This window comes from Syngnathus acus, chromosome 10, assembly GCF_901709675.1.
Source record: "Syngnathus acus chromosome 10, fSynAcu1.2, whole genome shotgun sequence".
Taxonomy (NCBI): domain Eukaryota; kingdom Metazoa; phylum Chordata; class Actinopteri; order Syngnathiformes; family Syngnathidae; genus Syngnathus; species Syngnathus acus.
In genome coordinates this window covers 8,907,315-9,022,764 of record NC_051095.1, presented here as the reverse complement: position 1 = coordinate 9,022,764, position 115,450 = coordinate 8,907,315, and the positions used below count along the sequence as shown (strand labels likewise).

At 41.6% G+C, this 115,450-nt stretch overlaps 2 protein-coding genes across 2 annotated transcripts; one reads left to right on the top strand and one right to left on the bottom strand.

Moving 5' to 3' along the window:
- Positions 1–13,852: 13,852 nt before the first annotated feature.
- On the bottom strand, positions 13,853–17,721 carry LOC119129375 (C-type lectin domain family 4 member F-like). Its single transcript, XM_037262565.1, has 7 exons — positions 17,606–17,721; positions 17,123–17,212; positions 16,420–16,521; positions 14,843–16,336; positions 14,625–14,767; positions 14,423–14,532; positions 13,853–14,238 (listed from the first exon to the last, which is right to left on the bottom strand). The coding sequence occupies exons 2-7, from the start codon at positions 17,193–17,195 to the stop codon at positions 14,103–14,105; spliced, it is 2,058 nt and encodes a 685-aa protein (XP_037118460.1). The 5' UTR covers positions 17,196–17,212; positions 17,606–17,721; the 3' UTR covers positions 13,853–14,102.
- Positions 17,722–26,293: 8,572 nt separating this feature from the next.
- LOC119129374 (protocadherin Fat 4) lies at positions 26,294–107,292 on the top strand. The gene is made up of 17 exons (XM_037262564.1): positions 26,294–31,800; positions 64,259–64,390; positions 69,278–69,539; positions 70,146–70,496; positions 73,398–74,320; positions 75,570–75,744; positions 86,248–86,428; positions 88,578–88,828; positions 89,394–93,743; positions 95,108–95,212; positions 95,355–95,662; positions 97,840–97,925; positions 99,232–99,411; positions 99,713–99,837; positions 101,711–101,928; positions 103,035–103,296; positions 104,370–107,292. The coding sequence occupies exons 1-17, from the start codon at positions 26,719–26,721 to the stop codon at positions 106,271–106,273; spliced, it is 14,895 nt and encodes a 4,964-aa protein (XP_037118459.1). The 5' UTR covers positions 26,294–26,718; the 3' UTR covers positions 106,274–107,292.
- The last annotated feature ends 8,158 nt before the right edge of the window (positions 107,293–115,450 follow it).

Sequence of the window (115,450 nt, the reverse complement as noted above, 5' to 3'; positions counted from 1 at the left end):
TCACCTTTTGTTAGCTAGTGGAAGAGCATTTTTGCCTGCTTCTATTCATGGTTGGCAATTACACAAAAAAACACATTTTTCATTCAAAAATAATTTGGGGGTCATAAAGAATTGGTTTATTTCAGGTGGCACACCGGATGATTTCTCACAGAACACTACACCAAAACAAAAAACTACACAAACAACTACACAAATAACTTTTTTCATTCAGAAATAATTTGGGGGTCATAATGAATGATTTTGGTTTATTTCAGGTGGCACACCGGATGATTTCTAACGGAACACTAATGTATCACAGCACACTGGCCTGATCTCTCAAGATAGTTGCCCTATATTTCATAACAGTAAATTTTGGATTACCACGGCAATAAAAATAAAGCGCTTTTCAAACAAAAAACAAAGTCTGTCCCTGAACAGCTAATAAAAAAGTCCAGATAAATAAAATTCACTTTTTAATTAAGTATTCATGTTGCATTGGGCAAGGACAGCAAAGAGGCAAAAAAGCGGTAAAGATATATCTCTTTATTTTTCATTCAATTGTGCTCACCCGCGATGCTCATGTAAATACATTCTCCCACCCTCCAGCAGTCGGTGGTTACATTTTAACGCGCATTCTCTTGCCAATTTGTAGCGCACTCAGCAAATCGCGGCTTCTCTGCGAGCTGCCCCCGCCGTTCGTCTGTCAGCACAAGCCTACTTACGACCACATTCCACCCCGCGGGAACACCGCAGAGACACATATTGCTGCTTCTTACGACTTTTTTCACACAGTGCGCCGTGTGCGTATACCAACTGCCCATTTCACATAATCACGGCAACTTTGTCTCCGTTGTGCAGGCTGCAAGACTTGGTTTAGTCTAGTGCAAAACAATATTGCAGGGGGCAATGAAGAGCATTGAGCTTCTTTTTAATGTGAACGAAAGACTTCATTCAAGTTGATTGTGTTTGGGGAGTGTATATTTACCCACTGAGCCATAGACGTCTATTAGACCTCTCGTCTATGTGTAGACCTAATTTAGACGTCTATATTAGGTCTTAGAAATAACCAAATATAGACGACGAAATTAAATCCATCAAATATGATCATATTTAGAAAATTTAAACTCTCAACCAGCTGTAAGTTGTATAAATAATGTACAGAAATTGTATGGCTTTGTTTTTAACAACCACTGATCCGTACATGTGACGTTTGGTTATTTCTGCAACCTGATATAGGTGTCTATATTAGGTCTATGGAATAACCTAAAAGAGACGTCTATATTAGGTCTATGGAATAACCTAAAATAGACATCTATATTAGTTCTATGGAATAACCTAAAAAAGATCATAAATGATCTTCAAAACTATAAATAAAGGCAATTATACTGGTGAGTGTTGTGTTTTTTCACTGTTTGTGACAGGATTTCCACTGTAGCCTCATGACTGTAATTTAATATGAATCTAATATTGCAGTTCTTCGGAAGGCTTTAAGAGTATTTCTATTGATGAACCCAGTAAATGATTGACGACTGGTGGAAAAAGTGTGTGCGCACGATTTTGACAAGTTTGTGGATGAGGAGGGGTGCACATTGCTCTTCCCAGCGTCCCACAGGAATCAAAGTGCCCCATTATAGAATGACTTTTACAAAATGACATGCAAAAAGAAAAAGAATCAATATGCCACCAGCCACAGCCACAATGATAATGGAGTAATAATAAACAATGAGGATCAAGTACGGTGCTGCACTCCAACGCAGGCTGGGTGTAATTGGTAATCACGAAACGTTATCACCACGGCACCACGGTTTTTGCAATCATGAGAGTTACGTCTCAAGAATCTGTGAGCGTGTCGAGTTTGTCACTTGTGAGAATCCCCTTCCAAAATGTAAGCTGTGGGGAAACAGATGAAATCTGGCAGCTCAGTATATTTTCATCCATTTGAAAAATAATGGAGTGAAGTCTTTAGTAATGGTGGCCTCTATGATGGGATGAATACTGAAAATCTGCATGTGAGTGAGATTCCTGCAAAAGCTTTAAAACTCCCCAACAAATGCTACAAAATGGTGGCAGGGCACACTTTTCTCGTTATGGCTCTGGCCTGATTGGATGAAGCTCCTCCCCTCAGTTAATCAAATCTCCTGGGCACCAAAATGTCTTTAACATGTCTCTGATGCACTTTTGTTAAAATAACGACGATCAGGAATAATGGTACAATTTTCACCCTCGTTTCCAAAACTCACAAAATTCTTAACCTCTTTTAAAGGGGCAGTTTCAGATTAATGCAATGGTCTTTTTGTATTATTCCAGCAAATCTTCGCATATTCTCTCTGTCTGTATTATATTGCAAACCTTGAGGCTAAAGCGCATACACTAGGAGGCCCATTGAATTAATGCACAAAATGATGAAAAATTAATTATTTAAAAATTTTAATTGGATTGTTGCTATGTTTATCTCTTAAGTACCATAATGTGGAGTGCTTTTCTTTTTCCTATTAAAAGTCAGAACATTTTCTTTTTTTTTTTTTTGGATGGCTGGAACAGATTAATGGTATTATCATTTATTTCAATGGGGAAAGATGATTTGAGTTTTTATTTATTGAAATATAAATATTAGTATAAAGTATAATGTCAAAAACCATGCACATATGAGGGAGTACATCAAGTCTGTGGTGATGAAGGGGCTATGTGACTTTCAAGGGTGGGAAAGACAGCTTTAGAATATTCATTTTCTTCTAAAGTCAATGACGAGTCATAACACGAGCTGAGGTTATTTTGTTTCCTCACTTGTGCCACTTCCAAAATTGCCTCACTGAGAGCCCAAAGCCCTGCAATTTTTTTTTTTTTACTTTTGTTTCTCGTGTCATATTTGACAAGCCCTCTCTCTTCGGTATCCTCGGGAGAAATGAGGAGCATTCACTAATTCAGAAAAAAAGGAGTGACTGCGCGGAATTTCAATGCGCGGAATGTAATGCCAAGCAAAAATTTAAGAGACCAGAGATGCTTTCATTGAATTTTGGACACTTTAATGACTCTGACAAATGGTCCTGTCACAGGAACTGTCTTCCCTTTCTTCAAACTCGTCCGCCCTCTTATATTTCTTGATGGATTGTTCTCGCACGCCTAATTGATGAATGGATTATTTCCTAACATTTGTCAGCCCTTGACGCCGGATTAAATGAAATGTGGCAACAAACAAATCAAAAGTGTTGACATCTTGAGTGTTTGTCATCATCAACTGTGTAACTTTTTGTGCGATATGTTGTAATGGGCATCCAAAACTTAGGCGACCCTTTAGATGCATTTACTCTACAGGCCTGCACAATTTCTACATCATATGTTCTACACAACTCTAATAGACAACATTTTTTATTATGTGTCCTTTACGACTCAATTTTACCAAATTAGCATCATATTTCACGTTTTATGTAAATGTATTATAACATATTTTGGGCGAGGGGGTTTATTGCAATGGAAAAATAAATACTGGTGTGCATTTCGAGTGAAAACTGCTCCAGGGAGCTTCATGTTGATATTTTCGGAGGATGAATGACAAGGTCCAAACATGTATCTGCAGATTCAACAGAGGAGTCAGATCAGTTTCAAGTATTTAGTCTTAACAAGTTGTGAACTTATAACATAGTAGTCCGGAAGGTGTTTGTTGCTCAGCTGCGAGCTTGTCGGAAGCCGGCAGACTGGAACTAACAACTCTGAAATATTTATGTCCCATGGGGTGATCGTGTGTGTGTGTGTGTGCGTGTGTATGTGTGTTTGACTATTAAGAGGAAAAAAGTTGTCGCTCACCGAAAACTGGAGCTGTAATGTTAGTTATGATTATTATTATTATTGTACCAATACAAAAAGAAGCTGATGTGGAAATGTTGACATTCATGAATACAAATTACGACTATTTCTCAATCTGTTTTGACTTTTCTACTAAAATACAACTTAATTTCTGCAGCATAACATATTTTTTTTCTTAGAATATCCTAACCACTCATGTAATATTAAAACTTCTTTGTGTTTCCCTAAATCTTTATTTATTATTTCTCTCTCTCTCTCTCTCTCTCTCTCTCTCTCTCTCTCTCTCTCTCTCTCTCTCTCTCTCTCTCTCTCTCTCTCTCTCTTGCTTCCTGTTGTTTGGGGTTCAAGCTCCCTTTTGTACATTTACGGCAAAGAAGCTTGTTTAAGAACATAACAACTCAGCTGAGGACACGCTTTGTATTTGCACATACCATAAAGTCAACGAGGGTCACGTTCATCCTCCCTGCAGCTCCAACTTCCTCTTGTTGGGGCCACCCTGCTGCATTATTCATGCCTGTCTTCTTCAGTTGAGGTCAAATTCCTGGATGACCCAAAATGTCAAGTGATCAAGACATCCAAAATACAAAACACCTTTCTCCATTGAAATGCCATGAATCAGTTCCAGCCGCTCAGACCCCTAACATTAGCATTTGTCATTATTTTGCATAGGAAAACGTAAATATGCCCGTGAGTATTGTTATGTTGTCTGTCTACATGTGTTGCTGCACCGTTTGTGCTCGAAGAGCTTTTGCTTAAAGGGTGATAACATCGTGCCTATTGCTGCTCGTTTCATTAACCTGTCAATGGCGTTTTTCATTGTGCATTACATATCTCTTTGTTTCAAGTGCAATTTGGCAGTAAACTTCAACTGGCAGTGGAGTTAATAGCCAGAGGAGGGGAAAACATTGCCACTGCAAGATATAAATCACAGAGAATTAAATAATGCAGAGCAAATTACAGAAATTATTTTACATTAATTCTGTTACTAATATGTCTGCATGAACAAAAGCACTGAATATAAAAATAAAAGTGACTACAATAAATTTTAAACACTGAATTTAGTGGTTGTTTTGCTATTCTTCACAGTAAAGATTTTGTCTAAATTCACAAACACAACCACCCCCCCACTTTTCTTCATTCCCCTTTAAAGCAGAATATGAACACAGCATTTTAAAAAAAGCCTTTTTGCCAGGTTCCCTTTTTCAAGGTTTTTTTTTTCTAGGGGGGGTTGTTGCTACTGCTCTGTGTGACCTTGCAACAAATGGTCCAATTATGCGAGGTATAGCAGCAGGCTCATGCATTCTTTGCTTAACCCCTCATGCTGTCACACGCACATGCACACACACTCACGTACTGAAGCGTGCACTGGCATGGGAGGTGGGGGTGGGGTCAAAGTTCACTGCACACTGTGCTGGGGCTGTTAATTTTATTTTTCTTCAATTTGGTGGCTTAACGACCTCTGCAAGGGTGAAAATACGGCTAAGCACTCAGCGTACAGGTGCCGTAAAAATGCATCATAAAGCTGTTTTTTGCACGACATTGAAGCCAGACAAAAGCAACACAGTGTGAAAGTCTGTTGTGCCAGCCTCAGCCTTAGAAATGTTGACTGAAGCAAAGTTAATCATAATGCTGTCTTGTATTTGTTCCCCTCTACTACACTGTGAAAAAGTATTTCCATTTTTTATTTTTTTTATTTTGTAAATTTCTAAAATCAAATAACACCAGCACTTCCTGGGAGACACAAAAGCACTCAATTGGAAACTGAATCCAAAAAGGAAGCAGGACAGAATGCTGGAAAGATGAAGTAACTAAAAAGAGCAATCTGGCTTAAATAAAAAAAAAAAAAGTGAATTTTCCTTCTTGCTGAAGAACTGTAGTTGTGTTTTTTAGACAATAAACCAAACCAATGTGGCTTGATGTAAAACATAATTGCCATTGTTGAATCAACAGTTTTTAGGAAAACTAAGTTCAATCTTTTTGATTGATTCATTAAAATCAGCAACTGCCAATGTTAGGGGTATACCTGCCAAAAGAATTGAACCACAAGTAAAAAAAAATCCCAAACCAAATGTTGAACTCTATCAAGCTAAAAAAAAAAAGAGCCATTATCAAGTACGTATTTGGGACTTCAGGAAATCACAGTCAGGTCCAGTTTTGACAATTTGAGAAACCCAGTGGGGTGACTTCTGAGGAGTATTCGGCCAGCCATAATTAGTCCAAGAGCAAGAGACCACAAAAGAACACAGACGACCTCAGTTAGGTTCAACATTCATGACTGAGAAACGACTTGGACTGAAATCGGTTAGCTGATTGGAAAACAATTATGTGTAATAAATATGCTTGAAACAAATCAGGAAGAGTGAAAGCACTTTTTCACTGCACTTTAAATGTTTATAGCAAATGAAAGGCCCTCAAGAGACCGCCGTGTTCGGTGTTTTGTACGTTTCACGCAATGGAACTGGAAAAGCAATCAAATGGTTTGCTCATGATTTATATGATGTTTTTATAAAATCTCTGCCACAAAGCAGAGCATAACCGATGGCTAACATTTGTTGGTTCAATAAAGACGACTGTGTCTTGGATGGAGCAGTTTAGGCTGTGGTTACCATGACAATGGGGCTAACATCGGACACAGTCCCAGATATGTCTTTTAGTTTCCAAAATAGTCCTATTTAAATTGTTCCAAATTGGATAGTTTAGATCAACAGCTCCTTTATTTTTTCTGACAGTCCGGCCTTTGCTGACTTTGAAAAATCACTCGTAACACTTTCCACACCATAGAATAAATGCTCAGGGAAATCCTTCCAAGACATCAGGTAATCAGAGTTTTGCTTGTAAAGATCGAAAAAAAAAAAAAAACATAATTCTTAACATACATTCCAAAGGATAATCACTCAGGATATTTTCAAATACACTCGATAATCTGGTTTTTGCTGACATTTAGTTAGAAATAAATCACTGTAATACACCTCAGACCGAGGGATAATCACTCAGAATAATCTTTCCGAGACGGATAATCTTTCAGATACGTCTGATTTCATCAGAAAAAACTACTCTTCACACACTCAAACCAAAAGATAATCTTTCAGGATAATCTTTCTGGGACATCCTTTGTTGACTTTGACCACAAATATGACTCTTAACACATGCCATACCAAAGGATAATCTTTGAGATCCAGCCGATAATCGAGCGCATGCTGAAATCGATGCATCCCACACCAAAGGATAAACTTTGAGGGTAATCTTTCCAAGACATCAAAAAAGTTACTCTTAACACTCCCGAGTCCCCACACCAAACAATAGTCACTCAGGATACTCTTTTTGAGACATCCATCAGTTGAACCGTTGTTGACTTGAACAAAACTATCAAAGGGACAATCAAGATTTAGCATTATTGTAATCATAAAAGCATGAGTGGATTGACACATGCATGAGGATCTGCTCGTGTGGAAAAAGTTGGAAGGCGGGTATGAAAATCATGGAAGAGCTGCCATTTCCAAACACCATCTGCTAGTGCGTGCATGTGTGTATGTGTGTGTGAGTGCGTGCATGCGTGTGTAGGAGGAGGCAGAAGCCGGACATATGGCCTGTGAACCTTCTCGCAGAACAAGATGGGAGCAGTGTTGGGGGGCTGTCAGTGTTGAATGTGTAAATTCCGAAAATTCATCATCTTCTGCTTCCTTTGATGACATGTTGTTTATGGTTTGTTGTTGCCACGACAATATCCTGGATTGCCCTATTTTTTTGCAGTTTATGCTGACTTTTTGCACAGCACGGAATTTACTTGGGTCACCTCACTTTATTTAATATTCATAGCCTAATGATTTAACCGACACGCCCTGCGATTGGCTAGCGACCAGCTCAGGGTGTGGCCCGCCGACTGCCCAAAGACTGCTGGAATAGGCTCCAGCGCGACCTTTGTTAGGATAAAGCATTTCAGAAAATGTGTGGATTGATAGATTATCTAACTGATATTAACTAATATTCTTACGCATTGTGTTAACAAAGCTTAGCAACTGTATGATAAAAGAAAAATAGAGTAAAATTACTAGCCGTATCAAAGAAAAGCAAACTAAAACTGATTATACATATTAAATAATTCTTTTATACTCTTTAATTTGTTTATTATCACGAGGCCACAGTGCTGTTTTTCCTTAAAATATACCCAAAGAATGCGAGGATTCAACAAGTTTGTCACAGGAAGGACAGATAAGGTCAATGCAACAGCCTTTAAATGGAGCACCATGGCCACTCAGAATCCTTCCCTAGGCGTAAGCCTTCTCATAGACAGGAAGTCAAGTGTATCATTGGCCCGCTGCTACCGGGATGCAGCAAGCTGTCCGATCTCCTGCGACAGGTGCAGTGTTTCTCAGAAGGCCTGGCAGTGGCGCTGCCAAAGCCTCTTTATATCTCCTGCTGCTGATGCGTATCCATTTCCCGCCGATCCCGTGGGTAATTATGTTTGTGACCGAGCCTTACGCAGCAAATAGTCGATGAATGAGCCGTGGCGACGGCCAGACAAATGGCGCTCGGTTACTTGGTTATAGCGCTGTATCAAAATTCCCTTTATACCCGCACAGGTCAGAGTGAACGTCCGATGTGTTCAGTGGTTTTAACGATAATGATAGACATATTTTGCGCTTGGTTTGACACAGTGCAAAGTTGGCTTGACTGAAACTGTTGGTCAGCTGCAGCCTTACAACCAAACAACTGGAGATGAATTGGTTCTGGAAAATATGATACATGTCAATGTCAAAAAGAGAAAGTAAAGCTTGATTTAATGTTGAAAGCAAAGCCAATATAAGAGCCAAAGAACTCAAACATTTTTAAACATTAACAGATGTCTGGAAAAGGCAGACTATTCCTACTATCTGTTCAAGGCAATGTTTTTCCACTTTCTTCTAATGTCACGGTTTTGGATAAATGCCACCAACATAAAACTTGGGGAAGAATTACTCTTGCAGTGTATAAGAATGCCAGAATGCCAGGGCAGGGGTGTGAAGCTCAACAGGCAATCATCCCTTCTCTATTATGTTGAAAACAATTTTCACTGTCCGACTAGTCACATCAGATGCCAATTTCATCAAATTTGAGAGTCCTTTTTTTTTTTTTTAACGGTAACACTAAATGATGCAGCCATGAGGTAGTCAGTGGTGAAATTGTAGCAAATCTAGTCATAGAGCGTCATAAATTTGATCTTATTAAGGAAACTCGATAAAAAAACACAGCGCAGGCTTTGTTGTTATTATGAGCAAGTTAGTTGTTTGATGTGACAGATCTCCGTGTAAATTATGCAGACATGAAGGAGTGTTGTTGATAAAATCATAGAGGACCCAGCACAGACCCCTGTGGGACTCCTTATGTGTTGTCAAGTGTCCAAGTTAGTTGTGGTTTGAGGAAGCTTTGCTCGCGGATGTTTCGATGTGGTTGTTATACAATGTCGTCATCTAATTAGCGATTATGGGATGTTTTGTTGATGATTGAAAGTTGTGGCAAATCCCGCTTCATTGGGTTGTGTGTATTGCCTGATCTTCTGATGGGAATTTCTTTGGGGAATACAGTGTAAAAGACGTTTATGGAATCAGATTAACCCCCACAATTTAGTGAGTCATCCTCTGCTGTCTATGAGCGATTCTTGAGCTACTGCGGTGACTTGTGCTCCATTACTGGAAACCATGAAATTTTAGATGGCAAGGCCAAGCAAATTCAAACTTCCAGCTCAGCTTATTCAAAAAATTTCATTGGGTTTAATACCCGCAATCTACTCTAAAAGTAGTGAAATACTGCAACCAACTCCTTTATTTTACCTGGAGACAAAAAATATCAGTTTGACATCAACCAATGAAGATGACAGATGACATTTTTTCTTTTATTCTTAAGTACTGTACCATGTATAAAGCTGTAGTCTGGCTGATTTTATTTTTTCATTCATTCATTCATTCATTTTCCGAAGGAGGTTAGGAAGGTTACATCCTGAACTCGTCACCAACAACACACACAAATTGAAACGCACACTGAATTGTGATGCGGGAAATTTTATGGTGTGAAAAGGGTTTTATGGTAAGTGTGACAGAGGCTCTAGATTCAGAATGAATAAACCACATAGCCTCATTTTAAAATCAAGCAAATTGCAGGCCCAAGTGTTCCGTATGTTTGCCCTTTGAGACATTTCTGTGATTAAAGGCTTTATAAATAAACTTGCCTCTTTCTTAACTTTGCCAACTTAAAATGGGACGGCTGGAAGAGACAGTGTTTTGCAAACATCCTCACACACCAGACATAATGTGTCTAGTTGGGTTATTGAAAAAAAAAACTCTGGAGCTGATGCCTCTTGGACGTGTGATTGAGTGTTTTCTAGGGCACGTTCGCAGTGCAAATTCGTCTCGCCGCTCGTTTCCCGGCCTCGTCCTCACCGCGTTCTAGTTTTCGAGCGGTGTAACAAAACATCATCTACTGCCGAGCAACCTGTTTTATGTTGCTACCGGTGTGGTTGTGTAGGAGGAGTAAAAAGGCAAAGAAAAAAATGCTGTCAAAATATTTCTGAAAAAGGCCTGTTGTGTGGAAATCAATGTTGACACGGTCATTCCAAGTGCATCTGGTAGTTTGGAAAGGTTGTCTGGAGTACAGCAGATGCTACCAACAACACATATAAATAAAAGGGACACTTTAAGATGTACCTTTTAATGATTTGCTAGAGTTAGGGGGTTACAGGGTTAGGGGTTGGTTACTTTCTCATAGGTTTGTGTAAAAATATATAAAATGAAAGGGATGTAATCTCAGGTCTCCATAAGACTATGCCTGAATTTTTACCAAGCCTTTTTAAAAAAAAAATTGTATTAGCTTCGTGTTAGCGTTCTCGCTCCCTTTCAAGCAATTTACCTCACGTATGTTTTTCAACTTGACGTCACACATTCAGATTACAGTGTTAAAAAAAAAGGTTAAAATTCTCATTCAAGCCTGTGAAATCTTCAACCTTAATGAAGCCATCACAGAAAGCGTCATATTTGCCACAAACAAATCGGTTAGAATCACGATGAAAAAGTCTCTGGCCTTCTCCACCAAGTGTGAAAATCCAATAAATGAAAATTTCCTCTTGTATGTTTTAATAGTTTCCCGTCCCACAGACTTTGAACACATCTTTACGTCACTGCTTTAGGAGCAATTCCGCAGCCGTGCGCTAATCCACTTGGTGGCGTAAACTAAACGGAAACATGCAACTCACCATGTGCGTCAGAGGAAAGAGAAACCAGTCTGGCAGACACCCTTGTCCTCTTAATACGTGGCAACGATTTTCAAACCAAAACCAGAGTCTTCTTCCCGACGTCTGAAACGGAGAAAACGTGTTGTATGGTTTTCAACGTGACACAATTAAGAGACCTGTTATTTCTTCAAATGTGATGTGTGTGATTTAGTCCAGCAAGGAAGAGCGAGTGGAAAATGTCTGCGGAGAGGATAGGATAAAGACAAGATGGGCATCATATTGCAATTATGTCAGAACATACAGGCGAAACTAGATTATTTGGAAACCCAAGTTAAATCACATTAGTTAGAAACGGATAAGAAATCAAATGCATGAAGGTCTCCTCTGACCATTGAATACCAAAACTGTAGAAGAGACTCCAAGGGATCCATTTGCGTTGTGCTCCTGCAACCTTTCAGTCATCTTTGTTTGCCAAAGAACCATTCAGTCTCAAAAGCTTTGCAGAAGACTTTGCTCTTTGGAATGATTTTCTGCAGCCTTAAGTGAAACACGAGCACACACAGTGGAAAAGGACTCCTACAAAAGCTCAGACACAAACTCAGATGGAAAATCTGTCAAAATTTGACCGCACGACAAAGCGCGATTACGGACGTCCATCATCGTCAGTTGCCTCGTTGTTAGAGACGGTGCCTCGTTATTTGCTCTTTTCTGCTCTCAAACCGCTACATGCAGTAATATGAAATGCCGCCAAAACATGTATCCCCTCTTTGTGAACAATCCAACACATGGTGGTGCTAGAATTCAGTTTCAAAGTTACAAAGTACCATTTACAGAAACAAATTATGTGGATATTTTCATGTTACGTTACCTTGATTACCCTCTCGCTAGTTTTGTTTGTTTTGACTAAACAAAGATCAGATTGCATCAGCATAGAGACCCAGGTTGGCTTTTTCCAAAACTGCTAAAGTGCCTAGTCAGGTGCCGGAACAACACGTTCTCCAATCCTAGTGAAAAATGTAATTGAGTATACTCATTCATTGCAGCGCATGAGTTCTTGAGCAAATTGGTAGTTTTTGTTTTTTCACTTTTTTAAATGATGGCTACACAAATATGTTTGAGCCCAAATCACAAATTTAACTCGATGAGTGTTGGGTTCTTGACACTTCTTTAAACCTTCAGGCAGAAAACCATGATACAGTAGGAAGAATGCAACGGAAGTGGATGAGCCTATCGGCTAGAAAAAAAGGAAATACTAAACTTCATCAGGGATTCATCCAGCCTTGTCTTTTACTTTTTTTTACCGCTGGATATAAAATATGGAACATCTGCTTTCTATTTTCAATCCCTGGCGATAATATGACCTGTTTGCACTTTTGACTGACAGACTGATGAACACTGGCAACGTGTTTAAATGGCACCTTCTTTAGCAACACCACTATTTACGCCCTTCCACATCACCATAATTGATCTCGTCGCGAGGCAGCAGCATCGACGCTGCAGCCGAATTGTGTAATTTAATCCCGAATGAGACCTCCCCCCTCATGCTAACACAGCACTGCTTCTAAAATTAGGAATTGGACACCCACATAGTTGTTTGTGCATTTTTGCGTTGTGGATTTTTATTTTCAAAGTCTGTCTCACTCAACCTCTGTGACACACATAGGTGGCTAAAGTACTCAAACTGTACTTAGAAGTACAGTTGCTTGAGTTTAAAAAAAGAAAAACAACTGTCTGTAAACTGATTCAATCCCTTAAAGTTACTAAAGTGGAAAAAATATCTTGAACTGAGTGTTGTTAAAAATTCTGCCAAATTTAAATGATTGAAAAAAATCTGAGTATACAAAAAGAGGCATCAAAATGGGAAAAGAAATCACGACATTTTCTTCTTTTGATAATTTGTATGTCCATTGAATGGGATAAAACCACGCCCCATTTAACTTACACTCAAATAGCACAAGTCTTTCTAATATCTATGTTTGAGCTGCAAAAATTGATAAATTTAAAACCTTTGGTGACTGGAATATAACCCACATAGTCGTCGCTAGGCTTTCCATGCCCTGAAGGTGCTCCTCACCCGCTACCAAGCAAGCCACCAGAGGCTAAGCAGGAGAAATATCGTTCTCAGTTGTGTCATCGTCAATTATATTCCCTGGTTCTTGTTGCTCCATGTGTTTTTTACAAGTTATAAATCCATAAATTCTTAATCAATTAGTCAAACAGGATTTCCATCGGGGTTGACTTTGTCTCATTGTATCTACATCGTGTTCTTCATCCGTTGATGTAAAAAAGTAACAATGAAGTATGGAGTCGAAAATATAGGATGTACAGATACGTACCTGTTTTTAAATGTATGGACTAAAATTAAGTAGGCACCCTTCCAAAAAGTCGTAAAAAATATATACTTAAGGTTGTAACAAATGATTTGTATCTTGTTACTTCGCACCACTGGTGTTATCTCATTGACTGCTGTGTCAGGTCCGTATGCGTTCCCTCCTCCATGCCTGCCTTGCCTGCCCAGCAACTCGGGATTGATGGCAGACAGAGGTCAGCACATAATCACCACTGATGAATATGGAGGAGGCGTGCTGCCTTTTTGCGCTTTGCACTGAGCAGTGCTCCCCCCCCCCAAAAAAAGATAAGGAGCCCTCCTCCACTGTGTCCTCAGGGACCCACTGACTCTCACCTCAAGGTTGGAGATAGAAGGTGGTTGTGTGGGTGTGACGCTTTGGATTGCACTTAATGAGAAGGCTCAGTCCAATTATTGGTTGACAGCCACCGCACCCAAAATGACCCTCATGGGAGAACATTTTGAACCGTCACCATCCAACCATACTGGTCCCCTTTTGCCCTGGAAGAAATAACGGCCCTTTCTGCTGTTCAAAATTTAACCAGTCCTTGTATATATTTATTTACATGAATGGTAAATAGAATATGAGTCTGTGAAGCCTTTGACGAGAGTGCCCAAACAAATACAGCTTTTCATTTTCACATAGAAATCATTAAAATAGGACTGAAATAATCAAACGAGCTAAGAAAGTGTGTCTGAAGCAATTCAACATAAAAGATGTGCAGTGTCATCAGGTATCCATTAAGTCTAACAGGTTAAGGCTAAGTATCGTCATCAGTTCTCACAAATCCATCGTTGATTAAGGGAACAGTTGTCATCGTTCCAGACTCCAAATGATAGAAATGATTTGCCCTGGAATTCACCACAGTCCTGGTTCCGGAAGTTGTTAGGCTGCCCATTCTGCCAGAATCTGTCACCCAGAACATAACCTCAATTTCCGACATTAACGAAATGCTTCTATCGGCCATATACATGTTGCATCACATTGCACCGCAGCTGCCTCCCCTCTTTTACTTCTCCAAACCTTCTTCGAACTAAGTGAAACCTGGAAGTGAGAACTTTGCTGGGAAATGTTGACATGTTCTAAAACTTACGCTATAGTGAGGTGGGTCCCATCCACCCAAATCCACGTTCCCTCCTTGATATGATCACTCAGACCAATCCATGCGTGCAGGCCATGCCCCAATAAACCATTAAGGAATACCTGTTTGGGAAGACAACAAGCAAACCACCTTTGTGTAGCACAGGAGCTAAGTGAATGAACGCCTCATTGACATTGGAGTCTGTTAGTGATACCTGTTCCTCTCTGTTGTTGATGACAACCAAATCGCCTCCTCTGTTGATGCAGTCCTGTCTGCCTTCAGCCCAGCTCTTACTCAAGGTTGACAAAAAGTAACAGCTGCTGGCAAACTTCTTCCAACCGACCCCACAGAGCATGGCTACAGAATGTAAACAAAATGGAGAGATAAATGACGCCATCGGGCCATCACTGGACCGGTGTCCAAAGTACTTACTGCTCATCTTGGTGGTCATCTTGTCCACTGTCTTCTGAAGCGCGTACTTTTGTGTCTCCAGGCTGCTTTGATTTATGCGGAGCTGCTCGTTTTCAACACGTACAGTCTTGCAGTCACCGTGAGTTTTTTGTCTTTGCAGCAGACTGTTCGTGATCTGACACATCCTACTACTTATCCTCAGCACTGTGTAATTTCTTTCCAGTAGGTCCCTGTCAGCCTCCAGCAAAGTATAATTTCTCTGTAAATGGTCTCTGTCATTTTTAATATCGTTGTAGAGGGACTTTACCACATCTCTCTCAGCAGCCACTCTGGTCTTATTGGTCATTAGTATCTGTTTCTCGTGAGCCAGGGATGCGTAACGGTTCTGTAACTGATCTTTCTCGCTTCCCAATGAGGAGAAACTGCGTAGTAGCTGATCTTTCTCGCTTTTCAGATCATTAAAGCGGGACATGCACTGATCTCTTTCAGTTGCCAATGTGGTTTTATTTGTCAGTAGGATCTGTTTCTCTTTACCGAGTGAATTGTAGCTGGTTTGTAACAGCTCCTTTTCTTTTAGGAGGGATTCATAACCGGCCCGTAACTGGTCTTTCTGGCTTCTCACTGAAGAGTAATTGCGTTGTAACTGATCTTTCTCATTTTTCAGACTGTCCAAGCGAGACCCCAGCAGATCTCTTTCAGCGGACAAGGTGGTTTTACTCGCCTGAAGGTGATCTTTCTCTTGAACCAGAGAGTCATAACTGACCTGTAACAGGTCTTTGTCCTTCCTCAGTGAAGACTGACTGCGTTGCAACTGGTCTTTCTCATTTTTTAAATTTTCAAAGCGGGATTTGAAGTCATCTCTTTCTGCAGTCACATTTGTTTTATAAGTGAGCAGAAGCTCTCTCTCTGTCATGAGGAAGTTGTAACCGGTCTGTAACTCATCTTTCTCTTTAACAAGAGACTCATAAGTGGTCTGTAACTGGTCTTTCTCCTTTTCTAGTTTGTTGAGGTGGGACTTCAACTCAGCCCTTTCAGCAGCCACAGTAGTTCGAAAACCTTCCTGCTCTTTAACAAGGGAATTGTAGCTGGTTTGTAACTGGTCTTTCTGCTGAACGAGGGATCTATAACTAGCCCATAACTGGTCTTTGTCTGTCCTCAGAGCACTATTTAGGGTATGTAACACAGCATTCTCTCTATTTAGGAGACTGTAATTGGTCTGCAACTTATCATGCTCCTGCTTCACACTCTGGAAATTGGCCCTCAACTCATCTCTTTCGTCAGTCAAAACCATTTTGCTGCCGAGAAGGTGATCTCTGTCTGATACCAAAGAATCGTAGTTGGTCTGCAACTGGTCTTTGTCTGTTGTCAGGTTTTTCAACATCACCTCAAGCGTGTTTGTATAGACATGGGCTCTGTCAGTGGGAGAGCTATTCTTGTAGAGATGGTGATCTGTCTCTTGAGTCTGGTGGTTGGATTTAGTTTGGCTCTCTGTTGAAAAACCAGGCAATACCTCATCTGTGAAAATAGATTCAAAGTGTTGAAATCAGTGAAAACAATGTCCCTTACACTCATGCTTGTACATTTTGAGGGTGACGTACAGTTGATAAATTGCCCAATGTTACCGGCCAGTAGGACAGCGCACAGCAAACCAAGACACACAGTGATGCATCTGGATGACTTTTGTCTTTGTTGAAAGTTCACTGAATTAATTGAAAGGAAAAATATTGTGAGTTTACACTGCGTCACTGACGGAAATGGAGCTGGGCGACCAAATGCAGCTTAGACCAGGGTTTATTGAGGGAAAAGGTAGTTGGAAGGGAGGATGAGGGGAACAAACCAACAGAACCGACAAACTAACATAACTTAACGGCGACAGAATGACAGGGGTAACCGACAGACCAACTTGGAGAGGGACTAACCGAACCAAAAGACAAACCGACGAGACTGCAGGCGAGAGACGAGAACAATCCGACAGGGGAGTGAGGGGCAGACAGGACTTGAATACACGACAGGTAACATTGATTGTGAGGTAACACAGGAGCAGAGGGGCGACGCGAACAGAAACCATGGTAACATATACACATAAGAAAACAACCAGGGACGAGTCGTGACACACCGAGATTGAACTATTGTTAAATCTTTTTCACTAAATATAAATAAAATAAATAAAATAAATAAAATAAATAAAATAAATAAAATAAATAATTACATAAATACATAAATAAAGATAAAATACAACATCAATAAATAAAGAAATACTGTGTTGAACTGATTAATTTGTTGATTATTATTGTACATTACCTTCAGTGACGAGCCCCTGCATCGTTAAGTTCTTTGTTAAATAGCCGCATTCATCAAGTTCCATAGAATCCATGTTAATCTGTATTTTTTCTAGTTCAAAAAGGAGAAATCCATAGATTGATACAAAAAAAGATTGTAGTCAGTTGTCACAGTTTTCAAACAGTACTGACTGATTTTGTGATAATGGTATGATATGTCCTATTTAGTGACCATTGTAAAAAAAAGGGTTGTAAACATTTAAAAATATAATAAAACCAATCAGTTTATTTAGCCTGCAAATTAAGACGTTTACTTTTTTCACCTCCCTCCCTAAAAAAAAAAAAACTCCACTTTTAAACGCAATAGTTTTTTATGCAATAATATATTTATTAATGTTGCTGTTTCCTACTATTTCTTGTTTCACAATTACGGATTTGACACTTCATGTTTTACAATAGCTAATTTATGTCAGTGTACCATGATAAAGCCATGAAACGTCCTTACCTTCGATCCGTCTTGATAAAAAACTAGAAGGTTTTAGGGGTTCTGCTTTTACATTAAATCAGCAAGATTTTTTTTCTTTGCACCACAGGAATTATGAGTTTATCTGGGCTCTGATTGGCTGGATATGAACACATTTATATTGACTGTCCACAACAGTCCATGTAACTATAGTTCAATGACTTCTGGTCATCATTTATAAGAAACACTTGAGTTCCTTTTTCCTTTGTTGACTCGATCAAGTCTTTCGCTTCCCTTTTTATCACACTTCAAATCTTTTCTCATGTCAAGTGGAAAAAAAGTAAAAAGTACTTGGTTCCCTAAGATGAGCTACCATAGTTAGCTTTAACAGTCAACGTGTTACTCGAAGTGTATTATTTATTTTCAACAGTGAAGACAGAAACTTTGACAGAAACTCAAGATTCAGCAATAAAAAAATGATTTTGCAATAAAATCTACATTCTAGTACAAAGATTACAATAGCCAAGGTTCCTCTGAAATATTAATACTCTAGTCTACACTGTTTACGTATCCGTCCCACAGGGCATAGTTTGCCCATGTCTGGTGTAGAACATTGAGTGCGTTTGGAAATCAAATGGATGGGATCACACACTCTCAGAGCCGAACAGGAGTGTCAGAGTGAATTTTCAAACAGGCCCAAAATGAAGTGAGAGTGCGAAGACAAATGGAGTCCAATAAGCTTTGAGGGTGGTGTTGAGATTTAACAGCCGGCTGTGTGGATCCTGGCAAAAAGACAAATAGGATTAAGTCACAGTTCATTACCAGATAGTGGAAGAAGTAGAATGTTTTAAATGCGGCAAGATGAGCCTCACTCCAGCACAGTAAATCAAATGTGGATCAAGGAGGAAACAGGCGTCGTGTTTTGAGTCGGACTTCAATCATCCCTCGACTCAAACAGCCAACAACATGATTTAGTTTTCTTTTCAGGCCGCAATTAGACGCAGAAACATGTTCAGAGAAATATTCAAGTCTGAAGAAGATGGTTAAATGTTCCCTTTGCAACTAGGTTGATGATGTCCGTATGATTTCTATACACAATTGTATTGATGAAGTACAAGAGGGATCCTCCTAGCGGCGGTCTTATTTTATCCCCAAATTTGATATATTGTGTAAAAGCTGGGTGATATAAAGGAAATACCAAGAATTTGTGCGGGGAAATGACAAATAATGAACATGCATAGATAGCTTGGTATTCTTACTCCTTCAAATTACACAAGACGCAAAATAAATATTTTTGTATAGCAGTTTGTGAGTCTAAATTTGCATTGTGACCTCACCCAAACACATTGAAATGCAAGAATGAGAATCGCAGATCTTTAAGCTATACCACGAATTGAACGTGAGAGACGGTTCAAAAAGCTCTGATTGGCTGGACATGATCAAGACAACTTAGAACATTGTAGTATATTATACTGAATATATTTAATGTTTTGCATCTTGATTTTGACTTTTGAGAGCTGCGTAATAAATGTTTTCAACATCTCCGTTCCTGTAATCAGTTTCTGTCTTGATTTTCATTTGAAATTTGTTGGCTATCTAACTCTTCTGAGTTTATATTTAAAAATTTTGTATAGCAGCACTACTGACTAAAATTTTTTTAACTGCTACGGGTCTGTTTGTCTCCTCAAAATAGTGTGTTGTGTTTTTATAGCATAATAAAAAATCTATTGTCATAATAAAGGCTATTTTATACATACCACAATAACAATATATATCATGACATAATGATAGTCTTCTCAAATCTGAATATGGTAAATAACTGTTTGTTTGATTTTCTATTTCCAAAACGCAAAAATAACTCTTATATTCCTATAGTTCTGGATATTATGTCATCTGCGTAGTCCCTCAAATTTCCCAACTAAGTTTTTTCATCACACGCTGCTACTACGAATAAGGGTTTGGAAAACGCTAAACTGAAGGAGGACACCCATAGAGTGCTGTTAGGACTCATAAAGGTTCTACGTGATGTGATGATCATGTGACTCATGCGTCGTTAGCCTCCACACACCAAGGCTTTGTTCACCACATTCCTCCACTTTGATTGACACCTGTGGTCACTGAGTCACAGGTACAGGCCTGGTCTTAACATTCCCGCCACCTGCAGTCTCCAACACCCTCCAACACCCCCACTCAGCTGGCTTCACAAAGAGGCTGTGATGGTTAACAATGCAACAGTTTCAAGTCAGTGAACCAAATCTGGTTTGAGTCTTTTGTGTTTCTAGCGAGTCTGCTCCCTCAAGTCAGTGAACCAAATCATCTGAGTCTGCAGTTTTTGTGTTAAATCTACGTACTTGAGTCAGTAGCCCAATTTAACTGAATCTTTTCGAGTTCTGGGAGTCCACTTGCTTGAATGTGTTGCCTGATTGAACTGAATAATTTGAGTCATCCATGATTCTTGTAACTTTGCTAAATCGAGTCAGTAAAGTAAATTTTTGGAGTCGGCAGTGTTTCTGGTGGGTCAGCTACTTCAAGCCAGTTTCCCGAGTCAACTGAATCAGTGGTGTTGAGGATGTTAACCCGAGTCAGTCACATGATTACACTGAATCATCGGGGTTTCCGGTAAATTAGCTAACTTGAGTCATTCACCCAAATCAACAAAATCATTTGCGTCTTTGGGGTTTGTAGGTGTGTCCACTAGTTGGTCAGTTTTCTGATTCAACTGAATCAACTGAGTCAGCAGTGTTTCTTGCGACTCCACTAACTCTAGTCAGTCACCTGATTCAAGTGAATCATCTGATTTCGCTATGTTTCAAATAAGTCCACTTACACGGATCAGTATACCAAATTAGACTTTGCTAATTTACCTTGTGTATTGTGATCTCATCAAGACCACGATTGTTTGAAGTCACGATGAGTCTAGTCATCTAAGGTAACTGTTCAATGCCCAAGTCTCACACCAGAATTCTTCATATTTGAATCATGGATGTAAATATTTGTGGTGCTGAATCCTTAGTTTGATCCAGTTACTTAATTGCTCCCCACCAAAATTATTCGGCCCGGACGTCTGTTAGCTTGGATTCTGCTGCCAAAGTAAGTGAACATGATTTCCACACTCCCACAATTACAGGGCTGGGAGACATAGCCAGATACGTTTCTCTTCAACCAGGCCATGCACAGTCCACAACATTTGGATTCCCAAGACAGGTTCAACAAGGGGCGTCCATTGGCTTTGCAAATACACAGCATTATCGGCAAAGATCTCACGCGTTGGAGAAAGTCAAAATTATCATGAAATGCGCTGACTAACTTATTCAACCAATCATAACGATATGATTGGTTGAATGAGGCGGCAGGTGGTGATGGAGGTGGGTGGCACAACAGTAACCTGAGGGCAGCCTTGGTTCTCAAAGCGGCCCCACCAAGCACTCCATCTGACTCATGATGAGACTGCCTCAAGGAGATCAAACACTAATCTCTCGCTCATCACGGAGGCCGTTGTTCCCCGACTATGTGATCATGTTTTGGTCTAAACAACCCCCGTAAGCCTCTCTTTTAATTATCCCAAAACACACTGACAGTTACCACAGCACAGTTTTCTCGTGAGTCATTTCATAGAGCGGCGGCCGACTGTTTCGGCATCTGGCCTAAAGGCTTCCCTCCACGGTGGCCCTGAACTGGACTGACAGAGGAATCATGTTGGTGGGCGGGCGAGAACACAATTTCAAATATCCAAGGTCGTTATTTTATCGGAGGGGCTGAATAGTTTATGTGTATGTCCCATGATGAGCAGGAGTGCAAAGGCTTGAATAGATAAACTGTGACTAAAAGATTGTTGGTTCCTTCTGGGGAAGCCAACACCTTCAGCGTCTAAAAGTTTTAATACATTGGTTTTAGTGTACAATTGTATTGCCCAACTTCACAAGCAAGGAAACCTTTGTTCTAATTTTTTTTTTTGTTTTGTGTTGAGGTTCAGATACTGTATTTTCCGCACTATAAGGCGCACTGGATTAAAAGGCGCACCTTCGATGAATGGCCCATTTTAAAACTTTGTTCATATATAAGGTGCACCGCATTATAAGGCGCACTGCCGGCTTTTGAGAAAATTTGAGGTTTTTATGTGCGCCTTATAGTGCGGAAAATACGGTACTAATGAGGGCCACAGTTTCCGAGCGAGTCAATCAATCAGTTTATTTTTGCACGAATATTTCTCCTTCTCTCGTACAAAGAATTTGTATTTTTGCCACCTCATGCTGTTTGTAGCAGATGTACGAACCATTCCCTCCACGTGATCCTCGATTGTTAAAATCACTCGCATGTCCTCCGGCGTCGCACATCACGTGTATGAAACGGCGACCCCAGGTTATAACGAGTGCGTCAACGTGCAGAGAGCGCCTTCTGCGTCAGCCAAGCGTGGCGCATCGATCCGAAAAAGCTGGAAAACAAAAGATGAAACGTGATCGTGCCATCCTGATGGCATAGATACTGTAAGAGCGATGTTGCGACGGAGCGGGACACTTAATACCTTATCATGCTTGGCGGAGGGGGACATTCATCCCTGGGAATGCAGGAGTGATAAAAGTGGATTTATGGCCCATTACGAACGCTGCAGGCACACACTGTTGAAACATTATTTGCTTTTCATTGTTCATACATGCAGTAGGTTGCCAGCTCGTTTCGACTCTTATACACTTTTGTGCAGGAGAGTAATTTAACCTTTAACTTAAAAATGAAGTGCACCTAATTATGATTGGTTATGTCTCATCTTAATAGAAGGGAAAGCCAGTGAAAGCAAGAGATTTTCCAGTCAGTGTCCAGTGGGAACACCTTCCCTGTCTTTGAAAAACTTTACCCACAAAGTCTTGCTAAAGTAGGGCTGACGTCAGTGAAGTCACTTGAGACTGATCTGGATTCGAGTGCAATTTGAGTCGTGGGAGTTCATGCCCTGAACGGGGATGGAATTGGTTCACTCGTTCAATTTACTATAGAGTCTCCCTGTCTGTACTTTTTACTTATTTATCTCAATGTAGACATTATATGAAGATTACAAAAGGACATTCAGGAGAATTCCAATCTGAATTCTTTGGATGATAGAGAGATGAACTTCACAGGCCTTGAGATTCCATGTTAAGTCTTCTTGGAAACTCAAACTGGAAAACACAAAACGGAACAAGGCAGCAGCAGCACATGGTCTCCTCAGGGTTCCATTAAAAAGTCAAAATGAAGACAAGAGCTACTAAACTCCAGAGTGGAAAGCATGCAAAACAGATTAGTTGAGTGTTGGAAACTGCACAAATCGCGACCTCGGTAGAATGACCCCCCCCCTCATCCCCCAATCTTCTTTCCTAATGGAGCTGAGTGTGAAGATTCTGTCAGAGCTTATAAGGAGATGGACGTTTTCTTTCAAAGCGGGTCTCCCCACAAGAAGGCTTTTTCCAAACATAGCTTGAGGCTCGAGCGCAGATTCTGATTTATGCTTCCTTTAGACGCTTCGCAATCAACGAGGGATTCGATACCGTAAACGCATCTGATGTTGAGTTTGACTTAATGCGTGCCTCGGGGATTCGCCTGCACCTCTACTTACCATTCGTGACACACGATCGCTAGATTGAGCGAGTCCACTCGTAAGGTTTAAGGGTTCCTTTGGCCCCAAGTCAGAGATTTTCTTTTACGCGTATATTCAATGGCATGACGGTTGCACTTTGACAGCGATTATCTTGACAAACATGACATGGTAATCGCAGCACCGGAGAAGATGTTTAAAATTTGACGGCTGAATGTAAAAAAATGATTTACATGCTTACAAGCCATCTATTTTCAGTAATGCATGTTTGTATTTCTGGGAAGTGTCCTAGGAGCTTTGATGATGAGGATCTTCAAACCTTTGGGAATTATTGTTAAACAAGCACACTGATGGTTCATTATTAGCCATCTATATACAGATATCCTGTCTCTATATCTCCTCTCTGACTTTTTGTCCCTTGATCCGTCTTTCTCTCCGTCATATTTCCAGTCTTCATTTGTCCATTCATAAATAAGACCTTTGAAATTTAACTTAAAAGTTAAAAGCAAATATAAGCTTACTATCATAAAACATCCAAATCTATTTTTAACCTCGTCCGTTCACCGAGCGACCTTTATCTGTCTGTCAAGTCATCTGTCTGTTCCAATGTTGTCTTTGTGTCTGTCCCTCTGTCCATCAGAAGAGGATACTTATGTGACCATTAGCAAAAAGGCACATTTTAAAAACTTAACAGTGCGGTCCAGTCACGACCTTCTTTGATTTAATTACGTCCAACATTCATGACTTCAAACTGTACAAAGACCGAAATGCAAACGGAAATGATGACGCTGCAAGCGAGGATATTTAAAACAATGCAACCATGACACCTATCCGTCGTGGTTGGTATTACACTCAGAGCATTCTCGTTACGGTACCTAAGTCTAAAAACTTAACTATTATGTCATGTTGTTGAAATGTTTTTAACCAATTTACAGACTCTTTACAATGAATTATATCTTTATTTGTAATTGATCTATTAAAAAGAAACAAACAATGTTAAAAATACTTGTAAAATTGGTTGAATCAATTAATGAAAGATGTACAATATAGAATCATATTTTTAAGTTAATATTTTATAAATTAATTTATTTGAAATAAAATACATTTACTGTATGTTATTTTTTTCTATCGATGACGAATCGGCCAGTAAGGCAATATTAGTGTTATTATTATTGTAATGATCATCTCATTTATTTATTTATTAGATTGTTGATAATCCCGCTTTTCAGGTTCATTTTCATACTGTACAAAACATTAAATCAGAACATAAATGGAAAAGGGTATTTTGATAATTTATTTAGCCTTTAAAATGAATAGTACTGTTAGAATAGACCTCTTTGGCACTTGAGCTAGGAAGCTTGAGCTATGCCGTAATAATTTAGGTTGGGAAAATAAACACATTTACAAAAATCACGACACACACGCACGCGCGCGCGCGCGCACGCACACACACACGCACACACACACACACACAAAGCATTTAGAAAACCAAAACAAATATATAAAACAAAAAACTATTTATAAATAAATGAGGGCCATATGAGCACATTTTGGTAGCACTGCCGATCAGTGATAAATATCAATCATTGAAAAATTGGTCTCCATAACTTTCCGAGTGTGCAAAGATGGATTGACTGCTTACCAAAGTTACAACTTTAAAGGGAAAACGGACTAAAATAGGTCTGCACTCTTGTCTGGAAAAGATTTTTAGACTTTATTTACAGACCTGTTCCATCTGTTTTTATCGTTGATCCAACTTGTGGTCGGGGACCATCTATTTGTGTCTTTATTACTGCTTAATCATGTGTATTTGGATCCTTGTTTCACTTGTTGAACCATCAACGCCATTGTTAATCCTTTTCCTGGATTCATTTTTATTATTTGTTCCCTACTGTTTCAAGTTGTTGTTTTTTTTCCTGTTCCTGACCTGTCCATTTGGGTCTTTTTTTCCCTGTTCTCATGGACTGTTTGTGAAGGCTGTTTACTGATGTTGTCCTAAAATGATGCTTATTCCAAATAAAACAACACAAGCAGTCACTCCAGCAAAAGTGACCTGCCTTCCTGCTTGCGAGCTGGCCGGTTTAGTATCCGGCTAATTCTTATCACGTGTCCTGTGGGACATAATCTGCTTTGACGCTCTCTCCGTCTTGTCTCTCTTCTTGCCCGTTTCAGTTCATCCTTAATTCAATTACTGGAGTTGACTCATGTCCTACTTTGCATCCAGATAGAAAGTGAGCTATCTCAACGCGGCATTAAAAACATTGCTAGCATTAGTACTAACACTACCAGCATTGGTAACTTTAGTAACCTTAGTAACAGCAGTAACTGAGAGCATTAGTCATAACACTGAATTGTTATTTATATTTTTTCCTTTTTTTATTTCATCTCATTTGTCTTCATTATTCATTTGGATTGTTGATCCTGTTCCTGGACAATCCGTTTTTTTCACTTTGAGATCAATTTATTAGCAATGTGACATACATTTAAATGTAATGTTTTTAGTTTTCAATTTTTTTTACATTTTGATCATTAATAAAAACACGTTTTCACCTTGATTTACACATTTTTTTATACTTGAAATACATACATCTCGATGTGATTTGACTGTTGCTGTAGCACGTTGTAACCGCTTAGTGGTGCTACTGATCCATTTTTACAAGTGCCCCATGATCATCAAAATCTGGGTTTGTCATGGAAAATGTATTTTATTGTTGGCGTTAAAAAACAAACAAAAAAAGAATAATTAAATAATAAATACATTTTTTACAGATAGATGGTTTTAAGCTGTTACATCAAATTAACCAACCAATCACGTCGTTTTTCTTTGCACATGGTAATTGCATTTAAAAAAAGTATTTTCATATTGTAAATGGTTAAAATGTGTGATTATTAGCTACATTTTTATCTTTGTTTCCTGCTTTAATCTTTTGAAAAGTTGTTTCTTTTGTGTTTTGTGAGTTTCAAAACACTTTACACTTTTAAAAGGCGTAATAATGACTTATATGAGGGGTGTAATAACCAGCGTGCAGCATGATTGACAGCTCCTGCAGTAGCAAGAACAGCGCGTGTGTGCGTGCGTTTATACGTGAGCGTGTTAGTGCGCGTGTGCATGTAACAATGGAAAGTGACGGAGGCGGTGCGAGCGCGCTCAGCTCCGTCCAATAGGATTGTCGCTGGGAGGGAGCTTGCCCCGACTCCAGCTTTGTTCTAACTTTTTCTAGTGTGACTTTGCCGAGTAGCGGCGCAATGTTGAGTGCAAGCGCAAGTGGTCCGTTATTCTTTTCCCTCCAGGGCAGTGCGCCGCTCCTCGCTCCTCTGATCCACTTTTACGCACGGATACTTTGAGTGACATTTTGACGCGCCTTTTTGGAGGGGATAAACGTAAGAGGGAGGTGGGGAACTTTCTTGTATGTTGCAGGAATGCTTTTCACCATCCCGTGGATGTTGCATTGATGAGGAGCACACATCACTGCAGGAGTTGAGTGCTCAAAAGGACATCACCATTGAAAGTTAAGTTTCCACTTTCCTCGAGTTTGGATTATAATAATGGTCTAGTGTGGATGTTTCAAGCTGCACCGGGCTGGCTGACCTGACCATGGCGCGGCTTCACTCGCTCCTGCTGCTGCTGTGGACTCTGTCACGCTACTCGGCGTCCATGCAAGTCCGCCAAGAGTTTCGCGTGCTGGAGGAGCAGCCCGCGGGGACCTACGTGGGTCAGATAGAGACCCGCGCTGGTTTCACGTACCGCTTCAGCGAGAGCCACAGACTTTTCGCCATCAACGGCAGCACTGGGGTGATTTCCACTTCGTCGGTGGTGGACAGGGAGCTGCTGCAGAGCGATGTCATCAACGTGGTGGTGCTCTCCAGCCAGCCGACCTACCCCACGGAAGTCAGGATCGTGGTGTTGGATATTAACGACAACGCACCTGTGTTCCCGGACGCATCCATCATGGTGTCCTTCAAGGAGGATGCCAGCAGCGGGCGCCAGGTCATCCTTGACACAGCAACCGACTCTGACATTGGGAGTAATGGCGTGGACCACACCACTTATAGAATCGTGAAGGGCAACCAACAGAGGAAATTCCGCTTGGATATTACTGTCAATCCCAGTGGTGAGGGAGCATTCTTGCACCTGGTGTCGACAGGGGGCCTGGACCGGGAGCTCACACCCTCCTACCAGCTCCTGATCGAAGTGGAGGACAAGGGGGACCCTAAGAAATTTGGCTATCTCCAGGTGAATGTCACCATCCAGGATATTAACGACAACCCGCCTGTGTTTGAGCGTGAACAGTACCAAGCGAGTGTGTTTGAGGACGCCGCTGTCGGCTCCAGCGTCCTGCAGATCACTGCGTCCGATCAAGACGACGGGACCAATGCGGAGATCAGGTACTTCCTAGACGAGGGCACCCCCTTCCAAATCGACCCCAAAGATGGTACCGTTATCATAAGGCAAAGTTTGGATTACGAAAGTAAGAAGGAGTATTCGTTGACGATCCACGCGGTGGACAGTGGGGCGCCTTCGTTGTCTGGTAGGACGGAGGCCACCGTCAAATTGTTGGACGTGAACGATAATGATCCTGTGGTAAAATTCAGGTACTTCCCCACCACGTCCAAGTTTGCATCTGTCGATGAAAATGCACAAATTGGCACAGTTGTAGCGCTGCTCACAGTGTCCGATTCCGACTCCCCCGCTGCTAATGGAAACATCTCTGTGTCCATCCTAGGTGGTAATGAACAAAGGCACTTTGACGTGCACACGTCCCCTGTGCCTAATCTGAGTTTGATCAAAGTGGCCAGCGTGTTGGACAGGGAGCGAATTTCCTCGTACAACCTAACTGTGTCAGTGTCGGACAATGGCAAGCCGCTGGCGCGCTCATCTTTTGCTAGTCTTGTAATATTCGTCAATGACATCAATGACCACCCGCCGATATTCCAGGAGGCGCTGTACAGAGTTGATATCAGCGAAGATATCCCCAAAGGCAGCTACATAAAAGGGGTCTCTGCAACAGATGGCGACTCCGGGCAGAATGCCAACCTGCGCTACTCGCTGGTGTCTGGAAACGCTTTGGGCTGGTTCTCCATCAGCGAAAACAGCGGCCTTGTTACCAGCTCCGCTTTGTTGGATAGGGAAGTTGCATCCCAAGTTGTGCTTAACATTAGCGCCAAAGACCAGGGGCTGCAGCCCAGGATTTCCTACACTAAACTCATTGTGAGCATCACTGATGTGAATGATCAAGTGCCCACATTCACACAGAGTATGTATCACGTTTCCTTGGTGGAGCATGCCCCCGCTGGCACTGAGCTGCTCGTGCTTTCAGCCTCCGATGACGACCTGGGCGAGAACGGGACAGTCCGTTTCTCATTCGATAGCGAAACGGCACCTGGCATTCGCGAGCTGTTTCGCCTAGACGCCGCGTCGGGGCGTTTGAGCACAGCCGCAGAGCTAGACAGAGAGGATGAGGGCTCCTACTTGCTCCACATCCAAGCAGCAGACACAGGCACGCCCCCGTTGCACTCTGTTGGAAAAGTCAACATCACCCTGAGGGATATCAATGACAACAGGCCCGTTTTTTACCCTGTGCAGTATTTTGCAAATGTGAAAGAGAACGAGCCCCCGGGGACTTACGCCACTGTGGTTTCCGCCTCAGACCCTGACTTGGGAAACAACGGCACAGTTAAATACATCATAACGGCAGGCGACACCTCCAAATTTCACATTAACAGCAACACAGGTAAAATCACCACGCTGGCATCGTTGGATAGAGAAGTGAAAACCACTTATCAGCTGCAGGTGACGGCTGCAGATGGCGGTGGGCTGCTCTCGCACGCCCACGCTATTGTCACTGTGACTGTCATAGACACGCAAGATAATCCACCCATCTTTAGCCAGAGAGTTTACAGCTTTGTCATGTTTGAGAACGTGGGCACGGGAACTGTCATAGGGACTGTGTCGGCCACCACTCTAGATCTGAACTCTAATATTTCTTATCTTATCACCTCGGGGGACCAGAGGGGGCTTTTTGCCGTAAACGCAGCAGGTCAAATCACAGCATCCAGTCAGATAGATCGAGAAGAGCAAGGTTTCTATCACCTGAAGATCGTAGCCAGAGCAGGTGAGATCACCGGTGAAGCCTTTGTCAACATCACAGTTAAAGACTTGAATGATAATGCCCCCCACTTTATTCACTCTGTGGAGCATGTGAGCGCCGTGGAGAACTGGAGCACAGGTCACGTAATATTCCAAGCCAAGGCATCTGATCCGGATGAAGGTGCCAATGGTGTGGTGGTCTACAGCCTCAAGCAAAACCCCAGAGGTCTGTTTCACATTCACGAAAAGCATGGCCTCATCACCCTGACTGGACCTCTGGAGGTCACCACCTCGTCCTACGAGATCGAGGTCTTGGCGTCGGACACGGGGGTTCCCCGGCACACCTCCAGCTTGGTGCTCATGGTCAGCGTTTACGACGTCAACGACAACTCCCCTGTGTTCGGCCAGTTCTCCTACGACGTCGCCATCCTGGAGTCAGAGCCTGTCAACAGCCGCTTCTTCAAGGTGGAGGCCACCGACAAAGACTCGGGTCTCAACGGGGAGATCATGTACGACATCATTGGTGGCAACACAGGGGACGTCTTTGGCATTTTCCCAGATGGGCAACTGTACATTAAAGCAGAGCTGGATCGGGAGCTGCAGGACAGGTATAACTTAGTGCTTGTAGCGACAGACCGTGCCGTCGAACCCCTAAGTGCCACCGTCAATGTCAGCGTGACCCTAGACGACGTCAACGACAACCGTCCCCTGTTTAACAGCACCAATTACGTCTTTCACTTTGAGGAGGAGCAGGCGAGGGGCTCGCTGGTGGGCTTGGTCCACGCCGAGGATAAGGACTTTGGGCCAAACAGTGACATCAGATACTCGTTTGAGACTTCGCAGCCCAACTTCGAGCTGAACGCAATCACGGGGGAGTTGACGAGCACATTGCGATTGGACCGCGAGTCTCTCGTGAGACAACGAGGCGCCGCTGCCTTCAGCTTCGTTGTCATCTCGGCTGACCAGGGTCTCCCTAAACCCCTCAGAGACCAGGCCAAAGTTCAGGTTTACATACGAGACATCAATGACAACGCACCCAAGTTCACCAAAGACATTTACCAGGCCTCCATCTCTGAGTCGGCGCAGAACATGACCCAGCTGCTGCGCGTCTCAGCTTCTGATGTCGATGAAAACAACAATGGACTGGTCCATTATCACATCGCTGAGGGCAATGAAGAGGGACAGTTTTCCATTGATGGCAGCTCAGGACAAATCACGTTAGTTGGCAAGTTGGATTATGAATCGACAGCTTCCTATTCTCTGAAAATAATCGCTGTTGATGCTGGCGTCGTGCCCTTATCCTCTTCCTGTATGCTTAGCGTGAAAGTACTGGATGAGAACGACAACGCCCCAACTTTCCCCAAATCTTCACTGTCTGTGGACGTGCAGGAAAACATGAGGATCGGTGAGCTGGTGGCCTCAGTGACGGCAAGTGACGCTGACTCGGGCCCAAATGCCGATATAACGTACAGCATCACCGCCACAAACAACCACGGCACGTTCAGCATCAGTCCCAACACGGGCAGCATCTTCCTGTTCAAAAAGCTTGACTACGAAACGCAGTCGTTTTATAAGCTCAACGTCTCGGCCAGGGACAACGGCCGTCCCCAGCGCTCCTCTTCAGTTCCTGTGATCATTCATGTGAGGGATTTCAATGACAACCCCCCCATTTTTACCCCCGGGGACATCTTCAAATCCATCCCAGAGAATCTACCCATCTCGGCCTCGGTCATGACCATCACTGCTCACGATACGGATGCGGACATCAACGGACAGCTGGAGTACTCCATTGTTCAGCAGGTCCCAAGAGGAGGCCACTTCAGCATTGACCCAATCTCCGGTCTCATCTACACCACCAAGGAGGTGGATAGGGAGTTTTCAAACTTGTTCGAATTGACAGTGAAGGCCACTGACCAAGCTGTGCCATTTGAATACAGACGTTTTGCTCTTAAAAATGTCACAATATGGGTCACGGACATCAATGACAACATCCCCACTTTTGTGTCCCAGAATGCCCTGGTGGCTGAGCCTAACATTGTAATCGGCTCCATCCTGACAACAGTTGTGGCCTTTGACCCCGACGAGGGGGAAAACGGGGAAGTCGAGTACGAGCTGGTGGAGGGCGACTCGGACACGTTCATCATGGACCGCTACAGCGGCGACATCCGCCTTGCTTCGCAGCTTGTGCCCTCTCGCCTCGTGTACACACTCACCGTGTCGGCCACCGACCACGGCAGCGAGCGCAAGACCTCCAGGACCGACATGACTATCATCCTCCAGGGCCTGGATGGCCCCGTGTTCACACAGCCCAAGTACATCACCATCCTCAAGGAGGGCCAGCCACCCGGCACCAACGTCATTTCCCTGGACGCGGCCAGTCCGAGAGCTTCCGGCGGGAAAGTGGAGTACTTCATCGTGGCGGTGCGCAGCGGTGGGAAAGCCGCAGGACGCCTCTTCACCATCGGACGCTACACCGGAGTCATACAGACGGCGGCGGAGCTCGACAGGGAGAAGGGCTCTGACCTCTACTTGGTGGACGTGTACGCCATTGAGACGGACGCCAAGCAGCCCAGAACGCAGCGAGCCGAGGTGAGTACACCACAAGCATTTTTTTTATCAGCTCTATTTGTTGTGAGGGTTCATGAACTCATGCACTGCCATCTGTCTGACATATTAATGAGATCAAGACCCACACTGGACTCGGAGGAAGGCGACACACACACAGTCCAAGTCATACACACCAAAGAGGCCACTTAATGCATTTGTCCGCTCAATTATTCACATTCTACACGCAGCTTTTTGGTTAAATATACATTTTGTTGGTTGCCGTATAAGACGACCATGTACTCTGCCATCATTAGCAGTGTCACCTTGTTTCCAAATAGGGATATGACTGATGAAAAACAAGTCCCAGTCGAACAAGGGTGGGCAAACTTGTGCCACATTTTATTTTTAAAAAGGACAGTTCGGGCTAACTATTTCATGGTTGAGGTATAAAAGTAAAATGCCAATGTAATAATAATAATAGTAAATAAAACAATAATAATATTAAAAATAAAACTTTCACATTTTTTTTCATTTATTTAGTTGTAATAAATATACATCATAAATAAATGAATAATACATAAGTATATTTTATTGACCAATTTAAGGATAAATGGTAAAATGAACACAAAAGACTACATACGTAACTCTTAATGTAATTGCATGGTGTGTGTGTGTGTGTGTGTGTGTGTGTGTGTGTGTGTGTGTGTGTGTGTGTGTGTGTGTGTGTGTGTGTGTGCGCGTGTGTGCACACCAGTTCTACTTTTTAGCCTTGGGGTTGTTTTGGCACTGGGGGTGGTCCCGGCTGGTTTCGTGATATGACTGAGAAGTTCTCCACAGGCAATAAGTGACCATTAAAATTGGACAACCTCTTAAGCCTTGCTGAGACTGTGCCGAGGGCAGAGAGGGTGAAACCAAAGCTTTGGCCTGGTGTTTGTGTTCATGACGCACCTTTTTGAGGCAATTGTGCGTCAGAATGAGAGACGATATGAGACGATATGTTGTTGCAATGCTCTGTTTTGAATCATTGGTGATCAATCTAACAATGTGTTTATTATTGCGGTTGTAGTGTGACAGCTGGTTCTAATATTTACTGTATTTTGCGATATGAGGGCGGTCAAAATATTAGAAACAGCTGCTGGTATGATACAGACTTATTGTCAAACCATAACACCTCGGTTGTAGGTACTAATGTACCCAGCCTGGCATCCAAACAGTTGTAGTTGATGTCACAACAATTAGTGCTAGCATATTACAGGCTAGCATGCTAGCTAATCAGCCGATGTGAGGGTTTGTGGATCACTTGAAATGTACAATAAAAATGAGATAAAAGCATTAATATAGCTGTAATCCAGCCTTGGTTTGCTGAATGTTTTGCTTAGGCCAGTTCAGAAATATCAAGTGTTCCTTCCTTCCCTTCGCCCTAAGGCCTTCCCGCTTTGCACACTCTGGGCTCTTAATGAGACGTCATTCCCAGACTTTCAAATTGGAGGTGCTTGAACTTCATCACCCTTGCTCGGCACGCCGAGATGACTTTACCTTATCCCGGCTCATCTGACCACATTACGAGAAGCGTGAGATCCAATAAAATGTCCGAGTATGTAGTTCACATGTGGAAATGTGCTCTGATTTTTTTTTTTTTTGTCCCGCAGTTTTTTTTTTTTTTTTTTGCAGTGTAAACCGTCCTACTTAGAATAATGTTTTTCCAGTGCAAATGTTTATATGGCAGATACTTGCTAACAATTGGAGAGAGTGGTGGTTGTGAGTCGAGTTGAGGGGTGATGACCTTGTCGCATTTCCCTTCATTGATTGGTCACATAACGGGAAGTTGCTTGTAAACCTGCAGTCGAAACTTTCTTTTCTTATGTGTGTGCTCAGATTTGTCATTGTGGGTCCGTACATGACGTACTGAACAAATTGAAAAAAAGTTGGATGCAATGAGCGCTTGATTTACTTGCGCTATTTTTCCGAAGAATGGAATTCCATGTTGAATCCGAGTCTTTGTGCTGCTTCCTGGCAGGGCAGTTGCCTTCTTGGCTGTAATGTATCCATTGTTGCGGAATGCTTTGTCATAGTGTTACGAAGGATGTTTTTTTAAATTTGTTTTTATTTCGATCCAAGTCGACAGTCATCGCATCCAGAAATGCTGCGGTGGAAGGAATCGTGTCTTTTCGTTTGTTTGGATTTTGAACCTCCTCATAAAAATGAATGGAAATCATCCTTGCCATTTGTCATCTTCAAAGACATCAGTTAATTGCACAGTCAATATTTCAAAGGGGGACATACAGTATTGTGCGAAATGTATTGTATACAAATAGATGAGTCTCTGGAGTGCATTTCCAGCCATCAAGTGGGACAGGGAAAAAAAACCAAGTAAATCTTTTGTTTGCTGATTGTATCTGAAAATTGCTCTGGTAGTTTTGTTCGAGTGCATTTGATCTATGCAGTATGGCTGAGGAGGGATGAACATGTTTTGCTCTAGAGTGAATCTCAAGGAGTCTCTAATAGCACCGTAAAAAGTTGTCAAAGACTTCCTGTAACAATTTTGAAATTTGAACCTCCTACCAAAGTGATTTTTATCTACTGAACTTTAAACACAATAAAAAGTGAAGGTCTTGCAAAACACCAAGAACAAATCTAATCACATAATTTTTTGCGTAACTTTCCTTGTGAATTGATTCCCAGAATTTCAGTCATATTTTGAATGTTCTGACGTCGGGTCGACTTCTAATTTTAGTGTTGCAAAAAGCCAAAAATTAGGTTGCTCCTTTTGAACTGAGGTCTTGTATGGCATCATGAATCAAGCTCGTGCAAATATATCTTGCAACTTTAAAGGTGCATGATTTTCCCCAAAGAGGAAGAAGAGAGATAAATATCGGGTTATTTTCACTTCCTACTTTGTGCCACTTTGGCTGAAAAAGAACAAAGCAAAAAATAACCCTTATTTGACTGACTTTCAACTTTAAGCATTTCACCAAGTAGACAAGTGTTTAAAATGAGGGAAAATTTGACTATGTGGATCATTCCCAGAATTTTCCAGCATTCTGCGTATGCACTTTCATATCCTGACATTCAGGCCTTTCCAATTCCACTGCTACTGATGTTTTTTCCCCCCTAACTAAATCTCGATCAAGTGGCACATCAGCTCGTGTCCCTCCTGCTCTGTAAGTCATTGTTCGCCTCCAAAGTAAACACAGCCAGGCTTTCCTTTTTGCCTCTGTAGATAAACAATCCAGCAGCAGCAGCGGCATTTTATTTCTTTCCTTTGTTATGTTTTGGTCAGTGCCAGCAGCGTCTCGACTTGGCAGATCTATGAGTAAAAAGAACATAGATAGATGTGAACCTTTTGGATGGATGCTCAGGCCTGGGTTGGAGTTGTGAGCTTGAAGAGGCAAAGAAAAGACTCTTGGAGTTGTGGGTTTAAAGGGGAAAGGGTGTGTGTGTGTGTGTGTGTGTGTGTGTGTGTGTGTGTGTGTGTGCGTGTGTGTGTGTGTGCGTGTGCGTGTGAGGGAGGAGGTGGAGCGTGGCATGGAAACATTTTAGTGCCAGATGCAGACTGCGTTGCAAGGGATTGTGGGAAAAAAAGACAACGCTAGCTTGCTATTTTTGTGACATTATAGTCATTTTAATGCCTCTTTGCTTTGATGCTTAAATTCCTAGTATAGTGAAAAGAAATGTGACAAACCACAGAGAATATTGTTGCAGTCCAACCTTGCCAAATTTCAACGATTACAAAAATTGCTAAGCGTAAAGCGCAGCTTGTTGGAAAATTGCTGTGGACGTGTCCACTGAATGTGCTGAAATTATACCCAATTCAACTGTCAATCAAATACCAAAACTACAACCTGAAAAATGGATGCTACTTGGTAATATCAGTTTGCCGTGGAGCTTGCAGCAGCTAGCTGATTTACTAGAGTAGCGAACTTTATAAAAAAGTGTCGTCATACCCCGGCAATGATTGATTAAAAACATCCTACCTGCACGTTACCATTCCCGACTTCTCATAATCAAGTTGGCCGCGCTCGAGTGAAAGCGAAGCTTGGTAACTTTAAATTACTCTTCTTGTTCTGATTGCAGAAACAAAGAGAAAAATCTCCTCGCTTCTTTTTTGATCAGAGTGCAGACCACAAGAGAAAGAAAGAAAGAAAAAAAAACAAGGAACTCCCAGTGGAGATGAATTCTGTTTGTAAGAGGCAGGAACTTGCAGACTCTTTTACTGCCACTAAATGACGCGTGACAATCAAAAGTCACACAGGGAGAAAAATGCAGTGCTGCGCACGCATGTGTGTTATTTTAACCGCGGTTTAGCCCGCATTGACTCGGAGTGAGAAGCAGAGAGGCAACGAATTCAAACGTCACCTTGAATTCCACTCGGAATTGCTAGCCAAAGGAGCATTAGCGGCCAATCTCGATAATTATGTAATGTTGCCAACGGAAAGTTTTTTTTCTTAATTAAAACGGGTGAAATAAATTTAAAAAAAAATTTGATTTGGATAAAGAGGTACTAAATATTGTTTTGCATCCATTTATTGTTCCCAAAAAAAAGTCTTTTATTTTCCAGTTCACAAACGAAATGAGACCTCTTAATGAGACTTTCTTAATTGAGCTGTGCAGGTTGTGATTAAGAAGCAGTAAAAATATTTGAAATGATGTCTTTACTTCTATTTCTTTTGTCTTTCTGACAAAAAAAACTTGCATTTGAACACTCTGAGGGGTGTGTAGACATTTTAGATCCACCGCAAGTGCAAATTTTTAGCATGATTGGAAGGGCCAGTCCAGAATGTACTGTGACAGCAATAAAAAAAAATGCACGGCTTCTTAATTTTACATTTAATGACTGAGGCAGGCCATTAAAAAGTCACTTTTGCTAAATCCACCCCCCTTAAATAACAAGGAGTCATGTCATTGTTGTTTTTTTGCACGAGTTCAAGCCGTGGTCAAACGTGAGTGCCTTTCTGGCTGCGGTGGAACACGCGTGTTTATTCACATTTTACAGCCATTGTCTCATAAAATGGACGACCAGAGCCACTCCCCTTTACCGCGTTCATCCAACATGACCACCTAGCCGGACGCCACATGCCTCGCGACATCGGCATCCAGATTAATGCGTAAATTACACACACACATGCAGAAAACACGCTCCCAGTACTGCAATTAGACCGTGAATTACAGCGCAGGCCTGCGCAGTTTCTTCTCCTCCAGTTCGTCTTATACGAGCCTTCTGAGGGACATCGTGTTTTAGTTTGAACTGCACTTCCATTGGACAAAGAACACAAAAACGCTCCACTTAGTTTGCCATCAGCACTTTCCACAAAGAGAGTGAGGTCAAACAGTCATTTTTTAAAGTCGTAAAAAACAGTTCTCCACAAACTTATCATCCCCTGCATCTTCAATAACTGACTTGCTTTTTTATTGTCTGCCAACCCCCCACGTTGGATGATTGAAGCCGTCATGCCATTAATACAAATTAGTTGTTTATCATTATTTGATCTATTTAGTCATTTCTAAACAATATATATTTATTTTTCTATTTAAAAATTGCATTTTTTTTGCATTTTTCTTCCACGCAGCGACTTCCGTACCCATGTAACAATTCAAGTTCTAACTTTTTCAAAAAAAGAAATATTCATTTTTAGTTTATAATTATTGATAATGTAGGAGCCAGTTGGTAGCTGGGAGGCCACATAGCACTAGAGAAGATCGACTGGCACCACAGGAGTAAGAGTCCATGTTATTGTATCACCCTTCCTCCCTCCTTTCCTCTTGTTTTATGAGTTTTCCAGAAGGCCCCCCCCCCAAAAAAAAGCCCCCCCACCCCGCTAGTACTACTCGCTCTCTTATGATTTAGCATGCACACGCAACTTGTGCTTTGTTTTCTCCTGTGTTGTTGTCATGGTTTTACTTTTTTTCTTCTTCTTCTTCCAGCTGTTTTCAATTGAAAAATGGGGAATGCACTATATATACAAAAGTTTTGGGTCACTTACAACAGATAATCTGGAAATTATTAATATGGAAATACTGATCTTTCTGTCTGTCTATTTTTCTGTCTGTCAGACCCCCACCCCTCACTTCTCTCTATCTTGCTTCCTCTCTTGCCAGTCTTTTATTTATGTCATTCAGAATCTGTGAAAAGCTTCCCAAATGTCACAACCCGCCGTTACGCTGTAGGCAGTTTCGATTGTTAATGATACAGCAGCACATTTGCGTGAGCCAGCCAGTGTGGAAAGTGGAAACTGTAGAACCATTTAAGCAGAAATCGAGCTGTATCAAAGAAGCTGCTTTTTTTTTTTTTTTAAGTGGCTTCCAAGCCAGCCGCATTGAGATCAATCAGTCCAATCAGACATGTGTGAAACTTAAGATTCCGCTTGAACTTTTCCACGCGACACCCGCCGTTGACTTTGCACGAGGAGGCGGGTGCGATGGGCCTGGGGCTTCAACCGTGCCAGCTGTGCTCATATGGAACCAGTTTGATTTCCCGCCCCCAGCCCACACCAACCCTCGACCCCACACCCCCTCACGTCTGTCAAAATGTGCCGTCCGGCCTTTTCGCTATCTTGTGGTCTCGCAGCACACTCGGGATCGACGATCTCCCTGCTCGTTGCCCCCTTGAGGCGCGGGTGATTAAGGGGGCAAGCGTTGAAATATGAAGTGGGGCTGATGCTCCTCAAGCGCAGCGCACATCTGCAAATGTTTGGTGGCTTCGGTGCAACAATCCCAAGAATTTACACGCAATTGTTGACACTTTGTTGGAAATTCTTGCAATGTGCTCCTCTTCTCAGGGCAGAAGGGAATGCTAGGCCCCATTCACACTGTCTGTTAGAAATAAAAATTATTTTTATTTTAGAAACATTAACTTACCTTATAATTTCTGAAAGGGCACTTTTTGAAAAAAACCCAACCCTTTTTCTAAAGAAATGTATGGGTATTAACTATTTACAAATTTGTTTTGACACAAACGAATCCATAACATTTCTGACCTTATTTTTATGCGTTGGTGATTATAAAATTCCTACAAAATACAAATAAGCTTAGACAAAAAAACTGCATCTATATTTAAAATGTAAACAAAGAAACAAAAAGGGAAAATTTGGGATGAGGATGAAATGAGATCCTTGATGATAATAAAAGCTGATAATAAAAGCTCTCCGCTTGCAAATCATATGTTGGCTTCCCCTCATTAAAGTTGCTTATTTGACTAAATCAGATTCATATCATTCATTAGGCCATTGTTGATTTTGTTTGTTTGTTGTTATTTTGCTTTCCCCTCTCAGAAGCGTCTTTGATTCATTCTCGCAGCCAAATTAGTGGATTGGACAATTCCCAGGATGCTTCATTTGGGATGTATATGATTAGGACCCGCCTGAAAGATCAGAGGCGGTGTAGACACCAAAATAGCCCCCACCCATCCAACCACCCAACCTTGTTTGCCATCCTTTTCTCAGCCTCGTCCTATCTTTCTTGACTGTTATTAGTTCCGATCATAAGACCGACCCCCCTCGTGGACTTTGTGGAAATGAGGGCTTTCGAAATCTTTAGGGACGGTTGGAGCAGAGGGAGGAGACCCCCCTTTTGCTGAGACTCTATTTAGCAGAGATTACATCGTCAGCGGGTTGGCGGCTGTAAAATTTGCTGCAGAGGACTCAAAAGGGTCCTTTTCAAACCTCGCCATTGTGTGACAGGGATTATTCTTTGGGTTGTTATCCCATTACGTTGGAATAGTGGCGATTTTCTGCCGAGGAACTGTGTGCCAGAATGATTTGGAAAGGCTAGTTTTCTAGCATATCTTCACTTGACGCGCCTTTTGTCAAACAACGCAGGAGTTGATTTGTCAAAAGATACGACTGTATCAACTTCCTTTTCAGCACCAGTGCACCAGCAACAATGTGCTCCTGTTTTCAAGAAAATATATGTACAAACTATATTTATGTATAATATATATCCTCCCAAAAAAGATGAAAATTTAATTTTTCATGGTAGTATATTTATGAGAAGAAATTGGCATAAAAACATTTTCACAAAATATTTTTAACAACTATCAAGAAAAAGTCGTTCATATTTCTAGTACAATTAGTACATCTCGTACATACATCTGACATTTTCGCCAAAAATGAATAAAAGGAAATCAGCACTTTTTCTATTCTGGGTTCGTCTAATCTGCAGCCAGGCTTGAAAGAATGACTGTATTACGAGACGTTTCCACAAGAACTCAGCCCAATGCAAGATTCCTGGAATATTTATGATATTAATTTCTTCCCCGACGTCTCGCGCCTTTCTCGTTGTGCAACGTTAGACAGCAACAAGGCTTTTCAAAGTAATGCTCTTAACTAGTCATGTAGTTTCTTTTCCTTCTCTGTGCATTTTGCCCAAACACTAAGACCTTGTGTCTTTCACTTCTGATTAGTGACACTTTAATAAAGTCGTTTAAAGTTCAGTCGAGTGAATTTTCTACCTTTTCGAGTGTTTCTATGGACACGGGGGAAACGACCCGCATTCAGTCCAGCGCGCCATCTTTTAAATGCAAATGCTTTAAAAGTAACTGTGTGATTTCGTCTATGGGGGGTGGGGGGTGTCTGCCGACTTGGCGTGGAGACAGTGTTTTCCTTTTTAAATATAAAAGGCGAGCGCGGCTGTTTCTCTTTTCTTGCTGTCTTGATCTGACAGCAATTGACTGAGGCAGTCCTCTAGGCGTGACAAAAGCTTGGCAAAATCTTTACATTGCCTTTCCCTTTCCCGGACTTTTTCTTTCGATGGGCCAAGATGGACAAAGCCTGTCTTCTCTTCCACTTGATTGGGTCAGAAGGCGGGAGTTTAATGTTTAGTCCCAGCATTCCCAGCGTCAGCCCTTACGCTCCCGCCTCTTCGTGCCGTTCAGTAAAGGCCGGAAAAGCTATGTCGAATCGACCACAATCGCTTCATTAGAGATGGAATTTTAGACCAGGATATGGTGAAATGAGTTCTCCATTACCTTCGTTCCTGTAGCTGACTTCACGTTGGGCTTTTCTAAACAGCAAACTGAAAGACTCCAACCAAGCAGTACAAATCATTTCAATCAATTCCGCACAATCGTCAGAATTCGTAATGCTCGATTAACTGATTATTATGCCACATGATTTGGCATTTAAAAAAAAAAAAAGTCCTTAGTGATCTCATTAATTTTCATTTATGGGCAGAACTTTACTAATTCATACAAATCTATGAAAAAGAATGTGAGAGACAAGCCAGAAGAGTAGTTGGCAGTAAGTCACATGAAAGTCCCAATTAAGTCTTGAATCTCAACCTACAAGTTTGAGCCTTGGGTCTGCTAAATTTCAAATAAGTCAATCAAGACATTACTTGGTTTGCACGTCAAACTGTACGTCAAGTTTCCATCATAAAATATATTTGCAAGTTAGACAATATGCTCTCAGTACCTCTACTTTTTGCTGTAGTAGAGCATTACCAATCAGATCATTTTTAATGGTCTGAAACCAATTTTTTTTGTCTTAAATTTAACAGCTTAGTTAATGTTGAATCCGCATTTAGTAAGCTCAGCAATGAAGTTAACGTAGCTTGCCTATCCTTGCCGGAATTGTAATTGAAATGAACATGTCATATCTATTTGAAGATGTGACAAAATAACATTTCGAGTTTTAGCTGTCACCCTCTTTCCATGTTCATTGATTTGATGTTCCTGGGAAGGCTGATTGGGCTATTCAGGGTCTTGATAGGTGTTGTATTGACAGGAGGGGAAGAAGGGTCGGCTTGGGGGTGTGCACGCCGCCTTCATTGTGCCCTTCAGTGGAAAAACAAGAGCGCTCCTGGGAGACAAAGACGTGAAAAGGAACAGTAGCCCCTGTGTCCAACCCCCCACCTCCCACCCCGGCCACTGACTGCTGCTGCTGGGAGGCTTGCGTCCTCCATTGGGGTCTCAAGTGCAGTTCCCACCCTCTTTCAACCACAACCCCCCCCCCCCCCCCCTTTCCAACAATTCTCTTGCTGCTTTTTCATTCTGTCAAGTGGCAGCAGAGGTGTTGCCGTTTCATTCTCTGACCCTTCAAACAACAACCCCCCACGTCTCTGGGTCCCATCACCTCTGAGTGTGGCGCTTGTGTTTGTGCTCTTCATTTGGACATGAGTGCTCTTCACTTGTGTGTCAACATAAAGAGACTCACTAGTGACTACTAGTGGCTTTCGACTGTCCTGCCGCCATCAACTTGACATGATGTCAATTGGTTGATAGCTACAGTACACTCTTGCTCGCTACAGTTAACAAGGTCGAGATTCTGGATTCTAATCCAACGACTGTATGGATATTTGTATCCATACTCTGGCTTCCAAAATCCCTCGTGTTAGCTTCAGTGAAGACTAGAACGTCAGTGCAGATGCTTGTTTGTCTATATGTGCTCTGTGATTGACTGAGGACCAGTCTCTCACCCAAAGGCAGCCGTTATAGATTCCAGCAACGCCGGGATCCTAATTAGGATAATTGCCGTTGCAAATGGATGGATGGAAAAAGTCATCTGGTGGAAAAGATAAAATCCACCGTGCATGTATCCAATGAACTGAAAACTAGAGTAGTCATGCTTTTAGTTATCTGTTCTTTCCGACATGTCTCTCTGAAAAGGTTATCAAGCCTCTCTTATCGAGGCGCTTTCTTTGATCCTCGTTCGGTTTGCCTCTTGATAAGTATTGTACGTGGGCTGCATGTGGGGAGACTTTTAGTATGTTTAAAGGGCTGTTTTTGGTCGTATGCCACAAATAGTGACTTATACATTGATAAAGATTGCCAAAAATACATCAAAACCATGATTCAGCACCCTGAAAAGCATTAGTGCAGAACAGGCAGTCAGTCAAGCAAAGAATCTCAGGATAAAATCAATCTATGGTCTTGAGGACAGATTAAGGAGAAATAGAAATGATTTAGTTACAAAATGCAGGCCTTTCAGAGGGGGTTGAACAATGTAGGTTTTACCCAAGCCAGCCAAAAAATGTTTTCTCAAATAGTCACGCAAGTAGATGTCGTGGCCCAATTCGTAGCCTGGAGTTTGATTCCTTTCGAAACCAAAGAAAACTAGACTTTTGCCATAATCTTGTGCTGTAAACCAAAACAGCAGCAAGTAAACAGTCTTCCAGACAAATTTGTCTTTCTTACTTTTTCCAAACTCATCCTTAAGACGCGGGGGGGTTCAAGCCTTGTCGGTTTTACGACCAGCAAGAAGAATTACAACATCAGGGGCTGCACTTTAACCTACACCGACTTGCCGTCTAACCTTCTGAGAGCACGTTTTTGACCCTTAACCTTCGAGTTCTTTCCTCTAACCCAGGAAATTGCCGCCTCCACTAGGGTCTTCTCGCCGTTTGCCTGAGAGTCTCATAATGAGAGCACAATGAGAGTCAAATGCTCTTAAATCAAGGTTGTGAATCCCTTTTAGATGAATTTTTGGTTTTCAAGGCACTGGACCATTTCGGCTGTCTTCAAAGAGGTTCGGTTAGTGTCTCAATTGCCGCTCGCATTCTTTCTCTTGGTGACCTCAGTAAGTTGGCTTACTTTGCAGAGGGACTCCATCCTCATCCTGCAAGAAACCACCCCCCCTCCCCTCGTCCCGCCTTTCAGTCTAATGCTGCCTTCTTTTGAAGTGTGGATTTTCCGGAGAAGAAGTGCTCATTCGCCCCTCCCCGGCAACCCACACCAAAATCTTCTCATTGATGTATCAAGGCCCTTCGCTTTCGTACTGAGGGGGGATGCAGACCCTCGATTTTGGGACGTGAGCTCTTTATCGTAATATACTGTATCAGGGAGTGCTTCCCTCCTGGTATGTGGGGATTGAAAGGCATGGTCATGTGCTGAACTGATTAAGACGTTGGTGGTGACCCGAGGTTAAACCCCACCAGAGAGAGAGCGAGAAAGCCAGAGCAGGGGAAGTTGGGTAGAAATACAAAAAAAAAGTGGTAAAATGGGTCACACAAACGTTTCAGAATATATCCTTGAAAAGTTCCCCAGAAAGCCAGTCCAAGGATAAAGCTCAGCCGCTTCTGCCAAGGAAAGCGGACGTCCTGAGAAAGTCAAGATAACCCCATTAAAGGGAACCTCCTCTCAATTGTCACCTGGGCTGACTGGAGTAAAGACACTTCACTTTTTTATCAAGTTCCATTCATCACGCATGACCTCACGCTTGTTTTTGGACCTGCCTTGTGAGCCAAAGCACTTTTTTGTAGGCGGTTGATGAAAAATGTGTTACTTCATTTTGTTTAGTAGATTTACTGTATTTCCTTAAATAGGGGTTGCCTGCCAAATAAACACCTACATTTTCCCATCAGGGGAAAACAAAGGGTAGTAAGAGCATTTATTTCGCACAGTGACATTACAAATATCCTAGGCCAATTTGTACTCTGTTGCTAACCAAACCAGCAGCACTTATCAATGCACATAAAACATGTGGAGTCAGTAGACTGAGACTTTTGAGGCTCCTGATCTATGTTAGGTGTATAGACAGAATCATTGGTGACATTTAGCCTTCCAGTAGACTCTTGATAATCAGTGCGTTGGAAGTAGTCTGTTAAAGAGCCTTTGTGAGTCTTGAGATGTCGTAACAAGGAAGCAGAGGTGGCGGTGCCTTATGACCTTATCGAACCCAAACGGCTTGTCGGCACACATGAGATGTCTCAATGCTGTCTTTGTTTGGATGCTCTGTCACTCAGCACTTCCTGAAATAAAAGCGTGCAAAATTCAGCTAAGTCGAATTAATGAGCAAATTCTTACCCCTGGGCACTTTCCCCCATTGTTTGCTGAAGGGAGTGTTTCCACTGGAGCCCTTTTGGCCTGGCTCGGGGCTTGCCAAGATTTCTTAGGCCCAGCCAGGTAATTCCCAGGCTTTTCCTCTTGTTTGGCTAAGAGCGAAAAACTCGAGCCCAGCCATTCTACCCATCAGCCCATTTTAAAGTCATTAGGTCGTTGTAAAACAATAATAGAGGCGGTTGCATGCAATAGGTAAGGGAAAGTTCGCATTGTGGATCGATATGTTGGTGTACACTGTGTGTCTTTCAGCTGTAATGGTAGACACATGACACCGCGACGGTGGACTTCAAACTTCCACAGGTTTCAAGCCTTATCTCAGATTCGATGAGGTCTTCCTGTTGGGGTCTTGTGATCAACGAGACGGTACATTAAGAATATTTTAGTCTGAGTTCGGACAGTTTCTGACATTTGTTTTGGAGCCTGATAACAGAAATAATGGAAAACAGTATGGGGCATAACAGTACCCCAAAAACCACGGTTTGATACATGTTTTAAGAATTATAGTATGATAAGGTAGTGTTTTGTGTTGAGTCACAGCCTACCACCATCAATCGTCACATTTGGGCATAATGCCGTTTCAAATAGGTTCCATGTGGGAACTCTGTATGCCTCCATACCATCCCCTTCTAATAAATCTGAATACATCTGCCATTACAGCCCTACTTCATATGGATTCTATATCAGTGTGTGTGAGTGTGAGAGCTTTGTCCTTTGTGGGACTTAGTTGGGATCTTCTGTAAAGCCTTGTGTGACATTGAGTCCAGGCCTTTTTAGGATTTCTCCAGAGCCTAATAGGCAACTGTGAGAATTCTGAGGGTTGAGGCTATCCCGGTGGTCTCCCCCATAGGCATCTTGAACTATCTATATTGGTAATTAACACTCAAATTATCCTCCCTTCAATCAACAACAAGACACTGTTGTTCCTAATAGGCTGTTAAAAGATACTTGTTAAAGCTGCATTCACTAAAGTTGTGGTTACTAACTGACCAATCCCAGTCTTTAAAGCCATACACACTCAAAGTCACAGTTACCACAGGAAAAAAAATACGATGGAAAATATTTAATAGCTCAAGCGCAACCTGCCATGTATGGAGTCATTATTTTAAAGCAAAAGTCGTTTCTATTTAAGGCAGTTCTTTTGTTCCGACAAGTGAAATTTTTTTTCGATGTTACCTGCTGTCAGTTTCAAATGTGTCTCCAGTCTTCCTCAGATGCACAAGAACTGCCTTATTTTGTTTTCATAAAGTGTAGTATGTGAAGGTTATGTTTAATTGGCTCGAGGATTGTGTGAAGGGATTTGGAAAATTACTTTCTCTTGAAAAAAAAAACCCCAGACAATACTCTTAAATATTCTTATCTCAGCAAAGTAGATGGTTTTGTAAAGATTAAAATTAGTTTTTCTTGAATTTTTTAGTATCATTTCTCACAAAAAGGCAACATTGCATTAGGTCTACATATGGAATTTAAGTTTAATTGGTATTAGTTCTGTGAGAAGAAAAATCCAATATACGTAAGGAGTCCCTGGTCTCAAAATTTTGAGAACCCCTGCACCGAAGCAGATCAGCAAGTAGAGATAATGTCACTTGTCAATATAAGACTGAGTGTTTATTTTCCATTTGTGCAAGATAATAAACTTGCAGCTGGAGTTTGAGGTTTGCAGCTGGTGGTTGAAGTTTTCAGATACAGCAATATACATTTCAACACCTCTGGACACGCTGAGTGATGTGTGAGGCCTCAGGAATTTGGTGCGGGACTCCATGTATCCTCTGCTCGGACGGGGCATTAATGCCATTTTAATTTGGACTAATTCCCCGTGAGGTTAACGCAGCTTTGCTTGCGCAATCATAGCAAAGCATCGCACTTGCACGCGTCTCGGAGCTCTCGCTCATCTGTCAACTTACGTCCTTATTAGGCTCCCAGTGCGGGCTCCTTTGCAAGTCTGGCTTATCGAACAAAATGCATATTTGTACAACATTTTCTGCAGGACCATAGTTGGATACTGCATTTTCTGAGGTGAATCTGTGTTTTTTGTGACGCCTTCTTACAGGATGATGACACCCATTAAAATGTAACCTAATGTATTTATTATTTATAATTGAATCCAGAATTTTATTAAAAAAATCAATTTTCTACTTAGGGTTCGCATATTAAAGAGGAATTCATCAATTACAATTTTCTACATTTTGTAGGCTCAGGACAGAAAATATCAAATTTAAACAACCACAATATTAAAATGATTTTTTACTTCAAGGATCTTAAATTCACAATTAAATAAATATATATAATCACTGTACTGAAACAATCGTGCAAGTAATAACCAAATGATTATGTTCAGTTGAAATATTGAGAAATAATAAGAAAATTGAAATAATAAATCACCTGAAAGGCATTACACAATTAAAATAAAATGACTCAATTTAATTCATTTGGAATTGAAGAAAAAAACGATCAAAATTAAATTTATTGTAACATTACATTATTGAAATATACGTATATTTTATATCAGTGGAAGCAATGTTTAAATGTTTATGAATAAATCATAATTGAAATAATAATGTCAGCAATCAAAATAAATAAATAAAATGCTCATTAAAAATATTTTTTCTTTACTATACCTAATCCATTTGAAGTTTACAATCGTTCAATACTTTATGTCTGCAAATATATTTCTAAATAAAAATATATCAGGGGTCTGTAAACTAATTCCAATGATGTTCCCAACTTCCCACCTTCTTCCAGCAACTAACATATTTTGCCAACTTCAAAAAAAAAAAAGTCAATGTGCATACTGATGCATGTGATGAGCGCCCCTCCTTCCCTTCCTTTTCTGTTCATCCCCAATAGAAAACAGGCGGCAATGATGGGGAATGTGTATGGTGGGCAGCAACCAGGGCCGACAAATAAAGGCCGATCCCGTGAATGGCGAGGTTCTGCTTCCCGTGGCTCTGTTTGCAGCGCCGACCCCGGAGGCCGCAGCCCCTCCGCCCGGGGGGTTGTCAGTTACTGATGGCGCTGTTGTTTGCAGCGTGAAGGCTGGGGGGATGCGGGCGGACCGAACTGAAGAAGGTCCACCGCAACTTGTTAAAAAGCGTGAATTAATGAAGTGGCCGAGCTGGGAACTTCCTAAAAAAAAAAGACGGCTACTTCCTTTGCATCTCTAAGGCCTCTCCCAAACTTCTTTTTATTCTTTCTCCATACCCCCTCCTGCCCTCCTCACTACTCTTCAATCCCGCCAGTCGCCCAGATCCTAAAAAAAGTCCTTTAATCCTTGGGATTTCTGCAGAGTGGGGAACAGGGACTGATAAACCGCCAGAATAGGGAGAGAAATAAAGTGGGATATGTAAATGGGAGCAGTAATCACGAAAAATGGAGATAAAAGTGTATCGGAATGTTTGTGTTCCCCTTCCAAAGCATGATATGGGGCCCATTTTTAAAGACACAGGCCACAATCTAAGAATAAAATTAAACAAAAGCTCAACATAACTTGAGCCATCTGCTTTTCAATATTTGCTCGCCAAAGCAATAAAGGTTTTGCTTGGTGCCTAGGAACAGTCATTGTATTATAACACTTTAAACAAAGGACTTCTGAACACAAACGGTGAAGCAACAAATATAGACAAACATAACAATACTCAGGGCGTATATTACTAATATTACAGCAGCTTACTGAGTCTTTTTCACATACGCTTTGTGTCTCTGTAATATACCGTCCCCTATTGTGCAAAACATATAAGATAGTTTGAGAGAAGTGTTTTTTAAGTACCAGTGTATTTGCATTAAAAGAAAAAACATTCTCATCTATTTGTTAAAAATTCAACTGTATATTTTTGTGCCGTTTCAAAATGGCACCAAAGTCCAGGCTCATAGCAGAGTTGTAATCGGTATCAAGGAAGTATATATGCTATATATGTGTGTATTTGAGAGCCCTTAGCTTAACATAATACATATTGTTCTGGTTTTAGTGTGTTAATAAAGAAAATGATGCAGATATTAAAGCATCCTTCATTTTTTTTTTCTTTGGAATATGCCACCCAGGTCTCATGTATCATTGTATGTCCTCGTCTTTAAATATTTTTTTTCATTTTGTTTGAGTCGACAAAACTGCTTGAGCAGCACGACGTCGTCCCCCCACGGTGCGGCAGGCTCCATTTTTACTGCCTCTCTATATTTATGAAAGCCTCTCAGATTTAGCGGCCGGCTTATTAGTTTTACGTTACTTACGATGTCTTGTCTCTCTGCGCGCCGCTGATTTAGAGACGCGGGTGGAAGACGCGCTAACACTTTTATAGAAGCGTAAAGCGGCGCAGTGATGCTGATGGATGGCGGTGGGAGCGCCTTACGTCTGGCGTTGCACGCTGGGGGTCAAACCCGGACACTCCATCAGCCAGCAAGTTTATCCTCCCTCGGGTGAACTTTAAAAAATATGCGCTTGGTTTTTTTTTGGTTTTTTTAACAAGTGTGTAGTCTCTTGAAACAGGTTTTCGCAAACATTTTGAGACCCCTTACAGTGTAAAGATGTTTCCAAGGACCCCCTGATAATCCGAATGCTGATTAAACATAACTACCACGTGTACCCCGAAATGCCATGAAAAAGTTGCTCACTGAAGGAAAAAAGTGGTTTAGTGATGTTAATGAACGTATATAATGTTAGAGAAGTGCTGCAGTTTGAGAACCATTCTCTTAAAGGTCGCATTGGACCCATACTTGTTGATTTAATGCTCGTACATACAGCCACCCCCCTCCGCCCTTCCTTGTGAGAAGATTCTCATAGGATCCAAGCATGCTGACACTCCAGCTTTCATTTCGGGGCAAGTACATCAATTTTATGGAGACGGATTGGCCTTTAGGCCAAGGGGCCTCACCTAGACCTGGCTCGTCTCAAAGCCTTGCGTCGCCTCCTTCCCCACACCCGGCGTCAATCTCTCAGTCGCGGCCGCTTTGCAGATAACGCTGACTTGGCTTTTGTGGTAAAAGTCACTCATGCTTATACTTTGCTTTTAATCGGTTATGAAATGTACAAGAGTTGAGATTGGAAGGACTAAAGTGAATACATACATTGACAATCCGACCAAATGTGAGCATTTCTCACCACTTCTGATTAAAGTTAGCAATGGCCCCTTTATTGACCGTCTCTGGATGATATTTAACTCTGACGAAGACTATCGAAGATCGTTGGTGTCTAAAGAGTCACCCTAATTCAAACCTGAACTCTGTCTCTACGACTAAGCCAAACAACCTACCTAAAACCTTGTTCTGATCATAACAGAGCTTAGCCTATGCATTATCCTCAACATGCGTACCGATGATCGGACATAATTTCAGTCCGATTCCTTCGTTCAGCAAGAATTTTTAGATTGACAGGTAAAAGAATTAACCTCTTGGATTATTCAATACCCTTTTGTGTGGTGTGTGTTCTCTTTGGAAAATCTTTTTTCGTGTGCTGTTTTATGGCTGCCCTAGGTCCCCATAAACATGAGTGGCTGGGCGCTGTTTGTGTTTATATTTTATTAGCTTTCATTCATGTAATTCCTCTATGTGAGCTTTGAGAACAAATTCTCCCTACTGGTACAGATGAAGCCTCGACCAGAAAATCTTTCATCAGCTTCATGCTTTCTATGCCAGTGGACCATAATTCATATTTCTTCAATATAAAATGGACGCTCGCTTGGAATAACATTCACAATAAAATGCTCTCTCCAGAATGTGTCCTTCCTAAGTTTCCATGAGAGATTTTTCCATATGGAGCTCCCCTTGGGCGGAGCACTTCTTCCTTTTGGAGAGGGCGCAGGATGACACTCTCCAACAAATTGAGTATGAAAAAAAAAATCAGCTTTTCTTCAAGTGGAAAGTGGATGTGCACAGTATGTTGTCATCGATGGCCTATTAACATTTCCATGCCAATTATGGCCCTTTTACTACTACCAGACAGATGAACAAAAGCTGCTTGAAAAATGACGGTCAAATTTGCAATAAGCTAGAGGGTATTACAAATAGGAAATGAATCGGCATCACAAAATGGATTGTTTTCCACTTTTGAGGTTCCATTGCAAAGTCAAATGAAATCACTTTGTCATCATCTACGTTACGTGGCTGCTTTTAAATTGGTGCAGCCAAACATAAAAAAAAAAAATGTCTCCATCAGTTAGTGAGGACCAAAGGAGTCGCCACGCAAAATGTTCCATAGCAACATGGAAACTTCTCTATCGTCTTAAGATCAGAGCTTTTCTTGTGTTTTCCACAGTGGGATCGCGTTTTCTGCTCTTCTGCAGGAAAGTGGACCCGGTACGACCCTGAGATAGTATCGACTTAGTGCGATGGCGTCAGCAGCTTCCGCTAAACCCTCGCCTAAATTACCCCTGTGCTATTTAACTGTCGTTTGTTCCTGTAGGGCCACAGTACGTTCTAGTGTTTCCATCCAAAACAAGCTCTGAGATATGGTACAATCATATCTATGCAATATAGGAACAAAAATTAAAACCCAAAATATTTAAGGGACCAGTGGAGAAAATATCTGACATTGAATTCAGATGTGGGCTTCACAACACACTATATTTATAAAGTGATATCGATATGTGGTACCGGCACATTGGACCAATCCTTCACGCTGTAGCAGTAAACCTTTTAATATCGCCTCAGCTTTCTCAGAATGAAAAAACAGGGTGGGTCAAGACTGACCCAATGCAGGCAAAGCCCTGTAAAATGACCAGTTCCAAGAATCGAGTCCATTATCTGGAACAAAGACGTGGGAATCTGCAGGTAGGGAAACACTACTAAAGCGTCTTGCTTAGAGTTGCGGGGGGTGGAGGAAGCGACAAAGCTAGCGCCCCTTTATGAAATTAAGCAATTAGGTCTGCCAGGCTTGTGAGATAGAGACAAGAAAGAGCCTTCTCTTTTTTTTTTTTTCCCCCTCTCCTGTTTTCCATACAGGCGCACACTGCCCGCGCTCCCGAAGCCCAGCATGGATTAATCACAGCGTCTGGCCGAATGAATGGCCGCTTCACATGGCCGAGGCCTGTTAGTCACTATTAACTAGTTCGACAATAAAACTCACGCCGCACAGTCTACTCGCTCCTCCTCTGCCTGCCCTTGCCACTTTGTCCTCCGACTATTCTTGTTCATTGTTTTAGCATTTTTGTCGATTTCCCCCGGTTTGAGTTTGGGCGCGAAATACGACCGTAGGTAACCGAACTGTCCATAGTATGAAGAGCGATGCAGTAGAAATAAGATTTGTTTTTTCTAATGGCAATGTGTTTTTTGTCTTTCTGTTTGTTTCATCCATTTGAGCTACGGAAGTAGTGAATGAGCATAAGCAGAAGAAAAGTTCGAAGGCCATTAGAGCCCAATTGCACACTTGTTGTTTTTGGAGCCGCTTGAGTCAAACAATTTTGCGGGTAAACTCAATCTGTTACAGGCCAAAGAAACAAAGAGAAAACAACAATGCGTGTTCGTGCAGAGTTGGCGTTTGAGCGCATTTTGTACCGCCTAGTTCCAATTGAAGTTTCACGTCCAGCAAATAGTTTCTAGATGGCCAGGCAGAGAACATTTGTCTATGTGGCAACAACACAAAGAAAATATTTCAAATGATAAAGCTTCATTTTAATGTTCGGTGCATCGTCTCTTTTCCCAAAAAGGTGCAGCCGAAATAAAGTAGTCCAAGTCTTGGACGGCCTCAAAAACACTTAAACACGAGAATTCGTGCTTTTAAAATTATAGTCAGAGTAATTTTCACCTCATTTTGTCGTAAATCAGGAAATAAGATTCGTCTCACAATCAAGGAATTTTCCAAGACGAAACAACAGAACTAGAAAAGTCTAGGCCTTTTTTTCTGAATCATATATTTGGAAATAAAATGACAAAACTTGGTAAACGTACTTTTTTTAGATCCTTGCTGAAATTGGCCTGTTTTAAGCGGGCAGTCCATCTAATTGCAAATGAGACACAAATTCCAATGTTTTGCAAGAGTCTAGCGGTAAATTTTGTCTGACGGTTCTAATTGTACAAACGTATTGCACTTCCGCGTTTAATAAATCTCTGCTCAGTGTTTCAGTCTCAGCTGGCCTTTGTCGTTGGCCTGTCTCACTGTTTATTCTTACTGCGGAGCGCTTTCATATGGTGCCATCTCAGAGGCTCCTCACTTACACACGTCATGTGTTTTCTCTTTCTCTTCCAAGTGCTTTCCGCTATAAGCCGCTTCACGTCCTTTGAGCGAATCTTGTTTGGAAATAGCGAAATTTAAAATCTTTGTTGGCCCTCGCTGGCTCCTGACATCATGCTACGCTGATGAGCGAGCGGCTTAATTTGTCAAGTAAAAATAGTCCTTTGAAAGAAAAAAATAACAAGCCAGATGTCTTTTTCTCAAGAAAAGCAGTTCAGTTCATCACATCTATTTTCCTGGCGGTGCTACGACAAACTCTATTTTTTTCCCAAAGATTTCTTGACATATTGCGTTTTTTTAAAAGTTGCTATTCCGGCTAAGCTAACAAGGCTTGCTCGCGATTACATTTGTTTCAGTCGATTGCTGTTTTGAATGACTTAACATTAGACAACAAAGGCAGCTTTAGGCTTTTCGTGTGGAATCTGTGTGCATTAGCTTCTTGGTTAGCATTCTTAGCTAAGTAGAGCATAAAGCATTGGGACACTGGACACCTCTCGAAGAGAATAGAGCTGCCAGTGTTGTGAAATGTCAGCTAGCCCATAAATCCCATCAATACACGCTCATAAAAGCTGATGGATGCAGTCACTCACTTCTAAATTCGGACACGTTACAGTTTTAATTAGTGTCAGTGGAGGTTTAATTGTGTCGCTCATACGTTTAACAACACTGCATGTATTGAGCAAATATCGTTAAAATAGGATCAGTTATATGCTTTATGTCAACTGGAACCTCTGGTTCAAGATTGGTTCAACAGTGGAGGTTACTGTTTGTGCATGGGAGGCGAGTTTCTAGCCATCAAGACAAAACTCTTTTGACGCCTCTTTTTGCAGCATTGAGGCAAATGTTAGCTTGTAGATTCTATTGTCCTTAGAATTAACTGCTGAGCCAGTTTGAATTAAAAATTTCCCATCACATTAACGCTTCCTTTGCTATTTTCGCTGGTGTAAAAATCAACATTTCACCGCTCCATATGTTCCCCTTCTCACTGACAGCATCCCTTCATTAACTTCCAATATTTGTCAGCTGTAGCAACAATTCTCAAGAGCGTCCGAATGGTTTCCCCAGCTGTTGATGCATTAATTGCGGGAGGCCTTTCTCATTGGGGCATTGGATGCTCATAGATTATAGGTTAGAAAGAAACACATCAACCTCATTTTGTGATAAATGGGCTCTTTTTCCAAACACAGCTGTATTAGTAAAAATGTGTGCTCCTCACATAACTGCAACTATTCCATTTTAGGATAACAAAATGAGTACAGTCTGAGAAACGAGACTTTTGCTAAGTTGCTATTTAAGTTGACATGCACAAACAGGCCTCAAGAATGCACGCTTGTACTTTGCAGTCCCCTCCTCATATACTTTATACTTAGCGGTCTTCTGTGGTATGCGCTAATAGTGAGAGGAATTTGCCACAGCTTTTGATGCCATTTGTTTGCGAGACTAATCCGCATCAAAAAGCGCCTCGCGTTGGAACCCTCGCAAACCCGTGCGTGATTTATGAGCTGAACTACAATAAACCCCAAGTTATTCATGTGTAAATGCTCTAAGTGGGAGGGGGATACGATAATTTAGCACCATATCCAATAAATACATAACATCCAATATGTTTTTGTGGTATTGGATAAAATAATTTGTATTTCTTTTGGGGGGCTTAAACTGCATTTTGTACACTTCATTCGCATTCAGGTAGAGTGAGACACCAAAAAAAAAAATGTCCCGCTGCTGCATTGATGTCATGAACGTAAATGACAAAATCTTTTTCTCAGGCAGGATTGTCACCACGGAAACCTATGTACAGATTGTGAATAGGATGGCGTTTTTGGCAGCTTGCTAATGATTACCTTTCTTGTTAAAATTCCCCCCATGGATCAGAGCCGCCGTTTCCCACACAAACAAACAGGCACGTGATTATAACAAAAATTAGGGGGAAAATAGTCTTCACAAGGCCTGAGGCGGTGCGTTTGACCACCCCATTCTGCGTCTGTCTGCACTTAATCTGGATTAGTTGGTTTTTTTTCTTCTCTGGATTAACAGCTCGAGATTCAATTAAATATCACGCAGAGCAATTGGTTCGAATTGCATGAGTGTTCAAAAAAATAAAAAATACATTGTACAACTTTGATGTTCTGTCTGTGGGAACTCAGACCTTGGGAGCCATTTGAGTTGATTTCTTTCAATCAAACTTTTTGAAAACGACTCGGGAAAAATATATTGTACAAAAAAAACAAATTACTCTAACTTGTTTAACAAACACATTCGAGCATCTGTCGTAGAAATGAAAATAGTGCTGTGAAGCAGATATCAATTTCAACATATTGTTTTCTCATTTTGACCAGGAATGATTTGAAATCAAATTAATTCAGCCATCAGATGTTACCAAGTATGAACAGAAAAATTGTGACTATGACAGTTTTAATGGAGACTCTTGCTATTAGAGTTGACTTCTTTCAATGTCAAATTGCAAACCGAATTCATCTTCGACCATTTGACCTTTTGCCACCTGTTGCAACACAATTAGCAGACTCGGAACTTCAAACTCAAATCACCTTGAATCTTTTGATATATGACTGTCAGATTGTGCAGCACTTTTATGCAGGGCTCTTTCATTTTCAGCTTTGCTATTGAACTTTGACCATTTTAATATCAATAAGCCATCTTCCACAATACGACTTCTTATTTCCTCTTATTAAGAATTGCCGAGTCCATTCAGCATCACAAAGAGCTTTCATAGGGACTCTTTTGTTTTCAGTTCAGCTCATGTTGTAGCATTTACAATGTACTGCAAATTAGCGTATACATACTATTTATTGACAAATTTTAAAATGAGGTATTGCCTTCAACCATTAAAAAACGATTTTTGTCTGTCTGCCATTGCCAAGTAAATAGTTATAATTTGACTAAAAGCAAACCAGACACATCATAAACTCTTTTTCAAAGGTCCTAAAGCATTTGTGGGTGAAATTTTCTCACCCATTGAGGAGGCCAATTAATTGTCAAAGGCCCCATGGAGGCTTCCGTGCCTCCCTTCCTTTCTTCTTTTGTTCTTTCTTTGCGTCGGTCTCCACGCTCATCCATAACACCTTAAAGCTTTCCTCCTGCCAGTGTTTGGAGGGTCAGCTCGTTAGGTCAAAAGTTTTGCATTGTGGGACGCACAAGGGTGGAATGGCCAGTTTAACACAAGTGCGTTTGTTCAATGACCTCTGCTGGGGCTCTGACAAATATTTTATGGATCAGGAGAGTGAAATGAATGGGCAGGGGTTAAAGGCTAGCACTGTAGGGATGGTGGTGTTGCTAACTTTTGACGGAAAACCAATAGGAGTTCTACAAAATACTATTTAGAGGGAAAACAATAAAAAGAGCAAATCCGAGACATTCCGCTTTGAACACAAATAGAATAGACTATCAGCAAAACAATTCCCTGCAGCCCTTACAAAAATAAAATTTCATTGCCGTACACACAAAACAAGGTGACTTCACATATAAAGACAAAAAATTAGTATTAGTTACAAAATTAGTATGAGTATAAAAACAGTATTGAAACTTATTTTCCACACTTACCAATATTTGTCACTATTTGTACTTTTATAAATGGTTAATGAAATGTTTTAGGAAGGCTTTGCTGTCACTCATTTACAGCCAAACTGAATGCCTGGGTAGAGCAAAAATAATACTGTACGTCTATTAACATGGTAGCAGCATCACAGTATCAGATCCTATTTATTAGTATGTGTACAGATGTTTAGTATTGGCACCGACAGCGATATTGCAAAGTACTTAAAAACGGTCACATTGTGTGCTAAAAGCATAAACGTGACTGGTCGGTTATCTTTCAAGTGTAAGAGCAAGGCCTCATTGTGTAGCGTTCCTGCTCCTGCTTCCTGTTTGAACAGGAAATTCATCGCATTGAGGAAGTAATCAGTCCTCCCGTGACCTTCTCAAGAGCATCATTCTTTTTGGCTGCTTTTCAACATGAACCCTTTGTGAAATAAAAACGTTTGCTGAACCTTCTCCCTGTTTTGCCTACATGTTTTAAATTCTATTGCCACTAGCACACCAAAAGCTGTCTGCAGGTGCTTTATTTCAGTACTTTGTGGTGAGACTGGGAGCTTAAGTGCTTTTCACAGGGGGGCCTCAGTGTTATTTATTGAGGAGGTGTTCGCCATTTTTTCTCCCTGCCGGATTGAAGGTCAAATTATTAATGTCAATGTTCAAAAATGATACTGCACATGCATTTTTTTTTGCGTGTAAATCATGTAAATGCAAATTGACCCATTATAGTACCAATATTTATCACCAAAGATTTTGAAAATAAACAATGCTCATCAAATGTGAATTTGGGGAAAATTGTGCTCTGCAAAATTAGAACATTACTGCTCAAATTAAATCATTTTAGTACTGTTTGATTATTTCAATTCTAAGATTTATTGAGACCTTCATTCTTAAGGTAAACAGCTGTGAATTATAATAAAGTGTTTAAAAACAGTTTCTAATCACATTAAAAAAATACTTATGTTAACAGTCCTTAATTGTGCTAAAGAAATTGACCATCCATCATTTTTTTTCAATTTTTTGTTTTATCCACAAACTGTTGGGGATTAAATCATTCAAAATTTGACCCAACTATAAACATTTTCCAATGGAGTTGACTTTTACTTAACTTTTCCTTCTCAATTTGGAGGACATGATACCAAGCCTGACAGATGATGTCTGAGTCAGGAATCCTAATCGACTCATTTCAGTAGCCACTGTCACGGCTCTGCTGTAAATCTCCAAGAGGCTGCCCCGAATTATGTGGAACCCCAAAGGAATGTAAAAGCAAGTTAGCGGTTGCTCCATTTTGGACCCTTAAAACACAAACTGGGAATGAACAGAGGGAGATAATGAAATGTGTAGGCGACAGGGGGAGCCCATTGAGTTTTTTTTTTTTTTTTTTAATCTGCTAATGAAGTCTTGGAGGCCTGTGATTATGTCTTCAGCCACGATGCTCCTTCCCATGCGCCCTGGAAGGGCATACAAATGGCCTGTTAATTAAGATGGATGGTCCTTCCAAAAAGGTCCATCTTCATGATAATGCCCCACATTGAACATGCAAAGCCTTGTAAGGCGTCCTTGTAGCGTTGACGGAAGTGCGTACAAAAGGATGCATGAGATTGAAGGGGTGGGGGGGTATGAATGCGCAATGACTGATTGGTGCGCAACTTCTGATTGATTTGAGAACAAAAACAGGCAGAAATTCAATGGAAAGACATTTGACAGAAGGTGCCTTTTTTTTCCATCACATTGAAATTTAACATTTCCTAGTCTTTTCGTTCACTGACTTTATTTCAGTTTTTTTTCCCCCACTCCTTTCATACTGCCTAAGGTCATTTTTCACAGGGGTTAGTGGCACATTCTGACATTACCATTTGTCAGTAGGTACAATGCCAAAAAAGACAAGAAGGGCAAAAACGAGGTACTGGGATGATAAGAAATACTCAATCCACAAATTAGTAATCAATGTAAGAACAAAAAACTGGCGAACAAAACCATGCGACAACTGGAAAAGGTGACAGCAACACAGCACAATGTTGCGACAAAGAACTGACAGGAAAGCGGGGAACTAAATACAGACAAACTGATGAGACAAACACCAACACCAAGGGGCGGGGCTGACAAGCTGAATAGGTGGGAACAATACCTTGACGAGACTGATGTTTAGCAAAGGAACACAAATCAAATTTTAAATGAAAACCAAAGAAACTAAGACCATGACAGTTCCCGTCAATAGCAAAATGTGCAAATAGTTTAGCGCAAGATGGCTATTATTTGACGCATTCCAAATTTGTATTGCTTCCAGAATATTGATCTTTCTCTGACCCTAACCCTAAGCCTAACCCCCCCCCCCCCGAAACATTGTCCACTCACCGTTTCATCAGACTAATCAGTCTAATCGCTAAACCTTTCCAAGGATTATCCTCCCCTTTTAGTTGAGTAATGTTGAGAATACATAAATGCAACAGGCAGAACAATTTCTACTATTAGGTAGAATTATTTTTTTTAAATAGACTTTTTGTGTTTCATTTCTATGGTATGCCGTACAGATTTTGCTTCTGTAAAATGTAACATGACTCAACAAAGATTGTGAAACAATGGTTGTCAGATTGTAGTTTTGTATCTTTAAAAACCCAAACAAACGTAAATATTTTGCTTAATAGTCTGAAAGTCAGTCTTCTAAGAGAAGACAAAACCTTTTGAGACATTTTTACTCCCTGTTTTGTGGGCTGTAACTGGAAGTAGTTGCGTAAGAAGAGCAGCAATATCACCCTCTAAAAAAATACCTGACTTCAGGCAACAAATTCAGAAGAAAACACTTAAGACCTTTCTCTCACATCTCCAGAGCATTCTCGAGCTAAATTGGCAAATTATTTTTGTAGTTTTTACCTTTCATCTCACAGGATGAAGAGCATGCTTATCTTTACGTCCCTCCAACCTCATAATGCAAAGATACAGAATGTGTCACATTTTGGTGATTTCGGTGATACTTTTGAATTGTGCTCGAGGAGCTCAAAATCGTCTCCAGCTTCCATTAGAGCCACTACATCTTGGGTTAATTACACTTTTCATCTCACCCACAAAGGTAATTGAGAAGGGCCTATGTGGCTGTTTATTGCAGGAGAGATCAGATCAAGAAAAATTAAGAGTTGCGGAATGTCATGTATGGCAAGCCTTGCAACTCGGTTCCAACTATTTTGTGATTGTCAAATATTGAAAATCGTTGCAGCTTCAACCCAAAATTGTCAAAGACCTGTTTTGTTTCGGCTGTTTGTCCTTGAGCCGTTTTTGTACGTCCAGTTATCATAGACATGGTTTTGTGTTGATTGGTGAAACTGCCAATTCCCTTTATTGAAGTTCGAATCACTTGTCTGGACTCCTTTCGACATCCCCACCCTTTCTTCCTCCTTCTCGTTGGTTACATAAGCCCAAGGTGCTTGGTGATCCAGTGCAGAATCTGTTTTGTTTGTCGTTCTTCTGTTTTTTCTGCTGAAAAGTTCAGGGGGGACTTGAGGGGAATGCAATATTATATCCTGACTTTTTGAGACTTGAGGTTTGGCCAGCGTCCATCTTTTAGTCTGTGTGTGCGTCCCCATTTCCGGCGTGCCCCCCCCTCCACAAACTTCGCCAGAGCTTATGCACTTCAGCCCGAAGCCCTGATGACTGTGGTTGCAAGATGAATTACACCGCAGGCTTTTGTTTGACAGAGCGAGCCGGTTTGCGATTAAATGCGCCAAAGACGCTTTACGGAAGAGATCCCTTTGACCTGTCTTGGATAATTTGTCAAGATGGCACTCGTATTTGCTCCTTTCTAGAGCCAATGATGAATCAGATATGAATGCAGACTTCAACCGCTTCAATTCTATTGCGCAGCGTGGCACTCTGCGGGTTCTTTGCCATACGCCGTTTGGATTTAGGAACGCAGACAGGAGGCTTGGGCTTCGTCGACGCGGCCGCTCGTATATTTCCAAAAGTGAAGTGCATGACATATTGTATCAGACAGCAGGGACTTTTTGAGGAAGGAATAGTTCCAACTTAAATTCGTTTTTTAAGCCATGTATTGGTGAAGAACTTGTGGGAATCAGTTTTTACAGTCTTTGCTGATGATGTCTGGGCGCGGCTCTTAAACGGTTGATGGCTTGCAGTCAGTAGAAAGAATTAGATGAAGCTGGATTATGATATGCGATACGTCTTCTTGGATCCTTTTTTTTAGATGACAAAATCGATTTGATTCTCAAGCTAATCTGCATTGCTTGGAAACGGAGCAGAAAGACAACTTGGTCTTGCTTCAAAGGAAAGTATTTTGCTTTCTGGTGGTTTGCGTTTTGCTAGTTTGTTTAATGGAAACATAAAATTGACTTGTATACAAATAGTTGGGTCCCTGTGGTGCCATCAAGTATCATTCTATGTGTTAGAAAGTGAGACGTTTTGAATTCTTTAACCAAATTTACATTGTACCAACTCATCACAGAGCTTCCGTTCATTTTATTTCACACTGTCAAACACCATTGTGTGAAAGCATATTACTGAGCAGATCTCCAGAGTTGCAACATAAGATTTGGCCTGGTTCTTGATGACCTCAGTAGAAAAAGCACTTGTCCTCAGTGGACATTAACATTAAAATTGTGACGGAATGGGGGGGCTGACAGGGTCGGGAGTTGTGAGTGATGAAATAAGACAACAGGATGTGCGGGATTCCCAGAAGCAGGTGAAGGAGAAGATTTAAGCAATCCCAGCTTCCTGCTTGATGATGAAGTGTTGTATTTGGAGTTGAATCTATATTTGAAAAATGAGGCTGCTGCAGTACAAATTACTTTTTACAAAGTCAGCGTTTTAGTGTTAAGAGGCCAAGTGCAATAAGAACTTCCCTCAAGTCTTGACCTAGACTTGTCAACAGCTTCTTAAAAGAACTTGGATCCTCCTGAAATCATCTCTGCTTTTTCAAAGTACGGTTTTCCCCCATCAAGATTTCCTCTGAAAGATGTGGAATTGGAATTTCCAAACTCGTCACGTGGAGATACGTGCCGGAATCACAAGCTCCACCCATTATTGAAAGCCATCAGTTTAATATGTGGATATTCTCAAGTAATATTATAGCTCCTGCTTAGCCAATAGGGAACGTATCCACATTTTGAAGAGGCCTCTTTCAATGTGAGGATCATATGAAAGCCTCCACCGTTTTGTAGCTCTGAGTAGGAAAATGACTCCAAGTGACATTATTTATTATTTTTTTTTACCACAAGCTAGAGCCAAGATTCCCAAAATGTTCCTCTCGCGTGGCAGTGGTAAGACGGAACATTAATTTTGGTATATTCCGTGTTCTGTCGTTTTAAGCTTGGCGGAATGTCGACTGTCAGCATTGGAAACTCCCAACACATTGACAACCAAAAACTTTGATTTATTGAGGTAGAAGAGGTCAAAACTCACCAAAATACGTTATTATTCTAATGTTTTTCTTTAGATTTTCTGGGATAACTGATAACAAATTACCACCTTGATCTAACGAGTTTGGGGAAAAATACATCTATTAAGTCACATAAAACATCAGAGATTTTAATGAGTGAAAACTAACCGTATGACCAATGGCTTTTCAAAGAACGTGAAGTTGCAAAAATGAGATACACTTATTGAATTGACACTTCACAGTGGTAAACCTTCTTCACGGTTATAAAAAAAAGTGTGATGAATGAAGTACATCTTAGCGTTCATACTTGCATTCACCAAAATATTCAAGGAGCACTAAAGAAATAAGTAAAGGGAATCACAGAAAACCATGAATACATTGGGATCACTATTTTTTTTGACGACTAGAAATGTTATTTAAACGACATTTACTTATCATTCCTGCTTGTCTACTTTATCACATTTAAGGAAATACATAATAACACATAATGGAGAGTGTAAAGGGACTACTTGACCCGTGAATCATTCATACTACCGCATCAATAATACAACTCTGGAGGTAGCATGCAATTTGAAACAGGGGTTGCGTGAAACATAATCATTTAGTGTCTAAACTCACGTATTTTTACCTACTCTACGTAAGCTGCTCTCCAATCTAATATATAACCCCTACCTCTTGACTTAACTTTCTCTCTGAATCAACAAATGTTCTCCCTAAAGCGCTTTGAAATATTCCCATCTTGCAAACCGCAAAAAAAAAACTTAAGACTTAATTATTTCCCAAAAGCGAGCTTCTAACCTAATTAGGTTAGTCCTCCTGAGTGTGCCTTGCATTATTTACACATCAAGGAGATACACACACACACACACACACACACACACACACACACACACACACACACACACACACACACGGATAAATATTCATTGTTTGTTGACTTAGCCACGTCCCCTCGGCTCGAGTCAAGTTGTGAGTCGCTGTCATTAGGGCACGTTTGCCCAACTTTTGAGCCAAGAGGCCTCTCATTCTGCTGCAATTATCACGACTCTAAAATGTGGTCAAGAGCTTTGGCGGGATATACGGTGGGCTGGTTGCTAGTCAATTGCAGCGCACTTATAGACAAACACTCACATTCATACAAATGGACAATTTAGCCTGCAGTGAACATAACGTGCATGTTTAGGGAATATGGGAGGAAAACGCCACGCAACCAAAAAGAAACCTCAAAGATTTGAAACCAGAATTGTACAACCGTGAAGCAGGTCGACCAACCACTAGTGCAGCGTGATGCCTAAAATGAAGAACGTGTTACTTAAAAAAAAAAAATAAAAATCATTGTGTCGTCAGTTTTCCCAAAAAGGAACATTGTGGAATCGTCCCTCTATTGTTGTTGCATGCGTGTGTCGTAGAACGCAGAATGAATTCCTGGCAATAGCCGGGTATGTAGAAACACGTCCTTGAGATTCATTGTGTGCTCACCGCATTCTGCAGGAAACTCTTCATAAAACCCAAACCCATTGTTGACATTCGATGACCTCTCTATTCCCCCATTTCCTATTTGTATTCCCACTCACACATTTATTTTTGTGGAAAGTAATGAAAGAATGCTCCATAATTATCATTATACTCCATATTCATCGAGGCATAAAAAGTAGGAACGCCAAGCAAAAATGTCGGTTATGGTTCAAAAGCGTGTTTACCGACTTTGAAATGTGTATTGAGGTTAGCGTACAAGGCGACGAGGGGGGGGGGGGTCTCCGTTTGAGTTGTGGAAATGTAATACGGCCACAAACAGACAGGGAACATTTGAAACCGCAAACATCTCATTTGCACTGTCTCTGAGGAGTTTTAGACATTTGCTAAGCTTGCGTAACAATTCGTCATTGCAAAACTGGTCCTTGCAAAACTATCGGCTGTACTTAAGAGCAAACGATATGCGAATTAATAAACAACAGAGGAGAATAAACCGTTGTTAGTCCTGAGATGGGTTATGGCAGCACACAATACTCAGTAGTCATCGTACGTGATGAAATGTCCAAAGGGGTATTTAATTATATTGTTGGGGAACGCAATGGTGGGTTTACCGAGCGTGGCCTAGCATAAAATGGGGCGTATGTTACTGTGTATTGCATCATTTCCATAAACAATGAGCAAACCGTGCATTAAATGACGATTAGCGTAACAAGTCTCCGCACATGGCCCGAAGTTTATGCAGCCAGGGGGCTTCTGCGGTCGCTCGTGATGTGTTTATTTTGCTTTCTCAGACGCTCAAGTGAAGCAGTTCTTTACTTTGGTAATAGTGTAATGCATGTTGTTTTCTATGCAGCCCTAACGGGGGGTGTGAGGTTGAGCTGGAACCCGCATTGTGGTTCCCTAAACACTGCTTTGAGACAAGCCGACTGGGGTATTGTATCAGGAATAGTACATGCTGTAATATTGCTTTCAGAAACAGAGCGTCACTATTCATGTGGTATCAGCGGTTGATTTTCTGAACCCTGAGGAAACATAGCAATGTTTGCAAATGATCCACAGCTTCATTTTCAGTAACCGCAGCGTGCTATTCGTTTACTCATATCTACTTTAGGTCGATTTTGGCTTGGCTCGAACTGAAACTTTGGTGGTCTTTTCTCTCCCGCAGGTGGAGATCACGCTGCAGGACGTCAACGACAACCCGCCTGTTTTCCCCAACGACATCCTGGACGTAAGCATCGAGGAGAATGTGGGGGACGGCTTCAGGATAATGCAGCTAACAGCCACGGATGCAGACGAGGTAACGGCTCCCCAAGTTTCTGTTAGGCCTCCCAGTGCTTTTGCACCTGTTTTGCAATGCCCCTAGACGAGCTACCGCGGGAGCCATTTGGATTCGGAATAGGTTCTGAATTTCAAATATTTGTTTTTGCACTGTTGAAACACCATTATACCATTATAAAGTTTACTTTTTAATTATTTGTATTTGAAAAGCTATAAATCTGGAGTGTGTTTCGACACAGCCAATGTGAAACTAAACAACCAATGCCATCTACGACTAGATGCCTGTTTGCAGGATAGAATTCTGCTCTGATTTCGTCTCTAATATAGGGCGATCAGGAAAACATATTATGAAGAAAACAGTGTATACCATTTACTTGAAACAACCATGATTTTCTTTCAAGGAATGTTGGTAGTACGAGTACAAGTCTTTAAAAAACAAGAAATGTTGGAAACCTTTTGATTATTTTCGTTTACATTTGTAGTTCTAATGTGACTAAATGTTAAATTCAGTTCTCTCAAACATTTGCCTGGTTCAAAGTAAGGAATGTACCGGTAAATCTGTGATTTAATGCTGCGCTGTTGTTAGCTTGTTAACCGAACTCTCAACATGAGAGCTAGCAGAATTGTGTCACTTGAACCACGCGGTGCAAATCCAGCCTTAGTGTATCGACATGAGTGGCTTCTTCACACCACTGCGACCCACCCGTGCCACTCGAGTAACAAAGCGGGATTACTGGCCGTGACAGACGCTAGCTCGGCACGGGTAAAATTAGCCACTGACCTTTGTTGCACCTGACTGAGGCAGATTACCCACTCTCGTTTGCGCGAGCATACCAACACCTTGACCCACTCGCGCATAATCCCCCCAGACACAGTGCCGACATGTGCACTTGGAAATTGTTACGATGTCTCACACGTTTTCAACGTTATCCGAGAGGTCCCACAGGAGAGTGTCCTACCCTGCCGCTAATCCCTTCAGCATTACATCACTGGCATACCCTGAACAAACACTATATTAAAAAACGGTTGCTCACTTTATTTAACATTTAAAGGACAGTTTTAAAAAGCCCTACTAAAAAACAACAATTTTATTTTAATTAAATTTAGAATGAGAACAAAATGACGTTATATACCTCCCAGTGTGGAGTTTGCATGTTCTCCCTGTGCCTGTGTGGGTCTTCTCCGGGCACTAATTTAATGTCTAGTCTATTTATGAACCGTGATAACTTCACGGAGCACAATTCATTTATTTTATTTTTTGTCAAACTGCCTTAACTTCCCAGAAGGTAGGTACCTCAGAACTAATCTGAATTCATTGGTATTGGATGACATCACCAGTCTCTCCCTTCAATGAGCGACAGGTTCCTCGTCATTAGCTGCAAAGTCACAATACGAACATTAAATCCAGGGGCAAAATCCGGCCACTGAGATTACAAAGACCGAGAATGGTCTCAAACATAAATGACGAGGCCACACAACTTTTCAACGTGCAGCTGTTGGTCTCGCCCCCGCGTCGTGTGATGAAAGTCATAAAGTGGCACTTGTAGGCTTTTTTTTTTTTTTCGAGACTCTATATATCGACTGTAAATCTCAGAGCCCAAGGCAGGTTTGAGAGCTAGGATGGAATGTTGGATTTTAGGGGACATTATTTGGCCTTTCATCTCAAAAGGCATATGGAATTGAAATTATGCTCACTTTTTCCTCATGCAGACTTAAGAGGGATGGCAGTCTGAGCTGTTGACCACAAACTATTTTTGTCATTAGTTATATAAAAAAAAAATCCCATCTAGCAAAGCTGAATTGAAAAACATATACATATATAGGAGGTATTTTTTGTTAAAAAAAAAAGATGCTAAGTGAAAGTTATACTCCAGCCAAGTTTGTTGCCCACATCCTTGCACAGGAAACCTAACTTGCAACGACACCGGGAAGTTGGAACGGATCGGAAGATTCCCCCTTTGAGGCCAAGCTGTTGACCAGCTGACAGAATGAATGCAGACATCATATCCCAGACTTAACTGTCGTAAAAATCCGTCTGGCTGGTCCCGTTTTCACCCCAGAAAGGTTGAATTTAAATCAGTGTTTAAACCCTCGGACCAATACAAGTTAAAGCTCTTTTGAAAATCTTTGTCACCTCGTTTGACTGACGCTTTTTACAAGCTTTCTTAACTCCCGTGGAAAATTTCACATGTGCATTTTTAATGAGGACAAATTGCAACAGCAGGTGCTCCAAGAGGGGTTTCTGCAACTGAGCGTTGAAATCAACATCACCAACTGGGAACTTATGAAGCCTTCTCTTAGCTGACGTTAAAAAGACCAACAGCTGGTTTGTCCATTGATACTTTTCAAGGCTTTTCTTGACTCTCTGCCCAAGGAAGTGTGCCACAACTATTATGCAAATGCCAGGTCAGTGCAGATGTGCAGTCGGGGGCTTTGGTTATGCGCAAACCACGAGTCGGAAATTTTTAATTTGCGACTAAGTAAAAAGCACTGAAAGTCGGAATTACCATCCCTGTACAGAAACAATAACTTTAAAACCCCTTTATAACATTCCATTGTTTTCCATATGAACACCTCATGTGTTGGGACCATCCCTTGAACCAAACGAATTTACCAATCTCTTTAACATTGTGAAGCAAGTTAATCTATTTTTGTATACTTTTTCCATGCTATTTCCCCAAAAAAACATTTCTTCTTTGCTAAGAGGATAATAGTGATCACTGTCACAGAAGTGTGTCTAAATGATTCATCTTGAATGAAAGATAAGGGAGTCGACTTTTCACTGCATATACGCGCAGTTTTTCAAAATCAAATAGTTTGTAATCCATTATTTTTAAGAATAATGTGATCAAATGATATTAAAGTATTTTGGGCAAATTTACGACTAAAACTACCAATATGGAGAATTTTGAATCTTTGTCGAATGGTTGGGGACCTGTACTATGTTTTGTCTCTTCGTTTTGCTGAAAGCATTTTTTTTTATCCCTTCCTGACACATCAACATCACTGCCATCTTGGCTGCATTATGAATGGCAAACCAATAGAAGGCAAAGCTGCGGCTACCTCTTTTTTCCTGGATAGCCACCACGTCAAATAGAAACAGGTGACGGGTGTCAGCACATAGTTTTTCAAACGTCTGTGTTGCCCAGTTTTTTCTGAAGCCTTCGGTCTGTTAAATGAGTTTCCTTCTGCTCCTACTGAAAGGCTGCTGTTTAATTGGTTAACCCCCCACACCCCTCCCTTCGCCTGCCGTTCCCAATGATGCGTCTATCGAGGGCTGTAAAGTAGGCTTGAGTCAAGGTCAGGAATGAAAGTGCTGTTAGTGTGTAAGATCTTAATCACATTGGGTACTTTGCAAAAAAAAATACTTTGATGGAATTTTATTTCTGATCCTTTTCTCATGTCGTTTTGTCCCGCCTGCCAGGAATATTAATTGGCAAACCCACAAGTGTTAGTTTCCGGCCTGCAGCCCAGGTTGCTGATGGGATTGCCAGAGCGAGAGACACTGATTGATGACAGTGGGGTTTTTAGATGAGTAGAGCCTCGCGGCGACTGCCTTCTGACTTTTTGGGTTTATTGCGCCTGGACCACAGAAGGGGTCTCTGGTAATGCAATAAGACAAGGTCAAGCCTTCAAGGAAAAAAAATGAAGATAAGAATTCATTGTGAATTGTGACTGGAGAATCTCGGAAGACTGATTAGCATGTTTGAATTTGTTATCCTTGTTTGGTTTTATTTGGTTCATTATGTCAAAGGGTAGCATTACAAAGTCTTAGTTGGCGCGCCATTTTCTTGCTGCCGTCAGTATCTTCTCGTGTAAAATTGTTTTTTTTTTTATATAAAGGCCAACAAAACTTGTGCTTAACTTACGAAGCACACACTGTGCTTTGCTCTTGCTCTCCTACACCAACCCACAGAACAGGGTCGCCGCTACAATACATTGAAGGCCACCATGACGTGAATACAATTGTCATCAGGCAACAGCCAGTAAATATGCTAATACACTTATCTCAACATAAGCCTCCCTATTGTCCTGGCAGGATCAAAAAGCACCCAGCAAACAGCCCCAGATACAACTGAAAGAGACTCTTCTTGCTTAGCTTTTAACCAGCTGTAACCAGACCCCTCGCCTCATCCCACTGAATGGCAGCCGCTTTTTGATGTCGCTTTTTTATTGAACACATTAAAAAAAAACACAGACTAGGCGAGACAGTTGTCTGATCTCCTATTGTTGCCGGGACAAACCTGAACGTCAGACCTCTCATCAGGCGCTTTCATGCATCATATCGCATTCAGGGACTCCTCTCCAGTTCCAAAGTCATGGTTGCAATAGTGGTGTGCAGCTTGTACCAGAGGATCACTTAGCTGCACACGAAGCTAGGAACTCAATAAACCTTCAAACACAGAGCCTCTTCTGAATGGGTGGAGTTTGCTGAGGCTTAAAGTGTACAAGGTGTACGTGGTGTTCTTTCAAATCGCTGTCATAGATTGGTGTTGTGTATGAGATGACAAGTAGCACAACACAAGTCAGTCAACGGTCACACTTTGATCTGGAGAGGCCCCGATGCTAACATGAGTGCAAAAGTAATCTGATTTCCTCCTAGATAGAGACACTTTCATCACCAATCAATCCATCAGTGAAAATGTTTAACCTCTATGTGGCCTATTATACCTCACTTTGAGACTGAGTTAAACAAAGTCCAATGCTGTAAAAGACAAGATTTACCTTTTCCTCCTGACTGTAGTTGAGTACTTGAGTTTTGCCCACAATTTGTCAACCCTAACACAGTCGATCTTACGTCCGCAGTCATTAGTGATACATTTCAGCTACCCTGTAACTCTGAACAGATTAATTGCCAAAATTAGACAACAGCTGTAAAATTATCTTCTATTCTCTCTACTTCAAGGGCCCAAATGCTTTGGTGACGTACACCATCATCAGCGGTGCGGACGACAGTTTCCGGATTGACCCTGAATCTGGCGATCTGATCGCTACCAAGAAGCTGGACCGGGAACGCCGCTCCAGTTACTCCCTGCTGGTGCGCGCTGACGACGGGAAGCAGTCATCCGACATGAGGCTCAACATCACTGTTGAGGATGTCAACGACCACACGCCCAAGTTTTCGCGGCCGACATACTCCTTTGACATCCCCGAAGATACGCCATCAGGTAAGGACTAGAGTGTTCATCTCTCAACTGAAGGTTGAAGGTTTGATCTTGAGTATCTGTGATCAAGTATCCTTGATATAATAGCACAGTGACCGAGTCCTCAGCAAATCAGCCAAATACTTCCGAGGTCAGAGATTCAAATCTCGGCTTCTGGTATTTGTATGGTTTACACATTGGTAGTCCAGCTTTCTCCTAGTTGAAGGTTGTTCGTCTATACATACGTTTCCTGCCAATGACTAGTGCCATTCTAGGGTGTACCCCAAAGTAAGCCGCCATAGGCTCCAGCTCACCTGCTATACCCCATGAAATCTGCAGAATATGGATGAACTACAGAAAGTGAAAGCCACTTTCTAAGATCCAAGTATTCAGCATGCAGCCTGTTCATGTCCCATTTATAAATGGTACATTGTATTTATCAATGTCAATGATTGGCAGCCTGCCACAGCATTTAATTTGAAAAATTGTCCATTTGCGAGAAAGCGAGTGAGTCATCGGTATTCATAAAAAAACCTTGCAGTGATAACCCCACGCTGAGTTTTCATTTAATCGCATTGGCAGTGAAAAGCAAATCCTTGAAGGTTTTTTGTGTCATCAACGGTTTCTCAGGCTCCATTGTGGCGGCGATCCTTGCCAGCGACTCTGACTCAGGGGTGAACGGCGAGGTCACATATTTATTAGAGGACGACGACGAGGACGAGACCTTCCTGCTGAACCCGGTCACTGGTGTTTTTAATGTGACGCGGCCCCTGGACTACGAGAATCAGCAGTACTACATCCTGACGGCCAAGGCGCTGGATGGCGGGGGGCAGGCCAGCACGGTTAGGGTCTACTTCAACATCCTGGATGTGAATGACAACGCTCCCTCGTTTAACACCACCGTGTACAGCACATCGGTTTTGGAGAGCTTGCCGCCTGGATCCAGCATTGTTGTTGTCAATGCCAGTGATGCAGATGATGGTATGTACATGAACAACAATGAACAGACGCACATCACTGCACACACAGGAGGCATGCTGACACAAAAGATCACTTTTTTACACTTATTCATTCTTCTGAGACACTTGTAGGCTCTCTGGACAGAACATTAGCCACACTGCACGTATACCAATACATATCTCATACTGAAAGATGTTCATTATTTGACAACCATTTGAAGTTGCAAACCTCACATGAAAAAATAAAATAAAATACAAATAATTCTACGCTATAGAAAATGAATGCCTGAAAGGATGCTAAAAAAAATATATGAAAATAAAAATTATACCAATATTAAAAGCAACATATTTTGTATTGGATTCCACAAATTGCTGTGGGTGTACCAATTTGGAATGTCTGGTTGGTATTTTGGTATGAGCCAAATAGCTGGCCTGTGAGAAGTTCACCCGTGGTTTGGACCGTTTCTCTTATGGAGAAATGACGTTTTTTTTTAAAGCCTACTCAGTGCCCAAACAAACACTTCAGCACATCCAGCCACTCTTTATGGCAAACGTGGTATTCATAATTAATGTTCCAGAAATATAACCGAAATGACACAATCTGTCCAACTCAGATCAACAACCAAGCTCATATTCGAACTGTTGTCCTGTTGAACTAATAAACTTCTGCCGTCCTTCTTTAGTCATCTTCTGGCAATATACAACCTCATATTTCATCTCATGCATGCATCATATATCATGGCCGTCCAACTTCATGTCACGCATCAAATAACTTCTAAAATACAACACGCTGACCATGTGATTACGAGTGAGATCAGGTAGTGGCATTTGCCAAACCCGCTGTAATTACCGCTACATGTAGACCGTAATGCGCTGGTTGTGACCTACATTCCCAGGGAAATGGGGCGTCCAGTCCTCCAGCCGGCCTCCTCGCCACAATCTCATAAACCTATAGCTGCCCGTTCCCACTGTCCAAATAAAACACTGCCATTGTTAGCACTTCCTAAGCCCTGCCCTTTGACCTGACCTCCTCCCCTCTTTCTCTGTGGACAACCCAGATGGAAGTGGCACTCATGCCTTTGATAAGGGATTACTTGTGTACTGTAAATATGCTCTGCCCTGGTGTGGGAAGGTAGATGCTTTCCACATGACTAACCCGTTGAGTTTAATTACCAATGCTCAATTTAAGATCATTTCAACCCCTCGAGTTCCACACTAAAGCTTTTGGATAGAACCTGATGTCAAGTTTAGATCAGGGGTTCTCAGACTGTTTAGATTCCTGGATCATCAAATCCTGCCAGCAATTTAACACAACTGCTAAGTAAAAAAACACTTTGGGTACTTCGTTTGGGTGAAAAGTCATAATGTCATTCGAGCAAAGTGAAATTTTTTCAAAGATACAGGTGTAAATTGATATTGAAAAAAAGTCATTTTTATAAGTGAATTTGAAAAGTACAACTTCATTGGCTTGTTACACTGTCCTGGGAAACTTTATTCTCTAAAAATAGCACTATATTAAAAATAAAAAAGATGATTCATAGCATTTGTCTTTCAATTGCTGCCTGTCGTGAGTCCTAGATTGCATCTTCCACTTTGCAAAGACAAGAACGGGGAGTTCCAGCTGTTGCGAGTCCACAATTTGTGGAAATGGATGCCAGATAATGCATTTAAGCACAATTAGCATATCTAGCAATGTCATCTAGAACAATAGATGCCGGGGTAAATGTGCAACCTTCCGCAATCCTGCAAAATGTCTTTGTTATCAAGCTCATATGTAATCTAAGGTCATAGTAGAGCAGCACTTGCATTTTTTTTGTTTATGAAACTGCAGATGTCAGTATTTTTTTAGCTCTAAATTCCCTCAAACAGTTGGTCTGATTAAAATACAATGTGAAACAAGAGGTATGCTCAATCTAATCTACTTGCTCCTGCATTGGTTTCCTCCAAATAAAATCAAGAGACCAGATTTAGTTAATTCTTCAAATTTAGGCCTGGAAGCTAAGAACAAATTCAATTAAACATGGCAGGCAGTAAGCACTTATGACCACATGTTGCATGTCCGTGTCGGGTATTCTTTGGTAGCATATCGTTTCCATTGGGCCATTATGTACCAGACTGTATGTCGTGTGTTGTTACAGTTCAACAGGTGGTTTTACAGTCCGAACTTATATTTTCACAAAGTGTCGTATTACCTAGCTTGGCTCATTAAGAAACAGCTGCATGACAAAGAGTTAACCTGAGAGTAGTAGCTTTTAAAACTCGCTGTTGAAAAGATAAAACCTGTTGTTTGCAAACAGGAAAAAAAACAGCATGTCAAAAACAATCTTGTCTCACGTCTGAACATGAAAACAATCGGTGGTTTCCTGGTTTCCGCTATTTTTTGGGACGCAGACATCCACTTCCCATTCCGATCCTTGTGAGCTATTTTTTGTCATCTGCTGTATGCTCTTTGTATAAGATTTGGAAATTGCCATGTCAACACAAATGACCCCAACTGTTTGTATGTACATCACGGGATCGTTTGAGGGTTTTTAGCTCTGTGTCATATTGACATTCAGACAAACTTAATTTAACTTCTCGTGTTTCCTAATATTATTTCTGTGACATGTTTGTAGGTAATTATAACACCCCCAGAAACAACAACAGAACACTTTATTATCATTTCTGAATTCAGCTTGTTTTGAGGAATAGTCCTGTCTTCTACCTGCCTTCAACCTGGACCAACATTATGACTTTCATTACATTAATGAACAGCGTGAGCTCCTACCACTACCACTGTGAACAGGCTAGCTGCTACAACTAGCCTAGAGTCTGGTTTGGAAAAAAGAAATCTCCCACGAAGAAAACAAAATCATTTTTACTTATGAAGCACATTTTTTGTCCTATCTAATCCCTAATTTGTCGATCGGTATGTGTCTTGCAGGTCCCAATGCACACCTTCTCTACAAAATTGTATCAGGCGATCCACAGGACCACTTTGTTATCACCAAAGAGGGTGTCCTACAAACCAAAAAGACCTTGGACAGGGAAACACAGTCCTTCTACAACCTGGTGATCACAGTCAATGATCTGGCTCCACCTCCGATGACCCGGTTCACTAGCACCGCCCAGGTGTCCATCATCCTTTTGGATGTCAATGACTGCCCACCGACATTCATTTCCCAAAAGATGACGTACATCCAGGAGAACACGCCAGTGGACACATCAGTGTTCAGCGCCCTGGCTACGGATGCCGACAGCGGGCCGAACAGCTACGTCGAGTATTCTCTCAAGGGACCCTTCGGTAACAAGTTCAGCATCGGCACCATAGATGGTGATGTTAGGTTGATTGGAGAACTGGACAGAGAGGAGCTCGCTAACTACACTCTGACAGTGGTCGCCACTGATAAGGGCGAGCCACCGCTGTCCTCAACCATGGACGTGACCATGTTGGTTCTGGATGTCAACGACAACACGCCGACCTTCTCCCAAAATATCTATGACATTGAGATCGAGGAGAACACCTTGACTGGGATGGACATCATCCAGGTGTTTGCCACCGACTCAGACGAAGGCACAAATGGGCAAATCCGCTTCTCTATCTCAGGGGGAAATACCAACAGAGACTTCAGGATGGATTCGGTCACAGGGATGGTATCGGTGGCCAAGCAGTTGGACCGGGAAGTACAGGCTTCCTACTCACTAGTTGTCCAAGCGTCTGACCGTGGAAGCAGTCCAAGAGTGGACCATGCGACGGTCAACATTGTATTGCTGGATGTCAACGACTGCTCGCCTGTGTTTGAGCTCTCTCCTTACACAGTAAATGTTCAGGAAAACCTTGAGTCGCTACCGAGAAACATCCTTCAGGTGACTAGATCTACTTTGGTCTTTAGTCAAGTGGTTCACAGATTTAAGATGTTAGATCAATAACATTCACAGACAGAGTGTCTGAGAAGGCAGATTGTATTTTTGAATGACAGTCCGGAGACCTCAAATGAGATAATGCTGTAAAGTGATGTCTTTTACCTAACTCAATAAGGGCAGGTATGCGAGTGCTATAGCTGCCACTAGCGTGGTGGCGTTTCTTCTAACCGCATGTCATGAGAAAAAAACATGAGTGAAGCAATGATTTAATGATGGAAGACTACAATTTGTCTCGCGCAATTTAGGCTCCGCGGGATTCGACCGAAATATGCGGCTTAGCTTAAACGCACCACAGAAGTCATTACGGTCATGACCACCATGATGATTTAAATGAGCCGCGTATAAAAATGGAGGAGAACGACAAATTTCCAGAATCCGTCTTCTCTCGTCAGTTGGAAATTAGCGTGTTTTTCGCCTTGTTGCTGATTCCCAGGGAAAATCTGATTGGGCAAATTGAATAAGTGATGAACTTCCTGCCCTCAATAATTACCTTCATGGTATCACTGTGATGAAATGAACCCCTCTGATGGAACAATATTACTATTAAGTACTGAGTAGTCGACATAACACGTTGTTGCTCACAGTAACTATCAATGCAATGTGACAGATACAGATCGTCACAATCCCATCACAACCGATCGAAGTATGGCGGTATAGAAAATGTCCTCTTATATTCGAGAGCTTTGGTCCAAAACAAATCATTTTGTTTACACACTCTGAGACGGTAAAGCAATCTTTGGACAGTCTTTAAGCAGACAATTTCTTGAAGGTTGTAGCAAAATCGTCCCCAGACCAATTTAGAGTGGAGCCTAGATAACGTGGGATTGCTTCGAGTGTTGGCCTTCATTAGATATAGTTCTCTGGTAGCAAATACTAAACCCATTCAAGCACTTGGAACATCTTTCTTTACAATTATTTTAGCACTACATAGCCAAACCCACGATGCACCATCAACACACCCTTACAGTCTTGTCCTATACTGTTTTATAATGCAATTGTTCTCTTTTGCTGTTTTCTAATCGATAGTCTCTTCTCAAACCTTGTTCTGTCTGACCCTAACCCAATTAAACATCCACCACAATACAAATAACCATCAAGAGAGAATATCAAGCTTCCCTGTTGCGGAGAAAAAGGGTTCTGGCATAAATAGGAATACAGATACAGAAGAAACGTCGTTCTCCATTTCTTTCAGGTTGTCGCCAGGGACGACGACCAAGGCGCCAATGGTCAGCTCAGCTACATGCTGAGCGGCGGTAACGACGAAGGCGGCTTCAGTTTGTCGGCCAGCGGTCAATTGAGTCTGACTCACACTCTGGACCGCGAGGCTCAAGGGAAATACGTCCTGCTGATCACAGCCACCGACTCGGGTAAGGCGGAATTCTGAGGTTTTTAGCTACGAGGTCTAGCGTAAAGAGTGATTTTCTTTAGGTCTCGCAAGATCTTATTTCAGTTCCAAAATAGATGACTCATTTCAGCAATTGTACCACATTTTATTTTGCGTGATTGGGTTTATATGGTTAGCGTTGTCTCTCAATGGTCACTGTTGGAATTGAGTAAGATGCTTCCAGATCACCCAAGATAGAATATAATAAACTTGTGTGCAGTCAACAAATATTTTGATTTCATGGTGTGTGCAGAGCTCGTTTTGTGTGGTCTGATAAACTAAACATTGGAGAGTTTTTAGCTTGCAAACTAGCGGGTGTTTTTTACGATCTGGTCCCTAGAAATCCATTGAGCGGCTTTGACTGAATAGCATCTCGGGTTTATTTGGATACAGCGGTAGGGCTTGTTTTAGTCAGATAAAAGCTTAACTTGTTATTGCACGGAGGTCAGTTAATGTGCAGTTAAATGAATATATGCGTTGCCTTGTTGCAGCCAAATCACATGGTGTCCCGGCTAAGTATACGTCTGGGCCCCCCCTCCCCGAAAGCCACTCTGGCAAAGTTGTCATGATCTATGAGTGGTTCTGTATCATTCCTAGACATATGCTGCATTTTGGACTATGCAGAGGCGATTTGCATTGAATGGTTCCCGAAGTGTAGAATGAAGGAATGGAGGTTGAGCCCTCAGTGTTTGGCTTTTGATCAAAGTCTTTGCTATGGCTGTTGATTGACAGTTGCTGGGGTCTAAATTTGAATGACCTTACTACGACGCCATAAATTGAAAACAACAAAAGATATGTTGTTTTTACTCTTTGAAATGGCTGTTTTTAATCATGTCTTTCAGTTTATAAAACCGTTTTATCACATTCATTTTCTCCATTTGATGCTCCAAAATGGTGACGGCACATGAATAGAAGATATCAGTCGAAGAGGGAAATGGAAAAAAATGTGTTCCACGGTCCAATTGTTGCCATCATGAAAACCTTAAAAACTTTCACAGCCGACACGTCACCACCTAACACAAATATTTCCCGCGCCAATGTTGACTATTTCACCAAACTTGTGTCACTCATAAAAATTTCTGAATGCCAACTCTTTTGGCTTTGACTTAATCTTGCTTTTGCATATTAAAATGGTAGGTCTTCCCATGCAAGCTGTCATGGGTGTCATGAGGGCCGTATTATACATTTGTCGATCTCAGGCAAGTCAGGTTCCTGCAGAGCCGCTGTCTTGCCTGTTTTAAATGTTCCCCTCCTTCACACACCCGATTCAAATGATCAGGGTTATTATCAAGCCTCTACAGCAGGGGTGCCCAAACCTTTTCAGCTCGCGAGCTACTTTTGAAATGACCAAGTCACAAAGATCTACCCACTAAAAAAAATAATAATTATATATATATATATATATATATATGTCATCGAGAAAAAAAAGTGCTACTCCCATTCCCTATGAAAGTGATACTTCTTACTATGGCCAGCTGCCCCACTCATTTTTATACCCTTTCTTAAGTTTAAGAGAAAAAACAGGGTTCTGACAATTGGAGGGAACTCGTGAGCTAGCGTGTTTGTGTTGTGTTGTTAGCGCCGTTGTTTGTACACGCGTCAAGTGCGGAGAAAAAATAAATAAATAAAAATAAAAAATAAAAAAATATATAATAATAATAAAAAGATCGACCAATAGTGGCATGGCGATCGACGTATTGGGCACCCCTGCTCTACAGAATTTGTTGATAATCTGATTTATCGAATCAGGTGTGCTGCAGTGGTAAGAACTGGAGAACAGGCAGGACATGGCCACCTCTGATCGATCCATAATTAATATTGTTTCTACACGTTTCCATCGATTTTTTTCTTATTACACAGTCTGCGCCCTGATGGTTTCTTCATGTTATATATAGGGGTTTGCTCGCTTGAAAATTGTGTTTAGAAGTTTGTGCCACATGGACAGAGCTGCCCGGCGAGTGAACATACTAATTTAGTGCTGGATGGCCTTTTTTGCACTGTTCACATGGAGTCCATATTTAGAGGACTTGACAGCGCTTCCAAAATATTTTGACAAGACATTTTCAGTACAATGTTGGTGAGAGGCAGCAAGAGCAACAGAGAGAGAGAAAGGATTTGGGTTAGAATATCAAAATATCAAAAAAACCCATAATCAAGAGCACAGTCTAAATTATCCAGCAGTGTTTTTCTCACATTTTTGAGGCCTGGGCCCCGAGTCGGCGGAGGCGAATGTTTCTCCCAGGCACAATTTGGCACGACAGGCTGAAAAGGTGGATGCTGCAGACGTGCGTCTCTGCGTCTGCAGTCTTGCGCGGCTCGTTCCTGACCACATTTGACATTTCAAAGGCTGCCTTTATCTTCCCCCATGGTGCCAGATCTTCGCCCAGAGACATGCCGCGAAAAGACAAACAAGCCTGCTAGACAAATATCAGAGCCGAAACTACGATCAGAAGCTTCAGGCCAGAGTTGCTATATAGAATCTCTTTCAGTACGTTCCTGCATTTTCTCCACATCACCTGAGGTCATCACAGAAACTTTCTGCCTTATGATTACAGCGAATGTGTGTTGCCATGTCAATCTGATTCGCCGAGGGCTTTCAGGAGCGATAATGCTGGCCAATATGACTTCAACTATATTTGTAATAGGAATTTTCTTCACCCAATCAGATTTTAAATTCATTCTCACAGGGCCAGGTCTCAGCCCTCAGTGAAGGCAGCATTTTTTCACCCTCTAGTTCTACGTCACAGGAATATTATAACTTTGAAAGTGGTATCAGAGGTGCAATTGCATGAAAACCCAGCCGCCGCCTGTCCGTAACGGTATTCGGAAAATGTGTGTGAAATTTTAACAGTTGACACACACTTCTCTCACCATTGAATTGTCTGATTATGGGAAACCATGTTGCGATGTGGAATCACACACAGTTGCTGCAACATCTACCGATACCACTGATGCAGCCATTTTTTAGGCTCTCTGTACAAGAACCAAACATTTCATCAAGAAGCAAATGAATGGTGGCCTTCAATCGGACTCTTGAAAAACAGTCCTCTAATCAGGGGTTTCCAATCTTTTTGGGTCCCTGGGACCCTTTTCAAGTGATACACACATAATAATTTACTGCAATTCATTTTGCGGAGTCCCGCAGCTGTAACACGCGGACCCCTGAAGTTCGCTGGACCTCAGTTTGAGAACCACTGGATTGTAGAGACATCACAAGTGGAACATTTCACTGCCTTTGTTTATGGGAAAAGCTTTTTGGAGCATTCCTGCGTAAACGACTCCACTTTATTGCCAAGATCTGCTATCATCTGCAGGCAAAATGCAAAAATACCGGAAAATTAATGATCTACTACCTGGATCCTGCTGCAACAAAACATTACAGCATAAATGGACTACAAGGGCTAAGTAAAAGCCATAAAAACCTATGGAAAGGAGTTAAATGATGTTTTGGGCTCCTTGAGAGGGTTTTTGCCAGAATCTGTGTGTGGTGGTGAGAATGTCTTCAGGGCACTCTGACATGCCCTGACCGCATTCGGGCACATTTATTAAAGAGAAGCTAGAGTAAATCTTTAAACCCATGCCAATTATGGTGAATATGGTCACACAGAAAGCCCATGTTTTTATATTCTCAGTCTTTGTATATACGTATTGCTTTTTTTTCAGTGGTGGCTGAAATATTTGGGCATCTTTCTCGGGTGAAGGAAGATGTGTTGAAAAGAAACAGTGTGAATTTAAGACTTTTTTTAATTTTTATTTTGATAAATAGGAATAAGAAAACAAAACTAAGCAGAACTCATTAGCTAGCAATGAGTCCACAGGCGTTAATTGTCTCGTTGCTCATTATTAGGCTAATTGAATAGGCTACAATAATGCCCTGATTATAATTAATAATGTCTAATTAGAGATTTCACAAGGCACTCGAACCCATCCAACAACAACTTAATTGGCATTAGCGGGGTCATGGAACCTATTTCTATTTTATTTCATTTGTTTTTATATCATTTAATGTCTGTCACAATTACTCTCTCTTGCTAACAGTTACAATAGCACAAACTAACCAGTGCTCATAGGCATGTTTGCAAGCCTTTTCTAAACAGATATTCTCTGTGGTTGCTCTTCGGTATGTTGGTTTTATGGAAATAGCTTTGGGCAGTGTACAAAATAAAAGGTTTAAAAGGTGGTTTGTGTGCATCAGCCTTGGCTAGGTGCATCTTTTACGATGTTTTCTCTGCCGGCCAGCACCTCACGTTTTTGCTATGCTAATTTTGTCCCAGCTAGTACTTACTCTTATCCACAAATGAATGACTTTTGATAGTAATCCAAAAATTACAAGAAATGTTTATTCGTATGGTAATGGATATTTTGAGCCGTTTGGCACCAGTGTATGCGATCTTGTGGTGCCACTGTACATTAAAATGCTAAAAGGGGAATTTCTTGAGAGTCTACCACCCTGCAAATAACGTTGTCTTTGTCGTAAGAACATAAAAGTGTAATCGTTTTATTGAGCTTTACCGCAAGTCTTAAAATCTTTGGATTTTGATACCCTTTCCTTGTTAGCATCCAAACCACTAAATGACAATTAATCATTATTATAATCATTAATCAAATTAGAGGTCTAATTTCGGATTGTTGAGAAGTATAATCTGTCATCCCTATTTTTTTCTTTGTTGCTGAGCTTGTGAGAAAGCACGCGCTTACTCCGTTTGTGGTGTTTGGCACTGGGGACACCTCTCAGCCTGAACCCAGCTGAGGCTATTCACCGGGGGTGGCTGTGGACAGGGTCACATTAAAAGAAGCTTTGTCGCAAGGCAACAGGTTCTCAGAAGCAGAAAAATGTCAATTTTGCCTTGTCTGCGGCCAATTTTCTTCTACCGAGTCATTTATTTACACCAGCCCTTAAGAGCACAATCGAGCCGCAGTCCATAAAACGTAATTAAACGTTTAGCCTTAAACTTCAATCCACAGATGGGCCATCCCAAAATTTACACACGCATCCATCAGCCTGTTCCCCATTTAATGAATACGGTTGTTTGACCATCTCAGTTTTTCTGTGTGCATCTCGGCTTAACTTTTTTCCCCTCAAAACATCACTCGGACACATATTGAAGGCACGGATTATCTCTTGTGCCAGGAGAGACACCCAAACTTCAGTCTTAACACAGCTTAGGCTGGCCAACTCAGGGCAACTCACAAGCTTTCCCAGGAGGTGGGAACCTCCATTTCTTCTGAATCAATGTCATATATCAGCATGCTCTGTAACAGCAGCTACAGCATAGGAAAACAGATCACTTAATCACCATTAACACATCTATTTATACCCCCTCCTGACCACAAAGTATGGCCATGGCACCTTCTTGGTGATTAATGTGATTTGTCCAGTGGCAATGGACACTAATAAACTAATAAGGTGCTTAGAGCCTGCCATATGTTTATACAAGACAATGCTTTTTGAGCTGAGAGGCTTACACAAGAGTGTGTGTGTGTGGGGGGGGGGGGGGGGGGGGGTCTTTAGAGTGGAAGAGGAAGCAACAGATGGTCACATGGTCTCATTTAGTCTCATAGCCCTGAAAGCTTGTTATTTTAGACACCGAGTGTTTGGAGTTGCTCCAGGTTTCTCCATATGAAGGTGCTCCGATATGGTTCAGCAATTAACAGACCACAAGAAGTTAAAGAAACAGCCAAATTGGTTCTGGATTATTTTGAAATATCAAGCAGACATCTGAGTTTGGACATGTTTGCCCCTGAAGTTGAATAATATACATATATATATGTGCATGCATTTCTTCGACAAGGTTCAAAAATTGACTGGAAATGTGTCTGAATGGACGGCAAAAAATGTTTGTATTGTAAATTCAAAAATATTTTTGGTGGCCAAATGACCAAAACACTTCTTTCAATTTTTGTACTGGTTGCATTTAGAACTAAGTTACAGTACTGTTGGTAAATCTACTCAAGGATATCTGTTGGAATCGGAAGCAACTGATGGTTAATGTAGACCTTTTATTAAAATAAGACCTGAATTAAATGTTTGGGTTGAAAAATATGTCTGCAACAAGTGGAAATCCAATTGTCTTCCATTCAAACTTAGGCTGATTGATGGGGAAAAAAAAGGAGCGTCAAATCATGGTGGTTTGTGCAATGACTGCCAGACTAACCCCACTGAAATAAGATTATCTTTTTGGATCAACATTGTGTTAATGAATTTATCACTTGTCTGATGGGCAATCTACAAATTAGTGGAACGATGATGGGAATGCAAACATTTGAGTTTGTCATGCATTTCTGGGCATATTGCATATAATCCTATGATATTTTATCTGACATTCTTTTAAACAAGGATTCAATTCAGAGGCCATTTGATACGCTGATGATGATGTCAGTAGTTAGTGAGTGTCCAAGAAATTAGGGGAGGAGGGAAGGATTTAAATAAAAAATAAATAAAAAAGGAATTTGCAACATGAGCAAACGTTGGATCTCTGTTTCCAGACATGAATCCAAACTCTTCTGTTTGTTGTCAGGCGCTTGCAACCGCAATTTTTCATTTTCAAACAGCGAGTCGAGAGTGTAATTGCAAGACCGCAACAAAAAGAACTGTTTTAACCCGAACCATGCTTCTTCCTTCAACCTTTATTTGTCTGCCTTGTGCCTAAAACAAAGTGTTAACCCCAAAGAAGTCAGTCATTGCGTTCTTTCAAACAGATGATTCGAATCAATGTAATTGGTGATAAAAATGACAATATGACCAGCTTTGTGTTTGGAATCCAGTTGCATTGCTTGGGAATGTGATTTGGCTTGGCGACAGAACTGACGCCACATTAAAGTGTCGATAACACAACTACTGCTCAAAGAAGAAGAACAAAGGGCTTGGGGTGGTGGGAATTGCAGACGGAAAAATAGTTTTGTAACCACCGAGACAGCTGGCATTCCTGCTGTGAAATTTCCAACAGCTCTCTTTCCGTGACAAAAAAAATGATGTCATTTGCCCGATGCCGGACTCGGGCCGCCGAGCTGGCACCTGCCTGGACTTCAGTCTTAACGATCAAGGACAGCAGATTCCAACAAAGACTGGATGTGACGTGATTGCAGTTTTCAAAATCATCCCAGGATTGTTTCAATTACTAGAATAGGTATAGGCAAAGTATGGCTCACGTGCCACAAACTACCATTCTTTGTTTGTTATTATAGTACACACAGCATTGCCCTCTAGAGTTGTTGCCTTAATTTATGACATGCACTCAAACCAACAAAAGAAAGATTGAACGTTTATTTCAATTTTTTTCCATTTAGTAATGAGCAATATTTGACAGGTTCTTTTAACGGTTTCTGACCAAAAAGCAGAGAAAGTTTAAATTATTGTGAGAAAAAACATCTAGCAGAACAGTGACTTTGAACCTAATATTTTTTTGCATTTGGGACTCCTCAAACTGGGAAACAAAAACATGACCTATCCGACTTAGCGCGTTGATATTTGTCTTCCTCATAATCGGTGTGACAAGCCAAGATTCATCCCCTAATCTTTATCTTCAATTAAGAAGATGAGATCTAATTTATGTAATCCACATATTCGTGAGTGGCTATAAATGGTTGGATTCTAGTTGATTGATATAACCGTCTATGAGAAAAAATATATATATATAATGAAATACTAATATGTTAATATTTTATTTGCAACAAATGAATCTGTCAATGTTGAATGAGATAGTTGAAAAATATTTTTCATTCACAGATTTTATTCAGAAAAAAAGGCTGCATTGATCATGTTAAATGTTGATGGGTAGAAATATTATATCATACAACATAGCACCTCATATTTGTTGCATGTTACCTCTCACACTCCAAAAAACATGCATGTTAGGTTCACATAACACTGAATGTGTCAAGGACTGTTTGTCTTTGTGTGCCCCGTACCCCATCTCTCAACCAAAGTCAGCTGGGATAGACTGGCGATAAGCAATACAGAAAATGGATGATTAGATACATTTACATATTTTATTAACCTAATCTAACAATGATGTGGTCCATCTGTTTTTAAAACTCAAATGTGGGCGTCGAAGTCTGCCCACCCATGTACTGCAACACGCTTGATCATAGGGAGTAATTGAAGAATCGAAATTGGATCTATCCTGCGGCTGCCGTGTTGATGTTGATTTATCAAGCATGTTTAGATCGTCTCACCTTGAGCATAACAATCATAACGTCCATTAACACGCGTTCGCATACGTGCCAAGATATCCGGTTCAGAGACGGCTAATTCTGTCGGCCCACGCCATGTAACAGGATCGATGTGAACTATTCGTATGTTGGCGAGCACGCCCGGCGGAGACAGCTGCCAGGGGTTAGGTGATATTGGAGGGCTCCGAAGGGCTAAGACGGCACGTCTCGAGGCTTTGGCCGAGCGAAGAGAAGCGATACGGCCGAGAGAGATGTGAGAAACGCTTCCCGTCTGATCCCCGCGCCTGTCGACAACGTCGGGGTCGGCACGGGGTCAGGGCCGCTAGGGGAGTGTGTGAGTGCGTTTTTCGGTGGGGGCGAGTGTACGCTGTGCTTACGGAGGATTAGCCTCAGCGACGTCCCCGTGCTTGCAGTGGACGAGGCATTTGCAGGTCAAAGGTGGCGCAAGTGCTTGGTGAAGTAGGTTGGCTGTGTTCTCCCCAGACGGTAAACAGGTAGTGACATCACATCCTGCGCCCGGGGGAGTCAAAAGCATTGTGTGTGTGTGTGTTTCCGATCTATATAGGGAAACAATGCTATCGAAGTTATTTGGAGGCTTGTGGATTTAATATTCATCCATGCATTTTTTATACAAGCTGATCCAATTCTGGGCCATACAACTTCTTGCCGTACAGTGGGGCATATAGTGACAGACCACAATTAAATACTTTTTCACGACATGACAGGGGATATAACTTTTCATTTATTGGGATCTCTGTTAGCCTTGGCAGAGACCATTGCAATTATTTTCCGAAATAAAACAAAACTGACTAAAAATTACCAAAATTATTAAAATAACTAAAAAAAACGAGAAACAAACATTTAACAGCATCACCTCATCGTAAATCGAATCGTAATGCCACTGAATCAAACCGAATCAAATTGTTCCACTTCTTTTCTTGAATTGTATTGCACCCCATAAATTGAGATAAGCAAGGAATCGTCTTTTTTTGGAGATTGCCGTTGTCCTGTTAGTCTCTGAGCTCTTGTGAGCACTAAGCAGCTCATCTTTGATCAACAACAGCCTGACTGCCAAACACACTTTGGCTGCCAGTATCAGCACTAAAGTGATACAGACACTGGGATCAATTAAAGAGGATCAGCCCTAATCCGTTGCCAGGCAACCACATGAAAAACTGAATGTAAGTCACAAGACAAGCATATTGACCATACCAAACATTTTTTGAACCTCATTTGTCAGCGGACTTCCCTGTATAAACGGGCAATAATTTTGGAATTACACGCGTTTCCGTATTCTTCTAAATATTTGTAAAGGTGGCAACAAGCCATCACCTAAAAGTCAACATAGTCCATATTTAGTAGGAAACGGAGATCCTAAAGTGGAACAGCGAGGGACATGACTCATTATTTGGTAACAAGTCAATAAAAGATGTCTTCTCTGGTTTCAGGGCCTTTTTGGGGAAGCGGATCAAAATGTTTACTGTTACCTCGTATTTTCCCCTCTGGGACTCAGCTTGGTATATTCTAATTACCACTCATGTTCTGAGCAGGAAAGCCAGGTAGATTTAAGGATGAATATCTGTTTATTAAATCAAGCCCAGCAGTGTAGTGATGTTTTGAGTAAAGCAAAGCCCAGTAATGCCCAATAATGTTGCGTTTGATTACTTTAATTGGCTTTTTAGCCTTTGTGTTGCGTTTGAACTCTCAGTCTAACCTAACCATTGATAGTTTGCTTAGTTTTATGATCCATTTTCTGGTATCTCACTGCCAGTTGTCAGGTAATCGTAATATACTGAGCATACTGAAATTCCAATTTACTTTTTTGCCATAAAAAGTACCCGGGGACAGTAACTCAACCGCAAACTGCTACTGGTACAAATGATTTGTTATTTCAAAGTAACATCAAAATGACTATTATGCAGAAATGTCAAAAAATGAGGGAGACTGGGTGGAGCGTAGTTTGAAACAGATCTACCAAGTGTTCCATTTCAGGGAGGATTAGAAAGTTCAAGCAATGCAGACGCCGGAATCCCAAAGTTGTTACTGTTTTTTTAAAAGTTGATTTTCATCTGCTTTTCATTTAAAATTCGTCCTCTCAGGACCCGACGGGCACCGCTTTCGTCACCCACGTTGTTGTTTTTTTCGCCTAAAATAGTCTTTCTCCCGACTCAAATTCCACAGATGACGGTCCGTGCAACGCACCCTCACATAAGAGACCCTGTGAAAGACATCTGAACGATCTGATTTCAAGTTGGAAGATTTTTTTTTTTTGTGCTAGTCCAAAACTAATGGCTTTCGCTTCCTGCATTCTCAGGTTCTCCTTTGCTGAGCGGAACGGGGACAGTGACTGTTCTGGTGGACGACGTCAATGACAACGTACCAATTTTCTCTGCGTCTACCTTCCACACTACCATCACGGAAGATGCCCCCACTGGAACCGACGTGTTGCTGGTGAACAGTTCTGACGCAGATACGGGCCTCAATGGTGTCATAAGGTACATCTTCCAAACTATGGATTCTCAACTACATTAATATGCTGTGAGATATCATCACTGGACTGGTTGCTAGCCAAATCAAAAGCCCAAGTTTCATTCGTCTAAAATGCCAACGCCAGTTTTAGTCACCCCCAAATCCTTCTTACGGATTTTGTTTTTCTACAGTAAATCTTTGCCCCCATAAAGGGATTGTCGCCCCCCCCCGACTCTCAAGCCGGACGTTGACTCAAGTCTGTCCCTTCCTTTCTCTCGGCGAATCATATTGGGTACGCGCTGGGGGGTACCACAGTGTGCTCCTGTTTCCCAAAACATTGTAATGAGGATGTTAATTGTCTATGACAGTATGAGGTGTACCCATCAGGGGGTTCCAGGGGCCTTTAATAGAGACCAGTCAGTTATTAGATGGAATTCTCAAAGTCCATTAAGATGGAGTTAAGGTTAGGGACTTTTAAAGGTCCGCTGAGCTTCCGTGTTGCCTTCATACTTTCTTGTAAAGTTTTTGGGCAGGAGGGTGGGGGGTGCTTTCAGAAGAAACATTTCAGAGTATGCGACGTCATGTACGTTTATACACCGGTTTATATTTGTGTCTGGGTCCGGTCTGGGTTTGAGACAGAACAATTTGCAGCCTTGACTTGCTGATGAGTTTGTATGAAAATAAGATGCATGTGGTTTTACCTTGTCCTATTCAGTCATACGTTATACTTTAATGGTTCTTTTATGGGTTTCGATGTTTATATTGTATTTTATTAAAGGCCATGAGTGCATATTAAATAGAGGGGAGCGAGTTTTACTTGCTGCAGTCAAGGGAAGAGGCAAAGCAAAAATATCAATAAAGCAAATTGAATGTCAAATGAAATCCATCCATCCATCCATCCATTTTCTGAACCGCTTAGTCCCCACGGGGGTCGCGGGAGTGCTGGAGCCTATCCCAGCCGTCAACGGGCAGTAGGCAGGGGACACCCTGAACCGGTTGCCAGCCGATCGCAGGGCACACAGAGACAAACAACCATTTGCACTCGCACTCACACCTAGGGACAATTTGGAGTCTTCAATCGGCCTACCAAGCATGTTTTTGGGATGTGGGAGGAAACCGGAGTGCCCGGAGAAAACCCACGCGGGCCCGGGGAGAACATGCAAACTCCACACAGGGAGGGCCGGAGGTGGAATCGAACCCGCACCCTCCTAACTGTGAGGCGGACGTGCTACCCAGTGCGCCACCGAGCCGCCTTCAAATGAAATCAGTTTGCTAATATGATTTTTAAAAACTGATGCTGAAGTAGAACAATTACAATTTAATAATTTGATTTTTTTTTTAAAATATATATCTACTGTATGTAATTGTACTTCAGTGACCTCTATAGACCGTACTTTGGCAGGATCAAATAGACTCAAACGTAGTATGTGCATACAGCTCTTGCACACGCACACACTCATCCCTTATTGTGTGAAACAGATTTAATACATCTTAATTACTTTGAATGGAACATAATTCATTAATTGAGCAAAAATGTTTCCATTTACATTAAAAAATTTGAATAAATTCATGTTTTCCTTCTTAGAAAAAGGTAATATAGAGGTAAATAAACAGGTCATATATTTGGGAAGATATTCAAATTAAATTTGATTCAACTATGTAATTTACTTTATCTATTCATTTATTCATTTGTTTTAATTTGTAGGTGCGTTTTAAGTTTTTTAATGATTTGTATTTACATTAATCAATTCTTAATTTAATAATTTATTAAAATATGTAAATAAACTTGTCTAATGTATTTGTTCAAGACATTAAATTAATTCAGAAATCATTTTGCTGTGTAATTTTGCATTTTTATTCATTATTTTTTCATGGGTTCATTAATGTATATTTATTTAGTCAAAAACACCTGTTTTTATAAAACAATAAAATACCTCACAGACCTCAGAGCATGTTTGTTAATTTGAAAATTTATTTTGGGCGGCATGCAACTGAAACACATGACACTAAGTGAGAGAAATCTTTTATAATGTAGAGGATTGTGTGAGAATTATGTGAGAAGTATTTAATAATTTCAAATTTTGTATTTTAGACATCATTTTCATTCTGCTTTCATTCCTTAGTTTTTGTTCAATGTAAATTCCTCCTCAAATTCCTCCTTTTCTCCCCAAACAGCTACAGTTTAACTGGAGGCCACGGACAGTTCTCCATCAACCCAGCAACCGGACAGATTATCACCAGCTCCCTGCTGGACCGAGAGGAGCGAGCCAATTACCAGCTGCTAGTGATGGCGACAGATGGAGGGTTGCCGCAAGGCCTGTCCAGCTCAGCCACCGTGTCCGTGACAGTGTCCGACATCAACGACAACCCACCGCGCTTCCATCACCACCCTTATGTCACCCACATCCCTGCCTCCACAGCAGCAGGTAAACATTTAGACACTCTTTTGAAATCCAGAAACAACATTTCCAAGGATCCCCTCATAATCTTAATGCCAGTTAAACATGTATAACTGAAATATGAAACCGTGAATGCCATAAAATTCACAAATATGCTTGTTTTTTCAAGTTGAAATGTTAGTAGAAATTCATAAGATTTTTCGAAGAAAAACAAAACAGAATTTAAGGAATAAAATATTTTTTTTCAAGAAAAAAAAAGTCAATATTTACAAGGAAACTGCTTTTAATTGGGCAAAAGCTAAAATACAGTTGTGTATTTTCTAAAACTATAAGACTTAGTAATTGCTCCCTGAACAAGTTAAGCGGAAAATGTATGGATGTATGTAGACAAATGTACAAAGTAAAGTGAGCTACTAAGAATTATAAAGTGTCCAACAGTGCAGTAATACAGAAGTGTGCAAATAATAATGCCAAGAGTTCATGCTGAAGGCAAAGACTGCAACTCCAGTACGAGCTCGTTCCCTACCAACCACCAGTGTAACAGTTTTATAAAATTTAAATACAAATGTAATGAGTAATTCTGTGTGTCCAGGTTCCTTGGTTTTTGCTGTTACGGTCACAGACGAAGACGCTGGATCCAACGCCCAGTTACACTACTCCCTGATGGGCCACAATTCTGACAAATTCAAGATCGACCCTGTACGAGGTGCCATCACTGCCAATGAGAAGCTGACGGGGTCCTCTGAGGTTACCCTCACGGTCCGGGTTAAAGATGGCGGAGCCAACCCCAAAACTGACACAACCACTGTGACGGTCCGCTTCGTCAACGGAGGCAACTTCCCTGTCATCAAGTTAAAGGAGCATGCATTCACCTTCCCTGAGAGCCAGCCAACCAATCACCTTGTCACAACCGTGACGGGATCTTCCAGGAGGGGCGGGCCGTTGTCATACTACATCGCCAGTGGTAACCTGGACAACGCCTTTCACGTTGACCAGCTGTCAGGCGACCTAATCATCAGGCATCCTCTGGATTATGAGCATATTCAGAAATACGTTCTCTGGATTGAGGCCAGAGATCAAGGCTTTCCACCATATTCGTCATATGAAAGAGTGGACATTACTGTGCTGGATGTGAATGACAATCACCCCACATTTGATAAGGACCCCTTCCATGCTGAGATACTGGAGAATCTGTCACCCCAGCGGGTGCTAATGGTCTCTGCTGTAGATTTAGATAATGGACCTAACGGGCAGCTCGAATATGCCATCATGGATGGAAACAAGGACAACAGCTTCAGCATCAGTCGAGCTACCGGTGAAATACGAACCACCAGGCCGCTTGACCGTGAGAAGGTTGCCCAGTACACATTGAAAGTCAAAGCCACGGACCGAGGGTCACCGTCTAAAAACTCTGCAGTCAAAGTGAAAATCAGTGTGCTGGATGTAAATGACAACGCCCCCCGGTTTTCAAAGATCTTTAGCGCTACTGTGGCCGAGAATGCACCCGTAGGTTATACAGTCACTAGAGTCACCACCACAGATGAGGATGCTGGAGCAAACGCTATCAGCCGCTATTCAATCACAGACACCAGCCTTCCATTTAGTATTAATGCATACACAGGAGACATAACAATAAGTAGGCCACTCAACAGGGAGGACACAGACCACTTCATTGTCAAAGTGTCCGCCCACGACTCCGGCTGGACAGTTAGCACAGATGTCACCATATTTATAACAGATATCAATGACAACGCCCCCAGATTTAGTCGTCCATCATATTACCTTGACTACCCCGAACTGACTGAGGTGGGCTCCTTGGTGACGCAGGTGTCAGCCACCGATCCCGATGAGGGTTTCAATGGAAAGATATTTTATTTTATTCGGTCCCAGTCGGAGTATTTCAGAATTAACGCCAGCTCTGGAGAGATATTTGTGAAGCAACAATTGAGATATTTAAATTCAACAGGCGCAAGCAGTTTAAACATCAATCGCCACAGTTTTATTGTCACGGCTTCAGATCGTGGCCTCAAACCTTTGATGAGTGAGACGACAGTCATTGTGAATATTGTTGACAGTAACGATAATCCTCCCGAGTTTGATTCACCAAACTACTTTACACCTGTCACAAAGAGTGTCAAAGTTGGTACCAGACTTTTAAGAATTATAGCTCTCGACAAAAAAGACTTTGGCCTCAACTCTGAAGTTGAATACTCAATTACAGGAGGTAACAGCTCTAGTAAATTCAAATTAGATAAAATCAGCGGATGGGTTACTGTTGCATCACCCCTCACATCTGACATAAATAAGCTTTACCTCATGGGTGTCACAGCCAGCGACAGAGGAAATCCGCCTTTGTCGGCACAAACAACAGTGCGAATCGCCGTCACGGAGGAAAACCATCACACACCCGAGTTCTCGCAAAGCCAAATGACAGCTACAGTCCCAGAAAGCCTTGTTGTGGGAACAGCAATAAGAACCCTATCAGCCAGAGACAAAGATAAAGAAATGAATGGCCTCATCAAGTATAATATCACGTCAGGCAATAGCAAGGGGTTGTTTGCACTTAATAGTAAAACAGGTGTGTTATCTTTAGCGCAGCCCCTGGATTTTGAAGAAAACCAACAATATGAGCTGAGAGTTTCAGCCACAGATGGTGGTTGGATTGCAAAATCCAGCTTTGTCACTGTCACAATTTACGTGACTGATGTGAATGACAACCCTCCCATGTTCGATCCAGATGAGTACTACCCTGTTGTTCAGGAGAATGTTCCAAGTGGCACCACAGTATTGAAAATGAATGCCATCGATCGCGATTCAGGAGCGAATGCGGTCATGGCCTATGTCATACAATCGTCAGACAGTGATCTCTTTGTTATTGATCCCAACACAGGCACCATCACCACTCAGGGCTTCTTAGATTATGAGGCTAAACAGGTCTACTATTTGACAGTGAAGGCATTCAACGTCCCAGACGAGGAACGCTACAACTTCGCCAATGTCAACATTCAGCTAAAGGGAGCCAATGAATATGTACCTCGCTTTGTCTCCAAAGAGTACTACTTTGAAATCTCTGAAGCTGCTCCAAAAGGCACAGTGGTTGGGGAAGTTTTTGCAAGTGATCGTGACCAAGGTGACGACGGATTAGTCTACTACCTCATTTTTGGGAAAAGCAGGAGGAAAGGTTTTGGCATCAACAAGAAAACCGGACAGATTTATGTCGCAGGTGTGCTGGACCGCGAGAAAGAGGAAAAGATTTCACTTAGAGTGTTGGCCAAAAACGCCGGTGCTATCCGTGGTGCGGATATTGATGAGGTTTTTGTGAACATCACAATACTTGATGCCAATGATCCTCCTGTCTTTTCTCAAGAGTTGTATGACGTGCAAGTTAGTGAAGGTCTCGCACCTGGTGGTCTGGTTACGTTCGTGAGTGCTGAAGACTCTGACTCTGTCCCAAGCTGGAGCCGATTTTCCTACTCAATTGCACCAGAGTTTGATAAAAAGGTTTTCACTATTAACCCCAAAACTGGCCAAGTGTCTGTTGCAGCTGCGCTAGACCGAGAAATAACGCCTGTGTATAATCTAAGCATTCTCGCTGTGGATACTGGCACACCTCCTTCAACTGGAAGCGCCATGCTGATTGTGAACCTGGAAGACATCAATGATAACGGTCCAAGTCTGACAACCACGTACGCTGAAGCAATGGAGAACCAGAAATCTGGAACTGCGGTCACCATGTTAACAGCTTCCGACCCAGACTTACCACCAAATCAAGGACCTTACATATACAGTCTTCTCAGCTCTGGCTCTGCCAACAGCTATTTCAATCTAAGTCCAACTGGAATGCTAACCACAAGTCGGGAGATTGACAGAGAACAGATTAGTGACTTTTATCTCTCCATCGTGATCAAGGACTCTGGTACACCTCAAATGTCCTCCACAGGAACCATACACGTCAAAATAAATGATCAAAATGACAACCCTTCAGCACCGAGGTCAATGGAAATCTTTGTTCACTACTTTGGAAACATATTTCCTGGAGGTTCTTTGGGAGATGTTAAACCCCAAGACCCTGACATTCAAGACAGGTTCCACTGCTCCCTCATTCCACCTTCCTCAGTGCTGTTTAATATTCCTACTGGAACATGCAACCTAAACTCAAAAGCACGTTCAGCAGATGGAAACTTTGAATTAACCATCCGAAGCAGTGATGGTGTCCATGGTCCTGTCAGCAACACAGCCCGGGTTCTCTTCATGAGTTTCACAAATGCCACCGTAGATAACAGCATTCTAATCCGTCTCCAGTCTCATGGAGTCAGAAACTTCCTCACCGACCACTACCTCAGCTTTTTACGCATTGCCAACTCTCAGTTAGCCGGACTGGGCACCGGGGTCCTGCTTTATGGTGCGTTTGAGCTCAAAAACCAGACTTTCGTGATGGCAGCTATCAAACGAGGACATGGACAATATGTGAACCCCAGTGGTGTCGCCACATTCTTCCAGAGTATCAAAGATATCTTGAATAGACAGAGTGGTGTGCAAATAGATGCTGTGGATCACGATCCATGTACACGTAACCCGTGCCAGAACGGAGGCAGCTGCAAGAAGCGCCTCACTGTTGGACCTGATATGAAAACAGAGGAAAGCATCCCGGTCATCCTGGTATCCAACCACCCGCTGCCACCTTACGCTTGCAGCTGCAGGCCAGGATACACAGGAGCTGTTTGCGAGACTGACGTCGATGAATGCCAGCCGTCGCCTTGTCACAATGGCGGCACTTGCCACAATCTGGTAGGGGGATTCTCCTGCACCTGTCCTGAAGGTTTCACTGGCATGGCGTGTGAGAGGGACATAAATGAATGCCATTCCAATCCCTGCAAGAATGGGGCACTGTGCCAGAACTTCCCCGGCGGCTTCAACTGCCTGTGCAAATCCGGATTTGCAGGTACTACATATACACAACAACACACACACACAGACATAGCAGTCACGTTTTATGTCAGACCACTCCGTCAGTGATACAGATAAAAAAGATAGGCAGGACATAGGATACACTCTCATGAAATTTAAACAGCTGACAGCTCACACTCCAAAGACAATATTTGCTTTTGAGTCTGAGGTGTCACATTCCTATAGTTGCCAGAAAATCTTTAAGATTGTTTGATGGGGTGGAGTATCAACTGAATACCAGGCAGCCATGTTTGCTTTAATAAAAAGGAAGCTGTGAAGCTGACCCTGCTCCAGAGTGGAGGCTATTAGTCCGTATCACATTGCATCATGTGCCTACACAGAGCTGACCACACACACCGACGCAATTATCCAACTGTAATCTAACTTTGTACTGTATGATCTACTAATCACCGATCCCGGCGCTTGACAAATTGGCAGCTTTATACAAGATCCAATCAGGGCTTTATGTTGGAAAATTAATGACCACTCAGACTTGTTAGCGTGGCTAAAACTGGGAGCTGATTTTAATTGGCATTACTTAGGACACTCATTTTGATAGGGGCTCATTGTCCAGTTGCCACATCTGAAAGACATTTTCAAAGCAAGGCAATTTTCCCCCAGTCTAGTAATTACTGTCCATTTTTATTATGACAATAAAAAAATGAGCACGTCTAAGTTTCATCAAGATAAATGACCCTCCAGAGGAAATGCACCTATTGACTTACAGTAGTTTGCATGCCCGCGCCGTGAACTTTAGTCTTCCTGTTTTCCTGCGCTGGATTTTTGGCAGTCGGCTCGCTCTCCATTAAACAAGTTTTCTTCAGCATTTATCACTGCAAGCGTACTCGCAACCCTTTAATGTCTGCCTGTTTGCCATGCACCATTCCTGCCTTGGCCATGTCTGAGTCCCATTGGTATTATCAATGTCACATTCCTCATATTTTGATGTTCATTACGCTCTCCCAGCCCGTTTCGTTTCAACAACTCGTGTTCATTTTAGATGTTTGTCTTTCAGCACAGCAACAAATTCACTTTGTTCTAGAATAATTTGATCTTGGATTGGGCCTCCCAATATGTTTAGTGTGAAGAGTCTGCCAATAATGTGGACTTTTCCTCCTATGAATATTTCAAGATGCTTTGGCTCAATTTGAACTGGGAATCATAATTTTAAATGGGAAAATGCGCTTGAGTCAGTAGGATTTTACTTTTCTGTCACATACTGTATATAGAGGGCAAGCTTATTTGATCAACTCACAATCAGGTAGTGAAAGCTTTGTGTAGAGCCTGTGTTCCCATTTATTGTTTTCCGATATTTTCCACCACTCCATCGTGTTAATGCGTGTTGTCTTGTGAACCCAGGCAAAACATGTGATTCCATCATCAATCACTGTGAGTGTAACCCATGTTTTAATGGCGGCTCCTGTCAGAACCGGGTGGATGGATATTACTGTCACTGTCCATTTGGTGAGTAACAACGAAGGCAACTTGCATATGTATTAGTAACCCCATTCCATTGAGGCCATTTTCCATTCATCAAATATTCTGTGCTGTCAACGTAACTTAAAGTCATCTGTCAATTTCTTATTTGTTCTCTTTTACTCCTCAGGGGTTTTTGGGAAACACTGTGAATTGAACAGCTATGGCTTCGAGGAGCTCTCCTATATGGAGTTCCCGTCCCTGGACCCTAACAACAACTACATTTACATCAAGTTTGCAACCCTGAAGAACAATGCCTTGCTCATGTACAACCACGATAACCAGACTGGAGACAAGGCTGAGTTCTTGGCCCTGGAGATCTTTGAGGGACGGATGCGCTTTTCCTTCAACTTGGGAAGCGGAACATACAAACTGATGACCATGATAAAAGTGTCCGACGGGCAGTTCCACACAATCATCGCCAGACGGGCTGGGATGGTAAGGGCGGACGCTTTTATGGGACATGTTTGAGGTTTAAAGCAACAGCTAAATTGTGTAAAAGGAAGAGGAATGCAGAATAGAACACAAGTTTATGTCCTGAGGTTTCCTTGCTCAAAAGCAGCCAGCTTGTTGTTTGCACCATCAGATAATTGCAGTCTCCCAGACCACTGGTAGCTTGGCTTCCAGCTTCCATGGTTTGTAATTACAATTCTATTGCTTGTTTGTGAGTTACCATATAAGGAGTTAAAACATTGAAATTGTGTCTCTTGAATGAGAAGCTTCACCCTGCCAGACATTCAGCGGCAAGGAAACTGAGAAGAATCCATCCAAGCTTTTATAAAATAGGCATCCCACTGGACTGCCAATCTCTCCCACAGAGCATTGGGAACGTCACTGGGGGACCTGCTAGAACAGTTAATTTGTTAGTTTGAGTGCTGACTGATAGTTTGTAAAGTAATATGGGGACTGTGGAAGTGAACGGAAAGAATAGGATCCTTCAGTTTTCAGATCACAAGGCAGTGGGCCAGTCAGAGATTAGCATGAGAAGCTAATGTTCTCTTGAAGTAAGGGCAAAACTCCAAGGTTTGATTAATTTGGGCTGCCCAATTCTTCTAGCCACAACTGAAGCTGCAATCACATTCTTGTTTAGAGAAACAATAAAACAAACAGGTAGAAAACTTACTGCTGAATGACTGGTCCAATAAATCAGTATCACCAACAAACCCCCCATGTGAGCATGTAGAGTTTGACGAATTAGCCCTCGGTGCAACTCATTGAACTCTTGATTGCTTGGACTATTAGACCCAGATTAAAACGGCACGTCCAGCACCTCCGCTACAGTAGAAACCAGCGCCACGGGTTCTTCCAAAAACAGCTACATTGGTGCTCTCCTCATATTCCCTCAGCCACACACAAAAGCACTGTGGACAATCTTTCAAAGCCTTTGCGGAAAAAGAAAAAACAAACCTCTAGACCGCATTAAGACACAGGATAGTGAGTAGCGTTTCTAAGGCTTTACGGCCTTTGATTGCTCGAGGTTCTTACAATGTTCATGTGGTTCGGACATTTTTATTGTGCTTCAAAAGGGTCATGTTGTTGTGTGTGTGCCTCATGTGTGGCGACGAGAGAAACGCATCAGGGCTGTGGATGATTTGTGTTCTGAGATCCAAGGCCAGTGTGCTCCATGTTTACATAAGATCCAGCAGGGGTGCAGTGCGGTCCCCTCAATTTTGTGATTTTTCTGCACTTTCACACAGTTTTGAGAGCTCTTTTTTTTTTTAGCAATCATCGAGTAATTTTCTCACCGAAGCACAGAGCTCTGACCATATCAGTTCGACAGCTGAAGAAAGGTTTCCTGTAATGTAGTCCATTATAATGGCACCCTCCTACATGCATTTGCTGGATAATCACTTGACACCATTCTGAACATTGGTCCTCAATAGATGGCCCCTGAATAAGATCCTTGTCATTCAACCACTTTGTCTTCTCTGGTCAATATGGTCAGAAATTCACAGCAAATACAGTTCATAGCATTCATTGAAGCCACTCAAATAGCTTCTTCACGGCAACTGTGTAAATTGAGTGAGAAAGACAAAGAATGACTCTCAGTAAAATACAAAACGCAGAATTTGGAAAAGGTTTGAGACTAAATTACAATGAGACAGATGGATTTGTATGCGATTTTGTTTTACAATCGCGTTTCTTTGCTGTTCACAGCAGCCGCGTGGGAACGTAGATCGCCTTTGTACTACGCCAAAAAATTTAGATTTGAATGGGCCCTTCCCTCATGATTGTATGCAACATTAGATTACATACCTAAATTGTGTTTCAACCTCAAAAAGTGTCCAAAGCAAGTGCTCAGGCTTGGCACCTTCATTAGTCAACTCGTACTACTGCGTTCCATAAATATTCATCCAGACCCAAGTTTAACTGAGCTGTGTGTGGAATGCGACGAAAGTTCTGCCTGACCCTAATTATCACCAGTGAGAAACTTGCTGACAGGCTGTTTGTACTTTTGACGGAGTAACAACTGCTGCACACAAGGGCCGATTGTGCGATTCGGATTCTTTGCAACTTCCAAAACTGTTGGCATGTGTACAAAGTGGAAACTTTGGTTAATTGGATTTGTCTGGGATGAATCCCCGCCACGTGACCCACAATGTGCTGTCCCGCAGGCCGCCTCATTGACCGTGGATCTGTGCGGCGACGACCAGGAACCAGGCTACTGTGCCGTGAGCAACGTGGCTGTTCACACCGACTGGTAAGACAAAATCACACACACATGCTAGAAGTTGTTTTTTTCCATTCCTCTCCTCAGTTCAACCGTATGCACTAAAATTGAGTTGACACATCCAATTCTTCAGCTTGGAAAACTTAAATAATTATGGCAGAATCCAAATGTTTTCTTCCACCTGTTATGATGTTTATTCTGCTGTGTAGCACAGTAACTCACCCCCCCCAAAAAAATAAAATAAAATTCAATGCACATTTCCCATCAGCACATGCTAGCTGAGCATTTGCCAAAGTTTTGTCAGGATTTGCGTGTCTGTCGATCGTCATCGTTTAACCAAAAACGTTTCTGGCCTTTATAAGAGGGACGTAAAATTATCCCGCCAATAACAGCGGCAGCAAAATTGCCGAGTACTCAAGGAACGACTTAGCAGTGTAATTTTTGTGTGGTGTTAATGAGTTTTCCTTCATCCTGGCTCGGCTATTGTCTCGCAACAGCTCATAGTCGCCGTGCCGAGCGCCACGTCGGGAACAAGTGAGGTAACCGTAGAAGCTCACTTGGCTGAGGTCACTGTGGCTAACCATGCCAAGTTGTCCTCAAATAAAAATTTGGAAAGGTTTTTCTTTCTTCTCAACAATATGTTTGTTCCAGCTTGAACGTGAGCTCATTTGTCATCCTTAAGGAACACAACGCCTGAGAAATTTTGTTCGGAACAGCTTTTGTTCTGGCAAGTTCGTGATTAAAATCCCATATACCTACTTTCTTTTTGTTTTTTTTAGTAATACAAGTTGTTTTTGAGACATCATATAGTTTTTGCAAAGCTAACAAGGGAGACAACAAGTGGACAACAATAACAAGGGAACCCTTTGAGGAAAACCAAGACCTTGAGAAGCTAAGACTTTGAGCCATTGTGGATATCTCAAGACAAATTCTTGGTTAAAACTAAGCGTTTGAGGACTTGATGAATATGATTTTAATTATAGTCTTAATGTTCATGTGCAAAGAACTTTGTCAATGTTTTGACAACAGTAATAATATTGTCAAAGTTTCGAAATAACATAAGACTTAAATGGGTCATTTAACCACCTGCTTTTGATCTGAATGAATCAATCAGTAAATATATGTTCGCCGTCAATCGTTTGCTTAAAACATGACCTTCATTATGAAAGGTTGTCGACACTTGGAAAAAAAGGGAGTTTGCTTTTCCATTTGCTCGGCTTCAGAAATGGGGAAGATGTGGTCTGAGTGAAGGACAGTTGTGTGGATACTGATTTTGTGTTTATTGCACAGCCACAATATGCCAACATTTGATTGTGGATCTCTTTTGTATGTGCAGGATCCTGGACGTGGAGCCCAACCGGCTCTCAGTGGGGGGCGTCAGGTCAATGGAGTCCGTCCTCCACCGCCCTGGTCAGGTCGCCACTCATGACTTTGTGGGCTGCATCATGGAGTTGGCTGTCAATGGACGCCCGCTGGAGCCCAGTCAGGCGCTGGCATCACATGGCATCCTTGACAGGTCTGCACCCCACCCCAACTCCCTTCAGTCCTAATTTCATCCTTTCTCCATCTTATACCGCTTGCTCCCATCTGTCTGCCTTGCCTCTCGCTGTGGGACATCTGCTCGGCTTTTGCAGACATTCTCTAAAGCTGTGCGATACCAGAAACCGGTTGCAGATTTTTTTTCGTAGAAGCGAGGGGAAATCTTTTATATGCAAATCAATCCGAATTTCGTTCCGGGAGTGTGCATCTGCCTCTTTTCTTGGAGATTCTTTTGGGCCTGTCAAACCGACAGATCCAATTGTCCTTTATTATTTTAGATGCCCAAGACTGGAGGCAGCCTGCACCGCAAGCCCCTGCAGACATGGAGGGACCTGTCTGGACCACTGGTCTTGGCAGCAGTGCCAATGCGTGGACGGCTTCACTGGCAAATACTGTGAAAAATGTAAGTCAATGTGCCTTTGAGGTGTCTCCAGAATGAATTTAATTATGCCTTCAATATTATTAATGATTCCCCCATTGTATGAGTCATTGTGTTGGTCATGACGCCAGCTGCCTCCATCTCAGCTTTGTGTCTTTAATTATAAAAGTATTCACAGTGACGACTCACAATTGTAATGCCAGTGACTTTTTCCGGGTGCCGCTGTTCTGTGTCAACCTGGCTATTTTCCGGCGTTGCTGCAGTAGCAGAGGCGGGACAGGCTTGTCATTTTGGACACTGGAAACATACTTCTGAATTTTAGGTTATCAAATGAAAGAAAATAGATGCAATTTTGCAGGATGATAGTGTCATTATGTTTTTATATGAAAGAAAGAATCTTGTTAATTTTAACGGCTGGCCTAGATAGCAAAAATCATTCAAGAATTTTTTTTCAAACTGTTCGGAGCTGTTTTTGGACACTAAAGCAAGAACACTGTTAGGGGTGCCAAACTTATTTATGATCCAAAAATCGGCCATCCAACATTACTGTGTTATGTACTTTTATACTATCAACTATGTTGTTGTGAGGAAAATGACTTTTGTTCTAGAACCAAGAAGTATTGACATTATTTTTTAAATATACAATTGGGACTGTGATTGACTGGCAAAAAGTTCAGGGTCCACCCCACATGTCTACCAAAGTCAACTGGGATAGGCTCCAGCTCACCAGAAAAACACTAAAGAAAATAGTTGAATAGATAAGCAGTTGGAGGACGCCGGATGGGATAGTCTATAACCATGCATTTGTGGATAAACACAAGATTAATAGGGTATAAGGAGTATAGGCGACATCACCACCTATCAAATTTCAAGGGTTTCAACAACCCTGCTGTTTTTCTTGCACGCAGCTCATAATGGAGACGACCAAGATGAGGTTTATTAAACCGGGTGTTTGACAGCTGTTTGTCTTATTCTTCTGTCTTCATAAAAATGACCCAGAAGAAAAAAATGTGTGGTGCAGCTGTGCATCTTTCAGCACCTCGGAAGGTGAAGACAGAGTGATGGTGTTGACATAGCTGGTGGGAGCGATCCTGCCTGGCATTTCTGCAGAGGCAGCGTTATCACAGTGGCATTGTTTTAGATATTATTGTCCGTGGCAAACCTCAACCTAGAGTACATTTCGTAATAGAGGATATATTTCCTGAAATAATTACTCTGTTCAAGTAAGGCCTGTTATGTGCTAACATTGTAAAAAGAAGGGAACCAATTAAAACAACAAAATCATTGTCAAGTCATTGAAGCAGTGACGAACTTGCATGAGACGAGACAAAAAGATGCCATGCCACTCACTTTCCGGCGTATTTCATGTTATAAATCGTAGTAAGCAGCCCGGACAGAGACCTGTGACAGATTTCATATCCAATGAGGACTTTGAAAAATAAAAGCTGGATTTGTAGTTCTGGCTGGTAAGGGGAAAAAAACTTGAAGTAAATATCCAGTCAAGAACAAGGAGTTAAGATTAAGATATTGAAGAGTTAAGATTAGATAAGGATTCAACGTTGAGGAATTACAATTGAGATTGAATTCCAAATATTACAACATTCCATGTCTACTCAAGCAACACTTTGAGGCACTTTGGTTACACGTGTACTGTACTAATATTCATCTCACTGACACATGGGACCCTCTTAACGGCCTGCATACTTCAGTTTGGCTTTGGTATCTGTAATTATGAGTGAGAAATGGAGGCCCAATTTGTGGTTCTGGCTGTTGAATAAGGAAAATAACTGACACATGAGTGCGCAGCAGCTGCAGAGTGAGCAACGATTTAAAGCCACTGGAGAACTTTGAACAATGAAACAGATGATGAAGATTCTTTGGCCCGTCTGTTTTGCAGATATCACGGCTGACACTGCGCTATCCCTGGATGGGACCGGCCGCCTGGACTATGCCTTGAAACAGGGCCCCAAGCGGGACGTCCTGCTAAGGCGGTCATTGCAGGGCGGGATCCATGACCCCGTCATGCCTAGCCGTCTGGAGGTCAAGTTCAGGACACGTGGCAAGAGTGGCACATTGCTGCACGTGCAGGAGAACAGTAACTACACCACTGTTAAGGTAGGAGCACAGATATTTTCTCATTGTAGCAAATAAACTCTGCTCTCACCTCCTACTTGTCCAGTACTATAAATGTATGACCAGCCATTTCCACGCATGAGATCCATGTGAGTAGCAAACAGGCTGTTGCTTCAGTTAAACAGCATCAGATTGATCCGACTTATAAATAATGAAACACAGCAGCTCTGGAATCAAATGTTTTCCAAGGGAAGTTAATGCCCCTGAAGTATTGAAAATGATCACGGGAGGAAGTCTGGAGTTTGACTTATCAGCGCCAAGGAACAAAACAATCATTAAGAAGGACGACTGAGTCGGCAATATGTGAAAATCCACTTCTGTTGGTGTTTTTCAGATGGATTATTAAGTCAAAAGACAAATAGAAGATCCACTTTTCCACTTCTTGAATTAAGACTACATCAAGAACAAGACAGATGTTAAAACCATGTTTTTTGGAGATAAAATTAAAAATGCTGTACCCAATTTAAGCCTAGTTAATACCTTAAGGAGTTAAAATTATGACAAGATTAAGACTTTGGAGAGTGGAGGGCTACAACAACACAAGAGTTTCCTAAAATAGAGTTTGCGATGATGAGACCAAAACTTTGAGGAGTAAAGAGTAAGACTCAAGAGATTTAAGTCTGTGAGAAGTTAAGACCAAAACTAATTGTTCAGTTAGTTAAGAATGGATCCAGACCAAGATTTTGAAGTTATGTCCAATTCAAGACCAAGACTTGGACGAGTGGAGGCCAAGTCAAAACCACTACTTGAGGACTTGACCAAGAATCATGACCAAGACTTTGAGACCAAGTAAAAAGAAAGGCCTTAAAAATAAATCCAAGACTTCAGCTGTTAAAACTAAGTCAAGACCAAGACTATGGGGAGTTTTAACAACTTCTAGACTTACTGAGACTAATTCCCTGATTGAGAATAAAACCCATTTCAAACCAAGATTGTGAGGAGAGACCAAGTCAAAATATGCTTGATGTTTTGTGCATTGTACAGTAGGTGGCGCGTGCCAAATATGTGAGGATGTTGAAGGGCGCTGTGAGTTAAGGAAAGACTCAATTAATTGATAGATGGCCAAAATCTCTGTTATCCTCCCTCAGATGAGAAATGGCAACATCCACTACATCTCGGATGCAGGCGTGGCAGGCAAAGTGGAGCGAACCATTGGGGACGTGGTGCTGTCTGATGGTCTGTGGCACACCCTTTTGCTGGTGAAGAACAGCTCCAACACCTTGATGCAAGTGGACAACAGCCACTCCCGCATAATCCAGCTTCCTACCCAGGATTTTGGAGGTCTTGGCGTCCTCACCATTTCACTCGGAGGGATCCCGCCTGGTCCTGCACAGCAAAAAACTGCGGCAGGTGAGGTTCTACAAAGGTTCTTTGACTACTGCTCTTGATGGAAGTTGTGGTGAACATACGGACTATTAAATATGGTCAAAAGATGGTACATTAGGGATGTCCCCAAAATTCTGATTTTGCCATCAAATCATAATTAGGCACTTGGAACTGCAGTGCAAATCTGACCTCATTGTGGTGTTTTTGGATTATTGGTGCAGTACTACAGTGGAGCCTGGTGCCTCTTATGCATGAGCACACCTAAGTACATATTTCTCTTGTGTGTTAGGCAGTACTTTTGTTAACTCAAAGACATGAATGTTGTTCTGATTGCCATCCATATTTGGTGGCCAATTTATTGAAATTTGACACTGCTAAAATGTGCCTGTTTTGAATTTATAATAGTTGAAGAAATGTTGCTTTGTTAAATATCAGTAAAGGGGGGAGTTGTTTTTGTCTGTTTCCTGTGGTTTTGGCCTAAATAATGGTTCAGATATCCCCTAAATTGTGTTAGGGACTCTTTGGAAAAGGTGAAACAGAGTATTTCCAGACAGATGGAATGTGGCATAGTAAATTTTCCATTTTTCTGGGGACGGAAAACGAATCTAATGCCACAGACTAATATGGTAAAAATCATGATTTGTTGAGGGAGGGCATTTTTCCGAGCATGCAGACTGTCAACTCTGACCTCAGCAGTGCAGCGCATCTTCAGTGTTTTACGATCAAACACAAAATGGCCTGAATATGCACTGCAACTAATTTAATAATAAAAAAACTATATTAACATCACTGAGGCAGTGTTTTTTGACAACACACAAAGCCAGAGATTAAATTACATACAGACGTAGTTATCGAACACAGATGTATGTCTGGAAGCTACAACAGCTCAGACAACAGACTCTCGTTTTTTTTAATAGAACACTTTCCATTTTTCTTTATGTAAATCCACAAGCTAAGCATGTATTTTTTCTCTACCAATTAGCTAGCAAGCATCAGCCCCAGCAAATCACTCAATTAGTACTGATATCACTTCAGAAAACGGTTTTGCCCTTCTAGCCTCTAAAAGCTGTTTATTTTCCTTTATTTTTTGTCCCTAGGTTTTGATGGCTGCCTGGCCTACGTGAAATATAATGGCGAGAATCTGCCTTTCAACGGAGAACATGGCCTTGTTGGGTTAACCAAGACCAGTTCATCAGTCAAGATGGGTTGCAGAGGTCCAAACTTGTGCGAGAGTAGCCCATGCTGGGATGGCCTGATGTGCATCAACCAATGGTACACATACCAATGCGTCCCACCAGGCGACTGTGCCTCCAGTCCCTGTCAGAACCACGGGAGCTGTGTGCCAGACTCCCGTTTGGGTTTCACCTGCGTCTGCTCTGAGTTCTACACCGGAAAGACGTGCGAGACCCAGGTGGCCTGCCTGGGTGTCCAGTGCCCTCAAGGGACCACCTGCAACACGGCCAACAACGGTGGTTTTATCTGCCGTCCAAATCCCGCAACGGAAGCCATGGTTCTCCCTATTTGGGCCGTACCCGCTATCGTGGGTAGCTGTGCCACAGTGCTAGCTTTGGTTGTGCTCAGTCTCATCCTGTGCAACCACTGCAAGGACCGCAATAAAACCAAAGTGCCAAAGGATTCCAAGGAGAAGAAACCCAAGGAGAAAAAGAAAAAGAAGAAGGGGAGTGAGAACGTGGCATTCGATGACCCAGACAACATCCCACCATATGGAGATGACATGACAGTCCGAAAGCAACCAGAAGGGAATCCCAAGCCGGATATCATTGAGAGGGAGAATCCATATCTGATCTACGATGAATCTGACATTCCTCACAACAATGAGGCAGTCCCGAGTGCTCCTTGTGCCCCTTGTAATGGTCCAGAGGCCGATATTGAGCACTACGACATTGATAACGCCAGTAGCATTGCACCGTCTGACGCAGACATCATCCAGCACTACAAGCAGTTCCGAAGCCACACTCCCAAATTCTCCATCCAGAGGCACAGCCCGCTGGGATTTGCAAGGCAGTCCCCCTTACCACTCGGTGCCACCAGTTACTCTTACCAACCTCAGTATACTCAAGCTCTAAGATCCACCCCACTCAGCCACGCCCACTCAGCTTGTCCCACGCCGAACCATCTTTCCAGACATTCCCCGGCCCCATTCACCAAGCCGACCTCCTTTTACAGAAACACCCCGACCAGGGAGCTTAACCTTGCTCGCCGTGAGGGCAGCCCCCTCGACCTGCACAATGACATGTGCCAGCCACCGCCCATGTTCAACTACGCCACCCGGCTGGGGAGGCGCAGCAAGAGTCCACAGACCATGGCAAGCCATGGCCACACATCCCGCCCGGGGAGTCGGCTCAAGCAGCCTATTGAGCAAATTCCCCTGGAGACGGGCCCCCCCGTAGGACTGTCCATCGAGGAAGTGGAGCGGCTAAACAATCCGCGTCCTCGCAACCCCAGCATCTGCAGCGCCGATCACGGGCGCTCCAGCTCAGAAGAGGACTGCCGCCGGCCTCTCTCACGGGTCCGAAACCCTGCGGACGGCATCCCTGCCCCAGAGTCCTCTTCAGAGAGTGACTCACATGACTCCTTCACCTGCTCAGAGATGGAGTATGACCGGGAAAAACCTGTTTCTTACAGCTCCCGGGTCCCCAAGCTCTCGCAAGTCAATGAGTCTGACGCAGACGATGAAGATTACAGCGGGAGGCTGAAGCAGAGGCGGTACTCGACCCGCCGGGCGGAAGGTGGTCCTGGCACGGCCCAGCTGCCGCCTACTGAGTATCACAACACACTGGCTCACAAACTGGGCCCGCCAGCTGGGGCATTCAACTGGGACAACCTTTTGAGCTGGGGTCCCGGTTTTGGACATTATGTTGACGTGTTCAAGGACTTAGCAATGCTTCCTGAAAATGCATCTGCAAAGGACATTGAAATGAACAGTGGGGATGGCTCAGTCACCATTCTAAATGAAGGAGAAGCGGAACAATACGTATGAGACTATTTATTGTCACGTTGTAGATTATGGCAATGTTCTCCGAAAAGAACGTGGGACTATGTGTTTTTTTAATTGAAAAATAATGACGACTTTCAATGCAGTAAGGCAGTACCAACGGCACCTGAATCCACCTTGGAAAGGTTATACCAGTCTCCGTCCAGCTGTTCCGTCCTGCGTCGTTTGCACCCTTTGAAGAAGCCTACGTCTGAATTCAATTGACCTCCATACATGTTATCTCTCTGAAACCTTTCTGTTCCTTATTACTTATATTGCCTCTCCCTCACAGCCTGAAAGATAAGACGGCACATTAAATTAACACTCCCAGCTGTTGAACGAAACAAAACTCCTGTTCATACGTTGTTCGTAGACTTTTAATTCCACCGCAAAGAAAGCATGTGCGTTTTGAAGGGACCGCACCTGCAGACACTGCGTGAAAGTAAGCACACACCGATTTTCACCTCGGGTTTTGTTTTCTCACACAAGACTGGCTAATTGCTCCAAGAGTGACGATGAATCAAGTCGTCTGCCTTACACACATTTGAGGATTACAGCATGGAGAGTAATATGTTGTTTGTTTTTTGTTTGGGTGGTATAGTTTGCATTTCAAATGCTTTGCCATTTTGATTTTCAATCAACATGATGACAACCGAAGGATTTTTTTTTATTAAACGACCCAAACAGACAAACGACGACTGTGTATATTGTTCCCACAATTCAAACGTGGAGTCATTTGTCATTGGTGTCTTTGTCCATTATGTTGATATTATGTTGTAAGGTTGCTTGTTTTTTTTTTTACGTTTTATTAACTTAAATTACTTAAGCTGTGTTTTTATGGATATTTTTTCATAAGCCGAAATGTATGTTGTTACTTTCGGGGAAAGTAAGGTTTAAAGACATATTTTTTACATGTGTTACATATGTAATGTCAGTATTTTCCACTTTTTATAAAACTATAACATGTTGTATGCTTTGTACTTGTAAAAAGCCAATAACATAATAAAAAAAAATATTTATTTAAAGCTGCTTGTTGATCTTGTTGCCAACCATTTAGACAAAAGTCAGTGCAGTCGATCAGTACTAATTTGGAAGTTGCAAAATAGAAAAATATTTGAAGAAAATTTACTTTTGTCCATAACATTGTAGAATTTCAATGCTCTTATTTTATGGGACGAGTGGCTATAATTAGATGAAAATAGCTGTGAAATTTGTGAGAATAGTTTGTAATGTTACAAGAAAAGCATTAATTAAAAGGAAATTGAGAGAAAAAACTGTACAGCAATTGGACAACGTTATATACTTTGAAGAAATATATGAGAAATATTTTAATATGGAAAAAAGCAACATTAAAAAGCCACGGTAAACCAAAACTGTAATATCATAAAAATAAATTGAAAAAAATCAAAGGTGCGACTTCCCCTTTAGTCTAGTCTGTTACAAACAATTGTGTAAATAATTCTGAATATTGACTTGAATAATGTTGACTTTATACATGGCCAACTTGATGAAACCTGAAGATGGACTTTGTGTCAAAATATCAAGCCCAGTTCTACGCAGAACAAATTTGAACATGATCAGAAAAAAGAATGCAATCTGGAAAATGTCTTGCGACAACCGAAAACCATACAGATGCTAATGTTTCCCACACTATATGACGATCCTGCCAGCTGACACTCTTTGAAGATTTTACAACCCATGATTGAAGGTGCGACCGAGGCACCCTTCAACTTCCCATAGATCTCACGCAGCGTTTTCCTACGAAGCCGCAAAATTTCATCAAACGTCGAATCGCCGTTCAAATGATTTCCATGTTGACTTTAGCAGTATTTATGAAAGGATGTGGCACAGGAGCTGCTGACATTGGCCTCTCAGAATAAATAGTTCAACCGCCACCTTTCTCCAGGGAAATGCTTATGAAGATATATGATTATGAGCTACATCTATAGCACCTCCTTTAGTCTGCATTTATTCATCCGTCCATCCTTTAATGTAGCTCTGACTGAGAAGACATGTCCCGCATTTGACTATAAAAAAAAGCAAGGATGGTGTGTAAACAAAACTTTACTTAAACTCTCCAGAGGACTGACAAGTAAATCAAAAGCAGAGTTTGTCTGCTGTTGTATGGATTTACAATCTAATTGCATCCAATCTGCCTTGAGTCAAAGCTTGGATGCAACTCTGAAAAACAGCCACAATATACAGTTTATTTGATCTAAGTAGGTTCATCCTCAGTAAAAAACAAAAAGCCACATCCGGGTTAGATTAGTTGATACTGTAACAATGGATGTACCAGAGTAAAGTGTAACTTTCTAACATGTTACCAACATCACTGCCAATTAATTATCAGTTCAGAAGAATACAAAAAGAGTGGCTATTTGTACAATAATTACTTACTTAATTTATACATAGGTAACTTCATGTTTTATAATCATATTTATTGTTCATTCATCCTACAGTATTTCTTATATTAAATAATGATATATCAAAAATAAAATACGACCAATAAAAATAACACCTGTAATTTACTTTACAGATAAATACTTGCGACAGCAATATAGATCACAATTTACTACTGTGCATATTAAAGTATATATATACATCATGTGATCACCCATTCCTTTCAGGTTAATGTTAAAAGTCACTTCCGCTTGAAAACCTTTCAAGGTCATCTTTATAGATGCCACATCTGCTCCACAGGCTGTGCGTGTTGTGGTTAGGATGTCAACCCTAACACGTGGACACAATTAGGCACAGTAAAAGTATTAACAGCACCACGGCTATTAATTGGGGCATGGTGTACAATTAAAGGGGAGGAAATTATTTGATATTTACACTTTAAGGACTTCTCATTTTAATGGGTGTAAAAATAAATAACAGCATATGTCTTTATTTATGCTTTTTAATCATAGAATTGGAATGCTGAATTTCATTGAAATCATCTTTCCATCCATTTTCAAGTTAAGCCATTGTGAACACATCATCCGCGAGTGCAAGCCAAATTAGCAACATCTGTTGCGAGCTTTGCACTTTCCAAAGAGTTCTGGATCGAAATACCAAACCAATGATGACTAATTTGTCCTTGAAGGTTGCTTAATGTTGGAATTATCGGACTAAATCAAATTAGGGCACGGCCGTGAAACACTGCTAATTGGGACCCTGGAGGAGTCCACCCCCCAAAGGATGCATAATAATAATACACATGCTGGTCATGTATCTTTCATGCGTATTACTTTTCATGTGGGTCAACATGTAAACAACAGCGATTAGTTTCAATGGACTTCCACATCGCTTGTCTGCTTGAGTGCACCCACTCGTTCTAGACTCAAAACTGCTCTAAAGAATGCAATTTTATTGGCTTGGATTGTGTCACGTTTGGAGATAAACTAGTACATGCATGTGATGAATTATTGCTGGAAAAAATCATCTTGTTCAGGATTCATAAATAACAGTTATCCTTTTATATCGAAATGGAAAAAAATACACAAGCATAAATTAATTATCTCGAAATGGAAAAAATGTTTTTTCCATGAAAACAAATATTTGCAAATACTTTTTTTGAATTAAACATGGTATCAAACGATTGCTTTATTATCAAAATATACATCTTTAATTTGATAATTGATTAGTTGTGGGATTAATGACTGAAATGAAATATTAATTTTTTTTTTAAAAAGTATCAAAATATATTTTCTTGATAAAAGCCAATATGATGTTGAGACAAAATTGAAACACTAAACAAAATTCATCTAAAATTCTGTTTACTTGTATGGTACACATTATCATTATTAGTAGCTATAAAATTGGACAAAGCACTGACCGCCGCTGGTACAATATTAGCATACTTAATCGAAGATTTATTCGAGTACGCGTTGAATGGTCCCAAACGATCGAATCCAAAAAAAACAATACATTCTCATTGTGTGACATCAATCGGCCGTCCTTGAACGTCAGCGCGAGACGCGGCGCATGCCAGTGTAAACCCACTTCACCTCCACACAGGATGCACTTAGCTTGAGCGAGCTCCAAAAACAGCTGCGCAGCGCCCTTGTGTCAATGTTCCCACCCTGCCGCATGCTCTGCTTGACTTGTAGGCCTTTAAATCAAGCCTTGTTGTCCCCGGTAATGAGTCAACCTGTAGACACGTACGTACTGGGGAAATACGACTGTTTGCAGACAACATTACAGCTGCGCCAATGGCCGTTAGAACAACAAAGTGGACAATTTACAATGATGTTTATATTAAGGGTGCGGCCTATTTTTGTACAAAGGGTTTCAAATAATGTTTTCCCATAAAACAACGTTGCGTAATTAAAATGATGGAAAAGGCTTAATGTAACTCAATGTAAGATTTGTCACAATTAAGCATCCGTTTTTCATCTGTCTCAGGGCGCTGCCATTTTGTCTTTTACCGTCCTATCACTGTCAACCCAAATTGATATGAAATTGACCTCAGACCCGCATTGCGAACATTACGAATGACTTGGTTTCTGGTTTTTGGTCGTGTGACGTTTGCGGCAATATAGAACCCTTTAAAGGGTTGCTACATACTGCAGACGTTATTCGTTAACTGCTCTCTGCCATGTTAGCATTTAGCTAGCACATTTTAAGACAAAATTATACGGTTGTGTTCAGTTCGATAAGTTCACGGTTCAAATTGCCCAAAAGGTTCACCTGCGAATTGCAGTAAACAGTTTGAAGCCTCTTTTTTTTAAAATAGTTTACAATCTGTGAACGATGTTATGCAAGTGAGTAAAGCCAAAAGCTGTGTGCTAAATTTCTTGCTGGCGCAGCAGTTTTCGCCACACTTGTCGAATATCATTAACCGATGTTTTGGTGTGGTCGCGGATGATGACTGATTGTTTGTCGGACGTGCGGTCCGGCGCAGGCTAAAAGCGGCGCTGCCGACGTCAGCGACGCCAACCGTGGCAGCAGAGAACTTTTTAAAAGTGAGACTGCAGCAAACAGGCGCGCCGAGCTGACCGGCGCAAACTGTAAATCAGTAGCTTCTAATTAGAGCGCAATATTGCTGAAGTAGCATAGTGTGACGGGGCATCACAAACACATGGCGTGGCGCGGCGAGTCTGCGGCATGAGCTTGTGACGACAACGCTTGCGCCATTCTGGCCTCCACATCTCAAGCCTCAAAGATTGAAAGTTACAACTAGAAGAGAGGCCAAATAAGACGGGAGGCGCAACTTTCTTCCGACAGCTCCTGAGGATCGCTTTCATGTGTGTTGAAAGGCTTGAAGCTGGCCGCACTACACACACAAATGCAAACACGCAATCACACAAATCTACACAGCTTCCCCACACGTGTTAGCACAGACAGAGGCTGCTGATCATGTGTGCAGCATTAGAATGCCTTCAGGGGTGAATCTATGCAAATATCGCGGTTGACACTACAATGACAGAGAATCGAAATGCGCACAATGTGAATCAACTTGGTAATTGAGTACATACAGTAGTGCTTTGAAGCACAAGTGACTCAAGGTTTTAGATCCATTTTAGGCTATCGTGAACAAAAGGACACGGGAATGCGGTTCCAACTTGGCAGCTGAGTGTGAAGCACATTCATTTTGCATGGGGAGATAAAATAAAAAAAATGAAAAACAAGCTTCATGACTTCATTGTGCTTCGTTTTGCTCATTGGTTCACTTGAGTGGTGGATTTTCCCATGCCCTGCTATCTGTTCTCAAGTCTTAATCTTCTCACTTTGTCTTTATAAAAGGCTCATGCTAATTGTCGCTCAATGGCCTGGTTACCTCTCATCTACATAATGCACCTTGTTTCCTTCTCACCCTCATTCGCATTCAACGGAGGAGCAAGCGGGACTGTAACTGCCCCAGGCGACGGCCACACAAAGTAAACTGAAATCAAAAAGGAAGATTTTCAATAGGAGTGTGAAATGGGAGGTTCTCTGCTAATGACAAGATTCAAGTAAAAAAAAAAAAACATCTTGTGATGCATTTGAAGTTTGAATGCTGCAAACTTTGGGTTTGACTTAAATTTCTTTGAAAAATGTGCTTCAAATGTCTGTTTTGGGAGTTTGAATTATGTGACGTCATTTTCAGTCAGAATCACAAATTAAAGTCACTTTCTTCACAAAATGAAGTCTTAAGGGCTTTACCCCAAAAGGTTTTTTCTTTTTTTAGAACATAAGTGTCATTTTTTTGTGACTTTCTTATTTCTTTTTTAATTTAAAAATGCCACGGAAGTGACATTCAGTCATCTGAAAAATATATATACTTTAAAAGTCATTTTACTTTTCCCCTAAAATACACAATTTTTAACTCACAATCATGTCAGTTTAAAAACAAAGACCTCAGTCTTGATCTTTTTGTCCAGTCTGTTAATTGAGGTGTACCATTGCGACTGGTTGGTAGGTTTCTTTCTCCTTTGTATTTTTTGGCTTGGACCCTCTGACATCTGCCAGCATTTTCTGGACAAAAGACTTTGATTTGGATCATCTGAAACACTCAAAAATTGACATCTTTACGAGATGAATTTCAAAATAGCAGTTACAAGTTGCATGTTTGCCCACAAAAATGTGCTCATGTGCTTCCATTGTTTCTTAGGTTGGAAAACTCGGTGCTTTTCCTGTGCACAGTTCAAGCCCTCAACTACTGAGACAACAGCGGCCGTGCGCCATCCACATCAAGGCGACGCTTTCATCGTCTCTGGCGGAAAATGCAGAACCAACAATTCAAATTGGAGTGCAAATAGAAGCCTAATGAGCAAAAATTGCTTCCACGTTGCCGTTATTTTTATGTCCTCAGAGCGTTTCATTCTAGCACTAAATCGCTATCCGAATATTTGCTTTTCGCCCCAGTATGATCTTTATCGAGAAGCTCGCCTATGTCACTGTGATTCTGCTTTTATTCAGATGGACTTTTGACGTCACTAGCAATATTCATGCTTTCCTTCCACTGCATTGGCGAGTGGGAATGTCAAACCCACACAGGCAAGGGGAGAACATGCAAACTCCACATTTGGAATCGAACCCGTAAACTCAGAACTGTAAAACGAATGTGCTAACCAGCGGCCCACCGTGCCGCCCTCTCAGAGATTGGTAGTATTATTTCTTTTTTAATTTATTATTATCGAACTGCCAACACATCGTGCTAATGTAACATGAAGTATTGACGTTAATTTGATTACAATATGTCAGGTGTATCCAATTTTCTGACGGCAACTATAAAATTGTATAGACCTGTATTATTTGAGATTATTTGTTTCTAGTCTGGATATCATTTGAACGCTTTTCCCACTTTAGGAGTTGAGCCTGTTGAGCATTCCCAGCTGGTGATATGACGTTCCGAGACTCTGCGTTAATTGGGCCAAATCTGCTTTGGCAAAAAGTGTGTGGGCTCAGCACACTGCCTTGCAAAAACCTGTGTGGTTTCTCCGTGAATGAGGAGGAGAGCCCCGATTGTTTAGCGCTTATTCCATTTGGTGTTGACTCTTCGGTATCACATGCAGCCTCGCACTATGGACCGAATGCATAAATAAGAAACTGACAGCGAGGCATCTGCTTGCATTGGCCGCCAGTGTGAATTCTCCAAGTTCAGCAGAGGGTCAGTCGTTGATGGGAGCTTTGGAAAAAAAAAAAGCTCCAACTCAACTGTCTCTCTGAATCGTTTTCTCCCCGTCGCAAAGGCCGTGTTTGGTGTTTTCGTGCGACTTAATAATGACCTTGACTCGCCTCCACACTCACTCCACCACTGCGGCACAAACTAGATGAAGTGGTCTGAGGACTGCTGACCAAAAAAAAAAGATCTTTTTCATGTCTTTTTAGATATTGCATAGTGACAGTTTGATGCCTTCCATGCAGTAAAGACTTGAGTTACAGACTGGTGGTTGCAGGTTCAACATTAGCAAAAGATCAAAATATAGTCGCCGTCCAAGATTTTATTGCAATGGTTTTCCCCTCAAAACAACTTTAACCCTGACTCATATAATTTGGATACTCTTTGGAATCTAACCCTTACCCGAATCCTAAACCCTAACTCATAACCCTCACGCTTTATTATTACAAATACATTTTTAGATATGACGTAATGACAACTTGTTGCCTTCCTCATGCTAAAGACTTGAGTTACAGACTAGAAGATTGTAGGTTCAACATCAGAAGATCAAAGTAGTCACAATCCAATGAAAAGCATGTCGTGGTGCTTTGACTGGCGTTCACTGCGGCGTAGCGCGTGTAAAGACGACGGCGGCCGAGCTCAAGCTTTCAATATATATTGCAGGTTGCTAAGCAACCAAACAGGAAGTGGCCCAGTGCGTTTTCCCTTCTTAGGCTGGAATTCAGCAACATGTATTTATCGCCTGTACAACAAAAACAAAAGTTTATTTTTGCTGAAGAGGAGGAAGAGACGATAATCTGCAGTGGAATGCATGTTTCTCTGCATATTTTTATATAATATTATTTTCCATCAAATATGTTAGAATGTATCAGTCACTAAAAGTCTGGCTTCCACAATTGGAACAAAACCTTTTAACATGCTTGTGGGGAAACAAAAATCCTTAACTGCACTTGCATGATATTCTAGTGATGTTAATTGACAACCTTGTCACAAAGAAGAGCCAAGAAAAGCATCACAAACACGGACTTCTCACCACATGCACGCATCAGTAACATCCACTCAAAGGTGGAAATGACAATGAAGTCATTTCTGGGTACGTTGGCGAGCGAGTGACATTGACAGTGACCAACTAAAACAGACGAAAGGAGAAGGTTCTTATTATTGTAACCTTCGTCCGAGACTGACAACAATACGCTGGAGAGGGATGAATCGATATAAAAACACCGCAAGAGAAGAAACGACTCCTTGGATCTTCAAGTGTGGGAAAAGTCGAGGAGGATGCTCTCAGCAAGAACAATTTGAATATGCTTCATGGTAGCATAAATGGACGGGGGGTGGGGCATATGTAATAAGATCAGATTGATTTAAATCGTGTTTTTGAAGAAGTCTTCAAAATTTTTACTTTCTGGACTTGGATTTCGAGCGGCACGGTGATGCATTGGTTAACAGCTCACAGTCCAGAGGTTGAGGGTTTGATTCCGGCTCTGCCCTCCCTGCGTGAGTTTTCTCCGGGTTTTCATGCTTGGTAGGTCGATTGAACACATTTTACTTGATTGACCTGATACGTATTACGTATGATAAAAAAATGCATGGCA

Coding starts and splice junctions, on each gene's coding strand:
- LOC119129375 (XM_037262565.1), bottom strand. CDS start 17,195: ATGGATTCTATGGAACTTGATGAATGCGGCTATTTAACAAAGAACTTA. Junction 16,522..17,122: donor GCAGGGGCTCGTCACTGAAG/GTAATGTACAAT, acceptor CAATTAATTCAG/TGAACTTTCAACAAAGACAA. Junction 14,768..14,842: donor GATGACCACCAAGATGAGCA/GTAAGTACTTTG, acceptor TACATTCTGTAG/CCATGCTCTGTGGGGTCGGT.
- LOC119129374 (XM_037262564.1), top strand. CDS start 26,719: ATGGCGCGGCTTCACTCGCTCCTGCTGCTGCTGTGGACTCTGTCACGC. Junction 70,497..73,397: donor TGCCAGTGATGCAGATGATG/GTATGTACATGA, acceptor TGTGTCTTGCAG/GTCCCAATGCACACCTTCTC. Junction 95,663..97,839: donor TCGCCAGACGGGCTGGGATG/GTAAGGGCGGAC, acceptor GCTGTCCCGCAG/GCCGCCTCATTGACCGTGGA.